Here is a 144,179-nt window from a genome sequence, read left to right as displayed (position 1 = left end):
AAGATAAGAAACCAGGAAAGGGGGTAAATACTTTTTCACAGCATTGTATGTCAGAGCACTGAAGCGATTGTTTCTCACAGTACACATTTGAAATTGTCATAGAGAGTAAGAACAGGTGTAATTAATAAGGTTAAAAATGGCGCTGTTCCATTTAAATGTCTCAGTAAGCAACACGAACCGTCCCTGGTCCGTGGATCTGGCACACCTGAAAGGAAAATACCCATTTATCATATTAAGATGCAGCTGTGTTTGACAAGGAAAGATGTCCACTGTCAGAAAGCTCCATAAACAGACCTTCCTGATGGATTAAACAAGCAGCTTAGAGAAATAAACAACATAATCCGGCTCAGACACAACCAGTCATCATCAGGTTCTAATTTAAGTGTTCAGAGAAACACCTGTGCAACAGTGCACTTCTTCCTCGGCAGATATATTGACATATCAAAGTATAAAAAAAACATGGACTGTACATATCTGAGAACATTCCTGAAGTTGTGTTATATTAAGTCATGTGTGACACATAAAAGACACTGTGCATATAAAAGGCTGATTAAAACTAATTTGAACTGACAGCACCTCTGTATGTCTTGTGATGGAATGCCAGCCGAAAAGAAGGTTTAGCAATAGCCAACACCAGAGGAGCAAGTAAATCTTTTGGGGAAAACAGATTGGATGTGCAAACAAAGTGTACTGTCTGAAAGACTATTCACTCAGTTACTTCTATTTGCAGTATATTGTATCGCCCCATAGTTCCATGTGCACATGTGCAACTGCAGAGCAAATTTACTATAGAGAAGAGTTGGCATTAAGCTGGGTTGCAAAGTGGCTGTACCGAGCAACTGTGGGCAAGCAAAGCAGCTTAGATAGTGTGTTCTTTAGGATTTTTGCCTGATTCTGACCCTCTGAGAATTGTGTCTAAGCTTGGATTGCTTAGACATGTTGGCTTCATTCTGATGTGATATCCTAGTAATAAAACATTTCCTACTGGTTTGTCTATATTGCAATTAAGTCCTCACTCATTTAATGGATACTGCTACATTGCTCATAAAGCTCATAGTAAGTTCACCAAAAGCTTGAATGCTTAAACAACTCACACTGAAATACCTCTATACATTACCAGAGCCTAAGATATAGGCAATGGATTTAATAATGGTTCACTTGTCATGGTCTGGGTGAGTCTGAGTAACTTTCCACAGCATCGGCTTCCCTCCTCTGGGTGGAGTCCACATTGCCTCCTCCCTGTTCCTCACCTGATTTCAATCACACCGGCAGTATTTATGACCAGCGCGCACTAGTCTTCGCCAGATTATCTTCTAACCTTTGATAGTTCATGGCCTCATGGTTTTCGCAGTGCATCATAGTTGGCACCCGGAGCTTATCTTCCAAACCTCACCATAATTGCTCTCCAGGATTCTGGTCTGCTGCTGCCAATACTGTAACACTCTTTCACCCATACTGCCATTCTCTCCTGCCTGCCTCCCTGCACTCCTGCATCATACTCAGAAACTCACCTGGACCTTTGCCTCACGCCTCCCCCTCCAGCAATCTCCACCTGCAAGCATGTAAGGCGTCTCATTGTTTTTGATTCTCGGATTTACTCACAAATCCTTTGGACCTCTCTGACAGTTGTCTCCTTTGTTTCAGTGCCCCTGGTCTGCCACAGTTTCCCCCTGTCCATTCCCAGCACCCAGCCATCACAGTGACCTGTTATTGGTTTAGTTATTGCCTTAGCCTTAGCCATTTATGTTTCACGCTAAATCTAGCCATTGCCCAAGTTTGCTTATTATTATATACATTGTAAATAAAGATTCTTTTGTTAAATCTCACTTCAAGACTCCAGATTTTGAAACTGCACTTGAGTCCATTCCACTTCACGGGCCACTGTGCAATGACAGTAATTCCATTTTGACCCAGTTTCACATCCAGCTATGCTGATTGCAAATCATTATCCAGGTGCTGATGGCTTTTTTTTTTTTTTTAAAAACTGAGAATAATGACAAATTTCTTTAAAAAGTAGTGCCAGGGTTAGGGTTCCAATTTAGGGTTGGAAGTATCACGGATGATAAACCAGTGACAAGTCCACCTGATGACTTGTCTCGATTAAGAAAGGGTTGATTCCACTTCTGTGAACAGATCACCCTTACTCACATATATGTTTGTAATATAACAAGACACATTTTAACAGGACACTGTGTACTGCTCCAGACACATACTGTTGGTGTTGTTTTTCTAAGAATCTCAAGTGAATCATTTATTTTGAGTGAAATTAAGTCCTATCTGACTTATATTACCCTGCTGAGAATAACAGGATATCATATCAATCATTTCACTTATGAATCTCTCTGGGCTTTTTGTTTTTGAATCAGTATTCAGGTTACAGATGTTTGCTGGAGTGTTGTTCTTTGTAAAGGTGCTATTTATCCCCCTTTTGAAGGGATTTCTTGCTTTTCTACTATTTCAGTTATGCATAAGCCCCTGGGTCCAAATGCAGCAAATACAGAACAACATATGGAAATGTACAGTGCATTGTTGTTGCAATGAGAATAATTCTGAGTGTGAGAAACACAGAGAAGTGCTACAGCTCCGGGCAGATCCAAGAGGCTGTGAATAACGAGTAAACTGAAGACAGATTACATTTTATTTCGTTTGACACAGGTTCAGCTTTTAGTTTCTTTATCTGAAACTGAGTGATAGTCCCACAAACCAGCAGTTCAGTATTTCAGCATTATGTGGAACCTGTATGCAGGTTCCTACACATTTTCTGTTTCATCATTTCACACTTTTCCTGGTTCACTGATACAGAGAGATAAATCATCGTTATGAAGTTCTGAAATGCAGTTGTTAACATGTACGGAGAGGTACACCTGAACACCAGACCCCCATAATGAGGTAAATGAACTGGTTCTTATATAGCGCTTTTCTACTCAAACAGTCAAGGCACTGTATACTACATGCCTCATACACACAATCACTATTTTCTACCTAAATGCTTTTGTAGAACTACTTGAGGTTAGTATGCTGCCAAGAATTCTTTGGCATGCAGAGCAGAGGAATCAGGGATCACACCATCAACCTTCCAAATATTAGACGACCTGCTCTACCTCGTGAGTTACAGCCAACTCAAGAAGGTGTTTCAGTAGTGGTGTTGCTGTAGGTTTGGGGTGCATTTTGCTGGCATGGTTTTACCCACTTCTTCTGTCGCTGTTAATGATTACAAAGTTTGTCTGCAAAGCCTAGGTTTTGGAAGCCTGATGGAAGCGGACACTTCCAGGAACCAAAGTAATGACACTAAGTGCTCGAATGAGTACAAATTTAGTGTGAATCCTGTGTTAGGGTCTTTACGGTTAGATGGTGCTTTCCACCTCCATCAACAAAACATCTAGTGAAAGGATATGTATGTGGAATGGTGATATGGTGGTGAGCACCACTGCCTCACAGCAAGAAACTCGCTGGAATGAATTTTCTGGCTGGGGCTTTTCTGTGTGGCGTTCCAGTGTCTGTGTGGATTCTCTCCTCCCATAGTTCAAAGGCATGAAAGTTGTCTTAACTGGTGATTCTAAATTGGCTGTGAGAGTGAATGGTTATCTGTTTTTCTCTGTTAACCCTGCAATAGATCAGCAGACTGGCCAGGCAATACCCTTGGAATGGCTATAGCCGAACTGTAAGAACATATTTGCCAAATAATTGAAAAATATGGTTCCTAGAAGTACTGTAGCTCATATAATTAACACCATGACAAGTTTTATGTACAGCATAATGATCAATCTTCAGTGCTAAACAGCTCCTCTGCCCAAACAGGGGTTACGTATATATAAGCAGCGACTGTTGTTGGGATTTGGCACTATATAAATAAAACTGAACTGAACTGAATTAAGAATTGAATTAGTTATGGATGTGTGGCTTGGTACTATAAGGCACTTTGGTAGAGCTGTTCTTCAGTCTCCTTTATAAAGGGCTGCTCTGAGCAGGATAGTACAGTTAGTTGCCTGCTATAACTTTTGGAATTCTCTCTGGTCTGCAGTCTGGTCCCAGCAGGTACTGTGTTGATAAGTGTCTACACAGCCATAGCATAAGGCAGTGAACAGTTTGGCTGCACTGGCTTCCTTTTCACATGGTGATTCAGTGGTTAACACAGGTCCCTCACAGCAAGAAGGTCCTGTGGGTTCAAGTACACTAGGAAGCTGGGGCCTGTGCTTGTATGGTTTATCTCCCAACATCCAAAGGCATGCAGAAGCTTAGGTTCATTGGTGATGCTGAATTGGTCATAGGAACTAATGACATTTGTTTCTCTGTGTTAGCCCCGCAATATACTTGTCTGAGGGTACTCTGGCTATTACCCCAAATTGCGGCACAGCAACAGCGTGAAAAGTAAAGTAAGTAAGTAAAATTTTATTTATATAGCACCTTTCAAGATAAAAATCACAAAGTGCTTTACAGAGGCAGAAAACAAACATTAAAATCCAAAACAAAACAAAATTACCCAAAAGCGAGTTTAAACAGATAGGTTTTTAACTGCTTTTTAAAAGACATGACTGAGTCCACAGATCTCAAACTCGAAGGGAGCGAGTTCCAGAGTCTGGGAGCCACTGATACAAACGCTCTGTCACCTTTTGTTTTTAACCTTGTATGCGGGACAACCAGCAACCCCTGGTCACAAGACCTCAGGGACCTGCTGGGGTGATATGAAAGAAGAAGATCACTTAAGTATGTTGGAGCTACACTGTGCAGGGCCCTATAAGTCATGATTAGGATCTTAAATTGGACCCTGAACTTGACAGGGAGCCAATGCAGCTGAATCAGGAGGGGAGTGGCATGGGAGTGTTTGTGATGCTTTGTCAGAAGCCTAGCAGCAGCATTCTGAACAACCTGCAGCCGTTCCAGGGAGGCATTACTTAAGCAAGTAAACAAGGAATTACAATAGTCTAAGCGGGATGAAACAAAAGCATGAATAATCATTTCCAATTCGGAACGTGACACAATGGGACTCAGCTTAGCGATATTTCTTAAATGGTAAAAACAAGAGCGAACCAAAGATTTAACGTGTGTGTCCAGCGTCAGAGCTGTATCAAATGTAACACCAAGGTTCCTAATGGATGATTTAATATAAGAAGCAAGAGGGCCTAGATTTTTAACCACGTGGGGAAGAAATTTCTCAGGAGCAAAGACAATGATTTCCGTTTTATCAGCATTTAGTTGAAGGTAGTTACCAGCCAGCCAATCTCTAACGGAATCTAAGCAGGACTGCAAGATTTGGAGCTTAGAAAAATCAGGTGGCCTAAAAGAGATATATAGCTGAATATCATCTGCATAACAATGATATGAAATAACAGAGAAAGAGCTAAGAAGTTGCAGAAGAGGGAGTAAATACAACAAAAACAATAATGGTCCCAAGACAGAGCCCTGAGGCACCCCATAGGCAAGAGAGCTGACAGCGGATCTGAACTTAGAGGTAGCCACAGAGAAAGATCGATTAGACAAATAGGATTTAAACCATTCCAATGCGGTACCTGATACACCCACCCAGTGGTTTAATCTATCTAACAAAATAAGATGATCAACGGTGTCAAAAGCAGAGGTCAGATCCAGCAACATCAAAACAGTGCATTCTCCAGCATCATAATTCATCAAAATATCATTAGACACTCTAAGAAGTGCAGTTTCGGTAGAGTGAGCCTTACGAAAGCCAGATTGAAATTTATCAAGAACGTTGTGTTCATCTAGAAAATTCGTGAGTTGCTTGGCCACAACCTTTTCTAAAATCTTGGCAATAAAAGGCAGTTTTGAGATGGGTCTGTAACTGGAAAGCAAAGAAGGATCAAGTTTAGGTTTTTTTAAAAGTGCGTGAATGACAGCACTTTTACAGTAAACAGGGACCTGACCAGAGAGTAGAGAGGCATTAAGAATTTTAAGAACACTAGGACCAATAGACTCAGAAACATTTTTAAGTAAAGACCCAGATAAAATATCAAGGGGGCAAGAGGATGATCTCATTGAAGAGACCAGCTTCAACAACTCAGGTAAAGACACTGGTGAAAATCTTTCAAATATGACAGGCTTAATTAAAATCGGAACAGGCAAATGGTACATGGAGGGAGAGATGTTGCTCCTTACATTGCTAACCTTTTCAACAAAGAAGGAAAGAAAAGAAGAGCTAAGTTGTATTAAATTGTAAATGTGTCACAGCTGTAGTAAGCAAATAAATTTAAGGGATACCTACAGTAAGATAGCTATCAGTAACAGTAATGAAAATAATAACAATCACTAAAAATGTAATAATCTCTGCTAAGATGATGACTCAAAAATAAAATCTAGAAAAAATAAATATTTTAAAGGGCGTTTAACTTTGGCTCTTTGTGTTTATATTTTTCTTCTTTTATCACTTTTCCTACTTTTGTTGGCTTTAAATACATTTAATTCAAAAAATTCTTAAAAATGAGACAGAAAAGAAAAAAGATACAAAGATCAAAGAGCAAACAAAACATGCATTGTAATAATTAAAATGTTCAACATTAGCAAAACTTCCCCTTTCTGTAACTAATTAAAAGTACTTAGGGACCTTAATGAAAGTCTACGATGGGTGGTCTTAATTAAACTTGTCTCCTGTTATTGAGCTGTTCTTATTATTACAGCCACTCGTCCGTCTGTGTACATTTACATAAGGTTATTGAGTTGGCTGATTGGCCCACACAGTCATAAATGAATTGTCGTTAGAGTACAGCTCTATGCAAGTAAGTCAAACCTTGATGTTATGATGTTTAGGCTTCATTTTCTCTCACCACACAGTAAATATTAAGCCTGTTTGACTTACCTAACCAAACACAACTAATCCATCTTCTTTTGACAGTCAGGGTTCAATTCTTTACCCTTATCATATTTTCTCCTTCAGTAATTGCCTTTTCTTTCCCTTTCTCATGCTCAGAGAGGGGAATTGATTAAATTGTGAGTCTCAGCGGCACAGCAGAGAAAAAAGAAAACCTCAGTCAAAGAAAACTACAGTAAAACCCCAGAGGCCAAATAAGTCGGTTATATGATGTATCTTCGTATGCGACTAATGGCACAACTCCTGCAGTATTCTCATTACAGCTGAATCTTCTCATAGAAGATGCTAATTTCAGAAACACTGTTGAAACTGTGGATGAAAATCTGCATTGCCCCAGAAGACAGAAGCTCACGTCCCATCCTCATTTGACTTCAGCGTGCTGAAGTTCAATCAGTAATGTTAATTTTCTTTCTTGTACCGTGATGAATTGGCTTCAAACAAATGGCTGGAGGCAGCTTATGGAATACAAGAGACTGTAATTGCTGTAATTGCAAGAGACTGTAATTGCAAGGAAAGCCTGTTAAGGCACAAACACAGATTTTATTTACCACGCGGAGCATCTCCCCCTCACGTCTTCACCAGCACTATCCATCAAACGCTCGCCTCCTCCTCAGCTCGCTCCCTGATCGTCTCACGCTTACCTGCCACCTTCTCTTCTTATAGAGGTTTTATAAACCAATTTCCCTGAAAAAAAAATCAATCGTTTAGAGGTGGATTCTGAGAAGAGGAGAAAATGAAATAATTAAGGGAGAAGCAGTGAAAATAGCTGCTGAAATGAGCCTGTCTAATCACTTAACAAGGTGTCGTTTTATATTCCTGAAAGGTGGCCATGTGTCAGGGTACAGATAACCTTTTAAAAGACCAATTTATTTTCACAATTATTTAGACCCACTCTATTAACTAAATTACCAACTTTAAGTGATCCAGCCTCTATGTCCTCCTTAAACTGTTAAGGCTAAGGGCCACACAGCATGCCAATGAGTTTACCTAGAAGTAGACATATTGGAAAAATGTCTTACCTTTGACATAAATTAGCCCCAACTTTAAATTAGGTAAGTAAAAGTAACTTTCTCAGTTTGATAAACCAAAAGTGCTTTTTTTTTTTCAAGAAATTTGTTATGTGTGTGTATATGGCTTTGAATACTGCCCCACAGATAAAGATTAGTTTAATTATAAGACAATTAAGATATGGCAGACGGTCTGACATCTGTGAGAGCAAATGATATCACTGAAGTTAATTGAATAAAATGAAAGTAAATGCCAGCAGCTGACAGCATCTCAAAACCCATTCAGTGAAGGCGTGCATTTATTGACCTTTGAGTAAACAGACAGTGGACTTGGACAAGCTGTCTGCTGAATTCTTCTCACTTTGTTGTAGCATTGAGTCCTTTGCAAAATCTACAAGCTGCTGCACACATTACAATATGTTTAAACCATAGAGGGGGAAATTACGGTGTGTTGAAATGAATCGAGCATCCCCAGCTTGATGTATTCATTCATCACAGGTACTGTTCTTTAAACAGGTGTCGAAAGACAGATTACGTAGTCCCCCGAGAGCTCTGCAATGCATGTCTCCTGAAAGGGGATTGTGAGAAATATTTGTATCAGTGGCATTACCCATCTATTCTGCCTGGCAACCTGACTAATGATCTTAGTGGGGACCTGGAGGATTGACATGCATCTTGAAATCTTTGAGGTGAGATGGAGAAATCATTTTGTTATGTTGTCCACACATGTCTGTCTGTAAGCCAAGCAGCCTTCATCAGACTGCATCATTAGTGCTTGCTTCATTAGACAATTAAAATGATAAAAGTTCTGTTAGAAGAACAAAAAAAACCCAATTCCATCATAACAAGAATGAGCATACAGCACCAATATTAGAACAACACATATATCTTGTTAAGATATTTGCTTTATGTCAAAATATAAACACCACAGGCTTTGAAGTCCAATCAGAGGCTTAACAGCCTCTTTGTACCAAGTGTAATTGAAGCCAAGTGAACACAGCTCAAGCCAACAGGGACATGGACAAATCAAAGCCTAATGAACAGAGCACAGGCCAACACAGACAAACCACAGCATGACACCAACACTGAAGCTTGAAGTTTCAGGCCAGATAACTGAGGTTTTCTCTACTTACTGTGCACTCAGTGAAACCAACTCAGTTCCAGCAGCGTGCTTGGTAAGTCTGCCATAATTAGTTATTTCCCCATCCAAGCCCCTTCAGATCCCTAAAAAAGTGAACACAGAAGCATGACCGAGTTATTAAAAAAGTCTCCGAATATGTTTAACTCCAATAAAATTATCAGCCGGGCTGTTCTTTTTGATGAGAAAGTCAAAGCTCTGTACAAGCATGAAAAAAGGATTCATGAGGATTAACTGAGTTACATGTTAGCAGCAAACTGGCAAGAACATCGACTTCTACAAATGATGCGTCATGTGCTGGCATAGGTTTTTCTAAAAAGGAAAAAAAAAAGTGCTGGACTGCTGTAAGTTTGGATGTGAACAAAGATGAGAAACTGAACACCAGGAGGTTTTGGATACACTTCTAACATCATCTTAGCTTTTGTGGAATTCTCTCAAACACAGCAGCTGAGAATTTGTGAATGTCTGTAATAATCATCCACCAGCCTGTGACGGACTATAGTGGTATCATTAGGCTAATAAAAACACAGCAGTGTCTCACCATAAAGTTTTATGGTGAGACTTGAATGGTTTTCAATAAAAGCACACGTTCAGGAGCTACGCTACTAATCATCTAATCGACAGAGACGAGTGTCGTCAAATAACAAGAAGAAGACACCAAAAAGCAGAAGATGGAGGGTTTGGGATGACCCCGCCTACTCACAAAGGCAGGATTTAATCTGTTGCCACATGCTTTGACTTATTTGTTATAAAACATCATGATCCTGAGCTTAATTGCCATACTCTAATTTAATTGACCCAATGATTCATGTTTTCTGAAGGGCTAATATTGTTGTCGATGACACTGTGAGTCTCAGGGCTGACCACTGAAAGGTTGTTTTTAGGACGTGCGCTTTTCACTTCAGCAGCTTCAGGTCAGCGCAGTAAAGACTTGGAGCTCCAAGCATAACTGAAAGGTTAATATCAAAGACTGTATATAGATGCTGGACATAACCACTTCACCAACTGGTTGTGAAGTGTCATCTTAAAGTGGATAGTTGTTGATTGTGGTGGCCAACAATTTGACTGCAGCCTGATACAGTAACAATTTATCAAGTAGGCTGACTCAAAACACACCCCGCTTTATTGCTCTTAGACTCCAGTTTGGGAGAATATTGTGAAAAATACAGAAGGAAAAATTGGGACTCGGGGAATTAGCACTTTTGCTCTGGCTTCATTGTTCAGACAAAGAAGCTGCTTCCACTGTTTATATCCTGTGTGTGGATAACAACAACAACAAGCTAATACAGTGTAGCTATTTTAGTATTTCTTTTTATTTTTTTATTTCTGTTGCCTCTGTTAGAAAGCTTTGAGTAAAGAGGAGTGAGGAAGGCAGGGAGAAGGAGATGGGGGAAGGGTCTCAGGGTAACTTGGACATGTCAGAGCAGAGAGGACTGAATATTCTGTGGACAGCAGAGGCTGCATGTAAAAGGCTGAAAAGGTGACTTCAGCATTTTGGGAATTGTATGGATATGAATGAAACCAAACTGTAATGGCATACAGTACATATGTATCCATGTTGCACTGCTGTGCTTTTATTTATTTGTTTGCTTGTTTATGTTTTCTTTTTTGATCATTAAGAGATATCCAGTTTATAACTTTGAGCACAGCACATTTGCCTTCAAACATGGAGAGTTAATCCCAGGACTGATGTACAGATGTTAGTAGAACATGGGCATGCTCTTATACGGTAAGTCTGCACTACCATAACTTGATAGTACAAAGATATTGTACGCTTATTGATTGTAATCGAAATAAAATACAAAACACAGTCAAAGATCTTTCCCTACTTAAAAAGTACAATCAAACTGTCTTTTAAAAATAAATTTTGGTGAAAACAAACTCCAGTTTTCAGCCAACATTTGTTTATTTTATCATTCTTTGTTAGTTTTTTTGTTTTTCAAAAACAGATCTACAACTTGTGTGTCCAACAATGGAATGTTGCTTCAAAACATGTTATTTAACACTGTTTATTTAACAAAGTTGCTAAAGTGTTAATCATTTAGAATGATGAACATACTGTGGCATCATTCATTTTGTTGTATGAGATTGTTATTGGTCAAATAAACAAATCATCTCTTTGAATACAGACAAGAAGCATGAATACAGGAAGCAGAAACCAAAATTTAGAGACGTTGGTAAATAAACAATGTCAGAGCCACAGTCTTATTTGTGCTGATGTTGCAGCATGTGCGTTTTCAGTTTCATGGATGTCTGTCAACCTGCCTGTTTGTTTGTTTGTTTTTGTAACTCTGTGAATGTGATGTTCCATTTCTGAAATGCGTTTTTTGTCATTCGCATTTTTTCTGGTGCAGCACGTTGAGCTCTCAGGGCCGATGCAGTTTTGTGTTTGATTATTGAATTTTCCCACTGTAGCCATTTCCGTGTAGCCGTTATCACTGACAGGTATGAGTAACAGATTTCTTATATACTGCAAACAGCTCTGGTGTTTGCTGAGAGAGCTCGGCACAGAGATCTAAGGAGTTCCAGTCTGGACACAGAACGTTTTGAAAGATGCCCCAGATGTTTTTCATACAGTCTGAGTCCCTCCTTACATTTATGATGCAGTCTTAATTGGAACAGACTGTCCTCAGAGCCGAATGTAAAGACAAATCAATGGCCAAGATGAAAGGAGAAGGCAGAAAGAAGGAAAGAGTGAATGAAGAGATAAAAAGTTGTTTACATACTGTATAAAAATACATTGCCACCACTGAATAAAGAGAGAACACATTAACACAGCGTGCTCTTCTGTTTGTGTTTATGTGATATTTTAGATCAATAGTAGCAGGAATAGTAAATGTCATTAAATTTCCCATTCCCTGGTTATTTCCTGCTGTACATCAACAGAAGACTGGACACTCTCCTCCATCTCAAAGCAGATAAGCAACTTGTAGTGTACTAGCAAATGAAGGGAGGCTGGATTTATTGAAAAGGCAAAGCTGCAAAATTAAAGTCAGAAACTACATTATAGATAGGCTTTATTTATTTATTTACTTCTTCAAATTCATAAACCAAAGGCCTCGTCTCTTTGATGATAGATAGCCCCTCTGATTGCAGGGCTACACACTGCCACCCCCCACTCTCATCTTATTCCTGTGTTTCCATAGCCTCGATGTCTGCCAAGCAGGTTATGCACAGTGGATTAGGAGATGTGTCATCTCATCAGAGTGACACCTTTGTGCTCTCCTCGCTCAGCTGCTACAGTTGTGTTTGACGCATTAGATGTCACCGGGGTCATCTGTGTTCTCTTTACACCTTTTCTTTTTGAACCAATGATAACAGACCTTTCATTTGTGTTTGATTACTGGAGTGTGCATATACTGTACAGTTAGCTCCACAGGTTTTTGGACAGACACATTTTTCTTTTTTTTCTGTATATCATCATGCTGGGTTTTAAATCAAACAGCCAATATGTGATTAAAGTGCAGACTTTCAGCTTTATTTAAAGAGTTTGCTGCATTTATTGCACAAACTGATGGCTAGTTTTGTGCATAGTGCCCTAAATTCCATGTTGCTGAATCTGAGCAGAGAGTACAACCCTGTACACTTTTGTAATGTTGGTTTTCCTAACCATGGGAATAATTCTGTTGTTGTATTTTGATTGACTCCTGTAGTTTTCAAGGCCTTTTGGTGTTGTTGAGCTTGCCAGTGTATTCCTTCCTTTCATTTATGGCCACTTCTAAAGTTTGTGCTATCTACCTCACAGGTTTATTTTGTTTTTAGCATAATTATAGCATCGCCTTCCCTTATATTGAGAGTTCCAGAGAAAGGCTACCAAATGCGAGCTGAACATTTGGACACATCTCCAAATTTTTCGTCTGCTTAATTTCTCATGGAATAACACTATTTGTGAGGCAACTGTCCAATTACTTCTGACCCTCAGGAAATCAACTTTTAATATATTTTAAAACAAAACAGCTAATGCAATATTTCTGTTGAAATAACCCAGTTAATTAAAGCTAAGATCAGGAATTCCCAGCTTTACCTTCCTTGATTCTAATGGGGACTATTTTGTAAAAGATGAAAATCACGTTGAATACAGCAAAACAACTATAGATGTTTACATCAGCGCTGTAACTTACTCTATTTTATCAACCGATTCACACTACAACCTGGGTTTGCCTCTTATCTGTGTTTAATTTAATTTAATTTTAGTACTGTATGTGTTGGTCACCGACAATCTTCCTGATCGTTATGGACTGGATCATGAGAAGAACCACAGAGGGCAGCAACACCGGTATCCAGTGGACCCTCACCAAACAGCTGGAGGACCTGGATTTTGCAGACGACATCAGCCTTCTGTCCCATAAGCAGCAACATGCACAGTCCAAGCTTACCCGGCTCGCTGAGGAGGCAAAAAAAGCCTGCCTGAAGATCAATGTCAGAAAAACGGAGGTGATGCGGTTGAACAACCGACAAGAACATCCACTGCAGCTACAGGGAGAAGACTTGGTGGAAACCAACCGCTTCGTCTACCTAGGAAGCATAGTCAACAGCGATGGAGGCGCAGATGAAGACGTTAGGAGCCAGATCAACAAAGCAAGGCTTGCATTTAACACCCTGCGACCCATCTGGAACTCCAAAGCCTTATCTCAGCGCAGCAAGATCTGCATCTTCAACAGCAATGTGAAAGCAGTCCTCCTGTATGGGTCCGAGACGTGGCGGGTGACCAACACCACTTCCAGCAAGATACAGATTTTCATCAACAAGTGCTTGCGACACATCCTCAACATCAGATGGCCTGAGAAGATCTCAAACACAGACCTGTGGAAGAGAACCAGCCAGAACCCGATTGGTCAAAACATCAAGACGAGAAAATGGGGCTGGATAGGCCACACACTTCGAAAACCGCTCGACAGCGTCACAAGGCAAGCACTGGACTGGAACCCACAAGGGAAAAGGAAAGTGGGGAGACCCAAACAGACGTCGAGAAGATCTGTCAAGAGCAAAGTGAAGGCCGCTGGAATGACGTGGACCCAGCTGAAGAGAACAGCCCAGAACAGAGTCCATTGGCGTGGTGTTGTTGCGGACCTATGCTCCACCAGGACTCTACAGGAAAATTGATGTGTTGGTAACTATTGTCCTTGATGTAAATATGTAAAAAAAATTGTGTATGTTTCTGTTCTGTGTCCTGTGTACTGTTTGTTTGTATATGTGTTTTTCTTGCTGCTGTTACAACCAAATTTCCCCTTGTGGGACAATTAAAGGATTATTCTATTCTATTCTACTCTATTCTATTCTATTCTATTCTAGTCTAACTACTGAAACCATGAATACACCAGGAAAAGGTTTACCGAGGTCATAGAGGAAAGCAGGGGAGGGGCATTTTTCCATAAACGTCTATACAACCAGATATTCTTACTATAACCAATAGTCCTCTAAAAGCTATTAGAAAGAATCCAGGTGTGAGACACCTGCAGTGCACCTCTTATATACAGTCTGAGTCTTTGCTTCAGTGTGTAAATGTTCATTTGACAGAGTGACTTTAATCACTCAACATACAGTTTTCAGCCTCTGAAGTATTGCAGCTCATTAGCTTATAGTATCAGTTCTGTGATGATTATTACACTGAGAGAAATCCTCAAATTCAAGCTTTTTTCCCCCCTTTGATTTGTATTTTTGCACCTGGGACACACTTTTTCCTCCAGGAATGCACAAATGGCTTCTTTTTTTTTTTTTAATTCCAACTCAGACTGCTTTTCTGTTGGTCATGTAATAGTATTCTGATATTCAGCATGAAATACACTGCTCAAAAAAATAAAATAAAAGGAGGAACACTTTGAAAAAACACATCAGATCTCAATTTATTTTTTTTTTAAATCATGCTGAATATCTATACTGAATCCCAGCAATGACATTTTGCCAGAATTACATTAGAGCACCACAAAATGGTACAAATGGCATCCTGGGGGATCTTCTCCCATTACTGAGCATCATTGAGCTCCTGAAGAGTCGGAGGTGCAACCTGCTGGCATCAGATGGACCAAAACATAATTTCCCAGATATGTTCTGTTGGATTTAGGTCATTTGTGGTGAGGGTGAGTCAGTGGTATCAGTTCTTTCATCCTCCAGGAAGTTCCCTCATGCTCTTGGCACATAAGGCCAGGCATTGTCATTCACCCAGAGGAACCCAGGACTCACTGAACCAGCGTTGGGTCTGACAAAGGTTCCAAGGACTTCATCCTGATACCTGCAAAAACTGACATGGTAGGCTAGCTTGCTTAGCCTGTAGAGGTCCGTGGATATGCCTCCCCAGGCCATCACGTGCCTGGCAATGACACATATCAATGTGCCATCCTGGAGGAGTTGGACTCCCTGTGCAATAAGCTCCAGGTATCGCCTCATGCTACGAGTAGTGACACTGACCCTCGCCAAATGCAAAACCAGATCAATATCCCAGACTTGATGCTATACTCTGATTGAAAAGTGTTATGAAGTATGCATTAATTATATATTTTAGCACAACATGAAAACAGATACTTTAGAACAGACTTGTTTAATCTGGCAAAAACTAACAAACAGACTTCTTTGCTGACCTTAAACCTAACTAAAGGTGGACTTCAATGGAATACAATCGACATGTTCCAGTGTCACATTACACAGTCACTTACACTTTATGTATACTCATATTTACAGGCACCATTATAAGCAAACTACATGTCCAGCATGGCTCTTCAGAGTAATTATTTGCAAACCCACACAAATGCAAGCTGCACTGATGACACCAGGCCTACTCTCTCTTTTTGGGTTTACACTGCAGCTCTTTACAAAAACACCATTTATTTTTTCATGTTTGCATGACATGCATGTGCTGGCTAAATGTGAAATGTTGTAAGGTCAGTTTGTCTGTGGTGATGCACGATAAATCTGTTGGAAGCTGGTGGGTACAGTTCGGTCTCACAGCATTTACAGCTGTAAGCAAGCTGTGGAGCAGGAGATGGAAGGAAGGAGGGGGAATTCGGTAGTTGCATATACACAAACTCTGTAGGCCTCTGCAGTATACATGAGATTCAGCTTTGGGGAGAGCAGGGCACCTAAAAGCAAACTGTTTCCACACACAGTGGTTAGATGGCATCAATAAGCTCACCTTTCTTAGCCAACAGGAGCAAAGATTGCTTAGATAAGAATCAGTGTGGCGTCAGCAGAGCCATGAATGCTTTAGAATACGGATGTGAAGGGAAACCGTTCAAACACTCCTTTGCTCCTGTACTGTATTAGGTAGTGGCAGGCAAAAGCTGAACTGCAGAGTTTTCTGCCCACATATTGAGCTGTAACATTAAATATGCTGTTCATATCTCATAAGCTGTTAGATCTCTCCATGAGACCTTTTTAAAAATAAACCTGAAGCTGTGTGCTTTCTTCCAGCAATAATAAATACATTCATAACAGATCATTGTCTATAAATGGTTTATTTCTTCGGACACTTTTCTTTATTTTGTTTAACTCAAAACATATTCAGTGCTGTTATTAATTTAACTTATTAAATACTCTAGCACTTGGTTTCTTTCCCTGGCACAGGATAAATCACAGCATCGTTGTCTTGCCTCCATCTAGTGTTCAGAAGTGAAACTGCTAACTCCTCCAAACCAGTGAGTAAACTCTGCTTAACTTTTTATTTTGGTTTTATAATAATAGTAAAGAAGTCTTTGTAATCCAACAGCTTTTTTCTTCTTTGGAACTTTATTATATACAAATTATATGTTTCTTCTTTTAAAATGTGCTGTGACAGGACAACAAGTCATTGTATCCGTAGTGCCGGTCCCAAACCTGGATAAATGGGGAGATTTGCATCAGAAAGGGCATGTACTCTTTCCCAAATCAAACATGTGGATCATTAATAATTTCCATAGTGGATGTGCTGGGGCCCAGGGTAACAATTAAGCACCTTGAGCAGAATTTACCATAAGTGCAATCAAGTGTTTGGAATAACAATGAGTCATTAGTCAGTATATGTTATCATCAGTGGCCATTTTGTTTGTTATTAGTAGTATAAAGCAATGTTGACTTTGAATGGAGAGACCAGCCTCTCTCACTTGTCTGCTGTGACTCTCCTTCCTTTGGGCCAATTTTCTCCCAAACCCTTTGCCCTACAGACACCGTTATACACCAAACTGACCAGGACAACAGTGCCTACAAAACAAATGTATGTTTTTCACTGTACCTTCTGTGGTTTTTCAGTTATTTTCAAAAATGTCACAACAAAAATCTTTCAAATCCCTCCCTATTTATGTGTATTGGAGAGCTCGAGTGAGGTTAGAGTGAGACAGGCTGAAAACCTTGCAGAAAAAAATTATCTTTAACCTGCTGCTGTGACCACAATTTTCACCCTACAGCCTTCATTTTACCCTCAAAATGTAGCTACACTTGCCTACAGATGTATACATTTTTAACTTGAAGCCATTTGCATCATGTTCTTCTATTCACTCCCTGTTTAATTTCTCCAACCAGTTTTGGAGAGAAAGAAAATAACCTCAGATTTTAATTCAAGCTCCTGACCTCGGTTTAAACAGCACACACACCAAAATCCACACTTGTGAAGAGCAACTTGTCTGGATGCTCACAGTTTTTAAAGCACATCAATATCACATTTGGTTCTCATTTTATAAGGCATTTTGTGAGAGGAGTGCAATGCACTTGTCTCACTGGCATGACAGAGAAAGCGCCTCCCTCATTTGAATGTCATTTGTGGATTCGTTGGCCTGTGTCTGGCCATAGTCCCGCTCCCTCCCCCTAACGGTCTGTTCATGCTGTTTGAGATGTTTCAGAATGACCTTCATCAGCTTTAAGTCTATTTATATTAGGTCACTCAAAAACATCTATTTTGTTTTTGTTTCTTTGAGCTATTCAGAGGTGGACTTGTTGGTATGATTCACATCGTTGTCCTGCTGCATAGCACAAGTGTGCTTGAGCTTCTGGGCTCAATGGGATGTTAGGGATGTTAGACAGAAGAATTCATGGTTTCATCAATTATGTCCAAAGTAGCCCCAGACCATCAAAGTACAACCACCATGTTTGAGATTTGATGTTCTTTTTCTGAAATGCTGATATTTTTCTTTTCTTTTCTTTTCTTTTGTAAAAGAAAGGCACCACAAAAAAACAGGGACTTGATTGTCTCAGTTTTCATTACAGGTCTGAGTTCACCTTAATAAATTGAGGAGAAAATAAATTGAGGTTACAGTCTTCCTCAGTTACCTCTTACTGGTTTACTGCTGTTGTGACTGTTTTTGCCTAGTTGTACTGAAACACAATCTGGATTGAAGGATAAGAATGAAACAGATGAATCTTTTGTATTTCTCCTTAGCACAAGGGGTTGGCAGACTCTCCTAGTGCATTACTGAGCCCAACACCAGAGGTTCAACAAGCCAACTCATCAGAAAGCATGACCCCCTCCACATCAGAGCTTTCTTTTATAGCCCACCACAACACACAGCGAAGTGCAGACCCTCCAACTCCCCCTCAGATGCCCTTAGCTGAAGTGGTGGGCCCCAGATAATCTGAGTCTCGACTACTTTTGACCTTGCTCAGAACCTCAGATTAAAGAGGTCATGACTTTTACAAGTTTTTTACCACACACAAAAACTTCTGGTAAACATCCTACACGAGAAGTCTGCAGATAAGATCATGAGTGGACACAGCGAGAGGCCATAACAGCCCTGTGTAAGGTCAGACACCAAGTCATTCATGGTGAAAATAACCTCAGGGCGAGAAAGAAGGAGGAGGAGAAAATGGGGGGAAAAAGCTCTACATAGTTGCTCTGACCATGTACCAATGTTTCCAAGCTAGTGTGACTGTATCAAGTTCCTGCCAGAGGAGGAGATGGCTCCAGAGTAGAGCAGTATGACCAAGACATCTGTCTCCAGTGTTATCAGAGGGAACATTGTTTGTGTTGATGAGCATGGTGAGGCAGACTGAGGCTGAGGGAAGGCACAGGAGAGATGTGCAGCCTCTCTGACTCAGCAGACGCTCGGGGTCGACGGTATAACAATTAGATCACACAGAGGACACAAGCTATTCCTCTACACCAGTGGTTCTTAACCTTGTTGGAGGTACCGAACCCCACCAGTTTCATATGCGCATTCATTGAACCCCTCTTTAGTGAAAAATAAAATAGGATTTTTTTCAAATTCAAGACATAGATATGTTTTTTACTGGTGCACAAAATGAGCCGTGCATGTCATGGCAGAGGCTCTGCCGAACCCCTGAGACCGACTCACCGAACCCCTAGGGTTCGATTGAACCCAGGTTAAGAACCACTGCTCTACACTGATGAGAAATGCAGTTTCCATCTCCGCCGAGCGTTAGTGGTGAGTATGTTTACTCTGGACTGGTGAGGTAAATGTTCTGATGTGTTGTTTGGATATGAGATTAGTTTCAACCCCTGAAGGCCTCAGAGTAGGTAAGCCCAAAGAGTTTCAGCCGAACATCAATAGTTTCAGCCCTGATCAGCTGTTATCCATGAGCTGGTAATATACTGATGTACTTCCAATTGCTTCCCATGATGCACTTCTTCTTCACTCACCTCTTTTCACTCTCTGCAATGACTCATTAGTTATTATTAATCTCTGCCTCTCTTCCACAGAGGCTTTTGTCCTGTGTCCCTCCCCTCATCCCCATCCAGTCACAGCAGAGGGCCGCCGCTCCCTGAGCCTGGCTCTGCTGGAGGATTCTTCCTGTTAAAAAGGAGTTTTTCATTCCCACTGTCACCAAGTGCTTGCTCACTGGGGATCATCTGATGGTTGGGCTTTTCTCTGTATTATTGTAGGTGTAGGGTCTTTACCTTACAATATTAGTTCCCTTGACATGATGGTTGTTGTGATTTGGCATTATATGAATACAATGTAACTGAACTGTAACTGAACTGTAACTGTAACTTTTGAGGGGAAAAAAACCTAACTGAAAATATTTCTCCAAACTTGGAAGACTGACGGAAATAATTTTTTAAACAATATATAGGGGCAAATTTCAAGTTTTAGTATTTGTTAGTTTAGAAAAAACTGTGGGAGGACTCTTGAATACCCAAAGAGAACCCACACAGACACGCGGAGAATACGCTAACTTCACACAAAGATGGTGCTAACCACCGTGCCAACATGTTGCCCAATACCTACACTGACTTTCCTAAATCTTGCCGGCGGCATACACATTCTCTTGTCCTCTGGCACCTTCACTTCCTTCACCTTGCACCGCAGATGTCATAGCGCTGCGTGTGTGTTGTGTTTGTGTGCGCGCACCTGTTTGTGCTCAGGGAGCAGAGGTGTGCGCAGTATGTAGAGCATCAACATGTAGCTTCTCTCCGAAGGCTGACTCATCCCTATATATCACGCAAACACACCCTCAAGTCTTGGCATCATTTGTTCTGTGTTTGCTTGTTTTCCTTTCCATCAGTCTGGCAGCAGAAGGTATCACGGAGGTGGAGCGGTCTTAAAAAAAGATGCATCACTGACAGGCTCACATGGTGAAGAAGTGAGGTAAATGCACAGGTGAGTCACAAGTAAACATGAAATGCTAACTTGTTATGGCGTTTTTTTTAAAGTCTGTTGGATTCTGTTGTTTCCCACAAGATGTGTAACACTAGTCCACAACCTGTGGTCACTTATACTGTTCATTCTATGTTTAACTGTTTCATCCACAAAAACTTCCTCAGAGTATTCAAACAAACAGAAAACTGACGCTAAACACACAAAACAGAATAGAAGTTGAAAATAAAAACCTACAGTAGAAATAGAAAAAAAAAATAGAAAAAAAAATCCACACAAAAATCACACAAAGTGTTTTTGAGGAGACATTCATGTTAAAGAACAGCAACAGAAGTGCCAGAAACCAAAACATGCAAAGAATTTCACAGCGACAAAGATGCAAATGTTGTGTGTTTTTATCACATGCGTCATATAATACTGTAGATACATGTTTGCTATTAGTCGTTCATGGTTAGCTTGTCACTTCTGCAGCTGTTTCATGAAGTTCTCGTCTCCCCAGAAACACTTGTGTTTTGTGAGGTTTTTACCCCTCAGCTGTAAAAGACTGATAGGGCATTGTCGTCACTGCAGTGTGGACACCCAAGTTTGTGAATGCGATAAATCAATAACGAGGCAATGTAATTAGACATTCTTACCATGGATGCATCTATTAAAAATCTTGGACTAGTACAGGTGCTAATACCATTGATATTATATATTAGAAGGCTAAGGGGCTGCTATTTTATGGGGGTTATTTGTGAGTTTTGTTGTGTTTTTTTGTTGTGTGCTTTTGTTACCATTGTCTGTTGGTAAACTAAAAGTTTATGAACATAGGCAAAAACAGAACCCATAACAAAATAAAGCATTGACCTTAGCAGAAGATGTGCTGTCCCAGGCTTTGGAAAGTTATAAATCTATTTCGATTATTGCTCTTTTGAACAGCACTTTTATTTGCCTATGTGGATAATGAGTTTCTCTGATTTTGATTCTGTAACGGATCAGTGACAAGCTGTGGTACAGTTCTTGGTAGTCTCTTGATGACCCAAACCAGTAGGTACCCTGGCAATGAGTTAAGCGAAGATCCACATTTGTGCCAAAAAGGGAGGAGGAAGAGACATGCCGTCATCGAGTGCTATCAGCCACACTCGTCTCTCACTGGTGACTCAAGGTTTTCCAGTGATTCACGTCTGCACAGAAGCTGAACGACAGGCTCAAAGTGTAGTGACTCTCCCCCTTTTTCTCACCACCTATATCCTCCTCTTCCTATTATTTCACTCTCCATTCATCTCTTTGTCCACATTCCCTTTCCTTCCTGTCTGCTAATTGATGCTGCACCACACCATTTATTTCTCCACTGAGCCCACAGTAGTTCTCCCCAGGCCACCAATTTTCAGCAGCGTCTCGAGGCTCCTGTTGGGAGACCTCCAGGACGTTCAAAAAAACAACCCTGAACACACCCAGCTGTACCTGCAGGCCGGTGCAGCCCAAAAGGGGATTTCACCTTGCTGATGACGGGGCACACTCTTCCTTCCTGAACCCATATAAATCTGTCGGTGGGCTTCATCCTATGGTCTAACATTAAAGCTGTTTTCCATGACATGCTGCTCAGCAGGGGAGGGAAAGCTGTTATTGACTAATATAAGTCGGTATAGAAGGATGACTTGTGGTTACTATTCACTGTTTCTGATTTCAAAGAAGATCAGCTGACCTCTCAGTGTTTGAACTGAAAGGTACAATATAAGAAGCGAATTCTTTTCAAGAGCCAATACATACAATTTTCACCCAGTATTGCCTAATTTTTATGTGCTTTTGTGGCTTCACCATTCTTGCCTTCTACTCGTGTTTTTATTGTGCTGTGAGTAAATAACACAGTGAGTTCTCTTCTCCAAGAAGAATGGCAAGAATGGGCTTGTACGGACGTTTCTCATCTGAGTGAAGGACCTCTGTCATCTCACACTCTGAATGGCAGAGGCTACCAGCCTTAGGCTATAATCAAACACACTCCCACAGGCATGCATGCACACACTGATGCACACACTTAATGCAAGCTTTGTGTTAGTGCAGTGTTGTAGTCCTGGGAACCATATGCATTTCCTGTTTTCTTATGAAAGGAGCCATAAAAAGAGTCATATCATTTTAAACATTTAATTTTCAAGCTTAGAAAAAGCAAAGGAAAAGCATCGTCTTTACAACACAAACAGACTGTACTTTTTAAAGTCAGAGAATAAATACATTAGCGTGTTGAACTGTGACACCAGATCTTAGTCACATTTTCTTTCAGAGCGCTTTGTACTACTTGAAGCTAGCACGCTGTACGCATAGTTACAAAGCACTGTTTTTTACGCTAGTCTGTCTGTTTTTATTACCGACACACCCATTTTTATTACCTTACATTTACTAATGCAACTCCAATAATTCATCCTTTGCAGAAGGCCAAAAAAGGGGACAATTTAGCACAGCAAAAATATAATTATGGGAATTATCTACTGTAGATCGCAAAACATTCTTTAGAATTAACATTTTCAAATTCAACATCAAAACAAAATACCTAACATTTGTAACATTCTGCAGTCTAGATTGCCATTGCTCCTTTATTTATCTGTGTTCAGCTTGCAGGACTGTAGTCTGCTCTACAATGACAGCCTTCCTGTAAGTTTCAATAACAGCAACAGTAAGAGCACAAGGTTACTCCCTCAAACCCTTAAAAAGTCCATCGGGGTTCTTCAGTTTTCAGGACTTCACAGTACTCGCGAAGCTTGTTACAGTATATCAGAGCACAGGGGGAAGCTGCTCTCCGGCTCCTGCAGGTAGCTCACCTGCCATGGAAGTCCCAGAGTAGCAGATGGCTCTGCAAAGGTGTCCATGTATCCCTGAGTGCAGGAGGCCCACATCCCCGGCTGGTATCCCAACCCCTCATCCACCTGAGGGTATCTCAGAGGGCTGCGTGGAAGATCACAGGGGGTGCCACAGTGTCCGTGTAAGGCATAAAACTGTCCCTCGGTGGGATAACAAGGGTAGTGTGGTGATGGGGGACATGATGGCACTGTGTTGTCTATGTAGGCATGAGGTCTGTGCATGTGAGGCGCTGGCTGTGGCTGCATCTGTTGAGAGATGGATGCGTGCCAGGGGACGTAGCTCTGATGCTCCGGACAAGGAACTGTTAACCTGGTCTGCTCAAGCCGTGACGCCCCCATCGCTGCCGGTCCCACTGATGACCTGTTGCACTCACGGTGGGCGCAGGGCTTACTGGGTGGATGAGAGCTCAGGAATACTGAGAGAGCAGAGATGCGGTTGATGGCTCGCTGTAGTGTGGCAATCTTGGACAGCCGTTTGCCACTGAGGTCATGGTTCAGGGCAACACGGAGGGCATTGAACGCCTGGTTGTAGTCCATAATGCGTTTTCGCTCGCGGACATTAGCGGCCATTCTTCGAGCTTTTGAGCGAACCGGTCGGTTGCGCTTCTTGGTTTGGCCTTCCTCTGCTTCGCTTGGGCTGCTGGTTGAACTCTCGTCTTGGAATGATGCCTTGGGACTTCCTTCATCTTCGCATTGGACCAGCCCGCCAAGTTCAAGCTCTTCCTCAGAGAACTCGGAGCTCGCAACGCTGCTGCAGCTCATTGTGTCGGTAGTGTGCACACCGGACGAGACAACGTAAAATCTTCCTTCTTGTAGTGCAATTTCAGTGAAGATCCTTTGTTGTTTAGATGTGGTCTGCACGACGAGCTGTGAGTGCAGGGTTCCAGCACTCCGTCGCACGCTCACTGATGTGCCTCGGCTTCTTTTATGGGGCTGTCGGTGTTTGCTGCTGTGCCGACAGCCCGTGTATTCTCCTGCTCTGAGTCCGCTGGTGCTGTGTGATAACTTGTGCCTCAACAAGACAGGTTTACCTGCTTTTTAAAGATCTTGAGGTCACATGGTACACTCACCTTTAAAGAATGATGCACTCTCTCTCCCTCTTCAGGTTTATGGGCACCCTCAAGGCAAATGGCACTGACACATCCTCCTCCTTCTACTCTGACTCTCCCTCACAGGAGAGTTTCAACACTTCATTGTAAAATAAAAGCAAAATGCTGCAGTTTGGAAATGGCAGTTTGCTTCATAACACAGTTATTATAGTTTTGCATTTTCTGATTGTTTTTTATTTCATTTTGACGTTTTGTTTTCAAGGCAGTTTAGTTTAAGTTTTACTGTTTGAAACTTTTTAACTTTGTCTTAGTTTCTACCAGCTTCAGTATTACTTAGACTTTTACATTTTTACTGTATGGAGCACATGTCAGATTTAGGAAAATTAGTCCTATAAAAACACAGAGCTTTGTGAAAGCAGTTGACTCACAGTCTTGTAGACATGCAGCGTCTCAATAAGCACATCTATCGATGCCTCATCAGACAAACTGTCATAAAATTTTACCGAACTAACAAATAACTAATTTACTGAAAATAAATGGTCGCAAAATCATTTCAGTTGGTTAAAACTGTTTTCAAGAGTCTAGTTTTTATTTTTACTTTATTTAATTAGTTCAATATCAACATCTTGGCTCATTTCATTCAGCTGTAATTCACTTTTCTTTAATCACAGGCCTTCAGTCACTCTGTCTTTCACCTTTACAAACAACAGCACGCTCAGTCTGATTGTTCCCCACAATGACTTCTTTCTCTGCCGTGTACAATATGTAATTTTACATCATTTACTAATGAAGGCATATTCATTATTCATTTAAATACATCTTCTATCAAATTAGTCCCACAGATCTTCATGACAAATTGCACATTTACCTATTATATGCGCTTCCCCTTGTGTCAAGCCTGGGAAGTAAGCAAACTTCTTATCAACCTTGGGTTAGATTCAAGCTTGCAATTAGCCGTCTCTAGAGTGGCGATTCTCCTTCTCTCTGTATCTCTCTGCTCAGGCTTAAGGGCCATGTAATTTAGAGTAGCTTCCCTGGAACTTGTCCTCATAAATCAGGCCTGGGCAGCACTGGAGGACAAGAGCAGAGAGAGCCTGAGACTTCAAAGACAGAGGGAAAAAAGTGGGGCAAATATTTTACAATCAGAACCTGCAATTGGTGCCGGCTTAGGCTATCGATCTTTCAGTCTTTTGCAAGTTGAGATGGGGATCCATTTAAAGTCAGATGCAATGTTGTAATGCAGTTTAATATTAAATACGGCAATCTTACTGCAGTTTGCAAAATGATTATAATGTATGATTTATTGTTCACGGTAATGGACAAAGACAGCGGTTTGTGTCTCGTTTCTGATTCCCTCTTGTTTTTCTTTCCCTGAGTATTTAAATAAAGAACATACATGTTTGTATTTTCAAAGGGGTGGATGTTCCCTCACTGCAAATTAATACAATACAGTTATTCACAGTTACGCTGTGATGAAACATTTCTATCATCAGTGGTGTTGTCCCATCCACCGGACATGAAGGCTCAGTAAATACTTGGCATTTCTCATTTTTACGCGGTCTGATTTTAAGCCAGTGTACTAGATACCAAATAAAAGAAAATCCTTTGAAAGAATAGTACTCCATTCCTCCAACATAGTAACAGAGACCTTGGCAATCAGTGCTGAGGAGTACTGCAGATATCCTATTTTCCTTTCACTTCTTTCTTTATGTCAGATTTTAGAGTGGATAGTAAGGTCATAGTTAAGCTTTGAGCCAAGTAAAGAATAGACTCTAGTAGCAAAACACTGAACTGAGGGTCACTGCGAAGCTCTGAGGTAGCAACCTTTAAAACCATTACACACACAGAAGAAGGACATCTAATTATAGTGCTGTAAAAAAGCATTTGCCCTTCTTGATTTATTTTACTTCAGATTGCCAAATAAATTTTAATATTTGACAAAGATAACCCAAAAGGCAGTTTTAGAATGAAAATGTGATTTATTAAGGGAAAGAAAGTGACCCAAACCCTTTGCTCCTAAACCCAGTACTTGGTTGTGATATCCTTGGCAGGAGGAATAGAGTCAAGCATTTATGTGATCATTGGCAGTGACTTTTCATTAGTGAGTCTTTCAGTTTTGGCCCACTCTTCTTTGCAGAATTGTCTTAATTCAGATACACTGGAAGGTTTTTGAGCAGAAAAACCCCATTTAAGGTCATGCCAGAGGATATCAATCAGATCCAGACTTTCCAGACTTGGAAATGACTTTGTCACATACAGTCAGGTAGGTTTTGATACATTTTTTTCCCCACATAAATTTCCTTTACATAGACAGGGAACCCCAACAATCAGACGACCCACCTATGAGAAAGCACTTGGTAATGTTAAGAAGGAAAAACGTCCTTTTAAAAGGAAGAAACCAGCGTAACCATGCTCGGGGAGGGGTGGCTGTCTGCCGTGGCCGGTTGAAGATGAAGTAAAAGAGAAGAGCGCAGAGGGAAATAGGACAAAAAACATAGAGGGCAGAGAGCTAGATTTTAAAATTATTAGTGGTATAATGGTGACAGTGACACATAGTGAGGTGGGTGAAGAAGAAACACTGCCCCCAGCAGTTTACCCCTATTGCAGCATAGCTAAGGGATGGTTCAGGGTCACCTGATCCAGCACTAACTATGAGCTTTATCAAAAAGGAAGGTTTTAAATCTAATTCCAGACATGGAGAGAGTGTATGTCTCCCAAATCCAAACTGGGAGCCCGTTCCACAAGTAAGCCAGCAGTCTGAGAGCTAAGAGCTCTACTGGGACACTATGGTACTATGAGGTATTTAATATATGATGGAGCCTGATTATTCAAGACATTTCATGTGAGCACAAGGATTCCAAATTCAATTCTGGATTTAACACAGAATCAGTGAACAGAAGCAAATGAGGGAGAAATGTGCTCTGTCTTTCTAGCCCAACCAGTACTCTCACTGGAGCAATATGAATCAACGGAGGGCTTTTTAAGGAACGTTTAGAACAAACTGATGAAAATGAATTACAATAGTCGAGCCTAGAAGTAATAAATGCATGAACTAATTTTTCAGCATTACTCTAAGGATGTTCCTAGTTTTAAAGCTTTTGCAGATATGCAAGACGGCAGTCCTGCATATTTGTTGAATGTGCAGACTGAAGAAAATATCCTGATCAAAAGGATTCCTCACAGAGGCCAAGGTAATATAATCTAAAATAACTATCTGATCAGACGCCATGTTTTAAAAAATTTTAGGGCAAAACACAATAACCTCAGTTTTGTCTTTATTCAGAAGTAGCAACTTAGAGGTCATCTAATATAAAAATATTAATTAAAATATCACTTAAAACAGTATTTTCTATTCACCTGGGTTATGTTTGGTTAATATGTTTTTTAACTGAATATAACTGAATACATAAACCTACATGTACGGTAACATGAAAAAAGTTTTTTCATACCTTGATTACATTTTTTTCTGCACAATTTGCTAAAAACAAGTAAAACATAGACAATTTTAAAAGTCTCAAAAAAACTGTTGAGTCTTTACACCAAACCCATTTTAAGTTAAGTATGTGGAAAATAAGAATGCATTTTCTTTGATGACTTTAAAGCCAACTTACACAAATACATCCACTACCATCTGTTAAAGGGCTAAATCACTGGTTACTTTGGAATATACATGCATACATGATTGCCAGTTAACAATATAATGTTAAATCTCACGTATCACCACAAATCATTTTAATAACAGGGAAGAAGCATACAGTATGTACCATCTATCAATGTGAACAGTAATATGGATACAGACGTACTAGGAGCTGTGCAGTACATTACTGTATTACAGACTGTGTTACTTTATAATGTGCCCACACTGTGACTGTGCAATGCAAAATGTTTTTATGTATATGTCTGTGAAAGTTCTCAGTCATCCAGGTCATCGTAGTCTAAGGAGCTTGGAAAGAAACACGTCTGGACAGCAACTTAAAGAAGTTCAGGTGCTTTTCTTTGTATAGTTTGCATACATAGACGTTTTTATGTATAGTTTGCAATTCATATGTCCATGCTTCATTAAAAAAAATCCTTCTCACTTGCATGTTTTAATAGCATAGATCTTAAGATTTTTCACTCCTAAGATTTTTGCACAGCAAACTTGTAACTTTGCAACTTTTTTCTGCCTTGGTTTGCAATTGACCATTCCTGTGAAGTTATAAAGTAACCACTTAAACCACTGTACTTACCACACCTTTCAAATAACCCTGCATACCTCCATAGCTTAAATGGTTTGAAAAGTGCAGCCCATTGCTGCTCAGCTCCACGAAGCGCACAGGCTTTATCGCAGGCATTGATTTATGGCTTCACAAACATGTCAGATTTACTGCTGTGGTGTAAAGAGCATGAAGACTACAGCCTCGGACTCTCCCCGTCCATTCATTTTTGACAGGTGACAAGACACCAGTAATTATCAGCCGCCGAGAATAAATCACAAGATTTTATCACGCAGCTCGCCGTGCCCTTGATAGAATAACAATTTTCAAGCAGGGGGAACCAGTCCAACGCTGCTGAACCTAAGATTTGTAAATCTCTTGCTCAAACCCCCATAATGACTGGTTGTTAGCCGTTTGTTATTAGAGGTCTGTGTGCCAAACATTATAGATGTATATTTCCTAAGGGATAGTTAGGGGTAATAAGTGAGTAAAGTCCAGGCTCGCTAACCTTGGCTTTGCAGTGGTATGTTAATGCATGTTTTTGGTGTCTGCCACAGAATTTTCTCACCTCAATAAAAAGCCTCCTCTCAGATAATAACTTTGTGGTTATCTCAGCCCCTCCGCTATTTCTCACACCACAATTTCTTTAGGGGATACTTCATTTGTCTAAAAATCAGTGTGATCAGCTGTATACTGCCAATCTGTGGTCATTCGTGGCAATAATTTCATTTGCCACACACTAATCCCCTTTACTGCAAAAACGCTGCAATCCTTTGGATTCCTTTCCTTCCACAATTTGGCAAGGAAATATTAGAAATTGGAAACATTAATTTTAAGTAACTGTACCAGAAATACAAGCCTATCAACTTATCCTTTGCAGTAACATCTCATTACATTTTAAACACAAAATAACCAAGTAACATAACTCATAATCCAAGCATATTGTGGGTTTTATTGGTTTTAACAATACATTTTAGATGGGAGGAACATAGCAAAGTAACATGCACGTGAAGGCTAAGAAGTCAGGTTTTCCAGAAGAACAGCACATTGTAGCAAAGAGATCAATATTATTCACTTCACTTCTCAATGGTTTTAACGTTGTGCAGCTGCACAACATGAAAACCAGCAGCTCACTTTTTTGATTTTTCTGTATATATTTTATATGTAAAATCTTCATTTCAAAGCAACTTGCAACTGGAGCTAAAAAGAAAGTGAGAAATTGAACTCCAGTAGTTTTTTTTAGCTAAATTAATTGGCTAACTAATTTTAATATGTATTTATTTATTTATTTATTTATTCATGTGCCGATCAGTATATCTTTGTCATTTTTGCCCCTTGCAAAAGGAGATGATCAGCCTGCTTAGAGTCACAAAGTGAGACCTGACGTCTCTAAGACAAAGAAAAGAGAAAAAAGACCCTTAGTCCGAGCTTCAGCCTGACCTGTGGTATAATCTGTCGGCACACACTGAAGAAACATACCTGCGTGAAACACACATCCTTTGCTGATGTGATGAGACGGGGGCCTGCACTAAAGACTTTTTTCAAATATGTTAAAAACAGTAAACCAAATGACACAACAATTGTGAATCACTCTGTCTGAAATTACTGGCAGTTACGTGTAATGGGGTGCGGTAATCCCTTTCAGCATACACGTCTGCTATAAAATCTTAGTCGTCGGGTTGAAACGGGTTCGAGTTCTGCGTATTTCAGCACGCACAGCTCACCATTGAAAGTGTTATTCACTGGATATCTGTCACAGTGTTGGCTATTAATCATACAGGCATGTTGAAGTTTACTCTGCAACATTAGAGACGTTTCCAGTGGTTTATCTCTCTCTGAAAACTTGAAAGTGTTTTGATTTATGTGGCGGAAAAATAACCCTCGTAAAATAGAAGGTTGCTTATCGAGAAGAGTGCGTAGTAACCGGGGTTAATAAATATGTTGTCATCACTTTTCAGTGCAGTTATTCATAACAGCTGAAAAATGAGTAAAAGATCTGAGCAGTTACTTACTTAGTTATCATCGTCCAGATATATACGTGATCAAGTTCACATTTGGCAAGTGTTTGGCCTGCCTCTGAGATACGAGCAGCAGCCGATTGAGTTGTTTTTGTTAGAGTCGGGTCAGAAAGGCAGGCTGGTTGCCATGCCAGCACGTGTAATGTTTGGGCCACTAAAAAACATGCACTCTCTAATTTAGCCATAAGCAGAACATTTCTATAACCTTCCTCAGTGATTTATGTCATGTAACAAAACCTTGCAGATCTGTCAGTACTGATGTCATGACATGTCTAACAGTTTCCTTCGCACAGGAATGTAGGAACACTTCCTCCCCTTTTCCTTGAATCATGATATGAATCACCGGCCTCGGTGTAAAACACTGATTAAAAAACACAATGCAATGAAATCATTGGATTTTTTTTTCTGTTAACTTATTTTCATTTGAAAGTCCGCTGCATGTTGAGTTGCTGCTTCTTTGAAACGCACTCTTAAGTGTTTTTGAGCCGAGGAGACTAATTTGCTGTTTTTGCTTGCTTTAAGATTTCAGCTGCTCAACAGTACGATACATTCTTTGTTGCATATTTCATATGTGCAAACTGTTGTCAGGTCTGGACCAGGAATCTTTCACTCTTCTGCCATGCTGGTGAAATATCTGCAGTGTTTTGTTTGGCAGGCATTGTCTTGCTGAAAGCCTTACTTCAAAGCCTGCATATGTTGCTCAGCAATAATGGGACCTTGACGGATGTAGAAGTTATTCGTGCAGTGTGCATTTCCATCATGAATGAATGACTGAACTGTGTGCTAATGCTTACTCTCCTCTTTAGCCTATTAAACACATCGTCCATGATTTCCAGAGTCATTTTCAAATTTGGATATGTCAAAACAAGTGATACTAACCACTTCACCACAGTCCATTATAGTTTTCAGCAGTGTTCCCGAGCTCATGCAATGATTTCTACTATTGAATTTTGTCTGTTATTAGTGCAGGCCCCCGGTCTACAGGTCTGGAAATCACAGCAAATTCATCGATTTCTTTATACTGTTTTCAATGAAATAAAGATTTTACATGATTTTACATGATTTTACCCTTCAGTTTGCTCAGTTTATGTTTTATGCAGCATGCCAACTGCATTTGAAATGGAGCTGTAATACAAATTACATAAATTGCTACAAAAAATGTTACTTTACAGGGCAGAAGACACTAAACTCTACACTTAACCGTGATTCATGTTCCTAAGTGTTAGTAGTTTTTTTTGCACACAACAAAGATTCCAGGTTTTAAAAAAAAAGAAAAGAAAAAGCAGCGGCGTATGTTCATAGAGCATTCCTTCTAACAAGAAGTCAGTCATTATGCTGGGTTATCATTATAGGGTCCACTTGGAGTGTTGGAACATGTGGTCAAAGTTAAGAGTCTGAAGGATAGTTCCCACACAACCCACAGCAGTTAAAGTGAGGCTCTCTGACCACAGAGCATTACTATAGCTAACGAGTTGAACTTTACAAGACTTGGATAAGAGTTCGCAGAGAGCATAGTTAAATTCACCAGACTGATAGTATGAATCATAATCAACCCAGTGATGAGGGGGCGCAAGCCAGTGTTCTTCTACTGCCTGTCCCAAGCCCAGATGAAATGGGAGGGTTGCATCAGATGGGTGAAAAAACTAAAAGCTAAATCAAACATGTGAATCACAAACAATAGGATTTCCATACTGGATTGGGTTAACAATGACTGTCTCTAATGCTGTTGACTATACAGGGTGCCGGAAGAAAGCCCGTAGAAGACTTTTGCTTAGAGTTCAGGTAAGAGTTGAGACAGATTGCGGATGGTAAGGAAGAGTTACCAGATGAGATAAAACTGTGGTGGTGAGAGAAACAGCCAATGTGTTTGGTGTATCCTCTGGACAGGGAAAAGAAGACAGAAAAGAAGAGACTTGATGGTGGCATTGGAAGTACAAAAGTATGAAAGTATGCAAAGGACGAAGTCAGAAGTCAGAAGGAGTGTTACGATGCAAGGTGTATACCAAAGAGATGAGAGGGCAGAAGAAAAGGTTTATAATGAGTTTTATCAGAATCAGAAAGACTTTATTTATCCCCAAGGGGCAATTAAGATACAACAGAGCAACATGACGTTGAAGATAAGGACAGTGCATAAACAGGCAATAAGAGTGAGATAATAAATACACAAAATATACAATATATACACAGTTTTAAAGTTACACAGTTATGCAGTGTTGGGAAGGTTACTTTTAAAATTTATTCCACTACAGATTACAGAATACATGGCCCAAAATGTAATTTGTAACGTATTCTGAATACGTTGGATTACTTGATATATTGTCATGCTTTTTACAACTATGTAATGTACTATTGCTTTGTGATTTATTACTATTATCAAGCTAATATTGTTAGCTGGTGTTAGCTGAGGTGCTGTTAGACTTGATGGATAGCATTAACAACCTGCTAGCTGCAAACAATCATGTGTAGTTCTGAAAGCAGTACTAACTAGATTTTAAAATCTTAATATAAATGAGTAACAGTAGGGTGGACATTAGGTAAGGCTGCACTTTTCGCAGTGATCTCGTATAGAAAACTATTTCTGTGTTAGTAATATGTTTTCTTTCTGTCTGCTTTAAGGAACTGCACATGATTATTTGCAGCTAGCAGGTTGTAATGCAGCCTTCAGTAATTTTAATAAATCACACAGCAATAGTACATCAAAGATACTGAGTGAAAAGTGATTAAAGACAGAAATGGAAACAAGGAAATGTAATAACGAGCGAAGTAAATGGAATGAGAAGATGTGAGAGTACTCACCTCTGATGAAGGAGCTGATGAATGCAAAAAAGAGAGACGACTGTTGGAGGACAGTTAATGAATCAGGAAGTGCAGAGCATTAGTAAGGAGGGAGTGAGAGCAACTATGAAGAAGAAGAGAATTCGAAAGATCGCTGGTCCAGATGACCTACCTGTTGAACTATGAAAATACTACGAGAGACGAGAGTGGCATTTTTTTGACCAGACTGTTTAACACCATCATGGAGAGTGCATATGTGTCTGAGGAATGAAGAATTATAGTGGTATGGCTCGTCAATTTAATCAAGTGATAAAGCTGACAAGGCACAGTATGAAACTACAATAAGTTGTTGAAGCTAGGTTAAGAAGAGAGGTGACGATCAGTGAGCATTACAGATGTGATGTTTGCTTTGATTATAGAGGTCAGACAGAGGTGCACCGTGTCTTTGTGGCTCTAGAGAGAGTATATGGGTACCAAGAGAGGAACTGTGGTGCTGCGTGAGGAAGTCAGGAGTGGCAGAGCAGTATGTGAGGGTGGTGCAGGACATATATGAGGACAGTGAGGCAGCGGTGAGGTAGGAGTGACAGATGGATTCAAAGTGGGGGTTAGATTACATCAGGGATCTTCTTGGTGATGGTGATGGACAGGATGACAGATGAGGTCAAGTAGGAGTTTGTCAGGAGTTTCCGCGGGCTATGATGTTTGCAGATGACACTGTGATCTACAGTGAGAGTAGAGAGTCTGGAGGTATGCTCTGGAGAGATAAGGAATAAAAGCTGGTCGAAACAAGACATGATACACTTGAGGTATACAAGAGAGACGAAGAAGAGAGGGTAGGTAGGTTGGAGTGGGTGGAGAGAAGTGTCCAGGTGATTTGTGAAAGAGGGTCAACAGCAAGACTGAAAGTTCAGCTTTACAAGATGATAGTGACACCTGCTGTGATGTATGGTTAGGAAACCAGTGGCACTGACAAAAAGACAGGAGGCCAAGCTGGGATTGGCAGAGATGAAGATGATTAGATTGTCACTGGGAGTGAGCAGGATGGACAGGATTAGAAAGGAGTACATCAGAGGGACAGCTCAGGTGGAGCAAAGTTAGAGATGGTTTGGACATGTACAGAGGAGGGACGGTGGATGTAGTGAGCAAAAGATGCTGAATATGGAGTAGCTGGGCAGGAGGAAAAGAGAAAGATGTCAGAGGAGGTTCATGGATGTACAGGGTGGGCCATTTATATGGGTACACCGTATTAAAATGGGAATGGTTGGTGATATTAAAGTGCTGTTTGTGGCACATTAGTATATGTGAGGGGGCAAACTCCTCAAGATGGGTGGTGACCATGGTGGCCATTTAGAAGGTGGCCATTTAGAAGTCGGTCATCTTGGACTTTTGTTTTTTCAATAGGAAGAGGGCCATGTGACACATCAAACTTATTGGTAATGTCACAAGAAAAACAATGGTGTGCTTGGTTTCAACGTAACTTTATTCTTTCATGAGTTATTTACAAGTTTCTGACCACTTATAAAATGTGTTCAATGTGCTGCCCATTGTGTTGGATTGTCAATGCAACCCTCTTCTCCCACTCTTCACACACTGATAGCAACACCGCAGGAGAAATGCCAGCACAGGCATCCAGTATCCGTAGTTTCAGGTGCTGCACATCTCGTATCTTCACACCATAGACAATTGCCTTCAGATGACCCCAAAGATAAAAGTCTAAGGGGGTCAGATCGGGAGACCTTGGGGGCCATTCAACTGGCCCACGACGACCAATCCACTTTCCAGGAAACTGTTCATCTAGGAATGCTCGGACCTGGCACCCATAATGTGGTGGTGCACCATCCTGCTGGAAAAACTCAGGGAACGTGCCAGCTTCAGTGCATAAAGAGGGAAACACATCATCATGTAGCAATTTCAAATATCCAGTGGCCTTGAGGTTTCCATTGATGAAGAATGGACCCACTATCGTTGTACCCCATATACCACACCAAACCATCACTTTTGTTGTTCCAACAGTCTTGGAGGGATCCATCCAATGTGGGTTAGTGTCAGACCAATAGCGGTGGTCTTGTTTGTTAACTTCACCATTCACATAAAAGTTTGCCTCATCACTGAACAAAATCTTCTGCGTGAACTGAGGGTCCTGTTCCAATTTTTGTTTTGCCCATTCTGCAAATTCTGTGCGCCGATCCGGGTCATCCTCGTTGAGATGCTGCAGCAGCTGGAGTTTGTAAGGGTGCCATTTGTGAGTAGCTAACATCCGCCGAAGGGATGTTCGACTAATGCCACTCTCCAGTGACATGCAGCGAGTGCTACGCTGTGGGCTCTTGCTGAATGAAGCTAGGACAGCCACTGATGCTTCTTCATTAGTGACAGTTTTCTTGCGTCCACATTTTGACAAATCCAACACTGAACCAGTTTCACGAAACTTAGCAAGCAGTTTGCTAACTGTAGCATGGGAGATGGGTGGTCTCGTAGGGTGTCTTGCATTGAAATCTGCTGCAATGACCCCGTTACTGCGTTCACCAGATATCAACACAATTTCGATCTGCTCCTCACGTGTTAACCTCTTCGACATGTCAATGGCTGTGAACAAAGAGAAACTTGTAAATAACTCATGAAAGAATAAAGTTACGTTGAAACCAAGCACACCATTGTTTTTCTTGTGACATTACCAATAAGTTTGATGTGTCACATGGCCCTCTTCCTATTGAAAAAACAAAAGTTGTATCCAAGATGGCTGACTTCAAAATGGCCACCACGGTCACCACCCATCTTGAGGAGTTTGCCCCCTCACATATACTAATGTGCCACAAACAGGACTTTAATATCACCAACCATTCCCATTTTATTACGGTGTATCCATATAAATGGCCCACCCTGTAGTTTAAGAAGACATGCAGTAGGGTTGGTGCGACAGAAGAGGATGCTAGAGATAGAGCGGCAGATGATCTGTTATGGCAAAGTGAAAATAATTTACATACAAATCTAAAAACAAATGCACAACAGCTGTCTTGTTGGCAGAGATTGTGCTTGTTTAAGAGTAAAGGAAAGTTAGCTAGACCTCGGAGTTTTGTCATTATGTGGTCACTGGTAATTGCAGCCTTGCAGCCCTGCCCTTCACTTCAGCCCAGCAGAGGTCATAACCTTGTCTCACCTCTGGCTGTTAATCACTCAGTGGAAAAAGCTGCTACATGCACTACAAGTCTCTCTTTTTTCCAATCTTGAAACCTAATTCTTACCAGTAGTTTAAAAGTGTTTATAATGTAAGCAAATGAAACATTTTGGATCTTATAACAATAATCAGATGCTCATTTGAACATTCAAACAGGATTTGCTGTAACTGTCACAAAAATCCACAGTGATGCTAAAATGAAGTGGGAAGAAGTGAGAATTGTTTTCTGAAGGGTCACCACGAAGGGATCATTAGTGAAAATGAAGAATAAATACACTTTGACCATATTGTTAGAAAGAATGGGAAATTCTGTGTGACACGCATATTTTCTTTATTTGCAAAAAATAAAGTCTCTCCAGTTGTTTCATGAGTTAAATATTAAGTACCATGAATGTGTATATTAGATGTGGAGAGCACTTGTACTTGTCTACATACACCACATCCTTATATTTGACAGGAACAAGAGGTTTGAATGGGGAGGAGTATGAAGTTATCTCTACATTTATACATTTTTCTGTTTTCTGGTATAAAGTAAATGTCAAAACACAGAACCTTGACTTGTAACAGACTACAGACCAGACAATGTGCCACATATGTTTGAAAAATTTACTTTAATATATAAATATCGACATGCGGTCAGGAGCTGAGATCCTTGTCATTGCAGACACTCCTCTCTTTTATATTGTTTTGAACACTTCATTTACCCATTAACTTTTAAACAAAGTTTGCCCTCTAGTGGCAAAAAGACTGCACTGAGCATGAAGTCTTAGAATTATAGTTTCGTATCAACAACTGTTTAACAAACTAAAATCACTGCTTTGACCTACTTTACTTTACTTGGACTTACTCACTAAAAACAGTAACATGTACTAATCTAAATTCTGAAAAGAGAAATTCTCCCACATGTACTTTAAATAAAATAGTTGCTAATTTTATGTCAACTAATCCTGTAATCATCTTGTTTCTTTATGTGGTTTGTGTGCAAAGCTAAATTAACTTAAGCTTTTTAGGTAAATCTAGTGAAGTCAAAATGACAATATTTCACTCTAAGATCGAGCAGAGTACAGAAGCAGAAAGTGGCATGAAAAGAAAGACACAAGTAGTCAAATACATAAGGAAAGTACTTGAATAAACATACTCAGTCACATTCTACCACTTGGGTTTTAAACTGCCTTGAAATTTCTTCCCATTTTTAGATTAAACTCTATCACCTCTGTTTCTATATATATATATATATATATATATATATATATATATATAAATACAAACACATTACCTTCCTTAAATGTAAATCAGTGTACAAAGTCTATATCTCCTTTCCTGAAAAGTTGTGCTGCTGCATTTTCTTTCTCCTACACATGAATTAAATGAGCTGATTGACAGTGAAGTGCGCAGGAAGAAAAAACGTGTTCACTTAATGTTATTTTTTCTTTCTATCCAGCAGCCGTTAAGATAAGTTAAGAACCTTTATAATGCAAGTAACAACATATTTGTACCTGTAATGTAATTAGACAATTTAGTATAGCAACATATTGCAAACGTTTTTCAAACTCTATAACTGAAAACTGTAATCTTACAGTAAGATGCTAGCGGGCAGAGCATACATGGAACACCATAGTGGAAGTGGCATAGTATGCAGGAACACCCTTGATGACTATGGCCTAAGATAAAAATGGGACACACCCCCTAGGGTGGATGAGAATGACCAACCTAAGATTCATTGTAACTTCCAGATACAAACGGACAAACTGGCAAAGGTTACGCTGAGGAAGAAGACCCCAGTGATGGGGAGCAATGTCTAGTGACAGCAACATCAGGAAGAAGGAAGACAAGAAGCTTTACAAATACCAAGGGCTAAGAGAGTAGTTAGAGAAGATGTGGAGAGTGAAGGAAGTCCCTGAAGTAATCGAAGCACTCTGGGTCTCCCAAACTGGGCAAGTGGTTCCAGCAGATCCCAGCAACGACATCCAAGATCTCTGTCCAGAAGAGTGCCGTTCTAGAAACAGCAAAGATACTGGGCCTCTTGGGCCTCTTGCTTAAAAGACAAACAAAAGACTATTTATTTATATTTTTATATTAGATATTTTCAGGTTCAGACATATGAACACAGTCACATTAACAGCTGTATTTTGATATATTTCAATATATGTCCCAGTTCAGTTTCACTCGATTTCAATAAATGAGACACAAATCCCCTTTGGAGTTGCGTCAGGAAGGGCATCCTATGCAAATCTTTGCAAAATCAAACATGTAGAGCTTCACTGTGGTCAGCAGCTGAAAGTAGTTTATTACTGATGAGGGGAAAGTGGCTCAGATCTGAAGGATGAGTGAAGAGTCAAGTGAGTTTTATGGTGTAGCAGAGGCAGTGCATTCACTGGCCCATCAGCCTGCAAAAAGCTCTGCTGTCAGCTGGATGCACAAAGTATGCTGTACAGCTGGTCTGTGGGCCACTCTTACCTTTGCTGTTGTTGGTGAGAGCCAAAGATAGAGAAGAGCAAAAATTATCACATACAGAGAGCTGAAGTGAAACATTAAAAACAATGAAAAGTGTCTGCTGCAGCGTAAATGGAACATCTGTGCTTTTCATGTTGAACTTTTTTGTTTTGCAGTATTCCCATTCCCAGTGATTGTGAACCAGTCACCATTCATCAGATACGTTCCACAGATGCATAGTCGGGATGTTGGAAAACTGCAAGGGAGCCCTCTCCCCCTCTGTCCAACCGGAATTGTTTACACAGGTGGGACACGTTTGCAGGACCATAAAACCAGCTTCACGGGACAAAGTAACAGGTTAAGCGCTGAGCTTTGAGCCATCATAGTTACACACTCTCACAAATAATATAATGTGTTTTTTCAGGTAAAATTTAGCATTAAATCTTAGTTAATCGACAAAAAAATATGCAGTAGTCACTTAATTGGCTCCCACTTCAATTCAAAATTGCCTTTAAAATCCTTTTATTAGTTCATACAGCTCTCAGTGGTTTGGTCTCCCAGTACATCTCTGACTTGCTCAGTGTCTAAGACCCAGTCAGACCTCTCAGGTCATCAAGTGCAGATCTTTTAATTGTCCCAAGAATTAGATGAAATGAGAGTCCAGGTCTTTGGAACAAGCCACCTGCTGACCTGAGGTCAGCTAAAACTGTGTCTACACTCAAAAATAAATGTAACTTTTTATCTCACAGGCCTACACCCAGTAGCTGAGTGTTGTGTGTGTCTGTATAAACGTGTATTTTACTTCTTAGTAAAGTTTTATTTTGCAGTTTTCATTGTAAATTTACATTGGTTTTTTAAAATATATTCTGTGTTAAGTAACCATATGTAATAAGGTCAGGTACCAGAATACCTGCATTGTCCACGCCTGTCATGCACAAACTGACAATGAGCATCTTCGTTAAATCCCAACCCAACAGCAGCTTATTAATGCCAAAATAGGGGTTTCCTCTGGTGCAGCATGTTGGCCCATGGATAAAGTTATTTTTGCAGCTGACCTCATTAAATATGTATTTGTAGGAGTTTCCTTTTCAGACCCTTAAACAATACAAGATGCATGGAGACAACTGAGATATATTTTAAAGTGAGCTGAGTGAGCTTGCAGTGTTTAACATTTTTAGTCAGATTATAATAATGGATTGCATTTATATAGCACTTTTCGAGACCCTCAAAGTGCTTTACAATTCCACTATTCATTCACTCTCACACACTGGTGGAGGTAAGCTACAGTTGTAGCCACAGCTGCCCTGGGGCAGACTGACAGAAGCGAGGCTGGCATATCGCGCCATCAGCCTCTTTGGCCGTCACCAGTAGGTGAAGTGTCTTGCCCAAGGACGCAACGACCGAGACTGTCCAAGCCGGGGCTCGAACCGGCAACCTTCCGATCACAAGACGAACTGCCAACTCTTGAGCCACGATCACCCACAGAAATCAATCCATAATGAACACAAGACCAATCATACAGCTAATACAGGTATACAACACTGCTGTACAACACTGGAGCATGTCTAAATGAATCAGTTAATAGGACTCAAAAATCAGAATTGATATCTGAATCTAATAATTAGGACTGATAGTATACAGAAAGGAAAAATATTTCATGTGTAACTTACATGCCTGGGCGGGTCAGGAAATGACGGTATACGTTGTTTTCGTGTTCTTCTCTACACAGCGTACAGGCCAGCTGTTACACCGATTTCAGGTTTAGACAACAGAATGGTTTATAATAAAGCAGCTGCTCCTCTGGTCCAAAATGTGGATGAATCCTGTCTGCACTTAAACCATCAGATAAAGCTCTAACATTACCATTAATCTAACTGATTAATTAATTAAAAAGCAGCAGAATTGTAAAACAATCGCCTCAGAATAAGTGAGGGAGAGACGACATCAAAGTTGGGTGGGGGGGGTCGTGAAAGAATGTGAGAAGACACACCCTGTGTGAAAGTAAACTGATGAAGATAGTCAGATTAGGTGAGTACTGAACACTTTTTTAAGTTGTAATTTTATAATTTATGTAAAGTTTCAAAAAAGTTCACAAAAACTTTTTTTTTAATTTAAAGTAAGCCTGCACACTTGCATGTGACTCAGCTCCAACTTGGCACCATTAAAAAAAATTATATTAATATAAAATGAACCTCTGTGGATAGTTTGGAGTGTTTTTGTCACATTATCTGATGAATATTATGGTCTGCTATGTGAAACAGACCTTGAATCACTTTTTGTGAGTAAAGTTTTAGCGTTTTAGTAGTCCGTTACTTAGCACTAATTAGCTGTGTGTTAGGAATGCAGCTTTCTAACTAAGCTAGCTGATAAACTAGCATGTTTTCTTCCATAAAAAGTAACTTACCAAAAACGAATAAATAATTAAAAAACAAAAGCGTGACGTTGGCCAAAACACTAAGGTGGAACCTTCAAGGCTTATCTATAATGCTGGTTTAATTGTCATGTTGCAGAGTGTGTGTTGAAGTGAGGACCCAAATGCGGATACACTGAAAGATGGAGTTTGAAGCAAAAGTCGAGCCATTTATTCGCTGATAAAGTCCAAAATACAAGGTAACTAAAATACACAGAGGGCTAATTAGGGGTGTGGAAAGGCCAGGTAACAAGAAACTGGTGAAAGTAATCAGTGATAACAAGACCGGGAAGGTAAAATAATCACAAAACACACAATGACTACAGAAATAAAGTTTGGAACTCTATAACTACCTGTCGCATGAAGGAAGTTAAATATAGTCAGTTAAAGAGCTCTCTCTGCCTTGTAAACTTTTTTGTTTTTTTGTATGTTGTTTTTTTGTTTTTTAGTTCTTGATACCTGATCAAAATTTTTGACTGTTAGTGTTTCTATTGGTGGACCTCAAATAGTGTTGTGCTTTTTGAAGTGGTGAGACTTTTTGTCTCTCATACAACCTCAACTACTAACCAGAATCATTTTTTTATTCTCAGTTAATCATTGAGGTCTGCAGAGGACAGTTTCGAATGTCCAGACTCTTTTCACTAAGGATGAATTCTTATGTTTACTTATGTGCTTTGTTGTTCTTGTGTTTACTTTTTGTATCACACATCAGTACAACCAGACATGATATATTAATATATAATATTAATCCCCTCCACGAATCACTACCAGGCTATGTTGTCCAGGGTCTTTTGCCCCCTGATAGGGTCTCCCATGGCAAATTGGTCCTGGGTGAGGGACCAGATAAAGAGCAATTCAGAAGACCCCTATGAGTGAAAGACCAAGGGAACAGTTCACTTTGCCTGGGATAGGGTTACCGGGGCCCCGCCCTGGCGCCAGGACCGGGCAGGCCCGGGCAGGGTGCCCAAGCATCTGGTGGTCCATGGGGCCCGGCTGGGCACAGCCCGAAAGAGGGATATGGGCCCATCCTCCTGCAGGCCCACCACCTGGAGGAGGTGCCGTAAGGGTTGGGTGAAATGTGTGCCGGACGGCAGCCAGGAGCGGAGGCCCTGGCGGAATGATCCCCGGCTACCAAGACTAGCAATTCTGACATGAAACATCACCTCTCTGGTGGAGGAAGGAGCTGAGTTAGTGTGTAAGGCTGAGAAGTACCGACTAGATATAGCCGGGCTCACCTCAAACATGGCTTGGGCTCTGGAACCATTCTCCTGGTGAGGGGCTGGTCTCAGTCTGGAGTTCCCCTTGGTCAGAGGCAGCGGGCTGGGGTGGGTATCCTAGGATCCCCTCGGCTTGCTGCCTGTACATTGGGGTTTCTCCTGGTGAACGAGAGGGTTTGTTCCCTGCGCCTTCAGGTCGGGGAACGGGTCCTGACTGTCGTCTGCGCTTAGTGGTGGTTCAGAGTACCCAGCCTTTTTGGAGTCCCTGGGTGGGGTGCTTGAGGGTGCTCCACCTGGGGACTCTATTGTCCTACTCTGAGACTTCAACGCTCATGTGGGCAACGACAGTGAGACCTGGAGGGGCGTGATTGGGAGGAACAGCCTGCCTGATCTGAACCTGAGCTGTGTTTTGTTGTTGGACTTCTGTGCAAACCACAGTTTGTCCATAACGAAAACCATGTTCAAACATAAGAGTGTCCATAAGTGCCTGTGGCACCAGGACACCCTAGGCCGCAAGTCGATGATAGATTTTGTAATTGTATCACCAGACCTGCAGCCATATGTTCTGGAGACTCATGTAAAGAGAGGGGCTGAGCTGCCAACTGATCACCACCTGGTGGTGAGTTGGATCAGGTGGTGGAGGAGGATACTGGACAGACCTGGCGCACCCAAACGTATAATGAGGGTGCTTTGGGAACGCGTGGCAGAGGCCCCTGTCCGCAAGATCTTCAACAGCATTCCGAGGGAGAGTGGGGACATTGAGTCTGAATGGACCATGTTCTACACCTCCATTGCCGAAGCCACTGCACTGAGCTGCGGCCACAAGGTGTTTGGTGCCTGTCGTGGTGGTAACCCCCAAACCAAATGGTGGACACTAGAGGTAAAATTGCCCACCAGGCTGAAGAAGGAGGCCGATCAACCTTAGTTAGCCTGTAGGAGTTTGGAGAGAAGATGGCGGCGCGCACGGGTGCAGCGGCTCTTAGCTCTCCAGTTTGGTGCTCGTTTTTACTTTTACTGTGTATATTTTTGAATGTTTGCAAGGCCGCCATCTCTTACAGTCGCCAGAACCTAATTGACCTAGGTTTCAAATATAGTTTGTCTGTTTCTGGTGACTATCAGTGAACACACAACATCCTGGAGGAGATAGCGAGACCGCCGGGGTCACCGTGGATGGTCTGCCCGCCCAGCAAGCGTAGAAGGCGACGGAGGGAGAGAAAGCAGAAGAGGGGATGCCGGTCGGGCTCAGATGCTAGGCTACGCAAACAACCACACCGGCCAGCACTTCCGAGCCTTTTCCTGTCGAACGCCAGATCCATCACCCACAAATTAGACGAATTGGAGCTACAGATAGCAACCACGAGCTTTGCACGTAACTGCAGCATTATTCTTATTACGGAGTCGTGGCTTCACCCGCTGATTCCCGACGCTGCAGTTGAGTTAGCAGGCCGCACGCTACACCGGCACGACAGAAACAGCAACTCAGGTAAAAGCAGAGGAGGGGGGCTATGTGTTTACGTGCATAACGAGTGGTGTTGTAACAGCAGGATCATTCACACACACTGTTCTCCTGATTTGGAGGTTCTGGCAGTCTCGTGCAGACCTTTTTACATCCCGAGGGAGTTTACAGTAGTTATTGTGATAGCTGTTTATATACCGCCGGATGCTAACGTTGGCACGGCTCTCAGCCTCTTGCTCAACACCATAAACAAACAACAGCTTGCCCACCCCGATGGGGTTTTTATTGTCGCCGGCGACTTTAACAAAGCGTGCCTAAAGACTGTGCTTCCTAAATTTGTTCAGTTTGTGGACTTTGCTACGAGAGGTGAACACACTTTGGACCGTGTCTATTCAAACATCAGGCATGCTTTCAGAGCGACACCCCTCCCCCACCTGGCTGGATCTGACCACCTCTGCATGTCCCTCACCCCCACCTACACCCCCCTGCTGAGAAAAACAAAGCCCCAGACAAAGACAATAAAAACCTGGCCTGAAGGAGCCCTCTCTCAACTGCAGGACTGCTTCTCATCTACTGTATGGGATTTATTCTCCAGCCACAACCTCCAGGAGTACACGGACACTGTACTCTCGTACATCAGGAACTGTGTTGATAATGTCACCGTCAACAAAAGGGTCAGGGTGTTTCCAAATCAAAAACCCTGGATGAATAGCGAAGTGCAATCCCTCCTAAAAAGCCGCAACACTGCCTTCATGTCAGGGGACAGGGCTGCGTACAGGGCGGCCAGGGCAGACCTGAGTAGAGGCATCAGGAAAGCTAAGGCTGCCTATAGGAGGAGGATTGAAGATCACTTTGCTGACAACGACCCCAGAAAAATGTGGCAGGGGATCAATCACATTACCAACTACAGAAGCAATAACCAGGCGACATCTAGGACTGATGCCTCGCTGGCTGAGGATCTAAATCGTTTCTTCGCCCGCTTGGAGACGACCAGGCCCTCAGCTGTCACACCACTTCCACCCGCCCCCACCACCGGCACACTAACACTTAGGGAGCATCAAGTGAGGTGTGTTCTAAGGTCAGTGAATCCCAGGAAGGCGGCAGGTCCTGATGGAATACATGGAAAGGTTCTCAGAGCATGTGCTGACGAACTAACCGGAGTCTAGCCTAAAATCTTCACCCTTTCCTTGTCATTAAACACCGTCCCGCCCTGCCTCAAAACCTCCACCATCATCCCCATCGCCAAAAAGACAGCTGTGGTCAGCCCAAATGACTACAGGCCTGTTGCACTTACACCTGTAGTGATGAAGTGCTTTGAGAGACTGGTCTGTCAGCACATCAGGGCCAGTCTGCCTCCCACTTTGGACCCCCACCAATTTGCCTACAGGACAAATCGATCCACCGAGGACGCTATCACCATAGCGCTCCACACTGCGCTGAGTCACCTGGAGCACCGAGGAAGCTATGTGAGAATGCTCTTCCTGGACTTCAGCTCAGCATTTAATCATATCATCCCAGAGATCCTGGTCCAGAAACTGTCTCACCTGGGACTCTCCACCCCCATCTGCCTCTGGATCAAGGACTTCCTGACAAATAGACCACAGTCTGTCAGACTCGGCCCCCACCTGTCCAGCACCATCACACTCAGCACCGGGTCTCCACAAGGATGTGTTCTGAGTCCCCTCCTGTTTACACTCTACACATCCGACTGTTCCCCTACCCATCTCTCAAACACCATCATAAAGTTTGCGGATGACACCACAGTGGTTGGACTCATCTCAAGGGGGGATGAGTCGGACTACAGAGATGAGGTCAACAGACTGACTGAGTGGTGTTCAGTTAATAACCTCCAACTGAACACCACGAAAACTAAAGAACTTATCTTGGACTTCAGGAAGGGCAGAGCAGACCCGGCCCCACTGTACATTCACGGGAGCTGTGTGGAGAGGGTGCACTCCATGAGGTTTCTGGGCGTGCAGATCTCTGATGATCTCTCCTGGACTGCAAATACCACGGCGGTGGTAAAAAAGGCCCAGCAGCGTCTACACTTTCTGAGAGTGCTCAGGAGGAACGATCTGGAGGAGAGGCTGCTGGTGACATTCTACAGAGCCACCATAGAGAGCATCCTAACGTACGGCATAACAACATGGTATGCAGGGTGCTCAGCTGCAGACAGGAAAGCACTGCAGAGGGTCATCAACACAGCCCAGAAGATCACTGGCTGCTCTCTGCCCAGCCTGGAGGTCATTGCAAACTCTCGGTACCTCAGCAGAGCTGGCAATATCATCAAGGACCATTCTTACCCCAGCAATCAAGTGTTTGAACTATTACCATCAGGCCGACAGTACAGGTCACATAAAACCAGGACAAACAGATTCAGGGATAGCTTCTTTCCCAGAGCCATCACCATAGTAAATAAGCACAAAAACAACTGAAACTGCTTAGCTACACTATACTGTCACCGTCAGTTATTATGCTGCTATTCTTACTGTCATTATATTAATGCTGCTATCCTGTATATATTGTACTTACTATTGTTTGTTTTATTGTACCTTTTATATTTTACATCTATATTTATTATTGTATTTTTGCACCAAGGGAGTAGCACTCCAATTTCGTTGTACCCTGTACAATGACAATAAAGGCTATTCTATTCTATTCTATTCTATTCTATTCTAGGCTGCTGATAGGTACCGTTAGGCCAGGATGTTGTAGGGCTGTCTTGGTTGACACGTCTCTGTAGTGTTGCGTGGAGATCAGGGGCGGTACCTCTGGATTGGCAAACCGGGATGGTAGTTCCTATCTTTAAGAAAGTGGACCAGAGGGTGTGTTCCAACTATAGGGGGATCACACTCCTCATCCTCCCTGGGAAAGTCTATGCCTGACGAGTTCCTGCCCCAAGTGGAGGAGTTCAAGTACCTCAGGGTCTTGTTCACGAGTGACGGGAGAAGGGAGATCGACAGAAGGATTGGTGCTGCTGCTGCAGTGATGCGGTCGCTGTACCGGCCCGTCGTGGTAAAGAGAGAGCTGAGTGTAAAAGTGAATCTCTCGATTTATCGGTCGATCTACGTCCCTACCCTCACACAGGGTCATGAGGTCGGAAGGTGGTTGCTGCCTGTCATGGTGGTTACCCGCAGACCAAATGGTGGACACCAGAGGTGAAGGGAACCACCAGGCTGAAGAAGGAGGCCTATCAGGCTTAGTTAGCCTGTAGGAGTTCGGAGGCCGCTGATAGGTACTGTCAGGCCAAGAGGGGCTCAGAGCAGAGCTGCTGTTCCTCCAAATCGAAAGGAGCCAGTTGAGGTGATTCAGGCATCTGATAAGGATGCCCCCTGGGTGCCTTCCGGGTGAGATGTTCCGGATACCTCCCACTGAGAGGCGGCCCCGGGGCAGACCCAGGACACGCTGGAGAGATTATATCTCTCGGCTGGCCTGGGAACGCCTTGGTATTCCCCCGGACAAGCTGGAGGAGGTGGCCGGGGACAGGGAGGTCTGGGCTTCTCTGCTTAGGCTACTGCCCCCGCGACCTGGCCCCGGATAAGTGCAAGAATATGGATGGATAATATTTTTGCTTTTAATTTAGTTGCATTTTTAACTGCTGCAGCAAATGAATTTCCTAAATCTAGAAAAAATACAGTATATCTTATCTTATACAGAGATTACCATGGTTGAAACTTTTCTCGTGCCAAAGTATAATGAAGATTGGTAGAACTGTTGGTTGCCTGAGGGACATAATCTTGAAGCCTTTTACAAAAATCACTGGTAGGAAGCTAGTTTGACACTCCCTATAGAGCAAGTGATCATGTCCAGCTGCAGGTTTCGTCACTATCCGACCAAAATTACCTGAATCAGCAGCAAAAGAAGATCCAAACTACACTTCACGATTGAAAAACATCATCATTAATTCCCTCTTACTTTTGCTGTTTTGTTTCCACCACGATAAAATCACACTTCCTACACAGCTCTCTCTCCCTCACTGTACTTCAAGACCAGTTGACCATCTCAAATCTCTGTTTTCTGCATTATTCACTTGCTTATTACACACCAGTCTACCGTTGTGTACAGTGCTGTCGGCCGTTATTTTTGTTTGTTTGTTTGTTTTTTTTGTCAAAAATGACCTCCGACAAGAAAGATGTCTATGAAGGTTCTCAGTCATCCAAGTCATTGTAGTCTAAGGAGCTTGGAAAGAAAAGCGTCTGGACTTGGTGAAGAGTCCCAGATTTAAACTCTATGGGGGTGTCCCCAAGAGGGTCATGGACCCCCTATTGATCCTCTACCTAATCACACGAGTCAAGGTGTGAAAATGGGTGTGGGCCACAATCAGCCAAGGTTTCGGGTGAACCCATTGTGAAACCTAGCCCCACCCTATTATGTGATTTACTGAGGTCAAATGGCCAAGGATTATGAGTGGACGTTAAGTCGTCTGGGAAGGCTCTCAAAACTGGATTATAGATGGCAGACAGTTGGTGTCGTAAGCAGTGTTGGGGAGTAACGGAATACATGTACCGGCGTTACGTATTTAAAATACAAAATATGAGTAACTGTATTCCGTTACAGTTAACGTTTAAAAGGGTGATATTCAGAATACAGTTACTTTGTTGAAATAAATGGATTACACGGCGGTCTTTTCCTGTTTCATATGTTAGGTTATGACATCTCTATTTTTGGTAATTCCACGCTGGTGGAAACCCAAACAAAACACTAATAATAATAAGAGGCTCGAATGTCTGTGTCTCAATCTCGCGGCCCATGTCACCCCCTACTTGCGGCCCGCATATTGACGTGAAGAAATATTTTTTTAAATTATTCACAAAAATGATTTAATATGAAGGCAGTCGGCAGAGTGTTACAGGCATAGCCCTAAAGAATGTAGCCTCATGGGCAGTGTAGTCCGTGCTGCAGGGAGAATGGCCTGCCATACCCGCTGTGTGTGTGTGAGCGCGAGGAAGGCAGAAAAAGGAGAGTGGAAAGTAGTTGTCACCAGTGTTCCCTCTAATTTTTCATGTGTGTGAGCGAACACACAAAGTCCCTAAGCGGTCCCTTGGACCACTGTGAGCAACATTAGACGTGTGCACTGTGGTCACGCCAACATGGAATCCATCCAAGTTACATGGTTTATTAAAATAATCAAATTACAGCATTTACATTTATGTTAGACTACTTTTAATTAAGTGCTTTAGCCCACTTACAATGAAAATGTAAAAAAAATCTTGTTAATGACCTGTGTAGTATGTTAACACTATTGGAAGTAAAAATAACTTGAACTCCAATTTTGAAAACACACCTTTCTTTTTTTTTTTAATAACGCTCTGACTTGTATTATGAGTATGAGTCTGTGGTCTGGGAGAGAGTCCTGTAACTCTCTGTCTGCAAAATACAGTATATAATTACCAATGTTGGGCAATTAATTATATAGTTACTTCTTCAAAAAAGTAACTGAGTTTTGCAAACAAAGTTTTTTGCAGCTGTTTACCTAAAAATGCAGCTAAGGCGTTTTTTTTTAAATAAACATTTAAAAATATTTACAGAACAATCAGCTGTTCTGCATCAAATTTGATGCCACAAAAATTATTTGTGCCACTCCAAAAATAATTTCTGCCCACTATGAGATAAAGGAGAACAACAGCCTGACACCTGCAGACCTGACAACAGGAGATGTATCACTCCTGTAACACCTGTAACATTCAGCAGTCGCCTCATTGTTCTGACACACACAACAAAACTGTTGACTACACTACACACTAACTACACAAGATTTGCGCTAAACGTCGCAAATCTCTCACATCTCAAAACACCGCCGTCACTCCTCAAACTTCCCCCTTTCCTAAACAACTTGCCATATCATTTTTTGATTGGTGGACATGGTACTTTTTTCGACCAATAGGAAAGGGTGGGTTTTTTTGGTTTTGTTTTTGCTCACTAGTGATGGGATTTCCGTCTCTTTCTAGAGAACCGGCTCTTTCGGCTCCCAACCGGCTCTTCAGGTTGTTTTGTTGCTTTAATTAATTTATTATTAACAACAATCTAAAATTGTCCACAAAAGGGATTACTAATGTAAAAAAAGTGGTTTTATTTATATATGTTTATATATAAATATATACGGTGGCCCCTAGAGACAAAGCACGTACAAACTCCAAAATACATTTCTAGCGTTAACTGAACTTCCAAAACAGAGCTACCTAGATCACTTAAATTACACAATTGAAAGAATAGAATAGAATAGAATAGAATAGCCTTTATTGTCATTGTACAGGGTACAACGAAATTGGAGTGCCACTCCCTTGGTGCAAAATACAATAATAAATATAAATGTAAAATATAAAAGGTACAATAAAACAAACAATAGTAAGTACGATATATACAGGATAGCAGCATTAATATAATGACAGTATGAATAGCAGCATAATATAATGACAGTGACAGTATGGTATAGCTAAGCAGGTTCAATTGTTTTTGTGCTTATATACTACGGTGATAGCTCTGGGAAAGAAGCTATCCCTGAATCTGTTTGTCCTGGTTTTATGTGACCTGTACCGTCGGCCTGACGGTAATAGTTCAAACAGTTGATTGCTGGGGTGAGAATGGTCCTTGATGATATTGCCAGCTCTGCTGAGGTACCGAGAGTTTGCAATGACCTCCAGGCTGGGCAGAGAGCAGCCAGTGATCTTCTGGGCTGTGTTGATGACCCTCTGCAGTACTTTCCTGTCTGCAGCTGAGCACCCTGCATACCATGTTGTTATGCCGTACGTTAGGGTGCTCTCTATGGTGGCTCTGTAGAATGTCACCAGCAGCCTCTCCTCCAGGTTGTTCCTCCTGAGCACTCTCAGAAAGTGGAGACGCTGCTGGGCCTTTTTTACCACCGCCGTGGTATTTGCAGTCCAGGAGAGATCATCAGAGATCTGCACGCCCAGAAACCTCATGGAGTGTACCCTCTCCACACAGCTCCCGTGAATGTACAGTGGGGCCGGGTCTGCTCTGCCCTTCCTGAAGTCCAAGATAAGTTCTTTAGTTTTCGTGGTGTTCAGTTGGAGGTTATTAACTGAACACCACTCAGTCAGTCTGTTGACCTCATCTCTGTAGTCAGACTCATCCCCCCTTGAGATGAGTCCAACCACTGTGGTGTCATCCGCAAACTTTATGATGGTGTTTGAGAGATGGGTAGGGGAGCAGTCGGATGTGTAGAGCGTAAACAGCAGGGGACTCAGAACACATCCTTGTGGAGACCCGGTGCTGAGTGTGATGGTGCTGGACAGGTGGGGGCCGAGTCTGACAGACTGTGGTCTATTTGTCAGGAAGTCCTTAATCCAGAGGCAGATGGGGGTGGAGAGTCCCAGGTGAGACAGTTATTATTAACAACAATCTAAAATTGTCCACAAAAGGGATAACTAATGTAAAAAAGCACAAGTGTATTGTTTGTGTATTGTTTGTGTATTTATACACAAGCACTCATATATATATATATATATATTCAAATAATTTAAAAAAAATTTCATTTACCTGTTACTACCACACACCAAATCTGGTCGTTGGTACTTCCTGGCTTGTGTAGCCAAAAGCTCAGACAAAAGCTCAGCACTGCACTTAGCATCCTGGAGCACTTCTGTTGTGTTTTGTACGTGTTTTGGAGTTTGTACGTGCTTCTGAGTTTGTACGTGCTTCTGAGTTTTTACGTGTTTTGGAGTTTTTACGTGTTTTGTGCTTTGTTTCTTGCAGCCACCGTAATATACTTTTATTTATTCACTCCACATAAAATGTAATAAATAAATCATATAATACAAAAACCAACTACTTTCATTTCAACTTTTAACTATTTAAATTTTCAGCTTTTTCCTTTTAAACAAATTTAAAGTGAAACAACACAAAACACTGCAAACCACAATACAATTAAATATAAATTAAAATATGAAAACAAAAAGCAGATGCATATTCTCTGTCATATGGGCCTGCATGAATAAACTTTCTGAATCCTTTATCATCCGCAACTGAAAATAGTTGTGGATGATTACTATACCTTTCTAATGTGACGTTGTTGTCCCTGGCTGTCTTTCTCTCTCTCTCCCTCCCTGTTCCTGTGCTACTGAGAGTGTAACTACCGCCCCTCCCCCCTCTTCCCAGCGCAAAGCACAAGGCTCGCGTGCGGATTGAAAAAAAGTGCGAGAGAGAGGGTGAAAGAAAGGAAAAAAAAAAACCCACGGCTCCCAATCGTCTCGCGTCGTTCACTTCAAAGATCCGACTCTAAGAGCCGTTTCGTTCGCAACCGACACATCACTACTTACGACCAGTGTTGGGAAGGTTACTTTTAAAATGTATTCCACTACAGATTACAGAATACATGCCCCAAAATGTATTTTGTAACATATTCGGTTACGTTACTCAATGAGTAACGTATTCTGAATACTTTGGATTACTTAATATATTATCATGCTTTTTACAACTATGTGAATGTACTATTGCTGTGTGATTTATTACTATTACTGAAGGTTACTCGCCATACCAATACCAACTAGACTTTTAAATTTTAATATAAAATGAGTAACAGTAGGGTGGACATTAGGTAAGGCTGAACTTTTTGCAGCGATCTCGTATAGAAAACTATTCCGCATGTATATAAAACAGGTCCGTGGCTCCGAGCTGTCGTAAAGAGACCTCTGGTGGGCTTGTAGCCGAAAACTAGCTACCCTTAATTTGTCTGGGTCAACTTTGCTAGCGAGAGACAGAGAGAGGCGTTGAAAGGTTGCTCCAATGGAACTTATTGTTTCGGAGGAAAACACGAACACAGTGTACAGTCGAGTCTTAACAGCTTACTTACAACTGGGCTCGTCAGGCACTCTTTTTGGCTGCAGTGGTTATTATTATATTTACATGCTTCCATCTCCGGTTTCTGCTCGGTGACAACGCTGTTTTTACCGTTTCTTCCCGCAGTAAATATAAACAACGATAGTATTCAGGAAGAAAACCAAACATTGCATATATTTTTATCATAACTCTGGTTTTACGTGGCCTATCAACACAATTTAAAAACTGGTATAAAGTCCACACTTTTTCCCTCAATTGTTCCGTCTGTCCTGCTCACATCTCCAATGGTTGTACACGTTGTCATTAACGTGGCTTCACTCCACATCAGCCACGCCGGTGTCGGCAAATAAGGACGCTGTCATAGCCTGTCAACGACGTTGATTAGCTGCGTATATATACGAATGTGAATCGCATTATTGGCCGGACTATGGGATAAGGTGGCATTGTTCTAATCAATGATCCCTCTAAGCTGCCGTGCGTGCGCAATTGCGCACTGCTGGCACGGTCTCTGCGCACAGAAAATCTGCGTTGCGCACAAAAAAAATCTGACCTGAATTGAAATTAAAATTAATACTTTAAGTGACTGGCTGCTCCCGTATGGGATTAGAACCAATGTTCCCTCTAAGCTGCGCAATTGCGCAATTGCGCACTGCTGGCACGGTCTCTGCGCACAGGAAATCTGTGTTGCGCACAAAAAAAAAATCTAACGTGAATTGAAATTAAAATAAATACGCTAACAATTCTGTTTTGCAGTGTTAGTCAGTAAGTCACTGGCTGCTCCTGTATGTGTTTAGAACGATGCCACCTTATCCCATAGTCCAGCCAATGATGCGATTCACATTCGTATATACGCAGCCCATCAACGTGGTTGACAGGCTATGACAGCGTCCTTATGTACCGACACCGGTGTTTTAGCAAAGCGGCGTGGCTGATGTGGAGTGAAGCCAGGTTAATGACAACGTGTACAACCATTGGAGATGTGAGCAGGACAGACGGAACAAGTGACGGAAAAAAAGTGTACTTTATACCAGTTTTTAAATTGTGTTGATAGGCCACGTAAAACCAGAGTTATGATAAAAAAAAAAAAAAATATATATATATATATATATATATATATATATATATATGCAATGTTTGGTTTTCTTCCTGAATACTATCTTTGTTTATATTTACTGCAGGAAGAAACGGTAAAAACGGCGTTTTATAAGGAAAACGCTCGAAAGCACTCTCCGCCTGTGAGCAAAAACAAAACCAACCCCCACCTTTTCCTATTGGTCGAAAAAAGTACCATGTCGACCAATCAAAAAATGATATGGCAACGTGGCATCTAGTTGTTAAGACACGGGGGAAGTTTTAGGAGTGACGGCGGTGTTTTGAGATGTGAGAGATTTGCGACGTTTAGCGCAAATCTTGTGTAGTTAGTGTGTAGTGTAGTCAATAGTTTTGTTGTGTGTGTCAGAACAGTGAGGCGACTGCTGAATGTTACAGGTGTTACAGGAGTGATACATCTCCTGCTGTCAGGCGTGCAGGTATCAGGCTGTTGTTCTCCTTTATCTCATAGTGGACAGAAATTATTTTTTGGAGTGGCACAAATAATTTGTGTGGCATCAGATTTGATGCAGAACAGCTGATTGTTCTGTAAATAGTTTGAAATGTTTATTTAAAAATGCCTTGGCTGCATTAAAAGAAAAAGCTGCAAAAAACTTTGTTGTTTGCCAAACTGAGTTACTTTTTTGAAGAAGTAACTATATAATTAATTGCCCAACATTGGTCATTATATACTGTATTTGGCAGACAGAGAGTTACAGGACTCTCTCCCAGACCACAGACTCATACTCATAATACAAGTCAGAGCTTTATGAAAAAAAAAGAAAGAAAGAAAGTTGTGTTTTTAAAATTGGAGTTCGAGTTATTTTTTTTTCCAATAGTGTTAACATACTACACAGGTCATGAACGAGATTTTTACATTTTCATTGTAAGTGGGCTAAAGCACTTAATTAAAAGTAGTCTAACATAAATGTAAATGCTGTAATTTGATTATTTTAATAAACCATGTAACTTGGATGGATTAGATGCTGGCGTGACCACAGTGCACACGTCTGATGTCGCTCACAGTGGTCCAAGGGACCGCTCAGGGAGTTTGTGTGTTCGCTCAGACACATGAAAAATTGGAGGGAACATTGTTTATAAGGAAAACGCTCAAAAGCGCTCTCCGCCTGTGAGCGATAGTGATGTGTCGGTCGCGAACGAAACGGCTCTTAGAGCCGGATCTTTGAAGTGAACGACGCGAGCCTCTCTCTCGCACTTTTTTTCCTCTGCACTCCACACGCGAGCCTTGTGCTTGCGCTGGGCAGAGGGGGGAGGGGCGGTAGTTACACTCTCAGTAGCACAGGAACAGAGCAGGAGGGAAACAGAGAGAAAGAGAGCCAGGGACAACAACGTCACATTAGAAAGGTATAGTAATCATCCACAACTATTTTCAGTTGCGGATGATAAAGGATTCAGAAAGTTTATTCATGCAGGCCCATATGACAGAGAATATGCATCTGCTTTTTGTTTTCATATTTTAATTTATATTTAATTGTGTTGTGGTTTGCAGTGTTTTGTGTTGTTTCACTTTAAATTTGTTTAAAAGGAAAAAGCTGAAAATTTAAATAGTTAAAAGTTGAAATGTAAATAGTTGGTTTTTGTATTATATGATTTATTTATTACATTTTACGTGGAGTGAATAAATAAAAGTATATTTACGGTGGCCGCTAGAGACAAAGCACAAAACACGTAAAAACTCCAAAACACGTAAAAACTCCAAAACACGAAAAAAAATCCAAAACAGGTAAAAACTCCATAGCACGTACAAACTCAGAAGCATGTACAAACTCCAAAACACGTACATAACACAACAGAAGTGCTCCAGGATGCTAAGCGCAGTGCTGAGCTTTTGTTACCTAGTGGCTACACAAGCCAGGAAGTACCAATGACCAGATTTGGTGTGTGGTAGTAACAGGTAAATGAAAATTTTTTTAATTATTTGAATATATATGAGTGCTTGTGTATAAATACACAAACAATACACATATGCTTTCAATTGTGTAATTTAAGTGATCTAGGTAGCTCTGTTTTGGAAGTTCAGTTAACGCTAGAAATGTGTTTTGGAGTTTGTACGTGCTTTGTCTCTAGGGGCCACCGTATATATTTATATATAAACATATATAAATAAAACCACTTTTTTTTTACATCAGTAATCCCCTTTGTGCATAATTTTAGATTGTTGTTAATAATAAATTAATTAAAGCAACAAAACAACCTGAAGTGCCGGTTGGGAGCCAAAAGAGCCGGAACTTTTTAGTGATCCGAGCTGAAAGAGCCGGTTCTCTAAAAAGAGCCAGAAATCCCATCACTAGTCGTAAGACACGGCCTCTGTTCAAAGATGGTCGTTCACAGTGGACATAGATGGCTTCTTTCACTCCTCTTTCAAACCATCTGTCTTCTCTGTCTAAAATGTGAACATTGGCATCCTCAAAAGAGTGACCTTTGTCCTTTAGATGCAGATTGACAGCTGAGTTTTGTCTCGTACATACACACAACCCGTTCAGTGTGTATGTAGATTACAAGTTCAGATCCGTAAAATTCAGAATTTCGTGCCATTTTTACGCAACGTGTTCAGTGTGAAACAGCCTTAACTTGTTCATGTGGGGTTTTCATATAGATTCCATTGCAACTACAAGAAATAAAGCACTTTGAGATTTAATCCTAATTTTAGTTTTAAAAGTAGGTTTTTATTTTGCCATATATGTATCCGACATGCACATGTTGGTGTTGTTCCTGCGTTATCAGGCCCAGGATCAGCAGTACAACTAACCAGTCATGTTGTGGTGTCATAGCTTTGGAATGTTGAGGGGAAAAATGCCTTTGTTTACATAAAACCTCTTTCTGGAACAAATGGTAAGCATTTTAAATTGTTATGCAATATAATAAATATATTATCAAGAGCAGTTTGTCAAAATTTGTCAAGGCTAATTGGCAGGTGGACTCAAGCACAGGACTCTCAGAGATCACAGTTCAGTGCGTTTATTTACAGTAAGAAAATATATTTACAATAATCAGAGTGGAAAAGGGGGAATGGTTCCAGGGGGGTTCCAGGAAGGAAGGGAATCCACACATCCAGTATTTACAGATTACACTTTCTCAGTTCAGTGTTAGGTAGGGATGGGAATAGATAAGATTTTCACGATTCCGATTCCATTTTCGATTCTGTTTAACAATTTGATTCTTTATCGATTCTCCTATCGATTCTTATTTTTAAAAAAGGAGAACACACAGGTCGATTAGCTTAGAACTTTGTTTTATATCTTCTCTTTGAACAAGATAGAAATTTAGGAGTATCATGGCCTTACAAACCCAACAGTGAGATCTTAAGAGATCCACGCCCTACGGCTCTTTGATGGGGTGTCACGGTGTAAAATATTAATAAAATAAATATTCTTCTGTAGCAATAACCAAGTATAACATAAATTATTCTGTAGCAATTACACAAAAGTATCCAATTAAACACATTCACTTACCGAAAATCGGGGGCATCTACTGTGGCAAATGGATGCAAGCCTTTTACCACAAACTTAGTCACTGCTCGGTGACATTCGTCTATCCTGGCCTAAAAGGAAACGCTACCAGTAGACTGCAGCGAGAACTGCCAGCATCTGAGCCAGCCAGACTCTGTCTGTCTCTCTCATCATGGTCATCTAAATGCAATGCACAGTAATAGCAGGTTTTGTAATAAGGCAGATCACGCTAACATAATAACCTGCCGTATTAACGGGAGAGGACGTGCAAACGTTACCGCTGCTGCTGGGTTGAGATTCACTAGTCCGCAGCGGAATTAAAAACACAACATTCATTTTAGGTTATCTTGTTGTTTCCTCCCTTTAATGAAATATCTACTTTGCAAGTATTGCAAGTTGCCCTGTTGTCATCCATTCTCATAAATTATAACCAAACTTTTGAGCGTTTGTGCCGCTTAGGCGCCATGTTTCCTGCCAGGTAAATGACGCTACGCAACGTGGTGACGTCATTCGAGGCTACTGGAATCGATAGGGGAATCGTGTGCAAAAATGGCAAACAATTCAATTTAATTGAAACAGTAGGGACCCGGTCCCTAATCATGAGGAACAGGTGGTTGGTTAGCGCAGATGTGTTCGGCCAGAGGCAAGAACCCATGATGAGTCCCGCTCTCGAACACAGAGACAAACAAACAAGCCAAGAAGGACTGAAGGACCATGACAAACTTAGGTTACTCATATTGGTTTGCTTGTGATAGTTTGCAATAACATTAGTTCTTACTTCTTGGCTAATGCTAACTGAATGCTCAGTCAATGTAACTGGTCAGTTGCACCAACAATGTTACAATGATGTCGGAACAACACCAACACAGGGATATCAGATCGTGCACCTTCCTTAAACTGTTTTTTTAAAGATACAAAACTGCCGATTGTTCCTGTTAGAGGATGGGATTTTTTAACAATTTTGTGATATTCAGAGTACTGTAATAACATACTGTATATTGTGATTTATCAGCTTTTTTAATGGCAAATTTATTTTGCAGCAAAATGAGATTGTCAAGCATATCAACACTGCTACTAAAACCTGCCATATATGTTGCCAGGAGTCAGTCTGCTATCAGTCTGATATCTGTCTGCAATTAAATGGGGTCAAGTTGGCAATTACATGCAATGTGTTTCAGATAATACAGCAATTAGCTGTGATAAATCACCAAATGTTGCTTAAATGTTGCTGCATAGACAGAAGTTCACATTTAATTATTACCAGCTAGCAGTCAGTTAGGTTAAGTTATGCGACTAGTGCTCATTGACAAAACCTCATTCAGACTGTTGATTGTTGGCAATCTGTCTGGATTTATAAATTAGACTGTAGTTATTTGCAAACCTTCAACAATTCGATTGCAGTCATATTGCCATGCAAAATACTGCGATACTATGCTGTATCGATTTTTTTCCTCACCTCCCTACTTGCAGACTTTTTCATAATCATTATGTCAGCGTTGTCTCTTTGATATTTGATATCAAAGACATGCAACCTAATCCAAAATGGGTTAAAGTTTTAAATTCTTGAATTCAAATTCACTACATCACCAGCTGTTAGTACACTTAGAACAATAGTCTAAATTATTCATGTTTTATAATGCTGCAAATCTTAACAACAGTAAGGTTTGTAAATGCAAGTTTCACAAGTAAAGTACTTCTAATTTTGTGTGGTCTGCTGAAATATGATGAAGTTGGCTTCATTGGTTCGTTGGTTCTTGTCCTCATATACTGTGTTGTAGTATTTATTAGTTATGAAATATTCCCGGTCAGTTGATTCAAGAAAATGAAGACAATCCATTAAACTAAACACAAAAACAAAATGCCAGCAGAACCACAGAACTTGGTAGATCGGGGCAGTGCTCCAGTTCAGCCTCCACTCATGAAACTTTAAATGCCACTGGATGCCATGGTGATTCGGTTGGACAAAAATGGTATCTTTAAATAACATTAAAAAGAAATCTAATGCTGCAGCAAAGATGAACTGTAATTGTGATAGCATGTAGCTATCTATAATTCAGAGCTGGGGCTGTGATATTAACTTAAGAGTGAACCCTTTGCATTTAAATGACATATTTGCAGGGGAAGTTTTGCATGTAGGTGCTCTTGCAGATAGTAAATGAACAGCGATGGGAATCAGTCAGCTGCACCGTGGACCATGTGTGCATGCGTCTTCCTTTCCTCTCATTCAGCTGTTTTAAAACGACACCTCCCCCCTCCTTCCCAAACCCTGCTCCCGCTCCGAGTGCAGTCATTTCTAGTGCAGAGAAATGTCCCTGGTGACACAGAGGGATGACGCAGGCTCTCTCTTCTTTCTGTTTCACCTCTCCCCCCCACTAACATCATCTTTTTCCTCTTTTGACTTGCTCTCCCATGCTTTTTTTTTTTTTTTTGCTCTGGCGCTCCCTCTTTCTCCATTTCCTCTCACTGTCTCCCTTTCCTCCTCCCTCTCCTCCTCCCTCTCTCTCGTTCTGGCTCTCTCTTTCTCTCTCTCTCTGCTCCAGCACTGCAGTGCTGATTGTGATTGCACAGACACTCACACACACACACACACACTCATTCACGCACGCACACACACAGAAGCGTAGCTGAGAGGCAAGGACTGCAGCAGCATGCACCAACCACGGCTGAGCTGTTCAGGGACTTGAGGAAGGAGAAGTGAGGAGAGAAAATAGTGGACTATCTCACACCAGCCTGCGTGTGCATCTTTGCAGCGGTAGGAACGATGCGTTTCAAGAGCGGACACCTTATGTTATCCGGCCTCCTCTGCACTGCCTCTGCATCCCATTCACCCTGCTCCTCCCACTCCAACTCTTCCTCCTCCTTGTGTCTACAGCATCATTAGACAGGACTACAGATTGACCGGGACTGGCGAGTGGTGGATGGTCAGGTTTTGCCCCGGCTGAAGGATTCTGCTATGCTACACTCACATCACTGATGGTTGGATTGTAACTGACATTTGGAGCTAGACGATAACACGCGACCTGCGAGGAATCTTGGATGTGCGTGTCATTCTTTACCAGTGTTGTAATTGGCGCATTTCTTCTTTTTAGCCGGTTGTTTTTGCCATCTCTGAGACTGGCTAGCAGGCACTGCAGCATCAGGACCGCAACACCATGAATCGGTAGGGCATGAGGACCCAGGGGCAACCCGAAGGAAGGGCTTGAGTGTTTCCATTGCTACCATTGCTGCTGAGGTGCTTATCTTGATTTTTTTTCCCAGAAAAGTGTGCCTGGTGGGGGCTGGGGTGGGTGGTGACAGCACAGGTACCTAGGCCCCTGCAGAGCAGAGCGGGTGGCTCTTGCGTAGAGGAGGTAGGCAGGACGTCCTGTGGAAAAGGGGGGAAGAAGGGCTGGCTCGAGCATTGGGCTCCTGATAGTGGCTATTTTTGTCTCCTCTAGTTCAGTGATTGGGACAGCGGGTGGAAGAGAAGATGCTTATGGCCCGAGACACAGCGCGGGATGAAGCTCAAAAGCTACACAGGAAGTGGCTGAAGCACCAGGCCTTTATGGCAGAACTGGCCCGCAATAAAGAATGGCTGGCCAAGATAGAACAGGTGAGTGGAGGTGATCGAGGGCTGTTTGTGGAAAAGTGGGGGAGGGATGGGGAGGTCAAAGAGGCAGAGCACGTGAGCCAAAGAGAGCACGTGACAAAGAAACGGTGTTGATGGTGGGTGTGGTGGCAGTAAAATCGAATAGGTGAAAGTGGGTGACATGTCATCACTCAGCTTGGGGACATCCTGAATTACAGTGTCAAGGTTACATTGCTACAGTAGCTGTGCTGTTTTCAGATTCACAGGTGGTGTGATCCCTGTGGTTCTTTTGCCTCTTGATGCAGACATTTGACCAGCCTGCTCAGCTATGGAGGTTACAGTGAATCATACAGAGGACATTTAAACATGTGCAGCAGTTATGGACACACATGCAGAAAGTGCAGACACTGTAACTTCCTTGTATGTACTAATTTTATGTGACACAAGTGATATAGGGTCAGTTCACATCATTTTTTTTGTTCTGCTTTCCCATAATGCTTTGCTTTCCTGAAATCCTGACAGAGCAACATCCCATCCATACACAATGTTTTTCAGCTTAGATGGGCTCTAGGCCTGCATTGAAATCTGCTGGTTTAAACCACCGGTAAATTATATGTGACATTTTAAATGTTAGTTGTAAATACAAAAAAAAGTTTGAATAAATTGTAGTTTTGCACATATTTTGGATACAGTTTTTGTCTTGAGTACAGTATAACACTGTTTGATACTTGAATTATTTTATTGACTCTGACTCCATATGCACTGTGCATGTGTAGTGATGTCATTTAATGCATTCAGATTGATGACGATCCACAAACGCTGTGAACTGGTTGAATCAGGCAGCAGTTTGTCCCTCAAGCATCATATGAACATTAGCAAAATGTCATCCAGAAACTACTGCAGTCTCCATTTTAAGTACTTTAATCACTATTTTTTCCATATTCTGAAAAAAAAGGAAGGTTAATGAGCGGATTTCTCATTTCTTATCATACAAAAACCATCATTACTTTGTCTCTTATTGTGTAACGGGTGTTCTGGCAGCAATGTTTTTGACTATTTGATGTCCACACCTAAATTTGAAAGGAAGAAGCAGATGAGTTGCTTCTGTCAGATTATGTGAATATATTCATCTGCAGTAGAAATAAATAAATAAGAGAAATTCAGACATTTACATTTCAATATGTTTAAGTCATTCATTTTTATTGAATGCATAAAGAAATTAATTGCTTTTAAATTATTAGAGCTTTTTTGTAGGATATACTGAATTATTAGATATTCATAGGGTGACAGTGTAACCAATTATAAGCACAACCCTTGCAGACAAATCTTACAATGGTATAATGAGGAAATCCTCATTAGCCATCTTGGTTGTCCATGTGTGAAATGCATTTTAAGGTTCATTGTGCTATAGTCTAGACCCTCAGACTGAGACAGACACCTTAGCGTAGTTCAATAATGATGCAAACTAACAAAAACATAGTAGGACTTACATTTCTAGTAATCAGGCTTTTTGGAGATGTTGTTGATGCTGCGGACCAGGGATAGTTGGAGAATCCAAGCAGTCACACTCACTTGTGTTCTCATTAGGGTTATGTACTGTGGTGTAGAAGTGCAGGACGCTATTTTTTCTGATATTACCAGTTGAGCAGTGAACTACTGTAAAAATGTATTAGAGCACCTAAGAAGTTTCTACAAAAAGACTCAATTAATGTCACAACACAACTCAAACGACCTAATGTTGTCAAATAAATACAACTTAGGAATCGTTGTGGTATCTCTTTATTAGAAAGAAATTTGGTTAACAGATTACAAGACAGACGTTGACAGCCACAGCATAACTGAGATCTCCCCATAGAAACCCTGTGTTGGACCTTTTGCTCTGTTAAATCTGTTTTGACCTTCACATTTACCTATTTGGTTTGTATATTGTTCTGCCAAAACTGTACATTCAATCTTGACTTAGTGGGTTTAACTCAGTGTCTCTAGCTAATAGTGAATGGTTCCAGCTTCTGAAATGCAAACACCTTTCTGCCACACCTCTCAATCTTTGAATTCAGGTGTTTTCAGTCCCATTTCCACAGCCTGAAGCACTTTGGCGACAGTGGGAAGGAAAAACTCTTTTAACAGGAAGAAACCTCCGTCTGAACCAGGCTCAGGGAGGGGCGGGGCCATCTGCCGCGACCGGTTGCGATGAGAGAAGGAATTTAGGAACCACATTTAATAACTCAGCCAGAGAGCAGCAGACCATGAAGTTGCCAACTCTTTGCTGACTCAGAGCCCCAAATCGGCGCTGGCGTTAACATCAACACAAAAACTGTGTGCCGAGAGTTTCTATGGCAGAGCAGCACATGTAGGTGTAATCCATAGGTACACACACAACAATTATTTGTATTTGTGCAGAAAACTTTGTAAACCTGTTAAAATTTAATGTCTCCTTTAATAACAATATTTGTCATATTTGGTGATATCTAGTACACATAGTTTTGATAACTAAGGTAAGTCTTTTAATCAATCTTTATGTATTCTAATGTGTTATTTATTAGTGTAATATCATTTGACAGCTACACTGATAAATGATACAATAATAACACAATATATGCGTTCTGGTACTGCGGTAACTAGAATACAAATTTTGTTTTAAAAACAGCACTGAGGCAGTTAAAGGATTAGCCTGGACATGTCTCAGGACCTGCCACTGCAATGTTTTTGTTCATTTTTATTTATGCTTTCATGAGCTGCTTTACAGTACACAAGCTGGAGGTAGAACATAAAGTGAGACAGTTAAAACATACAGTAAAATCTTGAACCATTTTTGATCAGCTTACATTGCAGATAAATTATATATTTCATCCACCACTGGGATAGAAAACTGTTACATTAGAATGAAGGAATACACTTGATGTTCTGCCAACAGAGTTTATATAAGGATGGATATAATTATTAAGGCACAATCACTGGTATACAATGTCCCTTTTTGAAGTCTTAATTTTAGCATTTTGGCTGTTGCCATCTTGTTTCTGTTGGAGCCAACAAGGGGCCATATTTGGACGAGAGGCATACACGAAGCAATCCAAACATTTGGTCTTCTTACTTGTATCTTTAATAAGACTATTTTTTTGTACCGTGGAGCTTATTTTTGCTGTTAAGTTGAGTGTTGTTAACATAAGAATCGAAGGGGGTTGACTCATTTTTGGAGTCGGCTTCAAGTGGTTATTTGAAGAACTGCAGTTTATTAGCCTTGTAGATTGCTGCTTGGTTCTGCCTGTAATGTGAATCCACTTTTACCTCTAAAATGAAAACAGAATGAAACAGGATACTGTTTTTCTTCCAAATCAGTGCATTTGTTTTTAACCTTTCGTGCCAAACAGCAGAAAAACTGAAAGGACTGACACAGAGTGCAGAAGATGGCTACTCCATAAAAACTGTCTAACATGTGCTAACTGCCTTGATTTCCTGTGTTCCCGACAGTGACAGTTTAATCTACCTCTTAATCTACCCCAATGCTATCTCTGTCATTACCTGAGAGACACAGAAAAAAGATGTTGCTGTGCTGGGACCGGAGAACTCTGCGTCCTTTTGGAAGGGTTCCTGTATCAGGCCTTACTTCTGTTCTCTCACATTACTTAATCAGCAGAGCCACAAAGATCCATGTCGGCTCATATATGTGGAGGAACTGTGGGTGTTTCTCTCTTACAGTGGGAGGAATCCTAGCTGACCTTGTGCTTTGCCTTGCTGTGGGCTCAGGGGTCAGTGGATTGTAAACAAACGCTGTGGAAGTAACAAGCTGGAGAACATAGATCACTGAACAGACACAAATTAGGTAACTAAAAATGGATACCTAACAAATTGGTTATCTGTGTTTTGCTCAAGGTTGGTACCCAGTATATTTTTGCAGTGAGTTGAGATGAACATAGATTTGTTTATGTCATATTCACAGACAGTGGACATTGATAATATACAAGTATTTCCATATTTAGCAGCTCCCCTTTTTTAACAATTGAGATCTAACATGGGAAAAAACACTTGGACAAAACTAAAATAGCGTGGTACCTCACCGTGCCTGCTTCAGACATCTTAACATAAGTGATGGATCAATTTCATGTGCCTGCTTTACGTTCAAGCTCCTTGGATTGTTTAATCCAACATGGCGTGCTCAGACACAATGCTGTTTTTATTAGTACGGCAAGTCAGAAGTACCAATAGTGTCCTTATCCTGTCTGTGGCTACTATTTTCAGGTATTGTGCACCTGTTGGGAACTGTATTCAGTGACAGATTACAGATTTTTAATGATACATGATGAAAGACTGTTTCCCACTGTGTGGACAGTAAGGTTTCTTACTGTAACAGGGGTATAAGCTACTATTCATCATTCATTGGTACACTGAAAAAAATCCATGTTGGATTTACTTAATTCAATAGTGGACATTGATTGCACACAACTGTTTTGCTTTGGCAGAAACTTAAACAATTGAGTTAAATCAACACAACTTATTCATATTCAATAAACCTGTGCATTTTGTGTTGATAAAACGCGACTGAAACATGTTTAGATGAAGTAAGGTGAGCTCTTGGAATATTTTAATCCTTCGCAATTTCGACATTTTATCTCAACACTATTCAATAACTTTTAGCCCAGTACTACTTGGTCACTCAAATACTACATGTTGTCTTCATATTACATAATGTTCAACAAAGTTTAGAGTCTGGTTAACATAAGAATTGAATGGATCTATTGAATGACTACCATCCTCCTATCTCTCTCTTGGTTGCAGGAGGGGCTGGGGCATAACCCAGAAGTGATAGGGTAAGAGGCAGGGTACACCCTGGACAGCTTACCAGTCTATCACATAGAGACAAACAACCATTTGCACGTATATTCACAGGTAATTTAGAATCCAATTAACCTAACCCTAAATCTAACAACTGCATGACTTTTAACTGTGGGAGGAAACCAGAATACCCAGAGAGAAACCAGTGCAAACTAGCCAGATTGTGGATTTGAACCCAGGCCCTCCTTGCTGTGAGGCAACGGCGCTAACCACCATGCCACCTGCTGCTTAAAAAACAAAGCAGGAAAGCTATGATTTCAAGGCTTGATGCAGAATTTTCTGTACATTTTTGTCCTTGACAGGTTAAACCACAATAAATAGCAATAGCATACACGTGGTGTGTGTGTAGTTGTCTGCCTCTTATAACTCCAGGGATTTTCCTGCAGTTTGAAATCTCGTGCGATATTGTGAATTTCTTACTAGATTGTATCATGTCATCTCAACAAGAACAAATTAAGTTGTTGAATTTCATACAGATCCTACATGATTTAATTACGTTCAAGACAGAAACATGAAATTTTTGTGTTCAAATTAAAAGGTAGACTTTTTTAATGTAACAGCCACCCAATTTACTTTTTTCGGTATACTGAAAAAAGGAGAGGCGGCTGCTCAACTTGACTGAGATGGGTGCCTTCCTCAAACCACGATCCAAAGCGCGTGAGACTGAAATCCCGTGTGGTGTCACGAGATTTAACATTGCTATATTATTGACTTACTTCACTCGAACATGATATGGACAATTTAATCTACCCTCTCTGCATATCATGTAGTTTCTACACTATATAGTTACACTTAGCTTTAAAGCATGAGGCAATTGTGTTAAATACACGCAAGATTCTTACATAAATCCAAGAGATGGCCAATCCCTTTTTTTCAGTGCAGGATCAGTTTAATGCTCATTTTGAGTCAAAGTTGTTGATAATAAGAACATTTAAGTACTTTGCTTGACATTGTCATAGACTGAATCCACTTCATAGCCTACACTTTAGTCACCAGCAACACTCAACTACAAAAATCATATTTTAAAGAGCAGGTTCAACAGGAGTTTTGTGGGGATCATGGGAAATACTGTCTTTTGTTTGGACCATCCATTAATTAATTCTGGGGTTATATAAATAAATTTGGAATAATTTTATGAAGAGTTGGCTTTTTAACCTATCATTAGCATAGATATTGTTATCTTATTTTGTTACTTACTTAACATATAAAGTAGTGGTGCTGATATATCATTGTGGCAGTGGCATGTGACTTTACAGAAAGGCAAGCAGAGACAACTTGCCCCAGCTCCCAAACAGACATACAAAAACATCTTCCACGACAATTTAAGTTGGATCAGATTCAAGCATACCATTTGTGCTGCCTGCCTCTCTGCAGTCCTTCCTCGCTGAAGAATTGTAAAGTGTTATTACTTATCTAGACAAATAAATATCTAGTGTTTTATTAAAAATTGTACCCTATTGGCTGACAGCGACAATGGGTGGAAGAATTTTTCAAACCATCTATTTAGGAAAAGAAGCAATAAAAGATCATGACAACACCTCAGCAGTGTCAGGGAGTAACGGAATACATGTACTGGTGTTACGTATTTAAAATACAAAATATGAGTAACTGTATTCCATTACAGTTACTTTGTTGAAATAAATGGATTACATTCTTTTCCTGTTTCATATGTTAGGCTATGCCCTCTCTATTTTTGTTAATTCCACGCTGGTGGAAACCCAAACAAAACACTAATAATAATAAGAGGCTCGAATGTCTGTGTCTCAATCTCGTGGCCCATGTCACCTCTACTTGCGTCCCGCATAATGACGTGAAGAAATATTGTTTAAAATTATTATTCAAAAAATTATTTAATATGAAGGCAATATGAGCAGAGTGTTACAGGCATAGCCCTATACCCGTTATGTGCAAAAAAAAAAGGAGAGTTGAAAAATACGAGTTGTCACGGCAGAAATGGGAGCTGGAAGCATGTAAATATAATAATAACCACTGCAGCCAAGAAGAGTTGTAAGTAAGCTATTAAGACTTGACTGTACACTGTGTTCGTGTTTTCCTCCGAAACAATAAGTTCCGTTGGAGCAGCCTTTCAACGCCTCTCTCTGTCTCTCGCTAGCAAAGTTGACCCAGACAACAAAGTAAAGCTAGTTTTCGGTTACGACACAAAACCCGACGTATTAGCCAGATGTCCCTTTACTACAGTTCGGAGCCGCGGACCTGTTTTATATACGCGCGGAACAGTTTTCTATACGAGATCGCTGCAAAAAGTGCAGCCTTACCTAATATCCACCCTACTGTTACTCATTTTATATTAAGATTTAAAAATCTAGTTGGTATTGGTATGGCGAATAACCTTCAGTAATAGTAATAAATCACACAGCAATAGTACATTCATGTAGTTGTAAAAAGCATGATAATATATTAAGTAATCCAAAGTATTCAGAATACGTTACTCTCATTGAGTAACGTAACCGAATATGTTGCAAAATACATTTTGGGGCATGTATTCTGTAATCTGTGGTGGAATACATTTTAAAAGTAACCTTCCCAACACTGCACCTCCGTACACATAAAACTGTGTTATTGGAAAACTGTGCATAAAATATCAAAAGTAAAAATAATTATTCTGCAGAAAAATGCTCCCCATCACTGTTAAATGGAATACTGCTGCATATTTTAACTATTAATTAATTTAATATTTATTAACTATGTTATATTCTTAATCATCATCATCATATCCTGTAAATCGTTTTTGTGGTTGGACCATATATCTCTAAAAAAGTTGTTAATTAGCTCAGAAGCAGGTGATTTAAAAATAAAAGTGCATTAAGATATATTAATAACAAAAGAAAATCTGCTAAATAACAAGCTCGAGCAGTTTGTGACATGGTTTACTGTCAATATCTACAGGTGGATTAACGAAAAATGAAGGTGGAGTGTTGGCAAAACAGCTGGTTAACCGCTTTACATTCAGTCAAGTGATTTCTCATAGATGTTAATCTGAAAGTGCTGCTGTGCCTGCACTGATTACCTTGCCTGTTTTTAGACCAGATTCCTTCCCCTCTTTATTATCATCAGAAGTGTCTTAGCTAATGTACTAAAGGAATTGTTAATCTCAGTCTTTACATCACACGTGTTGGTCAAAGTGGTTAGCAAGAAGAAACTCATCTGTAACGATGCTAACAGAAGCTTGTTTACTTGCTTATGCTAGTTCTGTTTCAGCAAAAAAAAAGTGCTGGTCATAGCTGATTTCAGAGCAGTGGAAACGGAGCCAATGGCAGCTCCCAAATCATGATGGTCTCCCATCAGTTTGCCATTAAAGACTAGAGGTTTATCCAAAGTGCATCCGCAAACCACCAGAAAAGAGCTCATCTTACCCAGCTCATGTCACTGTTAAGGAGACTGACATGCCTGTGAAACAGAGACAGCCGCAGTTTCTTATGAGCACAACACAAGCCAAGTGCCGAGCTTTCCAACTGCAGCCATGAGATGGCAGTAATGTAAAGAATGGATCTAAACAGGGCAGAAGTTTCATGAAAGCACTGTTGAGGAGAAAGGAGAGACTGCAATACTTTCTTTTTAAATGATGTCTAATTTTAGATTTGACAAGTAAATACTGCTTGCCTTGATTGCCCTGAAGGAAGGCTGCTGGCTTGTGGTTTCATTTGACCAAGAAACATTTTATCCAAATCAAGAGTTAAACAATATTTCATACGCATTTATTTAATAGCACAGTGTTCAATAACCAAATGTCAAGAATGATTCTGAAGACTGTTTACTGACAGCTGGGCGGTCAAGTAGGTCTCATGCTGTACTACAATTTCAATTTTTAACTGGGTGCCTATTCTGCTTTTCAGTAGAAACTTTGTGGCCAAAATGTTTCTGTCACTGCTAAAAACACCTGTTACCACTGAGTAACATGGTATCTTTGACAGTTTTGGTTCTCTAGCTCTGTGAGATAGTTATATGAGGCCCTCCCACAGTGACAGCCTAGCACAGAAGCAGCAAGTCTAGAAATTAAGCTAAGGTGTAATTTAAAAAAGAAAAAGACAAAACAAAACAACAGACACATGTCCTCTATTGGTCACAAGTTATTTTTGTCATCCTCCATCTGTTTTTACTGTTCTTGAATGTAGCAACAGAGTCCCTTCCAGCTTGTAATGGGTTTTTTTTTGCAAGCTAGGATCACCCAACATCCTGTTTGGCCTTATACTTTTGTAAATATGCAAATATTAGATTTTCATTTTTCACAGATGTTTGTATGTTGATGTCGTGAACTGTCACATTCTGTCTTCTGTTTGCTCAATAATATTTGAAAAAATGATATGCTTCCCAGCACTGTTGCATACTAGTATTTACTTTAGTATAGTCTTCATTAGCCTTAACACAACTTCACTTTTACTGCTATCTTAGCATTATGTCACTTTTGTCACTTTTTAATGAATTCATTCATTTTTTTAATCACATTTCAGTTTGACAGGTTCAACATAGCCATGCTTCTTGTTTCTGTAGCTGACTCAACAAAACCTCAAAACCCGGTCAGAGATGACTGGGATCACATTGGTGGTTATCAATATTCCTTGTTAAGCTAGACTCTGCTAACTTAATCTATTTATTTTACTACTCATTGTGCACTCAGTTCTGCTGTTTTAGGGCTCTACAAACTATAAACTTGCTACAGATAATTATCAAAAACTACTAAGTCCATTCAGAATAACACTGTTACATGGCATAATAGAGAAGATTTGGAATAGCATAAATTTTTGGTTACTGACTGAATATTCTTACTAATATTCAGCCTCCTAAAATCCATCCATTTACATATTGTTTTTTGGGCTACATGGGGGCTTCCTTAGGGATTATTAAAGTATTAATATTATTCTTAAAGTATTCTGATACTGATTGAGCCTAAATGAGCCTGGACAGGTCACCAGTGTATATTTCAAACAGACACACACTCACAATCTGCTAAATCTAAAGACCCAGTGTAAACCAATTAAGAATCATCAGTTACCTTCAAAAGCTTGTCTGAACTGCATGAGGAAGCCAGAGTACTTGGAGAGAACCTGCGCAGGCAAAAGGGAGAACTTACAAACTCCATGCAGAAGACATACCGAGTCAAACAGGCGGTTTAAACCAGGAATCTTTTATCAGTTGCATTTCAACCAAAGTAAAACACTCTTGGCTTACAGAGTTTGCACCGCATGGTATTATTCAGTGGTATTACCAACATACACCTCGATGAATGTATTAAATATACTCTCTCAGGAAAGAATATTTATTTTGCTTAGAACATATTTCCAGGATAAAAGTAGGTGCAAATGTGGTACTTATAGATTATTTTAAATTGAAACTCTGAATGGAACATCGGGAATTTTCCAGATGAGGCTGTGTTTTTAGCATAAGCCAATGAAAGCTCATCAAACTGACTGTATTGATTGGTTATTTTATGTGATAAAAAGCCTACCAATAGGCACTAATTCATTTTCTGGCTTCTGTTCTGTTTGCTCGCTATTTGTAAAATAGATTTGAGAGGCATGTATAATCTTGTGTCAACCCTACATGCTCTTTACACTTTTATATCTGTACTACACTGGTTCATTTGATCCAAGTCAAAGGCTTGCACATGCAGGGAGCCGGTTTGGCTCTGTGGGTGAGCTGGTGACCATATGCCACACAAATGGAGTGCAGCGGCCTGGGTTCGGGTTTAATGCGTGGCCCTTTTCTGCATGTCTTCCCCTTGTTTATCTCCCTGTTTTCCCACCTGGTCAACATGGCCAAGCTTTCTTTGCTGTACCTGATTCACAAAACCTAAAAGTGGCTCAAAGCCATGCTTTTAAACCAGGCTTGCTGCCTCAGGATTTGCGCACTGTCACATATACAGTAAGTGGGCATTTGACATGTCATTTCACTCGTCCTTTGCACAGAATTGACAGATTGAATGTTGTCTGCTACACTGAGTGAAATCATTAGAGAAATCGATGAGAAAGTTGAATAAAGAACATGAAAAATAAAATGGCAAAAGGCAATAAGAGTTTTGTGCCTGCAAATACATCAGTTAGTGATGTTGCAAAAGAACCATTAATCTTCTGAATTATTGAGTTAATATATTTATTTTATGACTTGTGACTGCTGTTCACCAGTCCATTACAGATCTGAAACTTGAAACATATTTAGACATTTAGGACTTCTCAGTCCATTCCTCTGTGGCATTTTCCATGGCCTATTGAAGGAAATGTGGCAATCACTTCTGCCTGTTGGCAGATTAAGGTGAAACTAATATTGTTTATGGTCTTTGTCACAAGTAACCTACTAATAGACTAGTTAGCTACACTACAGGAAGCAGATTAGAGTTATACATTAAGAAAACATACAGTTTGCATGTTGTAAATTTACCGCATGGCTTTCTTCCTCCTCAGGTATGAAGCATATGAACCGACAGAAAACAGCAAAAATCCTAAACATAACCAGCTCCAGACTAGGTTGTGTGTTCAGCACAAGTTACTATGGTGATCTTGCTAGATTAAAAGAAATCACATATATGGCAAAGACAATTCTGGCAATTCTGTCAACATACCTACCTAAGCCAGTAACGTGTTCTTTTAGTACATCCATCAAACTGCTTTGTGTTAGCAACTCTAACTCTTTTACGGATACAGAGCTCACTTATTCTTATTATACACCTTTTTAGTTTGTATGGATACACATGTTCTATACATGCACAGCAGATTGCTTTCCAAAGAAAGACATGATCTTCTTTGCCCAATATTTGGACAAATTATTGCACATTTTTCTGCGTATTTGTGCTAACACAAATATTCAGATTAACTCAATCATTCTTCATATTGTATTCTCTAGCAAGATTTCTCCATATGGAAACACCACTAGCCCCTTTAACTAAGTAATCATTCAAGTCTTGACCTTTTTTCTAATTATTTACCTATTTTAGAGGTCAAGGGCGTCAAACTCAATTTTACAAATGGCAACAGTGGAAAGTGAAAATCACATTAAAGCCCATCTCAGCCTCGCCTCTCAAACTTTATCTCAAAAGCCACTGAGCCATCAATCTGATGTATTCATTTCTAACCTTGTCCATCCTGGTCACTCGCAGTGAAAATCCTAACATCTTCCACTCTGCCACCTCCAGTCTTTTAGTCAGTGCCACCATCTCCAAACCATACATCACAGCAAGTCACACTGCCATCTTTTACCACATTAAAGGCTTAACATATATCTTTTCTTAATACATGTCCCATATGCTTATATAAGACTGAATAAAACTACTTAAGGGGCATTTACCCCAACCAGTCACAGCAGATGGCCCCGCCCTTCCCTGAGGCCCCGCCCTTCCCTGAGCCTGGTTCTGTTGGAGGTTTCTTCCTGTTAAAAGGGAGTTTTTCCTTCCCACTGACACCAAAGTGCTTGCTCATAGGGGGTCATATGATTGTTGCTTTTCTCTCTGTATGTGTTATTGTAGGGTCTATCTTACAATATAAAGCGATTTGAAGCAACTGTTGTTGTGATTTGGTGCTATATAAATAAAACTGAATTGAATTGAATAGTGATGATTTGCCACACCATTAACAGTTAATAATGTAATCTCAAATTAAGCGTTTGAATTCACTGAATTTAAGCGCTTGTAGGGTCTACCTTGAGGTGACTGTTGAACAGAATAACAAATCTTTGTTTTTGTTCTCGCATATGTTTCTTCTAGTCTTATATAATCTGTTTTACTGGTCTGAACATGACATGTGGAAAATGCGTTGATACAGTGGGTAGACTGGCCAAAATTCATGCACTTTTTAACCACAATTGTACAATAAGTAATTTTTTAAAGATTCATTAGCGGCAGGTGTTCAGCAGATAATAGTCCAAGTTGCAGAGCAGAAGAGTGTATTCACACCTACAGTGCATCGATCTGTGCGGTGTGAATACACTGTTGTTTTTGCAAGTGGAATGAAACAAGCTCTTTAATCCCACCCACTTTTGAATTATGCTGCATCAGCTTTAAATGGAAGCCTGCAGAATTTGGCAACACAATGCTGCCATAATAGCGTGATTTATTTGTGGTAGCCATTAAAATATGGTACTATGTCAGCTATGATGGCCTCCAAAAATTCACTTCACAGATACCCTTTGGATCTGACTGTTCCTGGGCTGTATGCACCATAAACCTTTGATTCTTTCTCTTCTCGATTCCCTTCTTCCTTTAGTCTGCCTTTTCTCATCTCCTTTGTCCACCCCCTCTCTGATTTCTTCTCCTTCTGCCTCACTCTGTGTGTCAGTAAAGCCAAGAGAAAAGAGAGTGAGAAAGACCTGCTTTCTGCTGGCTCTGCATTATGAGAGGGAGAGCGAGGGATGTGAGCGAGTGAGCGCTAGCAGCAGTTTAGCAGACTGTGCCAAAAGAAGGAATGCAGCACTGCATTATGAAAGCCATAGGATATAGGTCCAACTCTGTGAAAGATAAATGAGAGAAGCAGGATTTAGAAGATGCACCCCACCATACGCATGGCTGATGTGATAATAGGACGGAAGTAAATAAGCAATGCATCATCCAGAGCAAGCCAGAACAGGACGTTTCCTTAAAAAGTGCAGCATTTTCTGGTGCTTCAAATCACGAAGGAGTACCTTGTCATAGAAGGAAAACGCCTCCTACTCCCCTAAGTCTCACTGTAGTTGGAGACTGGTAATTATCTATTCTAGGGAAGAACTGACACAAAGGGAAGCACCACAAGCTTTGATCTCATCGAATCTCCTCATCCACATCATGTCATGAACAGAGCTCAAAGATTTAGGGGAGAGAAGAGGAGTATGAGCGAAGGGCAGAACGGGGGTTTATCAGACTTGCCATATACCATTTTTAGGTCAGCCCAAGGCCAAACTTTGCTCCATACACCTGCCTCTCTGCAAGCGGGGGGCTGCAGCCTTGGCGTGGAGCTCTGTCGTGCTGAGCTATTTTGGGGACAAAACCGAATTTAGCCACTCACTTTCTATCTGTTGTTCTCCCAGCTCCTTCCTGAAATACAAGAATGCATACAGACTTGGAAAAAGGATCTATAGGTTTGTGGCTTAGTGTGTTTATTCAATTCAAAATATTCATTTGGTGAAATGAATCAATAAAAGGTTCATGAAAAAAATGCTTTCAAAAGGAAAGTTGATTTACGATACATGTCGAGTCTTAAAAAGTGGTTGACAGACGACTGAGGCGACTGTTGTCGTGATTTGGTGACGTATAAATAAAATTGAACTGAATTGAATTGACAGTTGTTTGCAGCATCGTGCAACTTATAGATTTCTAGTAGCAAGCAAGGCGATCTGTAGGAGCCTTCCATTGAAGCAAAGCCTGACATTAAAGGAGTGCAAGAGCGAGAAGCAACAAAATAACTCAGCCAGGAAATGACAGTGCCACACATAATGTAATTTTAATAAAACAATTTCACGACTATGCACCATTCTCTAAAAACCTACCCTAACACTTGCACTTTCTTTCTGCAGGAAGGTCAGGAGCTGATCCAGGAGAAACCTGAGCTCCGTTCAGTGGTGCAGCAGAAGCTGGAGGAGATTAGGGAGTGCTGGTCTGACCTGGAGACCACGACCAAGGCCAAGGCCCGCCAGCTCTTTGAAAATAACAAACCCGAGCCGGCAGTGAAGAGCTACTCAGACCTCGACAACCAGCTCTCCCACCTGGAGCAGCAGCCCCCCCAGCTGGAACAGGCGCACCACCTGCCAACCTTCAATGAACAGCTCCAGAAATTTCAGGCAAGTCCCAAGGCCCTCCTCTAGGTCTGAACATGTCTCTTAAACCAGCACAACATAAAATTCAAACAAATGTTTTTAACATATCAAGAAAGCTGTAATTAATTATTATTGGTTAACACCACCTTGCATGTAGGTGCATATTTCCACTGAAGTGTGGAACCTTCTTGTATAGTTTGGCTTAAATTGCAACATTTTTCTGTATAGTTGAAAATTTTCAATAAATAGCCCACAGCGGCCCTTGTAGTGGCATGCTCTCAAACATGGGGTTCAGATGCATTCAAAAATGCAGCAAACCTGTTATATAACCCTGAAATGTTCTGTTAGGGAAACAGCTGACGTGCTGTGTTTGTCCATCCTTCATATGGTTGTAACATGACCTTTCCTTTCTATCCGGTGAAGGCTATGGAGTCTCAGATAGGGGACTTTTACAAGGATGTGGGAGAGCTTGGAAGCTTGCAGGGGCTCTGCCTACCCCAGCGAGGGCTGATGGCAGGTGACAAGGAGGTCGGCGAGCAGTCAGGCGAAGTGGAGACCCGTATAGTCCGCCTCATTGAGCCCCTGAAGGAGCGACGCCGCATCCTGCTGGCTTCCAAAGAGATGCATCAAGTCTCCCAGGACCTGGAAGATGAGATAGTGAGTCGTCCGAGTCCCTCTTCTTCTTGTTTCATATATTTTGTCTTAAATTTAAACACTGCTTATAAAATGTGCCAGTATGGTTGTTACAATATCATCACACATAATTGATTTTTCATATTCAGAATTTGCAAAGTAAATATATCATGTCTTTGCCATCGCTTCCGTGTTTGGTCTACGTTTGATCGTAAACGTGCCTTCTGAAATATTTAATAACCCCACTGTGGTTGTTTGCCAGCTGTGGATTCAGGAGAGGCTTCCCTTAGCTACTTGTAAGGATTATGGAAACAACCTCCAGAGCGTACAGCAGTATATCAAAAAGAACCAGGTAAGTCAGGATGACTTTTGGCCATGGTCAGCTGAAATGTAATCCACATTCTGATAAGTCTGAGAACTTTCTCATCGGTTCTGTAGGCACTCCAGAGGGAGCTGACAGGGCGGCGGGCTCGTGTTGAGGAGGTTCTTGATCGGGCAGCAATCATTGCTTCACTGAGAACTCCTGAGGTGGAATTTGTACGTGAGGGGGCGGGACATGTACGCCAGCTGTGGGAGGTGCTGCAGCTGGAAACGGAGAGGAGGTCTGTGTTGCTGGAAGCTGCGCTACAGGCTCAGCAGTACTACAGCGAAGCAGCTAAAGTGGAATCCTGGCTGTCAGGACAGAAGCTCAACCTGGCCAGCGAAGAAAAAGGCACAGTATGTACCCCTGTAATATTCACACTGCTCTTTACTGCCATAGGTTATCATCAAAGTGATCATGGTGTTTTATTTTTCAGGATGAGGCGAGCACGCTACAACTTCTGAAGACCCACCTCGCTCTGGAGCAAACTGTGGAGACATATGCAGAGACCGTAGGCATGTTATCTCAGCAATGCCAACATCTACTAGAACTAGGACACCCAGACAGGTGTGCCATAATCCCTGCAGATTATCCTAAATTTGTTTTGCACATTCTAAGTACCAAACGTTAATGTAATTGTAATTTAATGTAATTGTATTCCTTTGATTTGTCTTAACTTTCAACAGTGAGCAGATCACCAAGCAGCAGTCCCACATAGACCGCCTCTATGTGTCTCTGAAGGACATGGTGGAACACAGAAAGACCAAGCTGGAGCAGCAGTACTGGCTGTACCAGCTCAACAAGGAAGTAGAGGAGTTAGAGAAGTGGATCACTGAGCGTGAAGCAGTAGCCAGTTCCACTGAGCTAGGCCAGGACCTCGAGGATGTCACGGTCAGTATATCTACAAGGTTTTAGCATCTAGTCAAACAACAGGAACACATGAGGTGTTCTAGTCTCAGTCATTTCTGAGCCCAAACTGTGAACCATGGCAAGGAAATTTCACGACTGCACATGTGGCATCCTAATACAGTACCACAACATTCTTTCTCAAATGTTTGTAGAAGCATGCTGCATGCCTGGTTGCTTAATCTTATACACCTGTGGCCATGACAGTTATTGGAACACCAGAATTCAATGATTTGGATGGGTGGGTGAATACTTATATAGTGTATACCATAAAGGAGACAGACGTATATTGTGTTTCAACTTTGATCTCTTTTGGCTGACTACAACATGTTTGTTCCACCAACAGCCATGGCCATAGCTAGGATCATGTGCTTGAATTGGGAGGGGTAAGGAAGCAAACTCAGTGGACTTCAATCTGCAATATACTGACATCTTGTGGTGAAAACTTTACACCATGTAACTTTTATTTGAGATTGGACAATTAATCAGCACAACAGCACCACCCACCTGTTTTTCATGTGTTCTTTCTGTCTGTCAGCTGATCAGAGAAAAGTTGTCTTAAATGGGGTGAACTGCAGGGCGGCACCATGGCCTGTAAGGATTCACTGGAAGTGGTGCAAGAATATTTGGTCCAGTTTTAATCAGCTGCTCAGTCACTAAACAGATTTATTTAACAAACATCTTTTGCATTGATAGGATACACCTGACTTTCCTTTAACATGCATTGGAGACATTTTTGATGAGGAACGTATTTGTCAGGACAGGAGAATGCATTCTGTATTTGCAGGGTGGAAATCATCCACTGTGTTAAATTACATTACATTTATGAGAATAAAGAATGATTCATGTTTGTGTGAGTCTCTGTAGCGTTGTGTTGTTTATTTGCGTTCCAGGTTCTTCAAGAGAGGTTCACCAAGTTTGCATCAGAAACCAACAGCACTGGCCAGCAGCGCATGGAGCAAGTGAACAAAATGGTGAACGAGATGATAGACTGTGGCCACTCAGACGCGGCCACTATTGCTGAGTGGAAAGACGGACTGAATGAGTCGTGGGCTGACCTGCTGGAGCTGATGGAGACCCGCAGACAAATGCTGGCAGCATCGCACCAGCTGCACAAGTTTTTCACCGACTGCAAGGAGGTATGGTCACATCCGATATCAGACAGTGACTCAGGTGTGCCCTGTTCTTCCTCAACATTACAGGTAGACTGTCTGGGCGTGAGTTGCAGCTTCTATTTTTAAAGCACTCATGATGACAGCGTTGTCCTGTGTTGTAGGTCTTGGCTCAGATCGCAGGGAAGATGAAGCAGCTGCCAGAAGTGAGGGCGTGCCAAGCCAACATTACCAATCCAGCCACCCTGCAGAGACTCATGCACTCTTTTGAGCATGCCCTTCAACTTCTAGTTGCACAGGCAAGTGATATACTCACCAAACTTATGTTTGTCACAAAATAGATTATACGTCATAGACAAAGCAAACTTTGACTAAAAACTAAGGCTAATCTTTTATTAATTAAACAGAGTGACGCATGTCTTTATGCAGGTGAGGCAGCTGCAGGAGAATGCTGCCCAGCTGAGGACCATCTATGCTGGTGAGAAGGCTGAGGCTATTATGGTCAAGGAACAAGAAGTGATGGATGCATGGAAGGAGCTGCTGAGTTCTTGTGAGGCCAGTCGTGTCCAAGTGACTTCAGTAACTGATAAAGTCCAGTTCTTCTCAGTGGTGCGTGAAAACCTAATGTGGATGGAAGGAATCATGGGCCAGATAGGATGGGATGAGCCAAGGTAAGGTAGCATATGCTTGTTAAGGTATGGCTCTCCTTTATTACAGTTTGGAAAAGATGAATTAGAGCTTTAGAGAGTGCATTTTTGCCTGCAAGTTTCTGTGGTCTTATATGGTCATTGAAGACAAAATGTTAATATTGTCTTCTGTGCCGCTTTGACCTAATTTCAAATGACACCTGCTACACCGTTTGTTTTTGTTTTTTGTTGGGGTTTTCTCAGATTGACACTCTAATCACTGCCTTTATTTGTCATGTTCCCAACCAGTACCACCGTCCAACTTGCAGTATTTTCATATTTGGCCTGAAATCTTCCAGCAGATGTCCACATATCAGCATATGCATGAACATACAGCACTATGGGAGCCACAAAGATGGCAAAACATATGCACATGTAGTGTGTTTTGATGCAGCTAACATTTTTATGCCTCTACAAAAATTGAGCCTTCCTCAACTTTTGATCCCCACCATCCTTTTTTCTCATCACTTGCAGTGCCATCTTTTGGCACAAGCCCTTGAACATTTTCTTTTTTTCATGTCTGGCTATAAGATTGTTTGCTCCTTGTCTTCCACCTGTCTTTTTCTTCTTCTTCTTCTGCTATTTCTTCTTCTTCTTCCTTTTCTTCGTCTTCATGCAGTCTGCTAGTTTTTTTAATATTAACTTTGACACCCAAAATTTTTCACTCAATCCATAGAGAATGTCTGGTGCAGGGTAAGAATGTTTTCACACTCATCCACGTAATAAATGAAGGCTGGTGTGATAAAGCCTGACAGTATTGTGTCCCTCCGTCCGGATCAGAGGTTCTTCTGAATTTGTTTGTAAAGTAAAAACAAATTCCGGTGTGATATAATATGCTGATATAATATTGGTCAATCACTGATTTTTGTGTGAATCATTCATATACATGGCTAGTACATGAGGCCCTTTGGCAATCTTTTGCTCTTTGACAGATTTGCAAACTATTGCTGCCAATACAATCACATCGCTAATACTGCTAAATAAGGAGAATAATATGGCTGTTAAACAGCTGTTTAAGAAGTAGAACTGTCAGGATTCCTTTTTAAAAATATTTTGTGAGGGGGTTAATGTAACCAGAAAAAACTGATCTGTGTTCCTCAGAGATCTGACAGCTCTGGAGGGGATGATGAGACAACACCAGGAGCTGAAAGCCAAAATAGATGGACGCAGCAAGACCATACAGCAGTGTGCAGATCTCGGCAAGATCCTGATTGCTGCTGGCAATCCTGCTTCAGAGGAGGTCTGACAAAAAAAAAATATTCACACTGTTAATATAAGAATACATAAAAATCATTATCATATCACTTTATGTAGTAATATGTTGCCATGAAACCAACCTGCCTGTCGCCGCAGATAAAAGAGAAGTTGGACAGTCTTCTGACTAAGCAGAAGGATCTTGTTGAAAAATGGGACAAACACCAGGAACGGCTGCAGCGCAGTGAGTAAATAGAATACTTAATAGATGAATACTTAACAAAACACTCTGTTAAATGTTAAATGGGCCTAAACTATAAATGTTTTTCCCTTTCATGCCACTATGTGCATTTAATATATCATGAATCATGTATGAATCTTACTGTTCTTTTCTGGTTGAGCTGACATTGCAGATTCACTCTCAACACAATTTAACCAAAAAGACTGAAATCCAAGCTGTAACATAAATGATGAAATTCTCTCATAATACATACACAAACATGTAAATAACAGATTCTATTGAGTATGCATTAAGCATGTAGTGAGTTGGTAATAGTGTGGCTGGTCTTCTGTCACTTCCAGAGCAAGAAAAATTCCAGTTTGCTCAGGAGACAGTAAAAGCAGAAGCCTGGCTAAAGGCCAAGGAGCCGCTGATCACTACCAGGCATCAAGAGGGAGGAGTAGCCCAAGCCCAAACTGATGAGGTTGAGCAGCTCATCCTTCGCCACGAGGCCTTCCGCAAGGCTGCTGTAACCTGGAAAGAACGCTTCAGCTCCCTGCGCCAGCTTTCTGCTGTAAGCTTGACTGTAGATAAATAATTAATCAGTTTGTCGGAGTCACAGTTTTTTTAAAAAAGTGACTACGTGTTGTGTTTGCTTAGCAGGCATGGGCGCATACCATGAGTTTGCATCATCACAGGCTTTAATCTGTCTCGTGACATTAAGTGCATGTGGTGTACCCTAATCCCACTGCACCCAATCCTCCTTCCGCGCTACATTGCTTAGTGTTTTGTCTGGCATATGTTTGAAATGAACAAATCACTAGCTTTACCTGCATTTTTTGGAACCATCGCATAAAATGTGGTGTTAATCAAGTTTATGTGGTGCTATTAGTTATGTAGCTAACTCTCTCTCTAGGCTGAAAAGAAAAAAGAGGAGGAGAAAAGGACCCCACTCTCCAGCCGAAGGATGTTCCCGTTATCTTGCCTGACTCCCAGTGTTCCCTCAACCAGTGCTACCTCTTCTTTCCTAAGGCAGACGGTACAGGCCCATATTGAACCCAAGCCCTTGCAGCCCAGTTTGGATCTGGGTGCCACCTCTGCAAGCCAGAGACTGTCTTCAGCACTGGCCAGCTATAGTCCAGTTATAAATGGATCAGGCTACCACGGACTGGATCAGGGCAGCGGGAAGTTGATGGGTACTTCTTACCTTGGGATGAACCACCAGGCAGCCGGAGGTGGGAGTGACTCTGGTTTCTCAGCACTGACCTCTCAGAGTGGTGGAGTAGACACCTCCACCTATCTCGGTTTGAACCATCAAACTGCTTGTAGCGCAGAAAGCTCTGGGTACTTTGGACTAACTACTGGGAGCATGGGTGGGTTGCAGAATCATCTGGGCAGTGGCAGGTTAGGAAGTTCAGGTAACCTAGCTCAGCAGCCAGGCAGTGGAGGTATGGGAAGCCCAGGCTTTCTGTCTCAGCAGAATATGGGCAGTTCTGGATATCTGGCGCAACCGCAAAACATAGCGACTTCCGGATATTTGGGACAGCAGCCAAATTTAGGGAGTTCAGGATATTTGGCACAACCGTCCAACATGGGGAGCTCTGGGTATTTGGCACAACAGCCCAATATGGGAAGTTCTGGGTTTTTGGCACAGCAGTCTAATATGGGGAGTTCTGGATACCTGGCACAGAATTATCAGAGCGCTGGCGGATTGGGTAGCTCAGGCTATCTGGCACAAAATCATTACAGCAGTGGAAGCCTGGGCAGCTCTGGATATCTGGCACAGAGTGGTGGCATCATGGACCCTAAAATGGCATATGCATGGCAGCACCTGAAAGCTGACTTCATGCAGCCTAGAATCAACCACATCCACAAGGCTGTAAACCCTCTTCTCGAAGCCAGCAGAGTGCAGCGTGAACAGTTTGGTGACATCCCGATGGCAGACATGATGGGGCCAGAGTCAGGGCTGGAGCTCCTCCATGGCCGCCTCCAGAGAGATCCCCGTGGCAGCCGCTCTGACCCTCAGATGGACCATCTGAGGAGAGAAAGGGAGTACAAGCTGGGCAGACAGACCTCCAGCGAACAGGAAATTCAAGCGAGGCTGAATGAGCTGCCGCTGATTGTGCGGCAGGAGCGTTACCGGAGGCGCCTGGAGAGGCAGTCGTCTAGTGAACAGGAGGGGAGCGGCAAGCAGAGGCTGCAGAGGCAGGACTCGAGTGACCTGGAGGGCTCTGCTAAGGAGGGCTCTGACAAACGCTCAGGGTATGTGAATGAGTGGTTTCTTTACAGTTTGCCCAGTCAGCACAGTCCAGCATGATCGTTATCATTTGGAGGTTGCGTAACGATTGTGTTTGCTGTGTGGGTGACTCATGTTTGCTGTCCATCCAGGGAGAAGAGAAATACCATGGCAGAAATTGTAGAGCAGGTCCAGGAGAGAGAGGCAGCACATGTGAGTTAGTTTACATACTGCACACCACAGTATTGTGGTGTCACTTTAGTTTAAATTATGTATAGATGCAATATTCTCTCTTTTGTTATCGGGTTTTTCAGGCACGAGGAGAGCCTTATCGACCTCCTAGCAGCCTCTCAGCACCTGTGACCCGTTTTGATGGACGTCCTCGTGCCCGAGACCGTCCCAAACCAAGGAGAAGGCCCCGTCCAAAAGAGCCTGAGGAGACTCGACGATCCCGCTCAGCCCCGGCAACTGGAGCCCCAACAACACCCCAGCCGCCTTCACACACTGCCCACAACGAAGGTTCCCTCTACCGGAAAAAGGCCACCAGCTCTGACCTTGAAGCTCAGCAGAGAAGCCCAAACAGGTAAAGAAGTCATGAACAAAAGACAAACACCACCCCAGTAATAACAATTGTCTGTTTAAAGGTCTGATCAAAGATTTGCAAACTATGGAAAACTGTGCAAACCAGGTCAAATAGCTTATGGTTTCAGTCAGCAGGGTATTACTTTTGTGTTTGTAAAAAGAAAGCCAGTTGTCTAGAAGCAACCTTCATGCTCACTGTCATTACTGTGTTTGACCAGAGTGAGCTGATTGTCTTCATTGAAGATTAATTTATTAAACTAACCTCAGTCGGATCCAACTATCATGTTATCTATGCTGTCAATGTTAGCATGTTGTGTCATGAACTTTGAAGAAAATATCGACGGTTAGCTTTCAGTCCTTGTCAGTCACACTATATATGTGATATGACACAGAGCGACAGTATAGTTAGATCTATATGTTTTTGGACAGTTAAATATTTTTGCCTCCAAAACCAGCAGAAAGGATTTTCCAAAGATTCATTTGCATGTTTGATTCAAGTGGTTTATCTCGGTTAACGGCATATTTGATTTGGGAAAACAGAGAGCTTGACAGGTTGATTGCAAATTTTCATTGATTTTTATTAGTTATTCTAAAATTTAAATGTGTATTGATTGAAACAAAAATAACTGATGTGACCCAACTTATCTGCAGAAATGCATTACAAATCTGTTTGATGTCTCATTGTGATTTTCCAGCAAGTCCTGGGTGAACGTATATTGTGTGCTGAAAGATGGAAAGCTGACCTTCTATAAGGATGCCAGGAACCACAACACAACATACAACGGAGAGCCTCCTGTTGACCTTAGTAACTGCTCGTTTGATCCGTCGATGGGATACAAGAAGAAGAAAAATGTCTTCATCCTTCAGTAAGAATTATTCATATTATTATGGCAAATTTTATTGCCAGTAACTGTGATTTCAAATTGTGGTTTTACTGAGTTTATATTGAAAAGTGTAATATGTCTTTAAAGGTTATTGCCTATTAAAAGATTTTAAATTATTGATTAACCACGTGGCTATAAAATACATGCAAATGCATAAAAACTGACAAGTCCCTATTGATTTTCTGTGCAACAGAGTGAACGATGGAAACAACTTCGTATTTCATGCAAAAGATGAGGTAAGATTCATTTGTAACTTGGTAAGGTCAATTAACTTACTGGTGTTAATATGTTAGAACTTAAAGACATGGAGCATTCTGATCAGTCAGTACATTATCAAACTCATGAAAAGACCAAGATCATCAATAAATGTATTTGCTGCTCATTGTTCTGCAAAAACAATTTTGATTTAAGTAATAATCTACAGCATTGCACCGGCTGGCTCCTTCCTTCATTATCTTGAACATTACCTTAAACATGGGCACTGATTTCACTCAAATCTGCATAGGTCGCCCTGCTACCAGACTCAAAACATGCCGAACAAATCAACTATTTACTCCAGTTTCAATAACATTTGTTTAAAAATACACTGTCAAGCTGTTTTAGGAAATCGCTTTTTCAGGTAAATACTATATAAAGTATTGGCCAGAAATTTACATACACTCACCTTTGGCATGAATGGCATGGTCATTTTGGGCTTTTAATTGTTTCTCTGGCTTTTTCTTGTTTCAGGGTGGAACGCTTATACAGCATATGTCTTTAATGACATTAAAAGGCAAAAACTGAGAGCACAAGTTTGAATTCTTTTGGATTTTTATTTTCGAAATTGTCAAAATAATACATATAAGCTCACTTTAAACCTTTTAATAAGTGGTGCTAAAGGCTCTTCAATGTCTTAACTTGATAGGTCAAGGCCCTGTTAACTTCTTGTTAGTGATCATGACTGGTTGGTAGTTTCTCTTTACCAGCATAAAAAGGCATCACTCATTGGATTGACCGATACTTGCAACAAAGGGAACATCCAAGGAACATGATAAATATCTAAAAATGAGGATTAAACATTTACACAAGCATTTCTAAACAACAGCACATTCCAAGATCATCAGTTTAAACAATTGTACATAAATACAAGTAATTCAGATGTGTCACCACTGGACTAATAGGGTTCTGACCAAAAAAGAAGCCCCTGCTCCAAAATCAGCATCTTTAAACTCAACACCCCCTGACCTCAACCATCATGAAAATTTATGGATTGGGCTTAAAAGCAGGGCCAGAAAACCAACCAGTTTGAATGAATTCTACCAAATCTGACAAGAGTTGTCAAATGTCCAGCCACAGTTCTGCTGGAAGCTTGTTGCTTGTTGATAGCGATCAAAACCCATCTGGTGTCACTGCAGCTTCCTAAGAGATATTTCACCAAATAGTAGCAGGGGTGTATTTGAGCCTGTATTTAGCATTCTGGATCTTCTCATCAAAGATATTTGTCATCTGTGAACCTAGTTGTTGTTTTTAAAGTCAATGAAGATGTATGCTGTATAACCATTCCACCCTGGAAAAAGTTCAAGAGTTCAATAAAATCATAAAAAGCCCAAAATTACCATAACATTCATACCCATGATGAGTCTATGTAAACGTCTGGCCACATGTGTATGTGATATGTTACTATTGGCAAGAGGGTACTGAAGATCTAGAACAACAGAAATGTTGGTTTTGGTTTGTTAATGGAACTTCACAGATAACAGAATGACGTTTCTTTAATTTGTATCCAACACATTTTCACACATTTTGATTATAATATTACCAGTTTGTCTCTTTTTAATGCCACTGGATTACTAAAATCACACAAGGACAGCGTAGAGGAGCATGTTGAGTAAGAGAATGATATTACACAAATGCACCAGTGAGCAACACAGGAAATCATTCCTGCCTGTGGTTATCTCCTTGTACAACTCCTCCATCTAATACATAGTACACAGTGCAATAGTTACACCCTTTTGCACACACTCTGTAGTGAAAATAACAAATAACAAAGTTTTACAGGTTAGAGTAAAATGTCAATCATATATATTTAATCTCTGTAATATTCTGGAAATTTATAATTGAGCTATTTGTATATATTAGAGCTATTCCTTATGTTTTGTAAACTTTGTAATATATTGTGTTATTTAATGAGTTCAGTCTGTTACTGTTACTGTCTTGAAGCCACTGCAGCCACATAATTTCCTTAGGGAGTGTAGTATTCAGTGTAGTATTTATGTCAGCAGTATGTTAAAAGTACACTGTTACTGCTTCCATATGAATTAAAGGGTAGGTTGCAGCCAGGTCCTGCTAATCAAATGTGTTAATAGATTAATAGATCTTGAGCAAGTGTGAACAGCTCTATAAATACTGACGTTTTGACTGTTTGGACCATTCAAGTACATGTTAACACAAAAAGGGAAAGACATCAGCAATGATCTTAGTGAAATAATTACTGGTGCCCATCATTCTTGGAATGGTTATGAAGCCATTTCCAAATGTTTTGACGTTGTTTTGCAGTTATGGGATGTGAACACTTTGAGTTGAGTCGTATCCAAAAATATTCTAGAGTCAAATATGAGCTCATGTGTCCAACCACTAAAGCCTGACTCAAATTGGGTCATGCAACAGGACAATGATCCCAGCAGCAGCAGGAAACAATCCTCCACAACAATGGCAGAGAATGATAAAGTCAAACTGTAAATGATTACAAACATTCACTTTTCAGATGAGTTAATATTCTGTATCTCTATCTCTCTCTCTCTCGCTATAGATAGATAGATAGATAGATAGATAGATAGATAGATAGATAGATAGATAGATAGATAGATAGATAGATAGATAGATAGATTTTCCTGTAACTTTTGTTTAGTTATTTGGGTCACATTAGCCATCTCTCAGTCCCTTAGATCGAGTGTAATTCTAAGTAAATGAAATGAAAATACTTCATTTTACATTCTTGCAGTACTTGGCATGTACAGGACCTAAATACTTCTTCTACTCTTGGTTCTGTCTTTATAGTTTGAACTCTTTCCACTTAGTAATTGATGGGTTCGGTTTGTGTGAATGAGGTGCGGCACAAAGCCACAAACCACTGATGTAATAAGAAGAGGTGCAACCTTCAGTCAAAGGCAAATTTGATTACATTGTTTCCCACCTGAAGACACTTTATTCAAATAAAGAAAATGTAGCGTTTCAGCTGGATGGTTTGCATATATCTGCTGCAGGCTCAGATTTGGATGTGTAAAAATGCAATGTGTAAATCCCAAACCACACAGTGAATCAAATGCAAAGAGGAAAAAGCATTATATGATGAGAAGACTCCTTATATAAGCTCTCTGTCTGATCCTGGTCTCTGTAGGAGGACCTAAAGGCATGGACTTCCACTATCACCACCTGTATAGCTGAGCACGAGGCCATGGTCAAGTGGGATAAGCCAGGCACCTCATCTATGGATCCTGACCGCTCTGAGAGGAAGGAGAAGTCGGAGGGAGATGCAGACGCCAGGTCAGAGAGGTCCGAGCTTGTAGAGGGGGAGGAGAGGTCTGAGAAGGAGAGGTCAGAGAAAGGCGACGGCTCTGAGAAGTTAGACACATCTGAAATTGCTGACAAGCTGGAGGGTGGGGCGGGGGGCTCCAGCACGTCTGGAAAGAGCAAATGAGAAGCCCTTTTTTGTTTTACTGCTACTCACTGACAAACAGCATAGGAGGCAGGGATGGATGGAGAGCATGTGCAGTTAGGTTTGCAGGTCCTCGGTCACACAGCTGGAACACACCGAGGCCACGGTCCTTTGATTGACTATTGTAACTGTGACAGACTAATCTCTCAGCCTCTCCCCCTTCACCCAGGAAATACATCAGTGCTTGCGGTGGGCCACCTGCTGGTAGATAGGAGGCCGGCCGCGTGGACAAACAGGCAGACAGACTCCAACAAATGGTCCCAAGAATTAGTCACTGTCACTTCCTATTGTTGATCGTTTAATCTCTCGGATTCACAGCATCTTTGTTTATGTATCTTTGACTGATAATGTAATGCTCTGTCTATCTAGACAAACCTGAGAAGTGGCGAATGAAATGTTTCTCAATAGTAAAAAAAGAAAAATGTTTTTGAAGCAATATACTTTTTTATGTTTCCTCTTTGTCGGTGAGAGAAATGGGGGGAAAGGAAATAAGAAGTAATGTAGAAGCAGCTGTAAATTCTCTCATTTTTTTGTCACATCCACATAAGCTTACTCCAGGCAGTTGTGCACCTTAAACACTTGACACATCTGTATACTAATCATAGTGACATTTAATCCCAACACATGGCTAGCTTTGACTCATCTTAATATAACGGAATGCTTGTGTTACCAACTGACTTCACTGGTGTCATTTCCACAGTTCTTTTTTTTTCACTTCTTCTGATTCTCATTATGATTTATCCGTAACGATCCGTGTCCAGAGAAGAGCATCCCTTCAAATTCTGATCCATCACCCCAAGGCATGTTCAAAGTGGCAATGCTCAAAGTAACACTAAGCCTGAGACGATGCCTTTGTGTACATGACAAAAAATCAGAACATTGCATGAAATAGTCTTAGTGCACCTGTTAAACTTGCCTTTATTTCTGTGTTCTTGGCATAAATCAGGCAGCACTGAAATTGCAATAATCTAATGTGAGCGGGTGGGTGGGTTGTATTTGCTGTCATAGACGACTTCTCAAAATCCAGAGGGTTGTTCGAAAAAGCAGAGTTGTGTTCTCTCTGCAGTAAGCATGAGAGGAAGAAGCCAAATGGCCCTGCTGCTGTTTGTACTGTATCACTGCTATTTCTTTTCCACAGAATGTACTGATTTCAGGTACCCCCCTCCCCACAATGTCAAAACCTGAGCAGGTGTGTGAGAGACGAGACCTCTCTGTACCCTTTGTCCTTCGTTTGACCTTCAAAGCAATTGGAATCTATTTGTCAAAGACGAGTTACATGTAAGTCATGAAGTGTATAGACCTATCTTTGTATGTATACCAATAAAACCTGTGCTCTAATAAAACCATACTCTGAATCGGTAAAAATTAAAACATTTGTATTAATCCACAAATAAAATCAGTCATCACTCAAATATATTAATGTTTATTACATTTAAATACAAATTATGCAAATTAGGAGTCACTATTAATTATCACAGTGTATATACAAGTACACCAGTATCTAGATGTATTAAATACGTTGTACTGGGGAAGAGCAGCAGGTGTACTGTAGGTATGCTTGTTGTATTTTTATATGCATATATTTATTCATATCAGACTGAAGAGTTGCCCCATGTAATATTAGCTGATTGAGTCACCAGTGTTACTGTGGGAGGTGTGCTCAGTTTATGGATTACACACACAACAGGATCAACTAGCCTGGGCAGTTTACTACCTGCTGCTCAGGGAATAAAAGTATTTTGTCATCACAGTGATTATTTTGTTTTATAAAATAGTGCTTGTTTGTCGTATATGTGAGTTATTTTTCCACACATAGGTCCAAATAGTCTTTACAGTGCTTATTTTGGAGCTAATGAGAAACTGCGAATCTCCTGAAATTTGTGCTGTGAGAATGACTCGCAACACAAAATTTTTCCATACTGTCGAACTGCACTTCTTCAGTTGTGTAAAATGACTTCTTAACAGTCTTCCTTTCTGAAAACACCAAAAGTCCACTTTCACATTACAAGATTGCGAACAGAGAAGTTGTGCTACAATGTGAATGTTCTTTTGTTTTTTATTTGTCACACACTGTTTGCTTTTACATAAGTGCCATGTCATGAAATCTGCTGGAACAGCGGGAAACAGTTGGTCCTTTAATCATGAATAATGTTTTGTTTGACCTGACACTCATCTGCCGTTGCAATACATATTCTCAGTCATCTAATTAGATGCTATCGTATTTTCATGTGGCTGTGATTGTTCTGATTCGTGGCAGATACTTAGCCTGCCTTACCATGTGCATTTGAAATGTTTGCTTCCCATTACTTTTATGAAACACATAGGGGGAGGGGGGTGGGGGGGTATTTTCCACTATGTTACAGCAGTCAACGAACTAAATAGGCAGCATAAACGTGACTGAAGAGAAAAAAAATGTGCAAAAATCTGTTTCCTTCATTGATTGATGGTCTTACATGTGTGTATGTCTTTGTTACCTTACATTAAAACTTGCTGCTATGACATTAAATAAACCTCCAAACTTGCTGATGCAAAACTTGACGTGGAATTGATGTGGACACACGCATACCCGCACACACCCACTGACACCACACACTGATTTCAACTACAAGATAAACGAGTGGTTTATTACCGTCTTTCTTCTCAGAGTTGAGCTGAAAAGCCAGAGCATTATCGTCACAAGGTAGCAGCAGCAGTAACAACTTCATATTCTCCATGCTGAAGCCTTCTAAGGTTGTGTAACAAATGTGGTGGTTGTAATTTGCATATAACAGTAACATACAATAAAGTATTTATGGATTATGTAAACATGGCTGAAACCTTCATTAAACATAGGCTTAGTCTTTGAGTGTACTGCGCTCCTCCTGGGAAAGAGCTGCAGGAGCCTTCACACTGACACTTTGCTGCAAGAAGGAATCGTTGCTGAAGGGCCCCAGACTGTATCCATACTGAGAAGTCATCCAAATGCTTTACATCTCCTTCTGTACACACAGTAACCAGAGTACCAACAACAACAAAAGATGTATACTGTATTCTTGTTTTTTTCTTAGAGCAACCGACTAAAGTTCTCCTATCCAAGCAACATACAGTGCATCAAAAAAAATGGACAGATGTGAATAATTAATGTGAGTAAAAATAAAGGTTTGTGCAATTTTTTGGGGCACTCAAGTGCAGCCCTGTGCACGGTGAGAAAGAGCAGCAGTGATGCAGGATCTGTTCTAAAGACATCCATGTACACAGTGCGGCACAAAATCTGCACAATTCGATGTATATTTGAAGAATGTAAAGCTACATCTGCCAGTATGTATCTGTGAAAATATGAAATGTGGTTTTGTCTCATAAAATCTGTTCATCCCTTCATTTTCCTATTGTCTTTTTTTCCCCCTCTGTAGGTGTGAACACATTTTTTATAGATCTTCACGGTGCATTCATATGTTACCGATAATCTTTTCTGGAATTCTGACACAGATTTGATGATTGCTTTCAAAAATAAATCCTGGACCTCTTCTTGTTCTAAGATACTTGATACATATTGACTCTGTTTGATAAATTGCACTAAAACAATGCATCTTTTCTCTTATATATTATTACAATGCAATTGTATTTTAAACCAAAACAAGACTACAGTAACGATTCAGCAGACACTGTTTCAGGTAGTCTAGTTTCACCAGAGAACATGCCCTCTGTGACATTATAGTCTAGGAATGAGGAGTGGTTAAATGAAATGGATCTTGACCTTTGCTCCACTCCTTCCTCTTCGGTCTGTACCTGGGTGATATACAGCCTGTGACAGGCAGCCTTCAGTCCTTGGACACACATTCATACTGAAGGAGGACATGTATATGTGTGCACAGACTGAGTTTATAGTTATTGCTCTGCACTGGGGTCTCCTCTTTATTGTATGCTGTTGCTAACTAACAAAAATGGCTGTTGGACAGTTCCTCTGCATGGTATAAAGATGTGAGGAGGTGGTTTCAAATACATCTGCTAAAAGAGCCCTACATCGATCATTTTAACTCTGATGTACCAGCAGGGCTTTGGCCAGTCATGGCCCAGTATGGAGTTTATATAATCTGAATGTTGGACCTGAGGCCCCAAAAATTGAGACATGTTATATGTTTGATTGTTTTTTGTTTACTTTTGAAATAAAAATGCATATTCAGTTATTTTAAAAACTCAATAAAGGATATTTCAAGATTTTTAAGCTTGTTTATCTGACTTTTTAAAATAATATTAGGCATAAGCTACTTTTTCTATGTGTTACCACAGCTCTGTAAACAATCCAGATGAAGTGTCTTTTACAATTATATATAATATTTTCTCAAAAGTGTTCTTCTGAAAAGGTGAACTCTACAATCCGGCGCTGACGGCCTCACGTCATCTATTCCTGACCTATCACGGCTGGAGAGGGGGCGTGGCCTCGCTTTGCTAAGACGAACGCAGTTTAGCCAGCTAGCGAGTTAGCTTCCTGAAAATGGCCAGCTGGGGGAAAGTTGCCGCTCTCCTGAGGGGTGTCTTGAGGAGCCCTCGATCTCTGAAAACCTTCGCACAGTACCGTACTGTCGGTCGCGGCATTGTGGCCTCTGTAATTGGCACCGGAGTTGTCTGTTATTACCGGTATCATGTAAACAACAGGACTCTGCCCTTCGCCGTTTATGCTAAGGAAGAAAAAGTAAGTGGACACTTCAGAAAGTTTCTGTCGTCAAAATTCACCGCAAACGGACAGTACCGCTCATATGCCTGTCTGTGTTCATTTAAAGTACGATGTTTCGTAATTACAAGTACAAGCGACACAATAATGTTAGTTGGATACAAAAAGACCGTCCAAATTCATATTGTCAATTAGTGCCCCCTAGCGGTGCTCACTGAAACTGTTTGTACTTATACACAGTGAATCTGTTCGTCTGACTTATTAGATATAATTTATTAAAATAAAATTTTAGCAAACCACTCATTTGTCCATTTAATCATTAAACATATAAAGGGAGGTGCTGTCGAACATGTGTTCTGTAGCTTACATTGGTGTTTGTGCTCCTTGTGCTGTTGCAGGAAGATGCAGCTCCCCAAATGTCTGCAAGGAAAATCCGCTTCATCCAGTTTGCCTCAGTCGTCCATGAAGAGGAGCCCTACATGACCCCCAGAGACTTCCTATTCTCTGTGATGCTGGAGAAAGTTGATCGTAAGCAGCTCATACAGCGTACAACATGTCAAACAGCTCAAAGCCTTCCATAATCTACATCCCTGTTCTTTCTTAACTAAATATATATAGGATGTAATTTGCCAGGTCAAATGGTAGATTTCCCTTTGCTAAATACTTTTTCATCCCCACTATGTATCATGTATGTCAAAGAACAGTGCCCTTATTTTGGAGCCTTATTGAGTATCACCACAAGTCAGATACCAGAAACTGGACCGTCTGTGGTTGGATCCCCAGCTCCTTTATTCCTCATAGTGAATCTTTCTAATGCAAATATAGTGAAACTTAAACTGCTCATGTTTAGTGTGTTTAACTGATAAAAAATAAATGCAGTGTGTGTGTGTGTGGGGATGGGTGAGTGTGGCCTATGGTGTACAGTGCTTTCATGTGTCAGTAAGACTGGACTAGACCATCTGTATGTAACCAAACCCAGACACACCTCCCAAACATTTCAGATCAGTGTGACCGTGCAGCAGTATGAGAAGACTGAGTGCAGTTCTGACTGGGAAGAGGGACCTCCATGTTCCCACAAAGCAAAACAGAGTAGTTTGTTGTGTGCATGGAACAACTTCACGTGTGCGGCTTGCCTCGTGCCTGTTATTGAATAATTTTTTGCTGTTCTGTTATCAACACATCTTCTCTGGTTTTTGCAGGAAAGCTGCAAAAGAGAATTTTAACCAAACAGGTACATTAACTTCCTAGCAGTGTGTAACCTGCACATGCAGACCTCGGCCATTTCTTTAGGCTAATGGTTCGTTTTATCCCGGCAGGATGTGAACGGTATGCTGGTGGCTGCCTCTAAAGCTCGTGCTGGTAATGATCTCTTCAGAAACTTGGGAGACAAAGGTAAGTTCTCAAAGGGGACTGCAGTGCCATACCTTTTAATTGTCAGGTGGATCATCTGTTTAAATCCTCCCCCCAATTTCTCTATTCACTATAACACCAGAATGATCACCAGCTCCTTTTATCATTTTTTAAAGGTGTTGTTGCGCAGTAGTTCTCCAGGCTTTTCAGAAGTCTTTCAAAGGTTTTCTTTGGACACTGGCTGCTTTTGTCAGTCATTTTCAGGCCAGGGCTCGTAGCTGATAATTTTTAGAGAAACGTTTTTACCCTCAGCTGTAAAAGAGTGATGGGGCATTGTCAGTGAGTTTGTGAATGCAATAACTCAAGAACAAGGCGTAGGATTTCGAAATTGATGCATCTATTAAAAACCTCAGGAGTTTTGGAGGATTTGTCACGTTTTGGGGCTGCATGTCAGCCATGGTGTTTATTTCACTGACTTTTTTTCCTGATGACAACAGGACGATAACTAGATAAAAATGAATGCACAATGATAAAATGTGTTGACACTGTATAGGAATTTCTTTCACTTATGTATTAATCACATTATTTTATTGTAATGCCTTGGTGCCACTGGATTTTAACATGTCTGACACCCATACTGTAAGACAAATGGTGGGGGTCTAGTTAGGAAGTTGGGGGAGGCAGACCACTTCACAGGAAGAGTCTTTTGTCTCTGCAAGGACTCTGGGAAGGTGTGAAACAGCTGTGTACTGCCTTTTGTTCATGGAGAAAGTATTTAACTGAGAGACACACTACTCTCAGTGAGACTCTGCTGACCTGCCCCGCGTCATGCAGGCTCTCCATCAAGCTTGGTTGTCTGTCTTTGTGTGTCTGGATTAAAGAATGTTAGCTACCGCTCACCGCTTGTCTGCAGGCTTTATTTAAGTGGAAAAACTTCCACAACAGAATGGCGCTGCGAGCAGGGTGGTCCGTGTGGTCGCTGAACAACGGTTCCGTGGATGGGCTGATCACCCCTGAGGAAAAGGTACCTTTGTCCTACCAGCTGTTGAAGCAAAGGAAATGGAGGAGTCACGGAGCCGTGTGTTTCAGTCACCACCGAGACCATCAACTTTGAGGGGACTCCTGCAGATGGTGAGTGATAGCTAACTTGTAACAAGTCACGAGAGTTTTGTGTATGGCCGAGGAGGTGAGTGTGTTGCAGCCTTCGGAGAGCTCAAGAAGGTAAAAGTGATACGACCTTCCAGGGCAAGAGCTCCGAGGGAGTCTTCGTGTAGAATCACGGAGAGTCTTCGTGTAGAATCACGGAGTGACATCTCTAGCGTCTTCTAAAAGATCCTAACTTCTTCAAAGGAGACTGGGGGTGGCGGTGTTCGTTCCTTGGTCCGTAGAAGGCAAGGAACCTCACGGGGGACGCCTCGTGCAGTAATAGAGAATCTAGATTCCAGGGGCAGTCAGCGGAGCCGGATTAGTGGCTCGAGAGGCGACTGCGGCAAGCGCTCCACCGGGCGGCCAGGGCAAAACTCAATGTGTGACTGTATGGTAAGAACTGAGTAAATGTGTGGTGGGTAAGACTGCAGAGAATGGATGTGTGGGAAAAGTTGTTGTGTGTGGAAAAAAAAAAACAAACAAAAAAAAAAACAGAAAAATGGGGTTCAAAATGCTAAAATGGGGAACAAAACAAGGAAAAAAAAAAAAAAGAGAGAGGAGTGTAGACATGTGTGTAAAAGTTGTTTCTAACTAGCAGGAGAGGGTGGTACTGCAGGCCACCAGCTCCCCTAGTTTTGACACACAAGAAATTTCTTTTTAGCAGAATTGTTGATGAAAATAAGCAAAAATAGAAAGAGGGTTTGGTGTTTTTCAATGTAGAACTACAATCTCTCTGGGTTTTTAAGAAAGGGGACTTCAGAACCAGAGAGGGGAGACATGTTGTTTTAAGCAATGAGAAGAATGATCAAAATGTCTCAGTGTGTCACTTGCAGGTGAAGAGCAGACCCGGATCAATTTTCCACGTGAAGCAGTCAGAAGAAATTATAGGTTAACATCATTAGAAACACTCAAGCCAAGTTTTGGCTGAATTGTTTTACAGCTTAACTTCCATGTGTTTGTCACCCTGAGAACACAAGCTCCAAGAATCTCTCCCTGAAGACAAGAAATGCAGTTCCAGAACAACGAGATGGATATCAAGAGCTCAGAGCAGTGTCCTGAGCAGTGAAGAAAAGGTCCAGCAGTAGCAGCAGCTGTGCAAGACAGTGACAGCAAGCAGAAAAATGGCATCATCATGACTGGATGGATGGATGTGCATTTCCAACGAGCTGCAACTTCACTGTGTGTGAATGGACCTTTGAAAAGACTGTCTGAGTTGGACATTTGCCACTTTTGGAGCAAAATGGCAAGATGAGACAGTGGAAAACACAGGACAAAGCTGAAAGACAACTGACTCTCACTGGACTGCTGCAAGAGGGGAGAGATGAGATGAGACCACAGTGGAAGGAGCAAGGGAGAACATGGCTGTTTTAGTGTGGGGAATGAAATTTGGGTTTAGGAAACTGGGGAGAAAAAGACTGCCTTGCGTGGAGAATTGAAAAGTGTCTGGAGCACCGCAAAGAGGAGAGGTACACAAAATTACACAAACAGAAAAATGCATTAATCCTACTAACACAAACACACACAATGAAGCTCATGAAGACCAAATAGCATTTTAAGCATGCATTGCTGTCACCATCATCTTGTCCGGTTCACTTAGTGGGTTAAGAAGTGATACATAGACTAGTGAACTAGTATTATTTTGGGGAAGGATGATTGAATTATTGCAGGGGTGAACAGAATGCTGCAGGGGGGTCAGATGAGTGGAGACCAATAGGCTATTGAGTTTCTGGTTTCTGATGTGTGGGGGAGGTCTTATCATAACACACATCTGGGTACATGGGGGAAAACAAAACTCATTATCTAATAGAATATTGCTGTGTGAGGTGTGTGACTGCTGGATGAAAGTTTTGGGGATTCACCGATGCATTTTCCTTTGGTACCACTTTGAAACTGCCAATTAGTTTTGTTTTGATCTATAATTCTAAGAGAGTATGCTTAGACAACTTCTAAAAAGAGGCCTTCATATTTTTTTGATTTTAACAGTGCACTGAGATTTTTGTTTGGCAATTTTCTTTTTTCAAGCAGGCCTGCAATATCGGGATCGAAAGCGCTACACAACATGTTGAACAATCGCAAGTGAGTTTCTCCAAAAAATTTAAATGGGCTCGGGAGAAAGCCACTTATTTGGGACAATCAGAAAACAAGTCCCTGCCAAAAAGGATTCCGCGAGGTAATCCAGTCTAAATTCTTTTTCTTTTTTTGAAATGACGTCATTGCTGGCAGTAGAAACTTATTGCGTCACGAGAGGTTCTACTGTCAGCAAATAAAAGGGGACTGACTGGACTGACAAAAGCTTTGACTGACTTGACACCAGTATGCAAGATTGCACCTCCACCTTGACCTGACAAAAGGGTGGATGTTTCTTTTTACAGGAGCAGAAAGATGACAGCAACAGGTTGCGTGACCTTTGGGGCATGCAAACTTAACCTTTAATCGCCACTTTCTGTGTCTTTGAATTTACCAGCAGTGTGTTTTCCATGACCTTGTATTGTTTACAGTGCAGAGGTCACTGTGGGAAAGTGTGCATACAGATGCGCTGCGCTAACATCACTTTTTCACAGCAAAGGGCTAATCATATGATCCAATCACATGATTTACAGCAGGACACACCGCTGGCTAATGTTTTACGTTTTCTTACGACAGGGCCTGGAGTGAAGCTACTTCAGGGGAGAATCCCTGGGAATTTTTTAAGAGACAATGCACAACTTCATTGTGCATGTCTAATTGTGCTAAGCTGACATAGGGCAAAAGAGGGTTTTCCGTGGAAGCTTTCATTTTTCAATTGCAGAAACCGTGACATGAGGGATATGGAAGGATTGACGTGGATACAGACCACGACCGGGACAGAACGCTTCAACAGGACCAGTGAGAAGCAGGGATCATCTGCAGGACAGCAGACAAACGACAGTGGGCTGCACCACTGGGCTTCCAAAAGATTGTCACGAGGAGATTTTGAACAGCAAAATCTTAAAATGAAATGGAAAGTTTCTACGTTGACGTTGAGGAAGACAACTAAGGTGTACGACGTGCTCTGCCTTAAATCTACAGCCGCGTTGGAATGGAAATCGAGGGATGGAGAGAGCATGCCAAGCTCCAAAGGTGACAGCACAGAGGGAGATCAGCGTTGGAATTACAACTCTGTAAATGGCACAGACACCAGGAGCCATGATCGGGAACTGAGAATGACCATCTAATGCTTTTCCACTTTGCCATGCAAAGTACTTTGACACTCTGGAGAAGACCTTTCCTCTGTATCATTGTTGTTGCCATTAGCATGTGAGAGCTTAGATTGGGGGGAAGTTTAAAGATGAACAAAGGGTGGTGGGAGACCAGTGAAGTTAGGATACACAGTGTGAAACTCCTTTAAGTGTAAAATAATGTTGATGTGATATACAGAATGTCGGGAAAGAAATTCTGGTTTTAATGTGATTCTTGATTTGAGAATCAAAGGGTGGGATTGTATAGGAATTTCTTTCACTTATGTATTAATCACATTATTTTATTGTAATGCCTTGGTGCCACTGGATTTTAACATGTCTGACACCCATACTGTAAGACAAATGGTGGGGGTCTAGTTAGGAAGTTGGGGGAGGCAGACCACTTCACAGGAAGAGTCTTTTGTCTCTGCAAGGACTCTGGGAAGGTGTGAAACAGCTGTGTACTGCCTTTTGTTCATGGAGAAAGTATTTAACTGAGAGACACACTACTCTCAGTGAGACTCTGCTGACCTGCCCCGCGTCATGCAGGCTCTCCATCAAGCTTGGTTGTCTGTCTTTGTGTGTCTGGATTAAAGAATGTTAGCTACCGCTCACCGCTTGTCTGCAGGCTTTATTTAAGTGGAAAAACTTCCACAACAACACTTTTGTCAATGATTAAAAACGAGATGTAAATGTTCTGGAGAGACGAGATCCAATCAGAAGTAATCTTGGGCATTAAGGTTACAATGTGTACAAACTCTGGTTTCATCTTATGTTCTGCATTTGCTTGCATGTTTGCACGTTTCAGTAAATGGCCTATTTCCCATTTTTCTTGCAAAATATAAAGAAAATGAGAGGTCCACTTTAACCTGTCAGCAGACCTAAACATCAACAATCCACCTTTTCATGTTTAATGACAATCCTCTTTGTCAGTGTGTCCCCCTGTTGGTTATCTGAAATGCAGCACAGTGTATTTTGTCTCTCACAGGTTTGATATCCTACACAGAGTATCTGTTCCTGCTGTCCATCCTGACCAGTAAGTCTCTCCAATAGTCCAAGCTCTTGCAGGAGATATTGTGCTGACTGGTTTACTTCATTCTGGACTGTTTATTTCTGATACTCTTTGTCTACATAACATATCTACATAACTGCCCTACATTGTTATTGCAGAGCCACGCACTGGATTTGATATAGCCTTCAAAATGCTTGACATTGATGGCAACGAGCATGTGGACAAAAAGGAGTTTTTGAAAGTAAGAGCTGTGATGTGTTAGGATATGTTGACAGTAAAAGCAGAAGTAGATTATAACAGATCATAATGAAGCAGTAAATTCATGGGCGGACTTATTATACAGGAATATTTGTTCTAAATATCTGTGTGCACTTAATTTCAAACTGTCGCCACTTTTAACGCTTCCTCATGTGCTACAACTCCTGCAGTTGTAAGTATGAACCAAGGCACCACGTGAAGGTGAGGGAGAGCTGTAGCTGCTCGAGTCTTGTGTTTTATCTGTCGCTGCTTGAGTTTAGTGGGTTTATTTAAAGTCACCTGACATTTTTTTTATTTTTTCTTTGACTTTTTCAACCAGACAGAGAAGATTTGTGTAGCGCTCAGGCTTAGAACGATGGGCTTTTGTTTTAGACTGCATGTTGGCACGTCGTTCACCTTGTTATAGTTTCATGTTATGACTTGGTGAACAAGCCAAAGGCATTCAGTGAAAAGTAGAAGTGCATGGATTCTCATCTGCTCTGGTTTCTATCATGTGATTACATGAAAGCCACATCTCTAACTTGATAAGTGAACTGTACCACAGCTTTATATTTGTTTTGACTTGTCTTGTGACAGTTCTAAAGAGAAACCCCTTTTCAAATATGCTATAAATATATATATATATATATATATATATATATATATATATATATACACCTGTTTTTTAGTTGTTTGTTTGTTTTTTGTATTTTCCGTTTGATAATGTAGGATGTTGCTCACACTTGGACAGCCAAACATTTTCAGTACAACTAGTTATTTTGATTAACTGGTTAACTAAAATTTAATTTATTTCTTCTTTTTGTTGCTGAAGCTCAAAAATATCATGGGAAAAACTAAACTGCGAGCCCCGATAGATGCTACAGAGGTGAGTGTTCATTTGTTGATGGGCTAGTTGAAAACATACAGGCTGATAACACTGGCTGAGGACCAGAAAGAATTATCTGTTTTCAAAAGTTTGCAGAAAATTTTAAAATAGATGGTTGATTTTACACTTTTACATGCAGAACTTATAATTTTCACAAGTGCTCAATGTGTTTCCCTCTGGATGCACGGCATATGTCCATTCAATATTCAAACACGTCAAATGTGTACAGCTATGTGATACTCACATATCACACTTTGTATATTACTCTAGTTCTACCTCAAATATTAGCATGTTTTGTTTTGTTTTGTTCATCAGTATTATGGTGTCATTTCTGCCACTTCACTTTGAGTGTTAACACACATGATGTTGTTGAACACTGTCTGCATGTTACCCAGAAAACCACAGAAGAAGGAGAAGGTGTGAACACAACACTACAGGCCTACTTCTTTGGGAGGAAAGGGGACAACAAGTTGCAGTATAAGGACTTCAGCCGGTAGGGATACCCCCCAATAATCACAGTCATGTACTACAGAGCACATGACATTTTCTTTTTCATAAGTAGCAGCTCTGTATACAAATTTTACAATGTAACATTTCTGTCTTTTTGAAATCTCAGACATTGTGAATATTTTAATCTCACCTGTAAGGGATGTAGACACTCCCTAAATCCTTTGCATGTAGAAATACTGTTTGAACATGTCGTTAGGCAAAGGCAGGGAAAAGAACAGTAAAGCTCATATTAGGCTTGAACTGCTTTCTTAAAAAAAAGGAGAGAGAGAGAGAAACTTAAGTTCTCCACGTGTTTCAGGAGCACACATTCTTTCTGCCCAATTTAGCTCATCCAGCCAAAGGAGTGTTGAGCTCATACCATAGCGAGATAGTCGTCATCTTTCCATCTATTCACAGTTCATAAGAATTTTTGCTTCTCCGGTAGCTTTTGATCAGATTTTAGTGACACGTGCGAACAGTGATTACCTCATGGGTCTTCATTCAAACTGGGGTCAAGATCATATTTGTCATTTTCATAGTACAACTCTAATGCATACTACTTAAACTGACCAAATTCCAACTTCTGAACAATATTCAGTTCAAACTGCTGGAAAGTGGTTAACAGAAGGTTCTTTTTCCAGCTACCCATCTTCTTCCACTTATTAAGATTTTTCATGGTGATAAATTTTATGTGTTAACCTCCTAGGACCTGGTGTCCACATATGTGGACATCACATTTTGAGTTGTCTAAATCAGCGGTCCACAACCTTTTTTGCGCCACGAACCGGTTTAATGTCAGACAATATTTTCACGAACCGGCCTTTAAGGTGTCACGGATAAATACAACAAAATAAAATGATACGACCAAGACAAAAACGGTGGCATTTTGTAAATATAATAATAAACGTGAATTCACTGTGTAATTGTGTAACTATATGAGCAGCGTCCTCCTGAAATGTGCCAACAACATCAAGAGTAACATCCTCATCTCTGCCTCTTAATGCTCTCTGGTCGCTATGGTGACGCATAAATATTTCTTTCAAAATAAGACACACAACTACAACACGGGAAAAGACCCAGGGAAACAGAGTTAACGATAAAAAACACTGAAAACCATGAATTTCACACCTGAACCTCAACTCTTGCGGCCCGGTACCAAGTCTGTCTGGACCTTTCTGGCATGTTGTCATGTTACTTCTGACTAACTCAGATACTTTTATGTGGTTGTGAAATTACTTTATGCAATACAGCCAACCAAATGACCAAAAAAATCTATACTTCACACATTACAATCACCTGTGAAGTTTGATTAATTATGAGCCAGATGTGCTACTAAGCCACTGATGTTCTGATATAAATCTGTGTATTTTGTGGGGTTTTCCCTGTTGACCTTTTCAGTTTCTCTTTACTTCACCAGTCCACTGTGACTCCACTGTAGTCTGTGCTTTGAGTGGTCCATAACTAGAAAGGTGCTATGACAGGCCAGCCAATCCCTAATGGAATAAGGACGTAGCAATTATGATTACCTAACTTTATGTAGCTGTATTTGAGGCTGAGGATACCACAAGACTTCACTGTGCTGAATTTGTCTTTACTTTATCACTCCACTGTTACTTTTTATGGAATTGCACCTTTTTATATAGTTGTTTTCTTTTTTTCCTTTCATTTGAATATAAAAATGTTGGACTTCACTGTGTGGTCTTCACCTGTGTCTCTGGCAAACCTCAGCAGGAGAACCCTGGTGGGTCTCAAAGGATGAGATTTTGTGTAATTAGTCTCTGTTGTTCAGGTTCATGGAGGACCTACAGGCTGAAGTCCAGGAGATGGAGTTTCTGCAGTTTTCCAAAGGTATGGACACCATGCGGAGGGAAGACTTTGCAGAATGGCTGCTACACTACACCAACGAAGAAGACAATGAAGTCTACTGGGAAAACATGAGGAAGAGGATACCTGCGGGTCAGGTACAAGCACTCTTCCTCCACTCGGTGCCGTCAGAATAGGATTTGTTGTGGCCTAAAAGTCAGCTGTTATGTTTTCTTTTGTAGAGTATCACATTTGATGAGTTCAAAGCCTTCTGCCTGTTCACCAACAACCTGGAGGATTTTGCCTTCTCAATGAAAATGGTCACAGAAGCCAACCGTCCTGTGGGCATGGGTACGGTTTCTCTGTCGGTTAGATCAGTCTGTAGTTTTCTTCCAATCTTCCAGGCATAGATTTTTTTTTCTTCTCCCTACAGCCCAGTTCAAGCGAGCTGTGAAGATTGCCACAGGCCACGAACTGTCCGAGAACGTGCTGGACACCGTGTTTAAGCTTTTCGACATGGATGGAGACAACTGCCTGAGCCACAAGGAGTTCATTGGTGTGATGAATGACCGAGTACTGCGGGGTCTAAAGGTACACTCCCCATCTTCTTAGACTGTGTTTTGTGTCCATAAAACACTGACTTTTCTACTTTGTCACCATGTTTAAGTGAAGTGAATGCCTCTCTCACCTCCATGTGTTAAATATAAAACTGTAAAAGCCTGATGTGTGGGAACAGATATAAGACACTTATCAAAAATCGTCAATGCTCCTCTAACTGTAGTGTAGATCACACTGAAGTACACAAACACTAAGGTACACCGTTAACTCATGTCATCCATGTGCAACATTGTCTATCACTACGTTTAAAAGAACTACTTACTTACACAAGTTTATTTAAAAAGGGCACATGAACATATTAGACTGGACTGTTAGCTTTTGGTTGCCAAAGTATATCCATCTGAAGGGGCTGTTCTAGTTGTTCATTTTGTTTAAGGAGTGAAGTGACGCTACGTATCTGTGTAGCCATAAGAAGAAGTGTTTGAATTCTCTGAATACTAACCAAGGCGCTTCAGTGCTTACTTGCCGTCCCAGAATTTATAGCGACAAATCATCCGACCATTCCTGAAAACGATCAACTAAAACAATAGTGGCCTACATCTGCAAATGTTCAGTAGAAGCATAACCTGCTAAAATGTTTTGAATTTTCAGCAGCAGTCCGTTAACTCCACTGCCGAACTCTGAACATCGCGCTGCTGTAGGAAAATCTGGTTCTCTTCCAGTTGCTGCCTCGCATGAAAAACGTAGATTTACAAGCTTTCTGAATCCAGATGATGAGCTATGTTACTGATCAAATTACGTTCAGGCTTCTGTATAATTCAGTAGTAAGCTTCATTTTCTATTGCTGTTTTAAGGATCATCATTAATCGTTTTTTTACTTTTACTAGCTGGCTATAAATTTACTGAATAAAGCATCGTGTGAAATGGTGCTTAAGTCCATTAACTGCAGGATCTGCTTTCAAAATATTTTGGCTTCACTGTTGTACAGACAGCCGAGGAGACGATGGAGCATTCCAGCTCTTCTGGCCAGCCTAGGTCAACTTTTATTTTTAACAAACATGAGTGTGTCTCATTTAACTAAGAGTTGTATTTATTTCCCTTAAATAAACTGATTCTTTTAATGAATGGCACTCTATACAACATGTCACATTTACACAAGCACTGTCTTCTATGCTTTTAAGTACTTACTAACTACCATTCACACACTGATGGCTGCCCAAGGATATTTGGCACACAGACTGGTGGAGCCAGGGATCGAACCTCCAACCTCCCGATCAGTGGAGGACCTGCACTATCTCCTGAGCTACATCCACCCCTTAATTAGCTAACCAAAGCGAGTTAAAGTAGTGGGCACACTGCTCAACGTGTCATGTTTTTACATCCTAATTGGTGTCCCTGGGATTACATGTACTTTTTTTTTTTTTTTAATAGAAACACCTGTCATCATTTGACTTTAATCATGGCAAAAATACAAATTGTTTATTAGCAATAGATATTTTACATATCACTCCTAGGCTGCATGCTAATGCTCGTCTCCCAGTACCATTGATGTGATGCACAGTGTCTTGCCCTCAGGTGCAGCCTCAAAATGGCATCTCTGGCTACTGGAAGTGTGTGAAGCGGGAGACCCTGAAGGCAGCGCAGGAGGCCCTGGGAGACGGCGGGTGTCCCATCTGAAGCACTGATATGCACCGTGATCATGCTTACCACTTCTGTCTTTCCTTCAGTTGTATGAATGAAATGAATAACCGCATGTAAATGAATATAGGTTTATACCACTATCTTTGTAAAAGTATGTTTACAGCTAAACACATTTTGGTTTGATTTTAGTTAAAGCTCTTTGGGTTTGCTTGTGGTGTTTACAATATTACATATAATTGTTTGGTCAAGCATTTTATATCCTGTATGGCTGATCACTATTAAACATTCACATGCACTTAAGGAGCAGGACTGCAGTCAACATTTCCTGTAAAAGTGACTTATTCATGAAAGTGAGAATCCTGGTTGCACTGAACAGTGTAACAGATTAAAGGATCCTGCCATGAATACACACATTTCTCATTTTCTGTGCACAGTTTGACACTAGTCAGAGTGATTTATTCTCATGGACACGAATGCAAATTTTTACCAGTGCCAAGAAGCTGGCTTGGTTTTTACATGTACTTTTTTTTACTCCTGAGCATTAATGTGGTTACCAGAGATCAGTCATGTGAATCAATAGTGGGTAAACAGCAGTCTGGCATAAATCACTTCCTAGATGACAGACCTGTGTAATCTGTCTAATGTCACATTCTCAACATGCTAAATAGCAGCAACTATTTATTTGTTGTGACTGCTCATGCTGTTGTTTACCGGTGACTCACCAAAGCATTTTACAGCTGAGTGCGCACATCTCGAAATGAATATCGGGCCTCCCACTTTCAACAGTAACAGAGCAGCTGCTATTTACTTAAATTCTGGAGTAACCAGCGGGGTGTACTGTGAAGTTAATGGTTTAGCTATGTTGAGCTTAAACTCCGTTTTGTGTCACATAAATGGCTTTTTTACCTGGCTAAATCAGCATGGTGTTATGTTTGGAGCTTCCTTGTGAAATGGGTTGGAAGCCAATATTACAGTATGTATTAAGCACAATATAGAACGTCTGCTGGAAAAATGTTTTATATACGCAAATTGTTGTACCTAACTATAACCACTCAATGAAGCATAAACTTTGCATTCCATTGTCATGGGAATGCACATGTATTAATTTGGAGATTCAGAAAACATGTTTTGTTTATATATACACCTGAATCTAATGTGCCAAGTCTCACTTACCCTGCTGAAATTACAGCTACTAAAACACATACCAAGAATACCTGTTTAATCAAAGCAACTTTACTACTTTAATATGAAAATGTATACACTTTAAAGCTCCAGAACTCCAGCTGTCACCTTAGAAACGAACAGCACCAAAGAGCACACTTGGCAATTACAATTATTAGTTTAAATGGAAATGTTTTACCGCATCTATGCACTGAATTACCAGCAGTGTTTTAGTTTTTATATTCTTTATAGATTTTAAACAACCAATGTATTATTGGCTGATAATGTCTCTGTCACTCATCGATCATTTTGTGGGGAAGAACAATCACATGGTGCATAAAACACCCCCTTTTCTATGTGTGTGCCCACAGAGCCTGAAGCAGAAAGCACAGCCCAACAGATAATACCACCATTGTGGTACCCAAAAGCCTGGACGTGTCGAATTTTATTCGTAGTACACCCCTCAGGCTGTTCATACTACTGCAGCCAGGTCACCTAAGTGCATGTAAATACGCATTGTTGTTCACTGTGTTTACAACCCTGCTAATAGTGGTTTGTGGGAAAGATTCTAATTATGCCGGGGAGCTGGTGTGGGATTTTCCTTTTTTTCTGTCAAAAATATTTATCTAATAAAGTTTTATATAAATGCACAACTGAGGCTTCCAATGGTCATTAGTAGAAAAGTGGCAAAGTGACTAAGTTTTAACTACATTGTCATTTATTGTAGAATTGACCTGTTAAGATCACATGAGTATGTGGGTTAACCATTGAAGATTGTGATGCTAATAATTTTACCATACATAGAATTCAAAAAGTAAATAGACAAAACAAGCTTACTTGTATGATAGAAGAACTAATTAGTGACTGATGCCAGGGTTATCAGTGAATACAGCATACACAGCTACAATACAATAAAATTACATTGAGCATGAAGCCATCTTTGGTCTTCTCATCACTATAAACAAATACATAGAAATTTGTATTGTATCAAAAATAGAAATTACATAGCCATATTGAAAGAAAATTCACATTTTTGACACACAATATAAAGAGAATAACAAGTGATGTATTGTAGGTTTACATTTTTCTCCCCTTGGCTTTAAGGACCCAATGGTTTTAACATTTTTTGAACATTCGTTTTTTAAAGAATTTCATCATTCTGTCAAACCATGTAAAAAGTATCCTGCATCTGTGTCAGACAGGATGCAAAAACCAACAACAAAAAAAGATCAGATTGTCATTGTTAGGGGAAAAAACAAAACAAAACACAAAAACTGCAAAAAAAAGAAAAAAAGTGTGTGCTTTTAATCCTGGGCTTTTTGAAATGAGGCCTCTACCACACTAGGAAAAAAAATAAATAGATTTTTTTTTTTGTTTTTTTAAAAAAGGATGGAGAGAGATTGGGTCGAGACTTGATTCGATCACGATGCAGCCCCGATGCGCAGACATTTCCCTCCTCTCGTGAGTGAGTCTTGTCTCGAGTTAACGGTCTTTGTGTAGTGGTCCTCCTGGGCTTCAGAGTTATTTGGCTCTTGGAGGCACACATGATGAACTACAGCCAAAGTGGACCTCTGCTTGAGATTATAGGTAAGTGCTTTCACTGTGTTTTAATCCACTGTGGAAAAAGAAGAAAGCCATGTAAGAATATAAAACAGCAGAGTGACACAGGGATTCTTTGTCCCACAGCTCAGACCTGATATTGAGATGCATCTAATACATATAGGTAACTCCACATTCAAAAATATTCTCTTCACACAGTAACATCAAGAAGATATCTGATATCATTCTAAAAGAGAACAAAGAGGCTAAAAAATTTACAAGGCTCATGTAGATGAATTTTTAAGAAACACAAAGTTGTGCCACAGATGGTGTGCCCCCACAGAGCCCTGCTCACAGCATCATGGAGTCAGTCTGGGATTACATGAAATCTCCAACGAGACATCAGGTTGTCTAATGCCTAACATACACTAACACTTGTCAGAAGTCAAAGTTTTAGTCATGTATTATTCCATCACTTTAGATCTGTCTGAGCTCTGGCCAAGTCATATGAGCACCTCAGACCTGATGATGGGGGTGTGCCACAACTTCAGCAAAACTATCAAGTTGTCATGAGGAGATTTCAGCCATTTCTAACACTGAAATCACTAGTGTAGCAGTTTACACATTTGCTTAGTTCAATTCCAGCCAGAGACACAAATACATTTTCGGGTTGCATGTGGCATAGTGACCCCTCGTGACAAGGAAGAGTTGAAAGTAACTCAACAGTGTCACTGAAATCATCAGAGAAATTGGTTGGGCAAAGCTAGCACCTACAAATTATTTTTTTCCCCCCAATTTGGTCAAAAAACAAAACAAAAACCTTGTCTGACATCTACAACCAAAGATATTCTAATTTCTTAGAATAGTGTTGAAGAAATATTAACACACAAATTGTTTAACAAATATATATATATATATATATATAATTTGTTAAACAATTTGGGCTGCAGTTACCCTATTTAATAAAAGCAGATGTGAAACCATATGCCTGCACTTGTCTGCCATTTTTATTTATTTTTAACTGCTTTTGATAGTTGCTTTAACACTCACTGATAAAGTTCTGCTATAAAACAAAGAGGTCTGCTCCTCTCAGGTTTTTCTCACCATTCACTGCCAAAAGGATGGAGGGTCAAGGGTCGTTCTCCTTCTTTACTGTCACATCTCCTTCTCCAGCTAGGATGGTTGAGATCTCACCCTGCATGAAGGCCCAAGGCACAGTGGATCCGGCCAGGGGGCAGCGCTCTCCGCTGGGGCAGTACACCTCTCCTCCTTGACCTTGGCTGCGGATGAACCCTCGGGTGCAGGGGAAGCAGAACTTGTGGTGCGGGACTGAGGGACACTGGACAAAGTGAGTGTCCTCCAGGCGCTCTCTGCAGAGGGTGCAGCAAAGCAGGGTGCCTGGGGTGCTACTTGTAGACTCCCCAGTGTTTGTGTTGTTACTTTGTCCTCCAGTGCTCAGACCCTGCCCTACAGCTGCCTGGGAGACTGAGGTGGAGGGAGTCGAGGGGCTGCTGCTCGTGGGGCGCCCAGCTGAGGAGGAGTGGGCTGTGGACATACTGGGGCTCTCTCTGGCCATGTGACTGGAGCTCAGGCCATCTGCCACTCCCATAAGTGCTGAGATGGGTGAAGGCTGGTTGTGTAGACGAGGTGGGCCCTCTTGAGGTACGGCCATGCCAGGAAGAGGTTCCATGCCTGAGTACGTGCCCCGGGGCCAGGGCTCCCTCACAGGGTGTTCGGCCCTTCCCTCACTCTCTCCGTTCTCAGAGCCTGGAGAAGCCTTTCGGCGCCTGGTTGTGCCCTTGGCTGGTCCGGGGCGTCCAGGAGCTGCCAAAGACAGCACTGGGTCTGGCTGTGGCAGAACCTCTGGGATTGGAGGCTCTTTAAACATACGCACACCATCATTCAACAGCTCAGACAGCCCACGCCAGTCTCCGGTGCCTTGCCGTTTCTCATATTCCACGTAGCGCAGCCCAGAGTTTACTGCCTTACCAGCATCTTTGGCAGAGTCACGGAACATCTGCCTGACCAGATCTGGAACTCCTGAGTAGATCATTCCAGAGCCAGAGGGATACTCCGCGAACACCCTCAGCTCAAACTCTGGAGTAGCGCTAGCATCAAAGGCCAGAACACGCCCCATCAGATTATGGTCTTTCCTGAAGCGCACATTGAAGGGGACACAGCTGCTGAGAGCTACCAGCACATCCCGAACTGCTTTGGGACGGTTAGGCCAGCCTTCCACTCTACTACGAGCCACCTCATTCAGTTCAGCCATTACTTCACTGTTCCTCCACACTGCCGGATCTATGCCCACTAGAGTAGAAGTGCTAGGTCCCATACCCAGGGACACAGCTTGTCTTCTGCCACTGTCGCTTATTATGGGGCCAGCTGAGACGGCAATAGGAGCGGCCCCAGCTCTCGTGCTTGTTAATGGGGTTAAAATCCCATGAGAAGCTGTTGCTACTAGCCCCTGAGCTATCAAGGCATGGGGTATGGTGTTATGAAGACTAGAAACTACCCCAGGCATAGCCCGACGAGTGTTCGGGCTCTGTCGGCTGCCCTCTGACAAAGCTACATCTTCAGCTCTGTGCAGACCATTGGGGAGGCGAGAAGAAGCCCCATACTCACCCCTCCCCCGGTCTACACGCTCTCCGTGATGCCGCCCCGCTTCAAGGGGCCCAGCAGAGCTGGGTTTGCCCTGCTGTGGACCGGGGGACCTGCCGTCTAAAACTCCGTGAGTGCTCTTCAGCTGCCTGGCAGTTTCAATGAGGAGTTCTATCCGGTCTGCGCCGTCGTAGTTGACACAACCCCGGCATACAGCTTCGCTGAACTCCCACAGCATAGCCCAAGGCATCTTGGGCAGGTCGCAGAGGTAGCACCATTGCCGTCTCGAGGAAGACTGCGAGGCGGAGGACATGTTGTTTACAGGCCCTCGACCAAACTTTCTTCGGAGGCCTACACGTTACGGACTACGTTTTGCAGCGATTCTTCAGTCCTCCGACACCATTCGCCACATACCGCGAATTTTACAACAGAAAATAACAAAAAACTAAGTTCAAAATCCGAGTACTGGCGGTAACATTTAAAACTTAACGACGTCTTCTTTCTCGTTTGTTCGTGTCAGCCTGTGTGGAAGGAAGTAAAATGTTATAAGACACCGGAAACACCTACGCGGCCAGTGCTCAGAGCACTATGGGAGACGTAGTTTCTCTTTAAAGCCATTGTTTCTTATTTTCTAGATTTTTAATATTAAATTTATTTTGAGCAAGAAAGTAATCAGACCACATAGAAACAGAACAGTTGTAAACAATTATTAAAGGGAAAAATTCAGAGGGACTACTTTACTGGCGACAAGATACATAAGTAGCGGAGACACTGACGCTAGTCGGACACGTTTTTCTGTGAAACCTCAGTTTAACTGGAGCTGGTTTGTTTTGGGATGGGAGACAGAAAACATGGCTTGTGTTGCGGTTACTTTGATTAACAGAGGACAGCCAGTCTTGGTGCTGTAATGCTGGAGACATATTATCTAAAATAAATAAATAAATAAATATACTCCACTTCCTGCACAGACGTGACAGTTTTCAAACTCAGATTCACTGGCATGATGAGAGGTCACATAGCGAAAATCTCCAGTGGGAACGATGTACTTTGCATTAAGATTCGTCTCTCTCACAGTGGTAACAGGAAAACTGATTCTTCTACAACATATATTTTTATTTATTTTTTTTAATAGGAGAATAACTCTGGAGAATAATCTTATAAGGACGATAGAAATAGGTTTGCAGTGAACAAATCCCAGGGTATATTTTTCTATACCTATTTCTTGAGATGTATAAAAAGTTACAATAATGAATGTTCATATTACCTATGCTCAAAGTTCAAAAATGATGTCAGTAAATAATCCTTGTGAGCTGAAAGCTGATTGTTTTTTCTGTTGTCAGTGAGAGTGGATATTCCTATACGGTCTCAGGTACACAGCTCTGAGCAGCAACTTTGCCCACCTGCAGGGCAGATAGGACAGGCAGTAAGAAAGATGCACCAGGTTCCTTCAACCTAGCTGTCTGAGGGAACATTACAGGAAGTCATTCCTTCCCACCGCTATCAGACTCTTTAATCATCCACTTGGGTCAGGTCCACACACACAGAACAGGATTAATCCAATTTATACCCATATCTCTTCATTTTATACAAGTGCTTGTATATTTGATGTTATGACAACTATCCCCTCCCTACAATCCCCAGCCAGCTGAAGTAGATCTCTTCCCGCCAGGTGTTTCTTCCTGTTAAAAGGGATTTCTTCCTTCCCACTATCATCAAGTGCTTGGCTACAAGAAATAGTCTGATTGTTGTAGTTTTCTCTATAACATTGTCGGGTATTTGACTTAGAGTCATCTCAAGGTGCTTTACACTGTAAGTTTGAACTGGAGCAATATGAATAAAACTAATTTGACAGAATGCATTTTATTTTCAAGAATGGATTTGAAGAAATGATACAACACAATCTCTGATTATGTGACACTTGTTAAATTATTAGCAACATTATGGTTACTGTTGGCTTTATTTAATAACCAAAAGACAGAAGGTGGGGGGCGATCAAACGTAGTGTTGTGAACATACAAAATAAACAACAAGTTGAAGAACATGGTAAAAGTAAAATAAATTATTTTAAAAAAATTATAATTTAAGTAACATTTTCTAAAGCACGTTAATCCTAATTATTGTCAACACAGCTTTAATGGTACGTGAAACAGAACTGCAGTATACTCTATCCAAAGACAGAAAACATTACAAATGGTTTCAAGGAAGATTTAGTTGGCATGGTGTGTAGTCGAGAAACACAGCTTCAGTGTATAAGGGTAAGGCCCACCTAGAACATAGAAGCCAGAAGAAAACTTTCATCATAAAATGTAGAAAATGTCATTAAGGGTTCAAAAGTACAACATACCAAGAACCACGTTGGCTTGTTGATCTACATGTTAAATACTTACTAGGGTTTTTCATCTGATAATGGTTCATCATAGCTAGTGCTTCCATGGCATCATTGATGGATTCCCACTCAAGCAGGCCAGATGAACTGCGCTCACCTGTCAAATCACATGACATTACCATGCTGAATAACACTTCTGTATTAAAAAGCAGTTAGTACACAACAGCACAACCAAATAATGAGATAATAACTTTAGTGACAACATATTACTCACTCTTTCCAGTGAAAAGTTTCACACTTGTGGGCCTCTTGATTCCAAGTTCATCACAGACCTGAGCACAGAAACGCGTTTCAGTGAAAATGTGAGATGGATGCAGTGTTGCCAACTCCTCAGCAAGGAAAATCGCTATTGGCTGTCCTAAGAGTCGCTATAAGTCGCTAAATTACATCATCGCCTGCTTTGCATAATTGGTCCTACCTATGTAATTGTAACAGACGCTGTAGGAGAGAGAAATAACATTGTGGAAGAGACATAAAGTGAGTTTAAAAAAAACCAACCACCCTAAAAAAATAATTCCAACCCTCCTCCTTTATCCGGATTTGGGACCTGCAAAAGTGACCCGAAATAGGCACTCTGGCGGAGTTACCGTTTTGGTGTGTGTGTGTGTGTGTCTTTTTAACTAGTTTTAAACCTTTTGATCCACAAAAAGTAACAGTAAAAGAACATTTTTAACCATTAACAATCAAATTGGACATAGCAAGCCTCACCAGACAGCTTCAGTTGAAATCGGATGTACAAGATTTGATTCTTAAAGCGGCTTCGCTCATGCGCGATATCTCCTGCTCTGACATCAGCTCAGGGCGACTGCTGCGTGAGGACTACCTGCCGCTTGTGAGCATTTTCACACGGGCGAGGTGCCCACGGCAGCACCCGCTGCTTGTTGAGTGTAAGAGTGATACGTGCTTTCACGTGAAAAAGTCATCATAAGTCTCCAATAACACCAGAAAAAGTCGCCAGATTTGTCGCTAGTCGCTTTTTAGAAAGAAAGTCGCTAAGGGGTCTGAAAACTCGCTAAGTTGGCAACACTGGATGGATGCTTTTGGCCATCACAGATAGCAACCTTTGTTACTTTTTTTTTTTTTTTACCTGATTAAAGATCTCAGCAGAGATGTCGGGTTGTGCATTAAAGAAGTGTAAGACGTTGCTCGGATGCTGGATTCGGTTTTTAGCCGCCTGCTCTGGTGAGGTGAAGCGGTTGTTGCGTGATCCATGGAAATCTTTAAAGCTGCTTGTGTTGTCCTCTAACTGGTAGCATTGTCCTGGCACAATAGCCTGTTGCTTGGACACACTGAAAGAAATAAGGCCAGAGGTCTTGCATCTGTTTTCTGTTTTTTTTTTTAAGGGAGAAATTTATCTCTAAAAGTCTGTGCTGATGTTTCTAAATTGTTTCAGAGAGCTGTTCTTACCAAACATTGAGTTTCTGTCCAAAAAGGAAGTTATTGTTCAGATGAGTAATGGCCCTGTCCACAGAGTAACAGTCTCCCATCTCCACCATTGCTGCTCCAGGTTTACTCTTCATGAACTTGACCTGAAAGAAAAATAGACCAAAGCAATATTACCCAGCAGTACACACAGTATTTAAACATGCAACTTTTTATGATGACTTTTGTGCCGACACCTCCTTGCAATGGGACTTTACCTTTCAAAACAAACAAAAAAGACCTTCAGATTGTCTGAAGGATGGACTTGTCTTTCTCCCACTTCCAGCATTAACAGTAAGCCACACCAGCACATAGTAGCTTAGAAATGGAGCCCACTAACATCAACAACCAACAGGCTTTTTTTTTTTTTGCTATTGTTAGCAATGTTAGCTATCAAGCACAATGAGATTAGCCAGTTGGCTGGCTTTGGATAACAAGCAATCTGTCCCTCTTAGCAGGTGAGGTGTTACCTACCATTAGAGAAATGAAAGCTTTATCCAAAAAAGATCATCTGGGCAAACTGGAATTTGGCCCTCAGTGAAAAAAAAAAAAGAAGAAAGAAAACACTGGCGGCATTCAGTGCTACCCCTCGGCCTCCTAGCAGATACAGCTAGAAGGATATATCAGTTTATATATCAGTTTCAAAATTCTGCATCGCCTTGTTCTCAAGTGATCGTATTCAAAAAATGTTTAAAGATTACACGACCAAAATGGCTGACAAGTTAGTATCGCGTGCTAAGCGGTCATGTGTCTGCAAATCTTCTTTGCGCCCCTTTCAGTTATTGGAAAGATGGCAAAATATTATAAACGTCCTTCACTTATGGGGTCTAACAGCAAAACAATGACTTGATGCTTCAGTCAGCTTTCACTTACCCTCTCTACATTGCCATACAGGCAAAAGATGTTGAAGACCTTGTCAGCATTGATCTTAGAGGGCTCCAGGCCATATACCATAAGAACTGGAGAGTCAGCGTGAGGACCGTACTCAGGCGGTGGCGGTCCATATCCAGGACCGTAGCGCTGGTTACCCCGACCACGCCCACCCATGCCTGGCCCCATACGATGGGGAGGAGGGGGGCCATAGCTGTCATCGTTGTAGCCATGATAACCTCCCTGTGGTCCACCTTAAAATGGGGGGAAAAAAACAAAACAAAAAAAACATAATTGTAACAGATTTTGAGCAGTGTCCATTTTTCTACATGTCACACTAATTTGATTATGCGATGTTTACCATAATCAGGTGGGTGATCGCCCAGAAGAGCAGGCTGCCTCTGCCGTTTGTTAGGATTGGCATTGGGATCTATAATAGATTTTAAAAAAAAAAAAAAAAAAAAAAGAGTTGCCCATCAAACAGCTTCTTTACCACGTGTCTCAAAGGTACCTTGCATGGGCCACAACATGCTAAGGGACATGTTTGTGAATGGCATGCAACTGAAGGGCCTGAAATCTTTAAAAAGTGTTCAAACAGTCTGCAGGTTTTACAGGTGACATAATGGAGATTTTCTGTTTCCACAGTGACTTTGAAAGATAGCGTTCAAATTTTAAAGTCTTACATCTGCCATTCTACTACAAGCACACACACCTTGTGAATTGTTCCAATTGCCTTCACCATCAGCATCTGTGCAGGTACACATGACACACGTCAAATCCAATAAAACAACATGAAAAAAAAGTAGCAATCTGGCAACACTGTATAAACACATTTCATCACATGCTCAGTTGTTTGGAATAGAGACATTAAAACAGAAAATCAAAGAGTAAAATTCGCAATGTGCTAAGAGCAGCACCTGCTGTTTTATTGAAAACTATTTGAATATCAGTATACATTTATTACAAGCCAGGACACAGATATAACATGAGGAGTGAAAAAACATCAAGCACTGAAACTAATAACATGGTGAAAACTTATGTAAACCATCAAGTTCTCAGTAATAATTTTGTCACTATGTGCACATCATCCGTGGTAAACAATCATTTCCGCCACATGTTTGTTTATTTACAGGCTGCAAATGAAGGTCTTCATGTGGAAGCTCTATTTAGGTTCTTCAGCTTGTTTAAAACCAAAGTAGTGCCAAAATGGGGAAATTTTGAGAGACTGTTTTGCAAAGGCTACATATGTAAAATGCTTTCAATGGTGCATTTAAACCTAAACATCAGAACATCTGGCATGGCACTCAAGCACACCCATAATCCTAGTGTCAAGGACAGTTTCACAATCACAGTGTTGGCCATGTTGGACAGCTACATTGGCCTGACAGAAATATTTATTCTTAGTACTTCACTTATTCCACATCTGGTAAGTGAACTAGAATTATTTTGGCTATATGCTCCCCCCCCCCCCCCCCCCCCCCCCCTTCTTCCACTGCATGCATGTTCTGTTTTCAAAGTGCATTTGTTGCATATACAATAAAAATGACAAAAGAAAACTACTACAACTAGTGTAAAATCCTATCTAAGCATACTAAAAATAATTTCTCAAATGTGTTGCCTCTGATTGCAGACCGTGAATTGAAGGCACTCCCTGTGGAAAAACTAGCAATGCGAGTTGAGAAATCTGGAAGGAGTCACCAGGTGTCAAGTCTTATTTTCCAAAAATATAAGCATCAATATATATATTTGATTTAAAAAAAAAAAGAAGAAGAAAAACTTGGTTCCATTACATCCTTACAAATCATCTCCCATGTTGTTGTGTCATTATGCATGATAACCAAATTTCACATATATATATATAAAAAAAAAAAAAAGAAGTTAAAGATCTGCCTTGTGACTCACATTTGAAATTTTTATCTCATACTACAGTCTAAAATGCTTTGAAATCGACTGGACTTTGTGAAGTTTTGTGAAGACTTTTAACCTCTCATCCAAAACACAACTCTACACACACAGGTCAAGATCAAAGATTTTTTACAACTGCGCGGTTCATGTGTTGTACTGCAGCAACCTATAATTGTACTCTTTAAAATGAATTACGTGACTATTACATAAAAGACATCTCCATCTCCCAATTTAAATCAACAGTATGCAATTTCTCCCCACAATACTTTTGAACTGTTAACCATGAAGTTAGATTATTCATTTATTTCAGTACTTACAGCACCATACATGGAGCATGGGACACAGTGAGAAGAAAGGGGGCAGTCTTCAGCAAGGATGCTACTCGCCAATCTCTGACTCCAGCCTCAACTCATTCTCCCTCTTCTTGTCTTTTCTTTCTTCTTTCCTTCCTTCCTTGCATCTCCACCACCAGAGAGAAAAGTACTTCCATGCGTCCATGTTGGGTTTTGACTTGCTGCCGCTCTGTTTTTGGAAATTGTGCTATTAGAGGCTCATTTCCAGCTTACCGTGCTCTGACCATAAAGCAGGACATATGCACCGATTGAGTGGGCTGTCAGTCCACAGACACACTGAGCCAAACCTGCATCACACGGGAGGCGTTAAAGGCATCACTATGGGCCAGTGCAGCAAAAAAAAAAAAAAAAAAAAAAAAAAAAAAAGGAAAAATGAAAACAATGCAGAAACAACACAAGAATAGCACAAAGAGGAGGAGGGAAATGGGAAGGAAGGTACAGGAAAAAAAACCAAACAAAATAAATAAATAAATAAAACAGAACACCAGAGTCCATAAATGCAGACAGCTTTGGGAAAGATCTGTAATCTGTTTGCCTCTGTGCTTGTATGCTTGATAGGTGTCTGATGCTTGTGTCTTCATGGGCCCCCCCATGGATATTTCTTCTTGTGTAAAAATGGCACTCACTTGATGTCGTTTATTTGGTTTAATAGCTGTCAGCCACTTGCAAAGTGAAAAAAAGCATCTAGTGCTTGACAATAAGTCACTAGAAATATGATGTGCTGTCATAGCAGTTCAGCTGTATGTTGCCTTGGATATTCGGATCGCTGTGTTGTCATGTGGTGTTCGGCACAGGAAGGTAGAGATGAGGAGCATGGCCTCTTTTTTGTATACCGCCCCCGTATGTGGTGTCATCTGTTCCCTGGTCAGGCTGAGTGTGTCTGAAAACTCCTTTGTTGCTTCCTGTGGTTGTGTTAGGGTAAGCACATCCCAACAGTTGGGAGGTGTGGTCGCTATGGCCACACAGCTGACCCCCACCCTCATCGTCAATGTGTTGTGTCAAAGTGGGGACTCCTCGGAGCTCTGCAGATGGCATGTACTGTACTGGTAAAGTGATGGTAGTAGATGCTTATCAATCTACAACATCAGTCTGTAGTGGATATGCGGGGTGTCTGTTCGCATGGCCTTCGAGTATTTCTGTCCCTCAATCTGAAAATGGTGGCTACTGCCCACCATCAAAAATGAAATGGATTCCCATGTCAGGTGGTGGTGATGAGCTTGGAATAAGGGAGTACCGAGTTGAGGTTGTGTTCCGGTATTTGATGCCCCACTGTGTCCGACGTACAGTATGCCACAAAGCAGATTTACATTAGTTGTGGTTGCTGTTATGCTGTAGCTGTAGAAGCCGTTGTGTCTGCTTAGAGGTTGAGGTAAGCCTGTATGATTCTGCACTGTGAGGACACAAGGAGTACCTCTAGGTCGTAAGGCAGTGCAAGCTATGCAATATCAAAAACTTTCTTACGAGGACATGATGTCAAAAACCTGTATGAAACTTGCAATGTACATGTTGTGGTTCTGGCTCTGTGTCAGACAAGTAACTACACCTTTTACAGTGTCTAGTGAAAAATATAAATTCTCCATCAGACAACTGCACCAAAGTAAAGCATGTGCCTGTGATCAGGTTTAAACAAAAAAACAACAAATGAACAAACAGCAGCAGTAGGGTCTTTGTGATCAAGGTGAATTGTCTTTTTCCAGCTACCGTGACATCTGAACAGCCAAGAGTATTAAACTGGTCACAGACTTGGCAGTGCAGCAACACTCATGTTTAAGCATGAAAAATCTTATATAATTACCCAAAAAGGTAGCCATTTTCATTCTACATCAATTTTGCTAGAGCTGGCCCTAACATTTCGTCAATACTCAAGGTACGCAAAACACATTAGGAACACTGAACTTTGGAGCTTTACTATTTATTTGATTTATTTCATGAAATGCTAATTATCTTGGGTTCCACCAAGATTATAACACATGAAATCTGCATTTAACCCATCTTTAAGCTCACATCACTTTCCATAGTGTTAACTGTCACTTTGTTTTTTTGGTTAAAAGTGATCATATACTTGACGCGTGTGAAAACCATTCATCGAAAATTAATTAAAAAATTAAGTCTCACACTATGACACTAGGACTGTTCGATATAACGATATGAAAATGCCTATCGTTTCATTTTACGCTATCGTTTGTTTCGTGGTGTCACAAAATAAACTGTTTATGGCAATATTTTTTCATCGTTTTGATGGTCACTGTAGAATTTCTTAAAGTTCTCTCTTTCTCTACACTACGGACGGACATGCGACTGTTTTTATGCGTTGTCGTTAGCAACAACAACGGTAAAACCATCGCATGGCTCCGCCGTCCGCTTGCTTATTTTCTACATAAACCTTTCACAATAAAGCTGTTGAAATTTTTCAAAATACAGTGAATCACGTGAAATAGTATGCAGAGTGTTTACGGATGAGAAGCTAAAAAGAGCCGTCAGGTGCTAAAAAAGCAAACCTTAGAACAGGCTTTTCCCTGCAGCACGCCGTGTAATAAATACTCACAAGGAAAAATTGTGTCCGTTTCAACTTATGTAACACTCGACTCCAGGTACACGACGCCGAGCTGAAAACACTTCACGCAAGTCGAGTTGCCCGAGATTCACAGAATTGACAGAAAATGTAATATTTTTGTTATAAATATCGTTGTCGCAACGATAAATGTTTTATATCGGGATATGAGATTTTGGTCATATCGCACAGCCCTATATGACACATACTGTCTCTGCTGTCAATGCTAACACCCAACAACCTTCCAGCCTGCAAAGTCTGGCCAACATTTGAAACCCATCATCACATGCCTTCTACAGGTCCAACAAGGACACTCAGTTAGAAAGCAGGAAGCCTAATTTAATTCTGACAAAATCTCCACTATGTTTTAAAGGTTAACTGGTGTAACAGCCTCTGCTGTGTTCACTGGATTACAGTTGGCAGAGATGTGAGATTGTGCAGCTGTGACATGCTCTACAGGGAATGTGAACCTATGTGAAGAATGGTGTGCCTGCTTATGCTGCTGTGATTAGTGCGATGGGCTTTTCACATGCATGAACCTATAATTAATGTCAGCTGCCCTGGAGGTTGCTCCTCATGCCCTTACATTGTGCCTGCTGTGTGGCGAGAAAATGCACGAAGACTGTGAAGGCATCACAGGAATACTGCCTCTGACAGGGCTGAGCTGCATGGTCAAAGAAACCATTCGTCTGTGATCAAAGGCAATACCCCTGGAGGCAGAGAACCCTAACCATCCCATACAATGCCATGAGAGGAAAAGAGAAAGAAAAAAAAGAGGGAGGGACAGGCAGGGGCTACACGTTACCTTGGCCACTCAGGTTGGGATTTGTGTAGTCCCATGTGTCCTGGTCATTCTTGAAGACATTGAGGCGTGCTGGCTATAGAAAGGATGGCAAGATGAAAATGATTTTCTTCTCACAAGCACCTGATATTAACACTCGAGCTACAAAGGGTGGTTAGACACTTACCTTGGCATATTCAATCTTTAGGGTGCAACAGCCAGAGTAGATGTCTGCCCCGTTAAGAGAGGCTTTAGCCCTCTGGGCACTTTGGACCGAATCAAATGTGGAAGCAGTGAGTTAAGGGGAGGTCTGACTGCATAAAGGTTTAAATGCTCATGTAGAAACATACTGATGTTTCTGAGTGGGAGCAGAAAAAAAGAACATGATCTAAAAGGATATTCGACCATGGCCTGAACACCGTTTTTTCTGAAGATGACAATCCTCTGTACAGGGCCACAGTTGTTACAAATAGTGTAGAGTACATCCTGTAGGGTTACACAGACAGATTGATACATCGCTATAGTGACAATACTTTATGTGACAACATACATTTCACCTTTAAAACACAAACACACAGTGCTTTGAAAGCGCTTACCCAAAGTCAAAGAACTAGATTTTTTTAAACGACATCAAAGGGGAAAAGACACTGATGATAGTAGTGACGAGTATTGTAGAGACCAGCAAAGATAAGCAGTGGAGCAGGACCAGATGTATGAGACAAAACTCATACAGGTATTTTTAGGGTGGATAAGAACATATGACATATATCTCAGTATTTAATGAGATGTATAAGGAATAGATCACAGCAGCACAAGTACTTTCATTAGAGCAGCTGGAATCATATAAAATTATATAATTACAAATACATTTCAGGAATGTTAATATAACTATTTCACATATCTCTTTCTGATGTTTTTTTTTTTAAAACATTACAATACAAACTGTTTTCATTAAGCTGGGGATAGTTAACATTCTTTAAGATGGAATGATGTGAAGTTCTGATTGGGTCTGTAGGATACAGGCAAGGAAACTAACCAGCACAGCTACCATATACAGCTGTAGACTGGTCAGCAGGGACCAAGAGGCAACAGCTAGAGCAGAAACATTACATTAATGCAAGGTTAACTGCATTTACTCTAGGTGCCACTGATTACAGACTCGGAAGTTAATAAATAAAGAAATATTTTTATAATTTTACAGCCCTGATTTCCATTACTTCAGGTCATGAAATTGGACTTTTCCACTGTGTGCCTCTTGCAACATTTTCAATGATTTCGGCTCCAGCTGATCCAGGAGAGAAGGACAACAGTTATCTAAGCAAAAACCTGTAGTGATCCCATATGTGTCAGGAGTATCAGAACACCTGAAACGCATTTTTTCTAAACACCGCATCTCCGTGGCTTTCAAACCCCAAAACACACCGCACCAAAAATTAGTCCACCCCAAGGATCGGGTCCCCCGACACAAACATAGTAATATAGTGTACGCTGTTAAGTACCAAGACGACTGCCATGATTTATACATCGGGGAAACCAAACAATCTCTGGCGAAGTGGATGACACAGCACAGAAGAGCTACCTCGTCAGGCCAGGACTCCGCAGTCTATTTACACCTACAGGCCAGTGGACACTCTTTCAATGATGAGGATGTACACATCCTTTTGTTGACTCCGCGCTGGTTTGAGCGCGGAGTCAAGGAGGCCATTTAAGTGAAAAGGGAAAGACCATCTCTGAATCGAGGAGGGGGCCTAAGGGTACATCTTTCACCATCTTACAATGCTGTAATTGCAGCCATTCCCCAACTCTCTGTGAATGGTACTCAATGTACTGTTTATAAGATTGGGGAAACCTGCAGTCAACTGAGACTGAAGAAGTCACTTGGATGAGTGACAAAACGTTTCTCCCACTGAAAACGCTGCATCCAGATGAACAGAATCAACTTTTGGGGATTTTCAATGGATTATCTGACTAGCATTATCAGATACCTGATATCTAACAATGAATTCACTGAATGATCTGTGGGAATATACAATAATAAATGATAAGAAGATGCTTTTACATTACCGTGGTAATGGGATAGATGGGGTTTATAATTGTGAGCAGCAGCACATTGTTGACGCTCCGAGTGTCATCCGAGTCTCCTGGTCGGGAAATCTTCTGACTAGTTGAGTAGTTGATGAAGGCAGGGTGACCTGCAATGTAAACCTGGTTCTCTGAAGCATAAGTAACAGCATTGCAGGAGCCATTCATGTCCTCATACTCCACCAGGGCCTGCCGCTTCTTGGGCATCATAACCACAAAACTAGACATTAAGCAAGAGAAAGATTTATAGTTCCCACACTTAACCATGTTTAATGAATAAAGGCACAATCAGCCTATTAATTTTAAAACTACACAACTTGAATTTAGTTACAAGCAAACTTACTTTGCCTATAACTTATCAAACCTAAACTAGTGTTATAAATTGAGTTAGGGAATATGAAATTAACAAGAACCAACATTTAAATCAGCTCGATACCTTTTTTTTGTTAGTTATTAATATTCTGTGGAACATACGGGAGTGTATGGTTGACATCAGACATGTTCACCAATCTCAGTCCACTGAATGCAACAAACACGATAGAGAAGCTTCATTTTAAGTGTGTTCAGCTTTTACCTGATAGTGCCAAACTCTTGCAGGGCTTCCACCAGGTCAGCCTCCATGACACCGTCCACCAAACCCCTGATATGCACCACCGGGGAGGGGAGCGGTTTGTGAGGGTCATCGTAGCTCTCCTATTTTTTAAATTTAAAAAAAAAAAAAAAAAAAGGAAACGCAAGATGTTTGCTGAGACATAAACAACACAAAACAGCCAACCTGTGTCAATCAGCCCTTTAACAATAACCGCACTGGGGATTTGCGTTAGAAACTGACATTAAACTGCAACAGTTTTTTGCAACACTGAAACTAAAACGTGTCTTCCATCTGTACACACAGTGAAATTGTGTTATTGTGTTAACAGCTATTTCATATTACACAATAAACATGCAATTACTGTCGTTTAAACGAAATCGACCATACCATTGGCTTGTTTGGTTTGGCTAGCTAGTTAGCTACTTAATTTTGGCTAGCGGTGAGACAAGCACTACTTTTGTTACAAAGTATATTTGTTTCTTAGATAAACAAAACTAGCCCATTTAAGCATACTAAAACACCAACTACTGGAGTCAGAAGGAAACACTTACCGTTGTCATTCCTCCGTCTTCAGTTTTCTGTCTTTTCGTTGCTCTGCCACCTTCTCCGTAGTATCGGCCCGCAGAAGCAGCCATGTTGTCCTGTCCCCTGTGCCGGCCTATTGCTGCATTCCAGATACGTGGGAAAAACGGGATGGTATTTCGATAACCATCAGCAACGGCTCTATTTTCAATAAACCACTCTAGACTTCCACGGTGTAAGACCGGAGACTTCCTTTTCCCATAAAAGTCATATTTTATTATGCATGTGAGACGATGATTCGAATGACTAAACATTTTTCTCTCTGTGAATGTCCGTTCAACATTAAAAAAAAAAAAAGTCGTTTCAACTAATGTGCTATGAAGCTTCTTTTTCCCATGATGACCTTTGAATGCAACAACAAAGTGGCTCGCGCTTAGCATGTTCCTATTGGTCACTTTTGCCTGTCAATTATTAATGTCATGACAGGAGGTGGAGTTGATCCCTTTGTTCATGTTTTAGAACCAATGATTGTATGAAAAACGCTTTAATTTAGTTTGATTTTAATCTACAATCAAAAAACAGTGAAAAACAGAACATTTAGAAACTTGAGCCTAAAAAGTTGTACGTCTTGATGCATTCTCAATCATCCAGGAAAGTAAATCTCCAAAAATTGAATCTGTTCATCTGGACGTAGCGTTTTGTGGGAGAAACGTTTCGTCACTCATCCAAGTGACTTCTTCAGTCTCAGCTGACTGCAGGTTTCCCCAATCTTATAAACAGTACATTTGCATAATGACTGAAACCAGCCCACTGAAGGAACAATGGGCTGGGAGGTCAGTTCCTTCATCATAATTATGCAAATTCCCATGACCATTGATCAGAGGTGGGTAGTAACGAGTTACATTTACTCCGTTACATTTACTTGAGTAAGTTTTTGAAAAAAATGTACTTTTAAAGTACCTTTTTTGCACGATACTTTTTACTTTTACTTGAGTACATTTATGAAGAAGAAACGGTACTTTTACTCCGCTACATTTGCAAAATTCGACTCGTTACTTTTTGAAAAAATTAATAGTTTAACACATTAGATAACATGCCGCCAGTGGAGTTTCCGGTAACTTTTTTTACCAATGAGATGTGGCCATGCAGTCACATGACCAGTTTAAAACTGTGGCGGGCAGAGCGGCCCAAGCGTTTCAAAGTAGCGGACACACGGAAAGAAGAAACGTGAAAACATGGCAGAGTCTACGCTAGAGCTGAAGAGGATGAACAGCATTTTCCTCACATACAAAGAATGTTTCGCTTAAAAGCAGTACAAAAGAACAGCTATGTCTGCAGTGTCGGTGTTTTCAGTGAGAGCCAAAACAAACCAACTTTTCAGCGTGAAACAACTCAACTCGTGTAACCTGAGGAAACGGTAAGTTTTCTCTAAATATCTTTTTAGCTGTGGTTAGCTGGATGTCAGTCTTATGTTACAGCAGCTGTGTAGAGCTCGAGCTGCGAGTCATATTTTCGGCGCTACGTTGTAGTGCATAGGTGTCAAACTCTGGCCCGCGGGCCAAATTTGGCCCGCAGCCTAATTACATTTGGCCCGCGAAGCCATACCAAATTACTATTAGAGCTGGCCTACTGGTATTATACAGCTAATATATATATTGTTTAGTATTAAGCTTTGCTTGTTCCATATTCAGTTTTTCAGCAAAACTTGTTTGAGTCCATAAGAAAAGATTCATTCTTATATCTGGAGGAAGATTTTTTTTTCAATAAATATTAATGTTAGCCCGCGACTTTGTTCCGGTTTTGAATTTTGGCCCACTGTGTATTTGAGTTTGACACCCCTGTTGTAGTGAGATAAGTTTGTGGGTGTTTTGTGCAGCTTCAGCTGTCTTTTTAACTGCTCGCTTGTTAGCTAGCGTGAGCTATAAGCTAACCTGGTTAATGACGCTAGAGTTCCACGCACATGCAAACAGCTCGTCTCTACTGCTTTAACTGTTAAAACACAAGGCAATACTGCGGCTGACAGGGTTTATTATGTGAAACAGCAGCTTGTTTAGTTTAAACAGTCTGCATTAAGCTGGGCAAACACTGCGATTTTTTTTTTCAGTTATTCTGCTCCTGCTCAAACTGTACAAATCGCAGGGGTTAGAAGTTCATAGGTCACGATGCAGGGTCTCACACTATACGGCCTGATGCTCTGATGCGACCTGAGTGCTCAAACTGTGCGTCCATAGCTTATCGTACAAAATCTGTCGCTCGCTCTCCCTCTCTCTGTCTTTTACTCACACAGACACACCATCAACTTTGCTAAATTACTAATGAAAAACATTGACCAGGCAGCTGTGATTGAGCAGCAATGTCCATCCAACTCTTTTCATGGTTGTTGTTGTCGTGATAATTTTGTGAGGCCACATTGAAAAGCCTCGGATACAGAAGCGTAGAGCTGCCACCCAGACACTGTGCGTGCGCAGTGTGAGAGGCTGTGTTGTGGGGCGACAGGATTTCAAACTGGTTTGATTATCATGCGACCATACGATTGATGATTGGGAGCTGGTCGATAGGTGTTAACTGCTTTTCGTTACCTCATGTATACTACACGATGCACACACGATTAAGGCGAAACACGGGCCGATCCCCAAAACGGTTGTGCGACTGAAAAATCAGCTCAAAATGGGCCAAAAATCGCACAGTGTATGGCCAGCTTTTGGAGGCTAGCTCCAAACATCTGCAGCTTGGCAGTGTATACAGCACTATAATGACCAGACCTAATTCTTTTGAAAACCTTACATCTTTCCACAGGTCTCCACTTCATCAGACATCACCTAGACTCAGAGCTGGATGAGGCCAGCACAAACAGCAGCCTAACCGACTAAGATGATGGATCCATGGGGTCAGGAAAGCCAGAAGCAGGGGAGCTGGAGAGGTACCTTTCATGTCCATTCACTGGAGGTGTGGATCTATTGCATGGCGTTCCTCACATCAAGAAGCTGTCGATCAAAGTCAATACAGCTCTTCCTGCATCTGGAGCTTGTGAAGGACTTAGTCAGGCAGGACTCCTGTTCACTGCTAAACAGTTACAGCTTCACAGCAAGAACCTTGAGACCAAACTGCTGCTGAAGCTTAACCATCACCTCACTGAGTGAAGAAATAGCACATTTTTGCTAAATATGCAGAAACAGATGCACACCCATACAAGTTATGGTAAACTGAGCTGCCTTGTATGTACATACGTTGAAGAGGCTGCTGTGCCATTTATATTCACCAAAAATGAATATAAAGTTTACAGCATATCTTGTCACCGGAAATTGTTTGCACTGTTTATATATTTATATTATTTACTGTAGGTATTGGTGAAAAAAGCTTTATGCTGTGAAAAACTGAAATCTGGAAATTAGAATTGTTGTGCCTTATTTTGTTGATGTTTTTACATATATTCCTTTTGAAAATAGTAACATTTGTTTTTATTTATTTTTGTTTGTCTGATAACATTTATTTAATAAATAAATCGGACATTTTAAACAGTTACTCGCTACTTGAGTAGTCTTTTCGCCAAGTACTTTTTTACTCTTACTTGAGTAACTTTTTTGACGACTACTTTTCACTTTTACTTGAGTAATAATATTTTAAAGTAATGCTACTCTTACTTGAGTACAATTTTTGGATACTCGACCCACCTCTGAACCTGGTGCTAAACTAAGAGAAGCCACAAAATCAGTTTGAATAAGAGTAAACATTTACTCACCAAGTCAGTGTATCAGGTAAAGATCCACAGCAATGACAACAATAATATCTTGAGCTGACGCTTCTCCAGGTTTGCTCAACATATTCCATAAAAAATGCTGGCACCATGAACATGCGGACTGATCCGCGAGGGAGGAGGACGGTAGTCACGTGGCATTTTCAAAACACTTCTTTCATCCTTCCGCACTGAGAAGCAAAACTTCCAGCTTACTTAGTTTTTCTAAGTTAAGACAACTCAAATAAATTGAGTTTATCAGCAGTTTTGCATAAAAAGTACCGGAAACTTATTTAAATCGAGTTCTAATAACAAATTGATAAAAACTGTGTTCAGCCTAATTAATATTTTTAATTGAACACAATATTACATTTTACAGTGTATCTACTCATTAGTCATGCTAGGCATCCATCTGAACTCTATCAAAATAAAGGTGTATTTTAACTCATTTTAATTCTTTCTAATATCAGGGATATAGGACTATACAAAGTAACTTGTGACATCTAAAGCGACAGCACACTTAATGTGTCTTTCTTCACCTCATCACTTTTTTCTGTGTGTGTTGTTTTTCCATTGATGCCTTTCAAACGAAACTAGCCATGATATTTTCCCCCTCTGACAATTAATATCAGTTAATCCCGCCCCCTTTCAGATTTGTTCACCAAAAGAAAAGGAGAAAAAAACCCGTCATTAACACTGTACATTATTTGTCAGACCGGTTTCATTTTCATACTTTGTAAATATCTATATTGTATGGAGCTTGAAATCAAATGTAAATATGCTTACTGTATTTGTAATAATTATAATCCATTCGCTGTATAGCATAGATGTGTCATGCAGATATCCTAATTCTGTATATGGTAATCTTGCACCATTGAACTGTTAGTGAATGACACAACAATAAAAGTGCAAAACGTGCATTAGCAGTTGAAGTGCTGCCTGCTTATTTCCTGCTTTATGTGAGCTTCTGCTGTAGTTTATGTGCTTTTAGTCCCAAGAAACCACCCTTTTACTCTGGCGCACAATAAGATCTCCTGATGTTTGCTGTCAACTTCCTGTGATCTCCTGTGAACAGGTGGATTCATTCACTTCAAGTTTATGTATATAGCACCAAATCACAACAGTCGCTGAACACTGTAAAGACTCTAGAATAATTATGGAGGCACAACATTTAAAGATCCTGTCCTTCTATCCCACAGACCTAAAAGTTATTTATATGATAAATAGCCCCGTGTTTGTTTACTTGCTTTGTAAAATGCAAAGTGGTGACTTTTTCTTTTCAAGTACGTCCTCACATGGAGACATTTTTTATTATTGGCATAAAACAAGTCATAATTGTTTACAGAAATGTGTACATTTTATTGGGCAGAATGAGGTAAACAGTGAAGAAAAGTATGAGAAAACGGAGCATAGGATCTCCGGAGACTATGGCAACTAGAATTATTGTACACATGTGTATGTATTAAGGACTGACACAGACAAAGAATTAATCATACAATGAAGCAATGTCATTTTAAAATGTTTATTCATAAACAGGATAAAACCATTCAAGTATTGAGTCATGAATAAAACAGCAACCTCTCATCTGCTAATTGGGGAAACAGAGGATGTCAGTGTATTTTTCAGTGCTAGTTGTCCAAATTGAGTGAGATGACTTTACATTTGAATAGATTTGATTACAAGTTATATTTGGTTTTAATTGAGTGCAGTTCAATTTGATTTAAATCAAGCCAATTCACAACAACATTTTTCTCAATATGCTAAAATTCCCACCGAGACTAGATAAGATTATTCTAAAACTGGTAAAAAGACAATTCTCTTCATGCACAAAAATCCCACCCAGTCCCATAACCCAGGACGAATACTCCTTGTGTGTTCTTGAGCTGGACAGAAATTCCTCTTGCTAAGCGAGGTCCACGCCAGCATCGTGCCAGGCAGACTAGGAGCCTCCTGTCCCAGTCTCGTCCGTCCACTGGGCCCCATCACATCCCAGCCCAGTTCGCATTCTCCATTGGAGTCCGTCGCTCGATACCACAGCGGCTCCCCTCACGTCATCACCTGTACGTAAAAACAAATAGGAGCCAGAACCATCATCCCGGAAGCTGCCCTGGCTTATAGCCATGGCGACACTCTCCCAACACGGCTGCACCCAGTGAACAACAGTCAGCCACTACTCACAAATGCAGGCAGTGGTATACATCTGCACTGATGTCAATCACACGCGTTGTCTCCTACTGTCGCCGTTCCTGCTGTCGGGACTGGGTCACCACATCACGCTGACCGGTCTCCAGACGGGCTTCATGCGTTCCTGTTCCAATCTAGGGCCTCTCTCCTTCCAGTACTCAGCTTGCTTCCTTTTAATAAGTCCTTTAAACAGCTGAAAGGACACCACTGGACAGACACATGCCTCAGCAGGTGATGACCATCAGCTAATTTGTCCCATGCCCAGCCAATCCACAGTGGATTAAAACAATGTAAAAACATGTGATACAAACAGAGTAAAATCATGGAGATAAAAACAATGCTCACAAATAAACACTAAACTCAGAATAAAACCAATATAAATGATAAACACAAATTTCTACTATGTGAAACTTACATTCATCACCACCTGAAACTTTTATATTAAAATTTCAAGTTCGAACCTAACCTCATTTAATTTCTCTAAAAATGGGCTCCTGCACGCTTGCAGACATTTTTCCATCACAACTTATGGATGATGAATGATTTGATTAAAGCTGTGAAAACATTACTGATAAACTTCATGTGATTTAAAACCAGGGACTTTTGAGCAGTAGTGTGTACTGTATGTTTGTATGTAACTGTGTCTGACCTGGATTTTATCACCAGTTTCAAATAAGAATTTTCTTTAAAGTCTGTCTTTAAATACAAATGAAGTTCAACTTTAGCAAGGCTGATGGTAAACTGGCAATAACAAGTCCACTTTATTGCGTGCTCATTGACTTTCTCCTATCAGAGCTGTTTAACAAGTCCACTTTATACATGCTTATTAATCTATCACGCTTATCAGTGGCTCATGGTTGCTTAAAGCCTATGTCTGAACTTGACCACAGAGCCAGAGCATCATTCAATCCTACCTGCTGCCTATCTTGGCAGCAGCTCAAGGATGACAAACTCCACTTTCTCTGCATCAAGACAGCTCATAACTTTTTAACAGTCTCTCCTGATAGTCTCATATCATCTGCTCTAATCAATAACCGTACACTATAATTACAATGTAGACTACAGCTCAAAAGTCTGAGGTGAATTAGAAATGTCTTGTTTTCTGAATAGACTCAAATTTGGTCTCATATTGAATCACAGCAATTAATCAAAAGAGTAAATAATCATATAAATGCTTAATATTGACACTGATCACAAATCATGAATGATTTTGAATAGAATATCTACAGAGGTGTTCAGAGACCCATTTTTAGCAATAATCCCTCCTGTGTTCAGTGGTACATTGTCTTATCTAATGCAAGTTTAACACATTAAAGCCAAACTTATCATTCAAAACAGCTTTTTAAGAGATTTTAGCACAAACTCAAACTATTGTGGTGATTAAAGAAACAATAAATGTGTCTGGATCATCCCAGGTTTTTTTTTTAACCTCATTAAACCAAGTTTACATTTTCCTCTAAAGGGGCTGCAACACCCAGCTGCACAAAACCTTCACTTTTTTAACAGTTTCACTCTTTGAATATTTTTCATTTCTTACCATCAGAATTCTCCAAAAGATTTTTAGAAGAAATTATTTTCTTTCATGCATCACGAACTGAACCTTTTATGTAAACGTCTCAAGTTCCAACCAAACCTCATTTAATTTTGCTTAGCAAAGTACTTGTAACTCTAATAATTAGTAAGAGTATATTTCTTATTTTCCATTGGTCATCTGACCTGATAAACTTCAATTAACATTATAACACAGGACTGATTGTCTCTAAAAATGGGCTCCTGCACACTTGCAGACATTTTTCCATCACAACTTATGGATGAATGATTTGATTAAAGCTGTGAAAACATTACTGATAAACTTCATGTGATATTACATTAAAGAATGTCTCTCTGTCCTCATACTTCTATACATTCTTCTGTAATAGATAACTATACGCTATCATTGTAATCAATCGACACTACAGCTCAAAAGTTTGAAGTCAATTTTCATCTGGTTTATAATCATGTGATCGTTCCACACATCAGTGTCTAAGAAACGCTCATTTTTTTAGGTTGTCTATCATCAAAAATTGAGTTGATGGCAAACTCTCCCTAAAAAGTTCACTTTATTGCGTGCTCATCAATCTCCTCTACAGCTCAAAAGTTTGAAGTCAGTAAGAAACGTCTTTTTTTCTTAAAAAAACAAGATTCTTTTTTATATTTTGTAAATTAGTTGTGAATGCAAATAAATATTATTGCTTAAAACTTGCATTGATCACCAATTATGATTGATGTTTTATAAAATATTAACTTTGTGTATGGATTACAACAATAATAGCGAGTGTGTAGATTATATTACCTATCCTCAGTTCATCACATTAAATCTCAGCTTACTAGTGACCCAGCAGTTTTTCCAAATACAGCCGCACTAACCAACATCATTTTTTTCAAGTAATATAAAAATCATTTTTACATATTACCTTTTTAAACATCTGATTTTTCTTTCTAATGTCATTAAAACAAGTTTGCACATTTGTATAACAACAGTTGGACGTCCAGGTCTTTTAAGCTTTCAGTTTTTTTCTCAGTGTCACACATAGATTAGTTTTCGTCTCTTTCAATAAGAAGGTCGAATCTTCAAACCCTAAAGCAATCTTTGTTTCTTTCAATCATTCCAATATTTTTCATCTCCTGTAATATAATTGCAGTTAACCAGGGCTTAGCTACTCTGATCTACAGTGATTTTGGGGGTGTGGATACCTATTTTTTTCACAGGTGCAGAGCCTTTTTCTACAAAATTACGAATAAACTGCATTTTTTTAAAAGTACCATTAACATTAATGTAGACTGACAAGTAACTCAACATGTAACACAGTGATCAGTAGAGAAGAAAGAAAATAACCCATTTCAACATTTCTAGTTCAGATCAAAATTATTGTTCTGATTAAGGAAACAGTAAATTTGGCCACATTATTGTCCTGATCCTCCAATTTTCCCTTTCCAATGTGACTGAATAAAATTCAACTTTTTTTTTTTTAAATAAAAGCAGATGCAGACCCAGATATTTCTGGCAGTAAGAATCCTCCAACAACCTTTCAAAAGAAACATTTTTTGTCTTTCCTCAATTTTGAGACCAACTGAACCCACAAACCTTAAGCTCCAGACCCCAAACTAACCCAATTTAATGTTTCCTTAATCAGCACAGTAATTTGTAACTCTTTGTGTGTTATGTTTACTCACAGTTTTGATGCTTGCTTCTTTGACTTGATCCACGATTAGCTCTGCACCATCGCTCTGCTGTTTTCTCCTCATGCTTCTCCTTCATGCGTCCTGTCCTCAGATATAATCCAATCTGCCTCCTTGTTTCCTCCTTGACTTGTAATACAAAATTTCCAGTTAAATTAAGAGAAGTCCAGAAAAGTTTTCCTGCTTCAAAAGCTCTTCCAGTTGGCTGTCTTCTTGTCCTCCTTCAAATGTGCATTTTTCTACATTTGTATTTATTTGACTTCATATTGCCATGACAACACAACACAGAGCATCATGGTAGATTAAGGCAGGTGGTTCTCTCCTGTGCAGAAATGCTGGTGTTCCATAGTGATGTGAAAGTATGTTAATAATCTTTAAACAGACACTCACTGATCCTGTAAGAGCAGGAATTTAACTACAAACCCTCACAGTCCCCATCAGTATCATTCATTCTGCTCTGCCGCAATGGTCACAGTGGCTGGTTTAAGTACGTTTGCCCCATAGAAATCCACTGATGTCCCTTTGATACATATTTAGACCTTTTTCAGGGTGCATGAGTGTTATATCTCCATGTCATCCTAAACATTTTATCAACATGTAAAAGGGATACGTCCATAAGATTTTGATTTGTTTAATTTTAATTTAAACTTGTTTTATTCTGAATAAATGTGTGAGATGGCCCTCAGACCTCTAAATCCACGTCCAGGTTTGGGTGACTACTTGGATTAGGGGAGTATTATTTAGAGCAATGTTTGTCAATTTGGTTAATTGCTCAACTCAGGCCGTTGTTGTTCAGTCTTTTTCTAACTGAACTTTCACATTTAACATGCTAACTGAAGCCTGTAGAGTCTGAGATGTAGCTCTTTTATTTTCTGTATTGTACAGTCGGACTTAGGGGTGAATTTGCTGGGATTGGTGACTGTGTTGCATGTTTTGAATAATCTTCTTCAGAGTAGACTTTACGTGTAAGCTGATAGTGAATGAAAAAAAGTATAAAAAGCTGCTGTGGTTTTAACGTTCCAAGAGAGGTAATGCACATAATGCAGAGACGAGCGCACGGAGGATATCCAAATCCTAGGAAGGCAGCCTGCTGCTGTACACAGGCGGATTCTTCTCAGTCATAGTTCTTAACAACTTGACTGTTTTCTCAAACCACACAAAGAGTGCTGTTTCCATTCTGGGAAGTCTACTCATTGGTCTTCAAATTATAAGTAGCTATATATGAGCAGCTATATTAGCTTTGACTTAACATATGTTAAATAGTAAACTTTCCTGTTTTAAAATTTATGATGGCTCAAAATTCAAACCTTACAAATTAAAACCCTGAGTCATCACCACTTGTGTGAACTACAAGGGTGCCATCATTTTTCTTTTCAATCTGTTAAGTACCACATTTTACACACTGACTAAGAAAGGAAGTAAGCTCTTCATGGTGACCCCAGAAATTTTAATGTATCACTTTCTAGCATACGGCTGACACTGCTCGACATCTTACAGTGCAGTATAAGAGTCCCACCACAAGGAGACACTAAAGGCTTTCAAACCAACAGTTTCTGCTTCCAAAGCAGCGCCAACAATCACCACCGATCATCGTACTTATGTGACATAGACGATGGATGCATGTTTGAGTTGATACATCACTTAAAGCCACCACTGTTCAGGCATCACATCTGTCCATTAGGTTTCCCTTTCATATACAACATTTTTATCCCTGGGTACTAACTTTTTTGTTTTTGTTTGTTTGTTTGTTTGTCTAATGCTCTTGTTGCACTGCTAAATAGGCTGTAGCCAACATGATTTATAAAGGGATTATAAAATCTAAGAAATTACTGCATTATTTTACCTACTCTTATTAAACTCACTTTCCTAAAAACTGATTGCAGCTTCTACTTTGTGATGTCAATGTTATGTCTCTAAATGATTTCATATCATTCATGGGAGATATGCATGACAAATGATAAGTTAACAAGTCACTGCTACCAGCTTAATCAATTCATTGGGGCGACCTGCGTGTTGTGTTGCATTGTCTGATTTGGTCATAGTGTGTAAACACCTCTAGAGGCCACTGTTGTATAGCTGCTGCAAACTGAATGTACCCGTACCAGAGGTTATACTTAAAATGGCAGCTGCCAGGAAGTCTCTTTGGAAATTTGTGTTCGCCCTTTATGAAATAGATATGTTGTATTACAAGGTACTAATGCACCCTTGCATTGGTAAAATAAATTCTACTAGAATAGCTGATACTCCCTTACAGAAGATTTATTTTGACCTTTCTAAAGCCTTCTTTAAATTTAGAAAATAAAATGAAAACAGGCATATCAAAACAAGCCTACTAGAAATACTACTCTGCATTACATCCTAACACTTGGCTAAATCCTAATATGTAATTCTGCTTTAATAGTTTATTACACTAAATGTGATTATGCACTGAAAAAAAACATGCTGAGTTTACTTAGTTCAATAGTGGACATTGGTTGCACACAGATGTTTTGCTTTGGCACGAGCTTAAACAATTGAGTTGAATTAACACAAGTTATTCATATTCAATAAACCTGTGCAATTTGTGTTGATAAAATATGAATGAAACATGTTTTGGTGAAGTAATTTGAGCTCTTGGAATATTTTAATCCTTCACAATTTTCACACTTTATTCCAACACTATTCAGTGACAAAAAAACAAAACACTACATTTTTTGAAATATTTGTGGGTTTTTTCTTGTTTGTTTTTATACTACTTGAACACTAAAGTGACCCTCCAATGTGATGACAGTGCCAGCAGTGGCTCACAGCTCATTTAACGCTTTCTCCCAATTTGCTCATAACAGTCTCTCATATGTATGAACTATATAGGCTATCTCTATTTTAAAATAATGAGTGGGCAATGAGAGCATCTCCTCACTGTGTACTTTACTGACAACAGGACAACAGGGAATACAGAGAACTGACTGAGGACTTTTTCCAACTGGTGCCAGCAGAACCACTTCCAGATCAACACTCGGAAAAACAAGGAGCAGGTAGTGGACTCCACCTACACCAGTGAACATCCAGAGAATGGGCATTAAGATAGCTGACTCATATAAGTGATCTGACCAATAAACTGGTCTGGAGTAACAACAGAGAGTCCATCTACACAAAAGGATAGAGATGGTTGTATTTGCAACAGAGAAGTCTTTTGGAAGGGATTTGGAAGGGAGCAGGGAGCGCTCCTGAAGACCTTCTAGGACTCTTTGGTGGTATTGTCCATGTTTTATGGTGTGGTCTGCTGGGGATAGGAAGAAACTGAACAGGTTGATCAAGAAAACTAGCTCTGTTCTGGGATGCCCTCTTGACCCAGTGGAGGTAGTTTTCTCTGTCAGATAACAGCTCCCACCCCATACAGGTCACTCTGACAACACTAAGCAGTCCCTTCAGTGACAGGCTGCTGCACCCACAGTGTGCAAAGGGGACATTTTGGAGGCCTTTCCCTCCAGCTGCTGTCAGACTGTACACTGCACAACAGCAGTGAATGTACACCACATATGCACACACTGGAGTCTTTACATATATCAGTGTGCAATACTAAATACCTGCTACCATTAACACCCAAACACAGGTTCCACTGAATGGGGAGTTGGTGGGTTCGATTGTGATGATGGACCAGTAGAGTTTTCCTGGCTGTCCACAAGGGAGACTGATTTTAGCTGAGGGGGGGATTCGGGTTTAGCAGGGTTCGCCTCTGCTTAGGTCAGTACCTGTGAAGTTGGTTGGTGAAAGGTGGAGACAGAATGGCAGAGAGATGCAGGAGCGTCGGGTGTGTCTGATGTGTAAGAGGTAGAGAAAGAAGATGCAGAAGGGTGATCTGCAGGGGACTGGTGCAGCACAGAATCAGTTGCAAGAGGAGAAGAAGAACAAGAGGAAGATGATAATGGAGGTTTGACGATGTGATTGGCTGCAGGTGTATCTTGGGTAGCTCCACCGTTAGTTGGTGATTGGCTCTTGAGTTGTGAATGACAGAGAGGGCATCAGACAGCCAGCGTGGAAGAAATGACTGCACGGAGTGATCACAGCACTGGTCATGTCCTGGAACAAATCAAATTTCACATTAGCCTAGCTTTTAAAGCCCCAGATTAAGGTCATGCATCCTCTTTAGATAAAGATAAAAACAGTTCATACCTGGAAGCAGATAGCACAGATGTCATTATACTGCTCCAGCTGTGTATTGCTAGCTGTGGGGAGGCTTTTTGTCTTGTTTACAGCATCTCTCCTGAGCAGGAAGCTCTGCCAGCCCAGCTGGGCTCTGAGCCAGACGTTATAGTACGAGTGGACCAAGATGATGGTGCTTCCCATCACACTCCACTCGCCAAATACAGTCTCTGATACACCATAGCACACCACGCACACCGCAACCTGGTGAGGTAACAAATCACTGACAGTGAGGCAGAGACAGTGCTGATGCATTACATGACAGTGTCTGTTTACAGTCAGAACTTAGCAAAGAGTTGCTGTACGTGTGTGTGACACATACCAGAAACTCCAGCATCTGTAGGTCCCATTTACACAATATATGACTTCATCCACGTTCTCCACTGGAGCTTTACGAAACTCCTCCACCATGAAGAGAACAACAGATCAACAGAGTGCCAAGCACCTGGCGGTAGAGTGTTTCAGAGTTATTATGGAATTAAAAAACAAGCAAATATACATGTTTAATTATTATTGGGCTGAACTGTTTGGGTAGAGCAAGTTTAAACTATTCAATTGAATGTTTTTGCGATGTCACTGCGATGCGGTTGTGTGTTACCTGGAGAGAGGTGAGGATTGAGGAGGAGATGATGATGAGAAGCCAGAAGTCCATGTGGAAGAACTGGCAGATCATATAAGCCATGTACGCTGGAAAGGTCAGCAGGAAGGGACAGAGAGAAACTGCACGGAAGTGCTTCCACAAACTCCTACGGGACGGGCAGCAAAACCAGCATATGAGAAAGCAGTCAGGTTGATAGCAGGCTTTGCAAACACACTTTCAGTCAGATTACATTTATTGATGTCAAAAAGACTAACTGCCTGTTTAGGAATGAAGAAAGAAGGACAGTACACCCTAGTATTACTTAATTTATGATGTTAGCATGAGTTGTACTGATGACCATAGATAATGAATTCTGTGATAATTAACTAACTGCCCATAGTTATTAATAGTTGTTTATGATCAGTAAAAAATAAAACAAACAGCGGGACACAGAGTTTTCTTAAAAATAAACACATAAAAAAGTCTTTGGTATATTATCTTAATTGTCTCTAGATGCTCCCAGGGCTAGGACTATAGGATCAGCTATCTCCAGCATGGACTGCAGGATGGAAGCAACAACAATAAAGAAGATGATAGAGAGGAGGAAGGCTCTGTGGATGACCTGCAGCTCAATGAGGCCAGTTGGGACAGCAAGGATTAGCAAGGTGATAGCTTCAGTCATCCCCCTGCACAGAGAGGAAACAAATTAGAGTTGACACACCACACAATTATATGCCTTGGCTTTGCATTCAAGTTGGAGATCATATACACGTTTATCCAGACTTGACCTTTGGGTATACAATGTCAATTATTTTATCCTATTAGACAGTTGTGTGAAATGCAGACATCCTTAAAGAATAGTTCTAGATATGTGTGTTTCCACACGAAGAGAGGTTGAAACAGACTAAACTAACACACACACGTGTGTGTGTGTGTGTGTGTGTGTGTGTGTGTGTGTGTGTGTGTGTGTGTGTGTGTGTGTGAGTACAAAGCTAAAGCAGGAAAATGAGTGCAACTTTTTGCAGATGACACGTTATCTAAACACGGTGAAACAGCAAAGTCAGAGAAAACAAGCACCACAGCTAGCTCCGCCAGCCTGCTGCCAGTGTGAAATGACACATTTGTGGGCGCTTCCCATGGTGGCGGCATGAAAAGAAGAAAAGGAGAAAGGATGGATGACTTGGTGCTTAGCGGTGTTGTGCTAAAAAATGATCGTCTGCCAAAAACCGATCGCTCGTATTTAAACTGCTATAATAACTTGTTGGTCTATAATATGTGAAAACATATATCAAATGTATCCTTCATGGATGAATTCAAGTAATCTTGAGCCACAAACAACATTCCTATAACAACGTACAAGCTGCAATGAGTTTTTGGTAGTGACTTTTATATATGCTTTATTTATCTAGTTCCAAAAATGTGGTTGACGTTAAAAAAGTGTTTTTTAAGAGTAATGTGGGCAAGAGGACAGCAGATGTTGCAAGAAATATAAGAATAGTTGTGTAAAGATATTTTAAGTGGACAAAGAGGATAAGGCGTTTGTAAACCCTGTTCAAGGAAGTCTATCTAGCAAGATATGTAAAGATATTGGAGATAAAAAAAAAAAACACACACACACAGAGAAACATAGGAAATAATGTTTTGTCAGGCAATGACTTGTTGGCACAAGAAGAGTGGTCCTTGGTAGCCATGACAACAAGGAGGTCCCATAAAAGGGGCTGGGCTGTTTGTTGCTGGCAGGTAAAAGAAAAAAAACAAACCACACACACAAAAAAAATAAGTCAGGGGAGGCCCAGGCTGAACAAGGTTCATCCCTTGGAATTTTCACTCCAAGATCACCTGCCTGGACCTCCCCCTAGCAGATGAACATAGAGAGCCAGGTGAGCCGAGGGCTCGAACCCGGACGTTACTAACCTGCTAGTCCGCCACATGTGGCCACATGACGGGCGAACAGAATGGGGAAAATTCTTATATTAAAAGAGCTCAACGTGCTCATCGCGCAACCAGCCTTTCGAAATTAGCTGGAGACCACTCATTTTTGCACTCAAATACTCACAAGACTACAGCGGTCCTTAATAAAGACTTACCTTAAACAGGCTTCTTGCAGTCTGATGGGTTGTCTGGAGCTCAGGTAGACAGGCTTCACAAACCACATCTAGGTCTGCTTCAGCTGAGCAAACCATACACAGGACATTTTAACTATATTTTATTCATATAACAATTGTAATACTTTTACCTTTTATCCAGAAATTACAACAGAAATCAACTTGTAAAAGAAAATAAAAAAGAATAAAATGCAACAAAGCCAAGTTAATTTCACTGATTAAACACAGCAGCAGAATACAGTTTGAGCTCGGTGCCGAGTCTTCGGGTGGATCACTCCCTGCAAATATGTTAGTCATAGAACTCCAGGAGCATACAGGTGGATGCTGGGGTGGTGGATGGGCTTAAAAGAAAGTGGGGCACGTTACATGTCCAGCTCCAGGTTTCACTCCATACACGGTTACTGTTGTGAGTGCTTCTTTTCTGATTATGTCCAGTGCATGCACATAATGACACTTTTATATCCAAAAGAAGAAACCCTTTAAAAATATGATCCTGGTTCCCTGGGGTGGAGAAAAGCAAACTGCCCCGACTCGGCAGCAGCAGGGAGGCCCCACATTCCTTTATACTCCTTTTCGACTATGTAAACTGCATAATATACAAAAATATTTGTGGCAACTCGATGTGCTTTGTCCACTTTTATTATCGCATTGCTCTGTTAACCAACAAGAATACCTTAGTTCACTGTATGTTTGACTATAATTTACAAAAAACTAAAACATGATTTCTCATCGTTTCTACAATAAGTGTCATCTGAGCCCACAAACTCAACAGGACAGTGCTTACTCAAGTCATGGCTCAAGTGACTTAAAGGGCCGTTTTCAAAGAAAACTAAAAGTGTATGAGCAACCAAGGAAGTCCTACCTGGCCACTGGACAACATTCAGTGACAGTGCACTTGCTGGCATCTCCGGTGGGCAGGGCCCTGATTCAGTAGGGTCAATAAGGGATCTCGTCTCCTCCGTACTTAATGAGTGTGGTGTATCTGTCAGTCATGGCTGGCACATAAGACACCAGGTAGGTCCCATCATGGCTGTCACAGATATTTGCTTCTTGGGCTTCCCCTCTGGGTCCTTCAGGAGAAAACAAAAACTGTTACCTAAATATCAATGCTTTGAATACATTATTGTGTGGTCCACGTTCATGCACTCACAGTGATCTGCACTGCCAGCAGTCCCTCACCTGCATCTTTGGCATCAATGGTGACCTTCACTGGCAGAGAGGTGGGCACTCCAGTGGTGTTAAGGCTGGATCCACTTGCACGCACCTTGCTGGTATCATGGGTGGGCAGCACCTTCACCTTGTAAGGGCGGACAAAAGAGGAGAGAAGAACAACAGTCTCACAAATGAAAGGAGCCTCATTTACAGAACTGAGTCAACCAAACAAAGAGTTTTCCATTTTTAAAGCTGGCCAGAGTGGAACACTGTAACATGTAACACCTAGAAGGTTCAGATGGCTGCAGTACTTTGCTAATTTGGATCAAAGGTTTGGGGGGAAAAATGTAATTAAATCAAGTGATTGTAATGCTGTTACTTCCGTTGTGTAGTTAACCATCTATCATTTTAGATGTTTCATTAGCAGCCTGATGAAATTAGCTGAGTCGTTAGCCGACTTCAGCCATCCAAACAAATGACCATCTAAAGTGAATTATGCAGATCACTAGCACAGTACACAGATTACCACTTCTTATTCCACTTCTTATTCTTATTCCAGCCTCACGGTTTCTGATGAGACTGCCGTCAGCATGGTGTTCAGCTGGGTATCTCCCGATGCTCATGTCCTCCAGTATCGTGTGTCCTACACAGCACTGACTGGAGCTGATAGCCAGGGTCACACTGTGAGTGGGTTCTAGTCTTTACATCTTCAACTATTCTGGCCTTCAGCCGGCTGTCATGTGTGAGAATTCCAGAAATCCCATAAGTCCCAAAACTTTAAATGAGTTCTGACTGTGTTGGGATGATAGTGTGGTTTGTTGTCTGCAGGTGCTGGTCCCTGGTGGAGAGAAGCAGGTGATGCTGGAGTCATTGCAGCCAGATACACGTTACAGCATGTTGGTCACCGCTGAGTACCACAACAGAGAAGGAGGCAGCAGTTCAGCTCAGGGCAAAACTGGTGAGTCAAACAAGGGAAAGATGCCAAGACAGCTCAAGTGCAACTTCCAGTTAAGACCGACCGGCTTACATGCAAAAAGTGCAAACGTCCCTTAACTTTACCCTTACAGGAGGATATGCATACTTGAAGGTCTCCTCATATAGAAACATCAAGGTTTGTGGGCAGTCTTGTTTCTACAGCACTACACGTACAGTCATTTTGGTCCAGAGACACAGATTCCTTTCTCTGCATAATGATGGGCTCTCTGAACAATGAGACAGCAGCTAGTACCGGTACAATGACAGTACTGCTCTTGATACTTGGTTGGAAGTTCAAAAATTACTGGGTGCACTGTGTCTACGGTTATTGTCCATGCTAGTGTGCAAATGACATTCTTTGGCTTTGTGTTTTTTGTTTGTTTTCTGGCTTTTTTCCGTGTCTCTAGACACTTTGCAGGTAAGCAGTGCGAGTGTGGTCAGGTCAGACCACTCCAGTATCTGTGTGTCATGGAAACCAGTATCTGCCGTTGATGGATATGGTATTGTAATCCAGGATGTAAAAGGTATTCTGTAATCACGTCTACAGTGATGTGAAAAGGTCTTTGCCCCCTTCCTGATTTCCTAGTGTTTTGCATATTTATCACACTTATATGTTTCAGATCATCAAACTAATTTTAATATTAGACACAGATAACACAAGTTAATACAAAATGCAGTTTTGAAATGATGATTTCATAGATTAGGGAGAAAGATTATCCAAACCTCCCTGGTCCTGTGTAAAAACAAATTGCCCCTCTTGTTAAATCACAAGTTAACTGTGATTAACCAATGTTGGAAACTTCAGTTCAGTGTTACTAAACACACTCAGGCCTGATTAATTGCAGACTTGTGAATCAGGAAATCAGTTAAATAGAACCTGTCTGACAAAGTGAAACAGGCTAAAAGGCCTCAAAAAGCAACACATCGTGTCACCAGCCATCCTCCTGGTCCTCAGTGTTAATGCCCACTTAACTGGGTCCTTCAATGGAATGGCTCAAGCAGATGAAGCCTAATATAACAAGATGAGACTGAAAAATATTCTATTTTTATGTTTAAAAAGAAAAATATCACACTATCTATGCTTTCACTGAGCATATACCTGCATCACGAGTGTGAATGATGAACTCTGCAGGCTGAAAAGTCCTGGCCTCGCTCAGCCCCGGTCCACTCACACGCACACGGTTCACATCACCAATCCCTGACTGCTTGATCACAACAGCAATTGGGCTGCTGGGAACATGATGACCGTTCTTCTTGATGTTAACAAGGTGCTCACCAATCTCCTTGGGAACAAACGAGATTCCTAAGACAGACAAACAAAACAGATGTTAACCAAGGCTTATTCTTGTGTGTGCATGCAGCCCGTTTCAGCTGCTCCTGCTTCTTTCTCCATGCTTTAACTTTGATTATTTTCTCCTCTCTGTCTTTTACTCAGGGGTTAATAAAGCATTTGGATTCTGATGAGTCTCATTGTTTAGCAAACTTCTCACTTATCAGACGGACACTCACCAATGTGAGCGTTACGCAGCATCTTCAGCAGGCAGGGCTCCTCTGGGCCTGAGGGTGTTGTAAGAGAGACTGTCAGCTGGCTGAGGTCAAGCTCTCCTATGTCCAGTGGAACCATCACAGTGTGCTTCACAGGCTTACGTGGGGTGTAGGTGCCGGTGTATGTGCTGTTGCTATTATCCTTAAACTGGACATCCACAGAATTGCCTTCACCATCCTGTGCAGAAGACAAGGGATTAGTTCTATCAGATTTAACACACCGTATTTTTCGGACCATAAGGCGCACCAGTTTATAAGGCGCACTGTCGATGAACAGGTCTGGTTTCATACATGAGGCGCACTGGATTATAAAACGCAACAGTCAGATAAGTCAAACTTTACTCAACTCTTTCTTCTTGCTTCCTCCACTTCTGTACCATTGATTCATTAATGTTGAAATCTCTCGCAGCTGCTCTATTCTCACGTTCTACTGCGTGACTGACAGCCTTCAGTTTGAAATCCGCTTCATAAGCATGTCTCTTAACAGGTGCCATTTTGGGGTCCTTATCCACACACAATACAGTAATATTATGTTGAAGCACAGTACGTGTTACTCTGCGAGGCTCCTGACTACGTAGCCGTAATGCTCCTACAATCCATCAAGCGGTGCGACTTCGTAGCTTACCAAATTCATACTAAAACATTTTTTGACAGATTTTTGAGCGCTGTGTAGCACATAAAATCGGTTCAAGGTCAGTAAGCACAACCAGAATTCATACATAAGGCGCACTGTCGATT

General features: G+C 40.9%; 6 protein-coding genes across 9 annotated transcripts; 2 read left to right on the top strand and 4 right to left on the bottom strand.

Annotated features, from left to right (window-relative positions):
• Positions 1–23,219: 23,219 nt before the first annotated feature.
• Positions 23,220–24,077, bottom strand: bhlha9 (basic helix-loop-helix family, member a9). The gene has a single exon (XM_063488684.1). The coding sequence runs from the start codon at positions 24,075–24,077 to the stop codon at positions 23,220–23,222; it is 858 nt and encodes a 285-aa protein (XP_063344754.1).
• A 35,866-nt stretch (positions 24,078–59,943) lies between these two features.
• On the top strand, positions 59,944–91,340 carry sptbn4a (spectrin, beta, non-erythrocytic 4a). 2 transcript variants are annotated; one of them, XM_063486684.1, is made up of 20 exons: positions 59,944–60,628; positions 60,834–60,988; positions 75,287–75,550; positions 75,950–76,183; positions 76,422–76,511; positions 76,598–76,876; positions 76,957–77,087; positions 77,207–77,411; positions 78,320–78,565; positions 78,703–78,837; positions 78,968–79,209; positions 80,326–80,464; positions 80,578–80,662; positions 81,001–81,212; positions 81,555–82,900; positions 83,027–83,087; positions 83,189–83,457; positions 84,152–84,322; positions 84,534–84,576; positions 87,717–91,340. In XM_063486684.1, exons 2-20 carry the CDS (start codon positions 60,866–60,868, stop codon positions 88,014–88,016), a joined length of 4,575 nt encoding a protein of 1,524 aa, XP_063342754.1. In that variant the 5' UTR covers positions 59,944–60,628; positions 60,834–60,865; the 3' UTR covers positions 88,017–91,340. The 2 variants fall into 2 exon arrangements, with proteins under 2 accessions (XP_063342754.1, XP_063342755.1); XM_063486685.1 differs by lacking the exons at positions 80,326–80,464; positions 80,578–80,662; positions 81,001–81,212; ... (4 more) ...; positions 84,534–84,576; positions 87,717–91,340 and having other exon boundaries at positions 59,944–60,988; positions 78,968–79,213.
• Positions 91,341–92,450: 1,110 nt separating this feature from the next.
• Positions 92,451–106,827, top strand: micu2 (mitochondrial calcium uptake 2). The gene is made up of 12 exons (XM_063484635.1): positions 92,451–92,703; positions 93,081–93,210; positions 93,882–93,913; positions 93,999–94,074; positions 99,364–99,411; positions 99,546–99,628; positions 100,457–100,510; positions 100,906–101,003; positions 102,789–102,960; positions 103,045–103,153; positions 103,236–103,393; positions 104,936–106,827. Exons 1-12 carry the CDS (start codon positions 92,506–92,508, stop codon positions 105,035–105,037), a joined length of 1,260 nt encoding a protein of 419 aa, XP_063340705.1. The 5' UTR covers positions 92,451–92,505; the 3' UTR covers positions 105,038–106,827.
• Positions 106,828–106,880: 53 nt separating this feature from the next.
• Positions 106,881–110,836, bottom strand: LOC134635242 (interferon regulatory factor 2-binding protein 1-like). Its single transcript, XM_063484634.1, has 2 exons — positions 108,806–110,836; positions 106,881–107,777 (listed from the first exon to the last, which is right to left on the bottom strand). The coding sequence occupies exon 1, from the start codon at positions 110,613–110,615 to the stop codon at positions 108,831–108,833; it is 1,785 nt and encodes a 594-aa protein (XP_063340704.1). The 5' UTR covers positions 110,616–110,836; the 3' UTR covers positions 106,881–107,777; positions 108,806–108,830.
• A 1,318-nt stretch (positions 110,837–112,154) lies between these two features.
• On the bottom strand, positions 112,155–124,003 carry LOC134635940 (heterogeneous nuclear ribonucleoprotein L-like). 2 transcript variants are annotated; one of them, XM_063485632.1, is made up of 14 exons: positions 123,796–124,003; positions 123,227–123,345; positions 122,635–122,872; positions 120,971–121,056; positions 120,758–120,854; positions 120,595–120,667; positions 115,693–115,728; positions 115,342–115,410; positions 114,984–115,234; positions 114,096–114,217; positions 113,776–113,977; positions 112,903–112,960; positions 112,690–112,785; positions 112,155–112,568 (listed from the first exon to the last, which is right to left on the bottom strand). In XM_063485632.1, the coding sequence occupies exons 1-14, from the start codon at positions 123,877–123,879 to the stop codon at positions 112,510–112,512; spliced, it is 1,590 nt and encodes a 529-aa protein (XP_063341702.1). In that variant the 5' UTR covers positions 123,880–124,003; the 3' UTR covers positions 112,155–112,509. The 2 variants fall into 2 exon arrangements, with proteins under 2 accessions (XP_063341702.1, XP_063341703.1); XM_063485633.1 differs by having other exon boundaries at positions 122,635–122,762; positions 123,796–123,903.
• An 11,532-nt stretch (positions 124,004–135,535) lies between these two features.
• On the bottom strand, positions 135,536–140,721 carry LOC134637806 (RING finger protein 145-like). 2 transcript variants are annotated; one of them, XM_065471792.1, is made up of 7 exons: positions 140,632–140,721; positions 139,752–139,834; positions 138,287–138,350; positions 137,683–137,830; positions 137,407–137,529; positions 137,055–137,288; positions 135,536–136,961 (listed from the first exon to the last, which is right to left on the bottom strand). In XM_065471792.1, the coding sequence occupies exons 5-7, from the start codon at positions 137,419–137,421 to the stop codon at positions 136,860–136,862; spliced, it is 351 nt and encodes a 116-aa protein (XP_065327864.1). In that variant the 5' UTR covers positions 137,422–137,529; positions 137,683–137,830; positions 138,287–138,350; positions 139,752–139,834; positions 140,632–140,721; the 3' UTR covers positions 135,536–136,859. The 2 variants fall into 2 exon arrangements, with proteins under 2 accessions (XP_065327864.1, XP_065327865.1); XM_065471793.1 differs by lacking the exons at positions 139,752–139,834; positions 140,632–140,721 and having other exon boundaries at positions 138,287–138,539.
• Positions 140,722–144,179: the final 3,458 nt, after the last annotated feature.

The sequence above is a fragment of the Pelmatolapia mariae genome, linkage group LG10_11 (assembly GCF_036321145.2).
Source record: "Pelmatolapia mariae isolate MD_Pm_ZW linkage group LG10_11, Pm_UMD_F_2, whole genome shotgun sequence".
Classification (NCBI taxonomy): domain Eukaryota; kingdom Metazoa; phylum Chordata; class Actinopteri; order Cichliformes; family Cichlidae; genus Pelmatolapia; species Pelmatolapia mariae.
The sequence above is the reverse complement of the archived record's forward strand: the minus strand, read 5'-3'. Positions and strand labels throughout refer to the sequence as shown.

Coding starts and splice junctions, on each gene's coding strand:
- bhlha9 (XM_063488684.1), bottom strand. CDS start 24,077: ATGAGCTGCAGCAGCGTTGCGAGCTCCGAGTTCTCTGAGGAAGAGCTT.
- sptbn4a (XM_063486684.1), top strand. CDS start 60,866: ATGCTTATGGCCCGAGACACAGCGCGGGATGAAGCTCAAAAGCTACAC. Junction 76,184..76,421: donor AGGACCTGGAAGATGAGATA/GTGAGTCGTCCG, acceptor GTTGTTTGCCAG/CTGTGGATTCAGGAGAGGCT. Junction 83,458..84,151: donor CAGCAGAGAAGCCCAAACAG/GTAAAGAAGTCA, acceptor GTGATTTTCCAG/CAAGTCCTGGGTGAACGTAT.
- micu2 (XM_063484635.1), top strand. CDS start 92,506: ATGGCCAGCTGGGGGAAAGTTGCCGCTCTCCTGAGGGGTGTCTTGAGG. Junction 100,511..100,905: donor CCCCGATAGATGCTACAGAG/GTGAGTGTTCAT, acceptor CATGTTACCCAG/AAAACCACAGAAGAAGGAGA. Junction 102,961..103,044: donor AGAGGATACCTGCGGGTCAG/GTACAAGCACTC, acceptor TTTCTTTTGTAG/AGTATCACATTTGATGAGTT.
- LOC134635242 (XM_063484634.1), bottom strand. CDS start 110,615: ATGTCCTCCGCCTCGCAGTCTTCCTCGAGACGGCAATGGTGCTACCTC.
- LOC134635940 (XM_063485632.1), bottom strand. CDS start 123,879: ATGGCTGCTTCTGCGGGCCGATACTACGGAGAAGGTGGCAGAGCAACG. Junction 115,411..115,692: donor CAATTGGAACAATTCACAAG/GTGTGTGTGCTT, acceptor AATCTATTATAG/ATCCCAATGCCAATCCTAAC. Junction 112,569..112,689: donor TTATCAGATGAAAAACCCTA/GTAAGTATTTAA, acceptor TCTATGTTCTAG/GTGGGCCTTACCCTTATACA.
- LOC134637806 (XM_065471792.1), bottom strand. Junction 136,962..137,054: donor TCTGTGCTATCTGCTTCCAG/GTATGAACTGTT, acceptor GATTTGTTCCAG/GACATGACCAGTGCTGTGAT.